Genomic DNA, 144,179 nt, shown 5'->3' with positions numbered 1-144,179 from the left:
CATACATTGCCAAAGCCAACGAACAGCTCACAAAAAAATGTCCTGGTGCATCAAACCATGTAGACTGTCTGGTGGAGAGCAGCTAGGGAAGTAAATAAACTGTATAATCTGCAGATTTTACAGTAAACATTATCTGTTTCTTAACGGGATCAATTTTACTAAAGTTACTGCGTACTACATACCCATGTACTGCCAAATGAACCCTGTGTAACTTTGTAGATTTGTGTATATGGCGTGATTTATATTTTAGAAATCAATGTTACCCCTGGACATTTTACTTGGTTAGATTAGGTTTAGGTGTCCTCTTACGAAAACACAGCTATAGAGAGGCGTACTACACTTCCTACCCAGAGGTGAGATTGATTAAATAGACATTTTGGAGAAAAAAAAAATTGTAATGGGTGTTGAGTGGAAAGTTCAAACCCTGAAAGGCTTAATTAAATTAAGCATCTGCATTTTAGTTAATGACCAGGTATTAGAGCATTGGTCCTGGAACGGGACCAGCACATCATTATAAAGGGAGCTGCTTTCTCTACTTTTGGTTTGGTCGAAACCTTGAGGGTGTCTCATATATATATATATATATATATATATATATATATATATATATATATATATATATATATATATATATATATATATATATATATATATATATTGTTAACCCGTGCATGATACTCATGCATTCTAGTCAAATCAAGCTACTTAAGGTGTTAAAAAGGTTCTTGTCATGCATTTGGGCCATAGCCCAGGCCTCAACCACTCCCCACTGTCGCCCCCGGCAATCACCAACCACTCCCAACTGTCACTTCTCCTTCAAGAAATATATATATATTTTTTTTTTAATCTTTATAAACACTTTTAACAATTAACAAATTAAATTAACAAATTAAAAACATCTTAGTATACCAAATTTCAGCCCTTTCTGAATTTTTTTTTTCCACACACTAAGAATTTAATAGGTCAGTGTATAACTCCGCCCAGCAGGTGGCGCTGCAGCTTGGTTTTATTTTTTCCACACACAGACAGACTAACACACGCCACTAGACATTTATATTATAGATATATATAATTTTTTTTTTTTTTTTTTTTTTTATTACTTTCAAACCCATGTCATTACTCTTTAATTTTCAGCCTTAAATGTTTATAAATGCACTTCATATATTATTAGCAAAGGATTCATACAGAGGATATAACTTACTCTCCAACTCAATTCAAAGATGGCTTTATTTTTGAGTTTTGGCTGTGATGTCCTAGTAATGTCTATAAATGATAGGCATTGTAGCTTAGTGCATGACTGTTTTAATTGCATTAGATCGCAGTGTAGCCAAGACCTGCCAATGTTACTAGAATATTAATAGGGTTTTGCATGTAGAGTTGCCACTATAGACACTTTACTAACAAGATGCCTTAGTGTCAGACCACTGATAAGATGTTGCTGAGCCGTGCATTTAGACAGATTCTATTAGAACTGCACTAGAAATACACTTAAAAGCTATCGCGCTCCCCCATTTGTTCAGTGTTGGCAAAATCTATCTCCTCTACTTCTATGTGGATGAACTGTCATTCTTAGATGTCCAGTAACTAAATGTTAGAAAAATTAGCAAACCTATCTGTAGCATCAAAACACATAGCTACCATTTAGGTTGAGTTGTGTACCCTGTGTAAGTTCTATTCAGTTCAGTATGCAACCCACACTGAGCATAGAAACTACATATTTCTACAGGCAATCAAATATTTTCTTTTTAAGTTAATTAAAACTAACTTTATCATCACCATTTATTTGTATAGCGCCACTGATTCCGCAGCGCTGTACAGAGAACTCGCTCACATCAGTCCCTGTCGCATTGGAGCTTACAGTCTAAATTCCCTAACATCCGCACAGAGAGAGAGAAACTAAGGTCAATTTGATAGCAGCCAGTTAACCTACCAGTATGTTTTGGAGTGTGGGAGGAAACCAGAGCAACCGGAGGAAACCCACGCAAACACGGGGAGAACATACAAACTCCACACAGATAAGGCCATAGTCAAAATTGAACTCATGACCCCAGCGCTGTGAGGCAGAAGTGCTAACCACTTAGGCACCGTGCTGCCCACTTTATCAATTATTTAAATTACCATCGGCCAATATAGACCCAAAATATTGCTTGCTTATTTATATTGGGAAAACATTACATAAAAGTGTGTTGAGCTTCTGTCAATCTCACAAAGTATTTAGTGCTTCGCTCATGAATCAATGTGTTAAATGGTTTAAAGGAAGCCTGGACAACATTTGCATTGGTTGCCTAAAGCTAGAAGTTTATGCTGGGACTTGTAGTTTCACAACATCTGGAGAGTCACAGGTTGACCGGGCCCGGTTTAAAGGGACAATATAATAAAATTATATATATATATATATATATATATATATATATATATATATATATATATATATATTTATTTATTTCTTTTTAAGCTGAAACCATGACTTAAGCTGAAATCCACAATATTTACTACCATAGAGTAGGTAGATGTACACAGACTGAATGCATACAGATGTAAGTCCTCGTGGGGTTAATATAGATGGGATTGGATATACTATCCAGTTAGCCATGTTAGAACTGTGTCTGAGAACACGCACAGACAATAAGAGATCATAATGAGACAGGACTCAAAACCCAATACTGCATGAAATGTGTGTGAAGTCAGATCAGAGCAAATCAATGTGTTAGTCAGTAACCTTTAACAGAAGTCTGATTTAGAAATATCAATTGAAGCTGCTGTTTAGCGAACACAAGACATCTAACATCTCCCTGAGACGTTTATAGTTACAGAATATCAGTCTGTACGATCAAGCTAGATGAAAATATATTATATATTATTTCATAATGTGCAATAGACTTGACAGGTAAGGGGTGAACAACTAGAGGCAGACTTACCTTGAAAATCTATCCATTTCCATATTTATCCATAGCTGCCTAAAGTTTTAGCTAAAGTTTCAAGTTCAATAACCACTATGCAAATTTAACAAAACGAAAAACTTTTACTTTACTATCGTCACAAATAGTCATGGCAATGTATCTCCTTAATTACCATACTATTGTATTAAATATTGGCATTGGGTTCAGCTATTCCTGATTGAAAACAACATAATTAACAATGCTGGGTGTCCGTCCCTTTATTACCAGGCAAATCTTTTTTGGAAATGCATTGGTTTCTCTAGGATTAACTTTTAGTTTTACCCCATTCAAGCTAATTACAATATGTCAGTATGTGTGTGTGTGTGTGTGTGTGTGTGTGTGAGTTATGGTTTTTTATATATATATATATATATATATATATATATATTTATATTTTTGGGGGGGCTTGCTTTCATTTTGTAGCTTAATGGGAAAATTGTCAAGATTAGAAACAAATACACTTTTTCATGATATCCTGATTGCCCACAAAACTACTTTTAGACAATTCGAGCAACCCAAGAAACCTTCCGCAAAATGTAACTGGCTAGTTCTGGCGGCGAGTATAATGGCATTAAATATGTGCACTTTGTGCAAGGTCTAAAGGGGTCTACCTTTCCTCTCTGCACTCATATTAAGGTGTGATGAGCAGTTTATGTACTGCAACCTGACTATGATATCCTGCTGTGCGTAGTTCTCTTCTGTCCAGCTCGCTCCACAGCTTGAAATTTGCAGCCAATTGATCTGCACTTGCTTGCCTGTCTTGTCTTGCCCTGTGAATGCACAGATATCATGATCCTGGAGTATACACTACCACCTACTGTTGTCCCTTGATGATGTTTTCCCTTGTAGCTCCATGCTGCCATCAGCTTAGACACCGTCGCTTATGATACATTAGTAAGTTGAGCTGCTTTGGTCACTGTAACTGCTGCCGAACACTCATCAAGATCATCCCTCTCTCACAGTCACTCGGGTCTCCTCTTATAGCCATGCTAGCCGTAATTATAGTCACCAAGGGCAGATTAGCATGTTTATACATGAACCAGATGATACTGGGTGTGTATGTATATAGGTATATGTGTGTGTATATATTTCTCATTTAGATGTGGCGGTATGGTAAATGTAACTGGCTGTGGGGGGGGGGGGGGTCACTAGTGTTCTAATCTTTAGAGCCCTAGGCAACAAGTTCTGCTAGACAAATTATATGGTAGCACTTAATATGTCTTTGCATTATACAACATAGTATTAAATGCATCTAAGTCAAACACCATGGAATCTCAGCTTCCTGTGGGTTGTGCAAGTGTGTGTGATGTGTGGTCTATCCCCCTCACCTTCAATCTCCGGCACAATGCCTCTACTCAAATCTTGTTGGAGTCTGTCTGATAGGGAAAGGACAGGTGTTTTCACCAGGGGTCGATTCTGGAACCCCCTCGTCCACTTCATAGTTGTGAGATGTGTTTAACGTAGTTGAAGGGGAAATACCCTGACGTATTTAGTACAGCAATTATAGGATAGTGAACTTAGAAAAAGTAGTAAATAGCAATGCTAAAAGGCAGAATATAACAAATGTAACAGAGAAAACGTATGACTCTGAGGTAATGCGAATACTCTACTATGGCAATATGCACGAGGATTGAGTTGACAATGCTAACAACCCAACATCAGACAATTTGCAATATTAACCCAATGCTTTGCTCACATACAGGTAACTTCACACAGCCTGGCTCTAACTAAATAAGCCTGGAAAATTCCCAAAAGTCCTGTTAATAGTTTGTAAACCGAATAGAGTTACTACAACAATATATTTAAGCAATAGAGATCAAACTGATGTGCAAGGTTCTTGTGTGGCTATTCTGTTTGAAGCCTTTGTACACAGTAAGCAAAGGATAAATAGTAAAATAGCATTTTAATTTTGAAATATTCACCATCGGACACTGATTTCTGTTTTTGTTTTTTTTCGTTTTTACATTTTTTTCAAGTACTTTGCCATTTAATTTCTGTTCTGCAATTCTCTTCCATTCTTATTAAACATTCCACTGTAATTGCATTGTGATATTTGATAAATGACATTTGAACATGATACACCATAAGAGACAAGCCATACATTTTATTTTTTTTTGTTACCTATCTTTGGGTCCGCAAGTAAATATTTGGGGTGGCCTTACCTAATGAGGGTGTGGTATCTGAGGATGGGGGCATAGTATGGGTGGATTTAGGTATGGCCTTGGTGGGTTGGAGCATGGTTATTTTTATACTTATCTTGTGTCCTGGAATTTCGGGAAGTATGGTACACCCTTGACAAATGTGTGTTTTGTTTACCACATGCTGCATTCCAAATTATAGTCGCTAATATATACAAATAGTTCTATATTTTGTTTGTCCCCCTTGACATGGGCAAGTGTATACATACAATACAGAATCGCCCTTGACTCTTTCTTTGACAATAACACTTACTAGTTGTATAAATATAGGCAACAGCATATCTTAACATGAGTGGAAATATTTATATCAGAACACTCCATCTAATGATATTAGCATTGCATCCCATGTTATTTTTGAATGTTGGCAATAACAACTGGACAAGATGATACTTTGCTTTAATATTTACAGAAGCATAAATATTCTAGCCTTCTGTTTGGTACTTTCCAAATTTTATCGTTTTATTAGTTAAACAGTATTGCAAAGTAGCAGTTAGCATCTTTGATGCATTGCCAGCAAGTCAAAACAACATTGTTTTCTCTATAATTACTGTCTGTGGCTTCATTCCTTCTGAAATAGCGTGGGACTTGCCTTTAGCAATACACATATCACGAGACCTGGCAATATCAGTCACCTAAGCACAGACTTCATCTGCATAAGTTGAATAATTTTGCTGTTTGTCCTCTTTTTATAAGATTTGAAAATCTCTGAGAACAAAAATAGAATGATAAAACACTACTGTATATCTGCCCCTTGTGTAATATTTTGTATAATTGTAGCTTGTGGCTGTGAACTAAGCAGTTTTGTAATAAAATTTAATTCATTCAGCAATATTCTTTTGCATTAAGCGATGTTTTCCTGATATGGTGAAAACATACAGGCAAATATTTTGCCCAATTCACACATTATTATTGATCTTAACAGCCCAGTTAATGTCTATAAGATATTATACATGGTACTCATGCATTTTCTCCATTACTTAATTACTCAGCGACTCCAAAGGAATGGAATTCACTGCATCAATATCGATTTACTTCTTTAAAAAGGTTACTTAATTGTGAATTGTTAGCCTTTATAATCATAATGTTTAGTGTCAAACAGAGGTGAGTTTATAACATAGTAGGTAGTGGTACCCTTTATAAATAATTACTTATTAAGCCTGACTTTAAATAGATTTTAGGGTAAGTTGAAGTCAGGCACTTAGCCAGAACGCAGTTAAAATCATGCGGGTGAGTGACAGCCAGGTTCGTAATCCATACGCTGCCCTATCAGGCACTATAAGGCATACTGTGGGTGCGAGTAATTTGGGTTCTTTTCTGTTTGCCCTGTTCGCATCCTCAGCGCAAGTGGGGCACCCATCCTGTTATTCAGATCCTTCCCCCGGTCCATTAGGTTGGACTTTCACAGCCGAATTACTAGCAGGTCCCCCTTTTCCATGGGACCTACCTTATCCTCCAATAGAACACAGACCCAGTACGCAGAACATGCCGTTAGACGGCCCTCCTTACCCAACCCCCTCAGTGCGCTACACACATCAGTACCTGGTACCATCAAGCGCCGAGCTGGGCACTGCGGGAAAGGGACAGGTTAATTCAGATCCGGCCAGGACAATAGGCTTTACTTCCATGGGTAGGCCGCCTCCCCGGGGTCTTTCCGGTCATAACCTTACTCATGTTTTGTATCTTCTGTTGTAGGTGTGGTCAGCAAGAAGATGCATATTTTGGTGGTGGGGCATTCCTATGTTTATTGGGCAAGCAAGCACGTTATGGCCCAAAACTGCTCTTAGTTGCCAGCCTACGTTCAAGTCAGATGGATAGGGAAGAGGGGCATGAAATGGGCCAACTTCATTCCTCTCCTTTCCAGTGACAACAATACACATACAACTAATAAGAGTTTACATGAGAGAACTGCACAAAGTGATTATCTTAGGCTTGCCTGAGCCCCACAAAATTTCTTATGTAGCAGGGATGAACCCCACCTCACTCCAAGTTGGGGTTCAACTGTTACCCGGGCTGCATATTGTATCAAGAAGTGGTTAGTTTTTTAAATAGCCACCCCATTTCACTTCAGGGGCTAGATTTACTAAACTGCGGGTTTAAAAAAGTGGAGATGTTGCCAATAGCAACCAATTAGATTGTTTAGTACACTCTACAAAATGATAGAATCTGATTGGTTGCTATAGACAATGGGCCTGATTCATTAAGGATCTTAACTTGAGAAACTTCTTATTTCAGTCTCCTGGACAAAACCATGTTACAATACAAGGGGTGCAAATTAGTATTCTGTTTTGCACAGAAGTTAAATACTGCCTGTTTTTTCATGTAGCACACAAATACTTGATAGCTTATTTGCACACTGAAATTTAAAGTTGATATTTGTGTGCTACATGAAAAAACAGTCAGTATTTAACTTATGTGCAAAACAGAATACTAATTTGCACCCCTTGTATTGTAACATGGTTTTGTCCAGGAGACTGAAATAAGAGGTTTCTCAAGTTAAGATCCTTAATGAATCAAGCCCAACATCTCCCTTTCAAACCCGCAGTTTAGTAAATAAGGTGCATTTAAGATAGATTGCGGCTCTAAGGGTTAGGCTGGGAGACATTTTATAGCACCACCCTTTATCCCCCTCTAACGTACCATATGGAATTACTTGGCACACCTAAACCCAGGTCCCCACTTCACCAGGGTAACCTAGAATTAGGTCTCACAGCATTAGGCAACACCTCTGATGATCAACTAGCAATGAGCTTCAAGATGCAATAGCTATCTAACCTATTCTTTAATAAGAGGAAATATTATTCATATGGGTAATTCTTTTAATGTCTAGCTATTAATTAAATGGTGTGTGTCTATGCAAAATGACCTGGTTTAACTATGAATATGTGCCCATCCTTGCAGTTCATTATAGGGTAGCACGGTGGCTCAGTGGTTAGCACTTCTGCCTCACAGCACTGGGGTCAGGAGTTCAATTCCCGACCATGGCCTTATCTGTGTGGAGTTTGTATGTTCTCCACGTGATTGTGTGGGTTTCCTCCGGGTGCTCTAGTTTCTTCCCACACTCCAAAAACATACTAGTAGGTTAATTGGCTGCTATCAAAATTGACCCTCTGTACAGCGCTGTGGAATTAGTGGTGCTATATAAATAAATGATGATGATAGGTTCATTTCATCTGTGCCTAGCCACAAATCCACAGTTCTACCTTAGCTATAGTCAGCCTGTTTACACGTCATGCCAACAATGTCTGAGAGAGATAAAATGTCACTTCAAAGGACAGATTTCCTTAAAGGAAACCTCATTTACACATCAAAATACATTATTAATCGCTGACACTAAATACACAAGTACCAAACTCATCAAAGGTAGGTTTACACAGCCAGTCCATTTCGAAGTGTAATCTCCACTACCACAACCGAGCTGACATTACACTAAGTAATTGTTACGCAATTTTGCAGCTAACTCCTTCAGGAGTCAAGCTGTTCATGTTTGCAAACCACATAAGCACCCTTAACCCAACCGCTGCTTTATTGACACAATCTTCTCCTTTCCTACTGCTTGTAATTGAATCTCCCACAGCTTAATTGGAAATAGAATGACTGTATAACCTTATTTGAAACATTTAGGGAGCAAGATGGAATAGCAAAGCTGACTTTTAAATATATTGTTATATTAATAAATGTTATAAATGGGAACACTGTGGCTTGGACAGTAGTTGGTGTAATCTTCTCTGTAAATGAGTATGCGTACTGATTATATTTAAATCGCTGTGAGCACAGTAGAAATATATATGATGGTTCTTTTTGACAGCTTTCACAACTCGTTTACCAACAGGGCATAGTTAAGGAAAATATAGTTTCACAGTCAAATATAAATCTTGTTTTGTTTTATTTTTGCAAAGGTTGCGAACCTGCCGTTTTTTGTTTTTTGTTTTTTTTTTAATCCGAAGATTTTTTTAAAAAAAAAAAAATGTGCACAAAACGTAAAAAGTTGTGAAATGTGGTCAATCAATTGCAAATCATAAAATCGTTGCGGCTACAATGTATCTAAAAATAACAGACCGCATTGTTTGATCTTTTCAATTGCTTAATATTTGTTTCTTTGATTTGAACAGCTAATAGTCTACGCAGGCCTATATTTAAGCAGAGCCTGTAGGCACACACAACATTTGGATATTTTTCTACTAGAAACCACCAGAAAAGTTATTAAAAATTACTGGTAAATGATCTTTTGGGCATATGAATAAAAAAAAAAAGTTTGGATTTTCTTTTTAAAGGTTTAAAATAATTACTTAAAAAAGAGCAAGTATTTGGGGGTATGTGTTATCCTTTATCCCTGCACACAGCAGGTGGGAATAAAAGCAAATTTATAAACTATAGGAGTAAATATAGACTCGTATTAAAAAACAAACAAAAAATGACTTCTTATATTCACAAATATATATGTAATCATTTTTAGGGTTTATTAGAAGTGAAGATGTATGGTGAAAGTACCATAGAATGTCAAACCTTTCACATTTTTGAATGTTATTCGTAGGTCTTCTGTATAAAGCATTTTGCATTGTGGGTTAGTAGACCTTTAATTGTTTCTGTTAGTCATTTTCTTTGTCCGTATCCTTAGTTACACTAGTGAATATCATCAGTTAAAATAGCATGCATAACAAATATGCTCTAAGGTCACTAAACACAATTATTTCACATATATAATCTTTTTGGTAAAGCGGGTGTAAATTGCTGCCACTGATTTTTACCTATTGTGCTGCTTTTGGTGTTGACATTGGGGTAGATTTATCGAACATAAAAAGAAAAAGTGGATGTGTTGCCCATATTAACCAATCAGATTCTAGTTATCATTTATTTATAGTACATTCTAGAAAATGAGTTAGATTCTGGTTGCTATAGACAATACCTCCACTTTCCTTTTTAGAAGGTTTGATAGTCATTCCACATCAAATTAACACAATTTTATACCTTGCATTCTCGAATTTCAATTAAATTTGGTATAATAAATGCTGCCATAGGTGTAAAGAAAACCTCCAAATCTTAGGCTGATGTGTACTTGTTTTGAAGTTACACGCCTTTAAAGTTGCACCTTTTTAACGAAAAATTTGCTTTTAATGTTTTTTTTTTAAAGTTGCATTTGTAGCTCACCTGATTGAGCTAGAGATTTCGGCAAAGTCTTGTGTTAAGCCTCTTTTTATTGGCTTTCATGTGATGTATAGCACAGCATTATGTTTTCATAAAAATTTTGATTTGATCAAAATGCTGTATTTTTAAATTACCATCTCAAAAGTTGTTCATACTGTTAATAAATCCTTTTTACTTTGGACTGTTTGTTAAGAATGGGAACTATCTAGGCCTGTTTAATTTCTCCTTAAACAATCGCTTTGATGTATATTATGTACAATTACACTATTTCAGTAGTGAAATATTTAAAACATTTGTGATAATTTGTTACTAGAGAGGAACAAATGGTAGGAAGAACACATAAAAACTGAAATGGTACCATTAATTAATACTTGGCTGACAAAGGAAGAAGTCCAAAGGCGACTGAAGAATATTATGATAAAGCTCTAGGTTTAGATGGCATACACCCAAGGGTTCTTATGGAGCTAAATTCAGAAATGGCTAGACCACTATTCTTAGTTTTCATAGATTCAATCTTAGGCTCATTACCAAGGGATTGGCGAATAGCAGATGTGGTGACGTTGTTTAAAAAGGGGACCAGATCACAACCAGGGAATTATAGACCTGTAAGCCTGACATCAATAGTGGAAGAAAGTATATTAAGGGATAGTATTCAGGATTACTTTACAACATTATTAGTGGGACTCGGCATAGATTTTTGAGGATAGGTCATGTCAAAGTAATCTAATTTCTACAAGGAAGTTAGTTTGTACTTAGACCCGGGCAGCACAGTAGATGTGGTCTGCTTTGATTTTGCAAAGGTCTTTGATACAGTGTCGCACAAGAGGTTGGTTTACAAAATAAGGGACTGGGACTAGGAAACATTTGTGCTTGGATGGAAAACTGGTTAGAGAATAGGGATCAGAGAGTTGTGATAAATGGAACATTTTCTAATTGGTCAAAAGTTTTAAGTGGAATACCTCAAAGTTCCATGCTTGGGCCACTCCTTTTTAATATATTAATGACCTTGGTGATGGTTTAGAGAGTAAAGTTCCATTTCTGCGGATGAAGCTAAACTCTGTAAGGTAATGAAATCAGAGCAAGATGTAGCTTCTCTACAGAGGGACTTAAACTGTAGGACTGGGCGACCAAATGGAAAATGAGGTTTAACATAGATAAATGTAAGGTTATGCATTTAGGGATCAAAAACAAGCCTGCAATCTATAAATTAAATGGGATTATTATAGGGGAATCTATAATGGAAAAGGATTTGGGAGTGCTAGTAGAGAGACTTGGCAATAGTGCTCAATGTCAAGCAGCAGCTGCAAGGGCAAACAAAGTATTGGCATGCATAAAAAGGGGCATAAATGCAAGGGAAGACAGTGTAATTTTGCCACTGTATAAATCATTGGTAAAACCTCATCTTGAATATGCAGTACAGTTCTGGGCACCACTCTATAAAAAAGATAATTTGGAATTAAAAGGAGATATGACTACTATGTACAAATACTTTAAGGGTCAATACAGAGAATTTTCATGGGAACATTTTTCACAAAGCACTATACACCGGACACATGGTCACCCCCTAAGGTTAGAGGAGAGGAAGTTTCACAACCAGCAAAGGAAGGGGTTCTTTACAGTAAGGGCAGTCAGGATATGGAGATCACTGCCAGGGAAGGTTGTGATGGCAGATTCAATAGATATGTTTAAGAAAGGGTTAGACAAATTTTCAGTGGGAAAAATATACACACACACACAGGTAACATGGTAATGCAAATAAAATTATTTCTGGGACAATGAGTGAAAGTGATGGTAGAAATCAGCGAGAAGTAGGCTGAAGCTTAAGAAAACAAGGCTAGGGAAGCAGGCCAAGAGGTACAGGGGGTGATGGAATAGTAGAAGGAGCACACAAGGAAAGACGGCCCTGCTCCTGAGAGATTACATCTTAAAATAACAGATATGGTGACAAAGGTGACCTATTCCAGCTGCCAGTGTCACCTCACTTGACCCTAAAGAGCATCAGAAAAAAAGAAATTATGAAATAATTAAGGTACTTGGCGTGCAAGGTTTAGTCACACTGATAGTGCCAGCATTCTTCTGCATGGGACGGTTGCCATTAAGTTAGCCTTTAGGTTACTCTAGGTGCAAGAAATGGTGGCTCGCATTTATTCTGCAGAAAGATGAAAACATAGATGAAGTGAAAGTGACATTCCTCCATCCAGCTGGTCCATCACCATCTTTATCATACCCAGGGAAGCCGAAGGTTTTACGGATTACTATGGTATATGTTCTGTATTTGGTGAATCCGTTAACTCCAACAGGTTGAATGTACACCCTTTCTGTAATGGAAATACTGAAAACAAATGAAGCCTTCAGCCAGTTGCAACCCAGCAGGTAGCACCATCCGTCTAGAGCAGCAAGCACCAAATAGTAATGATATGTAGTAAGCATTCTTACAAAATGAAACCTTGCCCAACTCTCTAGCTCAATCTGGTGATCTATAAATGCAATTTAAAAAAAACATTAAAAGCAAATTTTTTGTTAAAAAAGTGCAACTTTAAAGGCATATAACTTTAAAACCTGCACACATATCAGCCTAAGATTTGGGAGTTTTCTTTACACCCATAATGGCGTCTATTATATCAATTTTCATTACAATCTGAAACTGTCAGTTTGATACCCTGTGTTTGATTTGATGTGGAATGACCCTATAACAATAAAATGAGAGTAAAAGGAGCATTTGAAAGAGCCTGTAGTTTGTATGGCTTATATTAATCATGAGAACCAGTGTTCATCAGAGCTGTCTTTATTACATGTGTCACTTTTGTCTGTTTATGTTAAATATATTAGTCAAAGTTTGCCTGGAAATGCTCCATCTAGCTGAGGTTTCAACCCTACTATCCTAAAAGCAGATAAAATAAGAGTACTTTGTATATCCACTTTGCTGTCCAAGCAAGAAGTTTGCTATTGGGTGACTACTCCGTAATCGTTCTAGAATATTCCCCCTCCGTATAGAAGGGATTAAACATCTACAAAATTTGCATGTGTGCTGCACTTTTGCAAATACATAATGCCTGCTATACTGGCTTATTTATAAAGTGAGGAGCACTATAAAAAATAATGACAACAATTACTTAGTAAATAATTTGAAAGGTGAAACTAAAGAGTAGCATTGGTGCAAAGGCACCAATTATTATGAGATGTAAAAGTTTGTCTCAAACAGTAGGGGGAGTTGGGGCGAATTGTGGTATCCCTTAGTCATATTTTGCAGAAACAGATTATTTTCCCCCCGGCAAAATTAAGCTATTTTGACATGTAATCAGAGGTGGTGATGATTGCATGTACCAGCTATGGGGGGGGTGCCTTTCACAGTTCTATCCAATTCTATCAATGAAATTGTACAAACTAGAAATCTGATGTGGCAGTGAACCAAAGACAGTCACCATCTAACCTTAATCCCTTTACTTATTTAAATATTAAATTGTTTATATTATTTGACATGGAGTCTCAAAAGGGAGTATTTCAAGAGAAATAAGAAACATTTAATGAGGTGATCCGAAAGCGATATTAGACAGGTCTTGGAAAAGGTAAAAATGTGTAACGTCAATCATTTGCCATCCCTACTTGGCTCACATTCTCACAAATGGTCACACAAATTATCTTCACAGAGATGCTTCTCAATGCCATAGAGTGTGGATGCTTTACAAGCAATCTCTCACCAACTTTCAGCACTAAAGTATCTACTCTAATATATATATATATATATATATATATATATATATATATATATATATAATGTGTGTGTGTTCATAAGTTGCATGCAAATATTTTATCTTTAAAGGCAAAGCTTGCCTTTAAAGACATTGCCTTTTTAAAAATGCCCTGCAAAGTCGCCAATTATCGTTGACTTGCCAAATCCGCAGATTGATACATTTACCCCCTAGTGTAGGGTTTCCCAAACCCAGTCCTCAGGGCTCCCTATCAGTGCATGTTTTCCATATCTCCTTGCTGGAGCACAGGTGTATTCATTACTGACTGACACATTGTAACAGATTCCCAGGTGGTACTAATTATGTCACGTGATCCGGAAAACCTGCACTGTTGGGGAGGCCTGAGGACGGGGCTTGGGAAACCCTGCCCTAGTGTGATATTTTCTTTGTGTGTGCTGTGGTCCAGTGGGACGGTTCCTTGGTCTCTCTGGTGTTGCTAACTCCAGGACACTACCCCATAAAGGGCCTACAGTACTTAGACCAAGGTGGAGGAGCTGTATGATGCTGAATACAAGGTAGAGTACATTTGCAGACAGGACACACACAGACTAGTATACACGCCCTAGCTGAGGAAAAGGAGTGTTACACAACTTGTTGAATCTGCATTATTTTGGGAATTTATGGCTTATGTAGAGCGGAGATGGTGTTAGAATTGAAGTGAATCCCAATTTACATGCAGATTTTGTAATTTATGTTTTTAAAGTAATTTATCAGCAATTTGTGAAGTTTAAACTAAAATTTGCCTCAATTATGGGAAAAATAATTCCTGTTTCTTCATACAACCCTATCCAGTGGTGAGATTCAAATAAATTAACACATTCTCTGCCCTAATCACCATTTTAAGTATACAAAAAGATATACTGAAAGGTAGTTTAATATTTAATGCATTTAATACTCAAATTAATATGCATTTAATGCATATTAATATTCAAATAAGTTAATACTCATTACTATTATTATCTTGATATTAGCAGTATAAAATATTATTTGAGTCATGTTATGCCACACAGTAGCGCCCCCATTTCAAATTATGCCACAGTAATGCCCCTCTTTATCACACTCTGCCATGCTGCCTGTGCTCCCCCTTCACACTCTTCCATGCTGCCTGTGCTCCCCCTTCACACTCTTCCATGCTGCCTGTGCTCCCCCTTCACACTCTGCCATGCTGCCTGTGCTCCCCCTTCACACTCTGCCATGCTGCCTGTGCTCCCCCTTCACTCTCTGCTATGCTGTCTGTGCTCCCCCTTCACACTCTACCATGCTGCCTGTGCTCCCCCTTCACACTCTACCATGCTGCCTGTGCTCCCCCTTCACACTCTGCCATGCTGCCTGTGCTCCCCCTTCACACTCTGCCATGCTGCCTGTGCTCCCCCTTCACACTCTGCCATGCTGCCTGTGCTCCCCCTTCACACTCTGCCATGCTGCCTGTGCTCCCCCTTCACACTCTGCCATGCTGCCTGTGCTCCCCCTTCACTCTCTGCTATGCTGTCTGTGCTCCCCCTTCACACTCTGCCATGCTGCCTGTGCTCCCCCTTCACACTCTGCCATGCTGCCTGTGCTCCCCCTTCACACTCTGCCATGCTGCCTGTGCTCCCCCTTCACACTCTGCCATGCTGCCTGTGCTCCCCCTTCACACTCTGCCATGCTGCCTGTGCTCCCCCTTCACACTCTGCCATGCTGCTCCCCCTTGGTTATGTTCCTTCACTTTTTTTAATCTTCTCTCTTGCCGTGGGCTCCTCTCTGCGCCGCTCCTTAATGAATGTTAGGTGTGACGTGATGACGTGACGCCTGACATACAGTGCGGACGGACCAGGGAGGAGGAGTGCCGGGACAGGTGAGTGTTTTATTTTTAATTTTTTGTTCACGGTGCCTGCTCCCCTCACCCACAGTCACCCTGCAGTCACCGGATCGCCGAACCGAGCCTAAAATTAGGCATTGGTTCTGGCGAACTGGTGAGAACCGGCTGAATCCCACCACTGACCCTATCCCCCTATTTTTGAAAGCAAGCATTTGCAAAGTTTACAAAGCATTTGATAAATCATAGGAATGATTAACCATAGAGAAGCTTAAATCTTTTCATTCTGTTTTAAATTGGTTCCTGTTATATATACTCTTGCAAGTTATTTGTAATTTTTACGAACTTTGCCAATTTAAAAACTGTACACATTAGTTTTAGAGAGATAACAAGTGATTGCTTGAATAAGTCCTTTCATTGGTAAATATCAACTGTGAATAACAAACTTTACCCATTAGCATATGGAGGCATTAGTGAATTTGACCTATTTTCAAAACAGTCTATAATCAACTACATTCTGAGATTCTATCCATGCTTCACAGTGCCATCAATTTTCGAATTTCTTCATCCAGGGATGGAAGATTTCCCAAAATGTCATAGAAATCATTTATGCTGCTGTTAAACATCTTGAATCATGATGATAGTACCGAAATGCAAAAAGAAAAATTATAGCGGAGATACCAATTGTCCAATGCGTTCAGCCCCAGTTCAATGGCCCAAAGATAAGGCACTAGCAGGTTTTTATGCAAAGGCTACTGAATATTTATAAATATATATGTAATTTATTTAGGGGCTTATCAGAATTGAAGATATTGTGTTTAAAGTTGTGCTTACGTGTGTAGTGGGAAGAATATTTTCCTTCACACCTTACTGTCAAAAATCCCAGTGAGGGAAACTACCTGTACCCTGTACTAACCAACCTGTACTAACCACAATTTACAGAGAATTCCTGATAACAGAAAACAATAGCTATAACTCGTCTGTATAACAAATCCCAAAATAATGTGCTAAGTTCTCCTATGTAATTTCACTTAGATTTTGGTGGTCCTTTAAATACAGTAAAAGTGCATCAGGACCTAATTAACCCTAGGCTGCAATATAGTAGGCGTTTTGGAAAGAGGCTTTTGGGGGAGCAAGATTTTTGGAGGCCCAAAATTGTGACAGGGAGAGGTATAAAACTTAAATTAATTTTAATATACAAGAGAATGGTTGGTCTCCAAAGTAAAGACAACATGAAAGAAGAATGTAAGATTCTTAATCTTAATTATTCCCTTGGTAAAGGCTGAAGACAATGAGTTATCCTTGGATGGATGTTTGAGGATAAGCATGTAGGTGATACAATTATGGTGAGAGTCACAGATCTGACAACCTCCCCTCCACCTTCACACTTTCACCCTGAGTATTGCTCATTCATTCCTCCGTTCCGTTAGACAGTTCTAACTTTAAACCAAAATGAGTGACAGAGATTGCTGTGCCCCATTGAAAAAGCAAAGTGAAACTTCTTTTTAAAAAGCAAACAAACATTGAATTCAGTTAAAGACAAGTTTGTATTTAACTTTAGTCTGTCGTGGAAGGTGAGATGGGTGCTATGACAGTTTTAGCCAAGGGTGGCCTGATCCCTTATTCGGGCCCTGATCAGGAATATTTATCTTAAAATTATCATTCCACAATAGCTTGTCCTGAGAATATTGGGAGTCCTAGATCTAGGCAGCAACACAGCTTACTACATGGTCGTTGTTGTAGTTACTGCACTTTTTCTGCTATTCTCTTGTTGTTGAGCGTTGGATGCACATATTAAATTTGATAAGCAGTTGGTCGCCTTTTGGGGATCTTCAGGAAACGGTGCAAAAACCATCTGTAATTGCATCTGGTACTGAAAAGTATTCTCTTCCTGCCTAATTTACGGGTTTATTTAACAGGCGGTGAAGAACCAAACTGCCAGCGTAAACGCTAGCAAAAACGTTATTTAACCCTCACACGCCATGGATCCTGCTAACGTGTAAGTGGTATACACAGGGGCATAGCACTTCTTAAATTAACTGCCAGAGTTAGGCTTCCGGTGTGTAGGAAGAAATCTTTGTGGAGCAGTGGGGTATTTTTGCCACCCCATAAAAAACTCCCTAAATTTGAGTACATATGCACAAGATGAAGAATGAATACAATAGCTAAAGGCATCTAAAAAGAGTTTGCCTTAGCCCAACGTCTCCTGAGGTCTGTGTGCAAAATACAGATCTAATTTCTTTTCCGCTCAATGTATTTACCTCCTGTACAGTTGTTTTTAAACAAAGTTGCTAGCAAGCTTTGCATTGCCTAATTTGATTTGGAGGATTAACATTGAAATATAAATGCAGCAGCTCAGACAAAAATAACATCCCCATATCATAGGACATCTCTGGGGTATAAAGTATAGCCACAAGCTTCATCGTTTAATGAAGATCATCCAACTAACCAGCTGCTACTGCTGTGTCAGTGCTGTATGTATATCCCACGGTTGGCATCTGTCTCTGCCCCGGTATTGCGTGTGTGTGATCGCATCTGTTCACTGCACGGCTGGAATACACACAGCATAATGAAAAGCTGCAATAAAGATATATACGTCAGTGTGGTTGTGTGCTCTCTTACAGCTACTGAAATTATTTAATATTCGTTGATGTTCCCTTGTGAAATTCCACATCTTGTATTAAACACTAACCTCAAAAGTGATTGCAGATTTGTCTATTATTTAAAAGCACTAGACGGCAAAAAAATGTGGAAATGACACTTGAATTATTTACAATCTATCAGATACGTATTTGACAATTAAAAAGTGCTAGGGGAAATTAACATTAGAAAGGATTATTATTTTTTTGACATGTCAACATTATAGCAAGGGGCCTGATTCATTAAGGATCTTAACTTAAGAAACTTCTTATTTCAGTCTCCTGGACAAAACCATGTTACAATGCAAGGGGTGCAAATTAGTATTCTGTTTTGCACATAAGTTAAATACTGGCTGTTTTTTCATGTAGCACACAAATATCAACTTTAAATTTCAGTGTACAAATAAGCTATCAAGTATTTGTGTGCTACATGAAAAAACAGTCAGTATTTAACTTATGCGCAAAACCGAAAACTAATTTGCACCCCTTGCATTGTAACATGGTTTTGTCCAGGAGACTTAAATAATAAGTTTCTCAAGTTAAAATCCTTAATGAATCAGGCCCAAGGTCCTTAAAGTACCCTGTGCAACATTTATTAAAAGTATGGTTTGTTTCTTGTAAGTAAAATAACTTATTTTTAAAATGTTTGTGGTGGTGTGGCATGTAAGACCAGTTTAGAAATAAGAAATGCGTTATGCGCTCAAAGTGTGATGAAATTATATGGTTCTCTGTGAGGTCCCCAATGGATTGGAAGCTGCCAAAATAATCTGCAGGTTTGGCAAGCTTTCCATGAGTGAATTACATTTCTGTTTGTATATCAGTATAATACAGTCCTTCTCTTGCTTATCAGAGCCCCAAGCTGCTGATCTCCAGATACTGATTTCAGGTATCAACAATTCGGTTACACTCTATAGATACAAACAACGTACAAAGGGAGCCACTGTTGCATTTCTTGCGCCCAATTGAGCACATGTGAAAACGTGTAGAAGATAAATATAGGAATCACTGATCCTTATGAATAATGCAGTGTCTACAGCATACACATGGTCTTTATAAATTATAAATACGTCTGTGAAAGACTATTATATACCATCCTGTATCCTATTTGAAGTCTATGTACTAAATATGGACATAAGGATAAGGATCCCTATTTTTAGCTGCTGTCAAGTTCCAACTGTGCATTGTTCCCTGCAGGATGATGGCCATATTCATATTCTACATATTCATATTCTACACGCCAGTTTCTACATATTCGAGGCGTGTCGATGTAACAAGCAAATTCAAAGCAAAAATGCTTTCAATGCACTATAAATTACATATAATATCATAGAAATATTAAGCACAACAATAGAAACTGTGCCCTATCTAAATCTAGTTGTTTTACACCATATAAAATCAATGATCTGTGGCAGTTGGGTAACGCATTTGTGCAGATCTAATGATCGGGTTGCAAGGCGTTCATGCTCAGATGACATCCTACACACAGGGCCGGTGAAGAGTAATAGGCCCGCTCCTCCTTAGACACTGCCCCCTCCCGCTGCTTCTTACTTCAGGCCCAAGGTGGGGTGTCTGTCTCGGTGGTGCTATTGGCTGCTGCTCGTCCTTGTTGGGCTGGGAATGTGGTGACATCACGGGCCAGCATGCATGCTGATCTAATCATCAGCTGATCCCATTTTCCGGACAGCCTTATGAAAAAAAATTCATCTTCCAGCCTATCGAAAGAGCAGGGTGACCTGAATATAATTGAAATTACACACTCCCCTATCCACACTGCCAAACAATAAGGAATGTGTATATTTTAAATTCTGGGTTGGTGTGGAAGTGCCATGAAAAATTTAAAAAACTCTGACATGATACCACTCATTCAGGGCTTTATGTGGAGTCGGACGTAAGTCTGACTCGTAAGCGCAAAAAGCATTTTTTTAAACTTCATGAGCTGTAGCCAAAGATATGTCTTAATCTACTCTCAGAACGAGGAGTATCTCCCCCTTCCGTCTCTCCCCTCTTAGAGTAAGGGTAGGATACATCCCTAGGAGACGTATCTGTTGCGGCTACTTTTCCCTCGGTGCAAGATCTGTGCTGGTATTGACCATCAGCACAGACCTTGCTAAATAAAAAAAATAATTTGTGACGTACACTGTCAAGTCATCAAACAAAGTGCAGCTGCATATAAAAATCCCCAGTCCACAATAGGTATTGGGGCTTCCAGATAAAATGCATCTTTATTAAGTCCTTGGACATTCATAAAAAGCAAGAACATTAACAAAAACATGTTAATTTGCAGCAGAAGAGCGAACATGTTTCACACCTGGAACCGTGAGTGCATCATTAGGGCGTGATGTGTAACCACATATAATATTAGACTAATTTCAGCCAAAGCAATTAAATTTACAATCAATATATCAGTGTGTGATCAGCTATAGCATTACAAGAACATGAATGGCAATATAAGAATGCTCTGGCACCCTTGGTGTGAATTTGTATTACCGTTGGGGCTTATTAATGCCCTTTAATTATTTGCTTTGACATCATAATGTGTACAATGTTTGTGCTGTCTTTAGATAACTCATTTTGGCTCCTATTTTTCCTTGGACTGGCGCTACATGTGGCCCTACAAGCCTTCACCTTTGCTTATCACATTGAATTGTTTATTATAACTTGAAAGACTTGTTTATCTTACTTTAAAATCCCTGCTGTTGTGTTATTATAGGGCGGTGTCTCTTTCTTTAATTAAATGTATTGTTTTAACTTATACTGAGATGGAGGGTAATGATGAAGGGTGGTACTCAGAGCCGTCTTTCCGACTGGGCACAATGGGCAGGTGCCTGGGAACCCAGCTGACAAGGGGGTCAGAGGCAGGACTCCTAAAAAACCAAAACAAAAAAGTTACCTTTTGTGGTCACCTGCTCTATATATATATATATATATATATATATATATATATATATATATATATATATATATATATATATATATAATATATATATATATATATATATATATATATATATATATATATAATGTGTCTATATTGTATGTGTGTGTCTATATGTATATTTATACATGTTAAGATGGTCCTGGTGGCATCTGCGGCCCTAGAAGTGTATCAGGTTGTCTATCTCTGCTATAGACTGACCCATTACATCTTTTATTTGTTGAGAAACAAACAATATTCAAAAGATTTCCTGAATTACTTTTATACCATCTTGGTCAGCTAAAGGTCATATACAACTACACTTTATATATTATGTGTTTTAATTGTTTTGAATTAAACATTGTTATTATGTTAATACCACGCGGTCATCCCATTCCCATTCATATTTTAAACTGCACCTATTTTTTTTCTAACATTTACTTTTTGTAATTTAGTGAGTTTGGATTATTATTTGGACTTGGCAGCATAATCCCTCCATATAAATCAAGTGTTTCAAAATCCTTTAAGGAACATGTATAAGTCACATTAGTATTCGTCCCGCTCCCATTAGCACTTCACTAGAAACTTCTAAAACTAAACTGAAAATAGGCTGTTCTTTGAAACAGACAAGCCGAGAGTGAAATCAATTTTGTAGCCAATGAAGAAAATTACTTACCCTGCGCTCAGTATTTTGCATTATTTAGAGCATACAGAGGTTACATATCCACCAGAGGGTATTGATTTCATGCCCACCGTTTTAAAAGCAGAGATGAATAACAGACGTAAAGGCAGTCTTCATTGGAAATGTAAAGCTTGTGCTGTCTGTTAAGTGTTCTTTGTGTAGAATGTCTTAATACACTGATGGCTAATTTTGGAATTGCACTTTGTGTCCTGTCTAGAAACTAAGTAAGCTTTAAATTACTCAAGCCCCAAGCCAAGAGACGAGGAATTCACATTTCTATATTCTATTTGACCAGATGTTGTTTCATACACTAATAGATTTAACTAATGTGATTAATGAATAAATGAGCCATGGGTGGAGAAAATGATAAGTTATATACTTGCTTTGTTACCATGATCTATACTAAGGCTCCATTGAACCCAGCGGTAGCTTTTAGAACAGGAGCAGAGGTTTATAGCAGGCGCCTTTTTCGATGAGTATGATATTCTCACAGGTCCTTGGATGCCCCCAGGACTTAAACTCAGAGTAGTAAAAGCTTGTACTGAAGAAACAGGTGATGAGGAATAGGAGGCTGGAGCATAACTCTAGGGGTGAGTGCGAGAAGTAATCGCAGCCAGGCCAAAAGGTTGAAGGTTAGAAGCAAACAAGGAGAGTCCAAATGCAGGCCAGAAAGTCGGGGGCAGGCAGCAAGCAAGAGTAGTTAAGGTACAAACCTTAGGTTCAAAGGCAGGCAGCAAACAAAAGTGGTCCAGGAAAAAAAAACCAAAGGGTCAGGTAACAGGTGGTGAGCAGGATATCTGACTCAGAGCAAGCACAACAATTGCAGGGCCAAAGCACTATAACTGACAAATGCGAAGCCCTTCCTGCCTTTTAAACAATGGAGGACCAATCGGAGAGGGGAAGAGGTCACACCCCCAGGATAATACAGGAGACTGCAATCATGTAACTGCTGTCTAAATCGAGTGCCTCAGCTGTCTGTCAATAGCTGAGGTGCGACAATACAGAAGCTGTACATAGAGGGGAGGAAGTAGCATCCCGGCTACCTAGGCAACAGCTGGGACAGAAGTATAAGCCGCTGCAGCAGTGGCGGAGGTAAGATTCAAGCCTTTGCGGCTTGTGCGGTAGCTTGTAACTGTACCCCCCCCCCCCACTTGAGGAGGGGATATGGAACCTCAAAATCCTGGTTTGTTCAAGAATTGCTTGAAGAATTATTTTCTTAGCCGCCATGCAAATGCTTCTCTGGGATCCCAGACCTCTCTTCCAAACCATATCAATTTCAACGGACTAAGAAGTGCACCCAACCTGGAGTCTAGAATTTTTTTTTCCACTATAAATTCCTGATGCTCATGAACCTTGATAGGAGAAGGCCTAATAGAAGTATGAGATCCATCTGGAATTTGAATTGAAAGGGAAAACGGATTTTAGGAGAGAACAGTGGAAGTTATCGGGTATTCTCAATGATCTGGGATGCTTCAACCTGAAGGCAACAGGATTCACTTGTTTAATGATTAGAAAAGGTTTGATGAACTTGGGCACCAATTTCCTACAAGGTTGCTGAAGTTGATGTTCCGGGTAGACAACCAAATGCTATCACCAATTTTGAAGGCACAGCTCCTGTAGTGTTTGTCAGCAAAATATTTAGAACAAAATATGAAAAAATTGGCCCTGGGATGGTATCCAAGGTTACAGGGGAATGGAGAAATGTTCATAGAAGCGTGACAAGCATTGTTATATGAAAACTCCGCCCATGGTAGTAATTCTGCGCAGCTATTATGGGATTTCGAGACAGAATATCAGAGAAACTGTTCCAGAGACTGACTCTCTCATATGACCATTAGATTGCAGATGGTAAGCAGAGGATAGACTGACTTTATTACCAAGCAGGGCCCAAAAAGATCTCCAGATCTCGGAATACATATTCGACAAACAAAGAGGCAAATGCTGGGACACTTGATTTCTTGGCTTGAGGAATGAAGTCCCCCGTGGCCCATGGTAATTCCACAATGAAGTCAATCGAGATATGAGTCCAAGGTCTGTCAGGAATAGGTAGATGCATCAACTGACCAGCAGGGATGCTCTTTCAAGATTTTTTCCTAGCGCATATCTTGTATTGAGTGAACAATTTCTTTAACCTCTAAAATCATACAGGGCCACCAATCTGAACAGGACAGTATTTGAAGAATGTTAGAAGTACCAGGGTGCCCTGATGTCTTACAAGCATGGAGTTCAGGCTTTTTTTTAGTTGATCTGTAACAATCAGCCAATTAGCAGGAGTTTCAGGTGTAGCTTGATTCAGTAGTTGCCAGAGTTGAGACACAAGATCTTGAGCCAGTAAAAATGTTAGATGGAGAGATGATGGACAATGACTCAGAAGATGAATGATGTTATGGAAGGAAGCTGCAAGACAAGGCTTCAGTTCTAGTATTCCTGGAGCCAGGTCTCTTGGTACTGGTGAAATTGGGTGAAGAATAAGGCCCATTGTGCTTGCTTGGAATAAAGTCTTTCGGCAGATTCAATATAGAGCAGATTTTTATGGTCCTTTTACAATGGTAACGATGTGAATAGCACCTTCCAGCCAGTGCCTCCACTCTTCGAAGGCCCATTTTATGGCCAGAATTTCCAGTTTCCAAAGGTCATAGTTGGATTCAGCTGAAAAGAATTTGCCGTAATGGTAGGTACAAGGATGCAAACCAAGGGTGAGTAACTGCTGTGGTTGCCAAGCATTCAAAATGGAGGACAGTATATGCCACAGAAAGATGACAATGATGGTGCATATGAATGTCAATGACAGACAACAGGGCTAGCATGCAACATAAATAGGCATATCAATTGTAAATAAAATGATTGTAACAACTACAATAGAACAAAAAAATGGGGACAGTCATAGGGGACAATAATGCATGTACAATAAGGTCATGCCAACTAAGGAATAGGGTGCCAGAAGAGGAGAAAGGGGGAAGGAGTGCTGTCTGCTTAATCATCTAACAGTTCTATCTGCAAAGACCGCACAGTTTTGTGTCCATCCTTGTCACCCGATACATTTTGCCTTAGAGACAAGATATAATATCTGAAGTTGTGACCTTTTCAAGCTTCATAAACACCAGTTTCGGTAACCCTGCCCTATATACAGGACTGCATCGAACCATACTGTAGGTTTAAGGGGAGAGGCAGTTAAAGGTTAGAATTTGCATGGATTCTTAGACATGTTGTTGTCTTTACATTTATTTAAATGGTTGATTAGTTCTCTATTTGACAATGTGTCCACTAATACATCCAACACGAAAAGCAAAAATGCAATAATAAAGGCATAGTACTTGATGTGAAGTGGATTTTCCAGTTTGATGTATTTTGTGAACTGTCTATGAACTGTCTATGCTGCAGGTTCTTATCTAGTTTTTGTTTTGCTCATTGTCAGCAAGTCATTTTGAAAATTATTATTAGGAAAGATCATTATAGGAATCTTAAACTATACCTCTTGCGCTGTGGGAGAGCAGTCCAATAAATCAGATTGGACAATGAAGAGGATTACTCGTTTAGGTCCTTATATAAAGTTAGCAGTAATCCAAATTAGAAGGTGCTATGTTATACCTTGGCAAAATCATGATGTACTGTGGAGGTGGCGGGATAGCAAACTTGAAATGTACAGATTTAGAGTTGGGACGGAGTGCACCCTAGGTCAACTCTATATCAGTGTATTAATACAGTTGTACAGTATTTGTACCATACATGACAAAGCAAGATGTACTTTCCCTGCATATAAAGAAAATTGCATTTACACCCGTTACATTACAACATGGTTGTCCAGGTACAATTGCTGTATTTGCTTCCAACTCTAAGTTGCGTAATACCTTTTTCTAATTTTATGAGGAAATGGTTCCCATGTATCATGCTTAAAGTCTTTGGGGTCTTTTTAACCAGCGGCATAGGGCCAGAGTGCAGGCAAATGGCCCTTTACCTGCTGCTTCTTATTAAGCAAAGGTTTAATGCCTATTTACCAATGCATTTCACGGTCTCCATAGACCTCTATGGGGACAGCCCTATCAGTCAATTCATTGAGCTGTGAAAACCAAAGTAATCTCATATCAGGATAGAGTTAATCGACTTTAACATAGGATCCAGCTGAAGCATCTGCTGCTTAACTGGATCCCTCAAGGGTCAAAGCGTTATGCCCATGTGCCGACATTAGCAGCACACACAAAAAGTACTTCCTCCTTTCACCAGCAATCTTAGTCTGCAGGTAACAAAGACATAATTAGAGTGGAGGAAGACATAGGCAAACCGAGGGAGGGGGGGGTTGGGGTTCTAATGCCTGCAAACCGCCCTCCCAGCCTGGGGTACTGTATAGTTGAGGTGGCTGGACCCTGCCCCAGGATCAGCCACTTTGCAGCTTGTGTGCAGATCGTTTCTGTCTGCACTGTTCACAGCCATCTCTCCCCAACAAGTATTGAAAGCAGCAAGAACAGGTAGGAGAGAGCAGGATAGTCTGTCAACTGTCCTGACACACTCAATCAGGACTTTGTCCTGATTGTAGGGACAGTTGGGAGGTATGTCCCGCTTCACATGACTCTGCTCGAAAAAGGGAGAGCTGTGTGCCCCTAACAGTAGTGCACGCAGCATTGCCCGTGTATATTATAGGGATAGGAAGAATTGGAGAGCAGCCAAGCACTGTTTAAAATAATAGCCACGCCCCCGAAGCATGCCGGCCACGCCTACTGGTGGTGTGGCATGGAAACCCCTCTCTACAAATCCTGCGTTTGCCCCTGGAAGGGGGTCTTTGCCAGCTCTCCCAGAGCAGCCTCTGTATGGTAAAAGAGTGGTGGTACTTCATTATGTATCCCTGCAATTTGCAGCATTACATAATGATGATTACTGCCACCCAATAATAAGTACACCCTTTAGATGCCTATGAAAATATAATGATGTGCAAGTTTATTAATGGGGCTCCAGCAGTTTAAGATAAGTGGCTTTCAAAGATACTCAGACATAGTTAAACTCCTATCTTCAAATAAAGTCATATACTGTACATACTTGGATATGGATCCCAAATTCCTCTCTATTGTTCCATGCTGGTTTCTTCTACCCTTCTCTCTCCATCTCTCTCTCCCTTTTTCCATATTTCCTTCAAGTATTGTATTTTGTGAAAAGTGTTAATTTCCCCAAAAAGTTCTATCATCACTGACTCTGCCCTCTTTGCATACTTATAGTAAGAGGCAATCTCAGAGAAACTGTCTCCGTATCTAATTATAATACAGCCATATAGTTGTTGTGCTCTTTTAATCATAAATAAATAATGTATAAAATAACACTCCTGAAATTAATTCGACAAATTTTGCTGACTTAAGAATTTGGCAAAATATGTAGATAAACCAATTTTGAACCTTTTTATGCCACTCTTTGCATTTTCTCCTGTAATGAATTGTGCTGAAAATACATTAGGTTAACGAAATGGGTAATATATTGAAAAACAGCGTTGGTCCACTTACTGGCTCTCTAACTTGCTCGATGACCAATTTTACTTTTGATGTCGTTCGGCTGCATTTAAAAACACATTAATCCATTTGTGCTGTGAATCAATACTTTATTAAATAAACTATAAAAGTCAAATTAATATATAGTACCAATACTCTTGTCTCCAAATCTAATACTTGCAGTTTGTGGAGTCAGCATATAAATTAAAACCCATGCTATTATTTTAGGCTTCTTGTAGCTTAGAAGCTGATGTTACATATCTGGATGGTTTGGGAATATGAGAGGACTGCATTATGATATTTATGTTGCAGTACATACAGACTTTCGAAAATTTGACTTTCATGTAAAACGTTTTTATGTAAAGTGTTCCTCAAATTTATATACTTTTTGCCTTTATAGACATTTGATGATGATGACTGTCATATATATTTAATATATGTATATATTTCAATGTAGATCACTTTCAAAATCAGCTGTGATAGAGGTAAGGGGTTCCTTTTTAATGCGTGCAAATGGATGAATGAATTGGATGAATGCAGCTGGTAGTTCTTGTCTTCTGTATGACTTTCCACAATCGTTCTAGGCTAATGAGGTGCAACATGAAATAGCTGGAGGGGTCCATGCCAGGCCCTCCACCCTTCAAAGTGACCGCACAGAGGAAGGAGGGAGTGCCCTCCCTCCTCCCCCGGTTTTTCCGGTGACCTCACTGCACTATGCAGGGGATGTCAGGTGCCGCAGAAGTCTGCTGCCCGATATGATCAAGAGTAGCCGGTTGAGCCTTCTGTTGCACGCTGCTGATGTAGGCAAATTCATTTTAATTGAATTTATTAGGAATAGAGATGCTCACTAATTGTTTGATACTTTTTCTTTCTATTCACCTTTTGGTTATGATTTCCAATATAAAAACAAATAACATCACTAAAGGAGACAGCAATGTAATACTGTGCTTATTAAGCAAAAATTGTCACCTATAATAGTGGTGGTAATAATGTTTGAACTGAGTACTATCCAGCAATGAAGATACTTGATTATTGTAATCTATTAGTGCATTACATTGTTTCATTTTAATGGATGATTTTTAAGTTATACTTTTGAAATAATGTGCAGAGAGCTTTATTCTACTGCAAGGGAGACGTTGGGTCATTGGGAACGACAGTGATCACAGATAAAGTGTTTCAAACATTCTGTTTCCCATTGTATATTAACGTTTTTTGCAAGTTTATAGTACACTCTCCACTTAGAAATCCATATCTAAAAATAATTGTGAAGCTATGTTGCTTTACGACATGACTTTTAATTAATTTTTAATTTCCCTGAACAGTTTTCATCCCTCATTTTTCTATGTCTGCTCTCCCAAGTTTCTTCCTTGCACAGTGGTTAGCAATGCTGCCTCTCAGGGCTGGGGCCATGGGTTCGATTTCAACCAGGGTCATGTCTGTGTGGAATTTGTATGTTCTCTCCATGTTTGTGTGGGTTTACTGCCGGTGGTCTGGCTTCCTCCCACACTCCAAAACCATAGTGGGTCTATTTTTGCCAGTAGCCATTTAACCTACCAAGTGTGTGTGTATGGGAAAGAACTTAGACTGTATAAACTCCAATGGGGCTGCAGCTGATGTGTATGATTAGAATTTCTCTGTACAGCGCTGTGAAATATGATGGCGTGATATAAAGAATGCTTTGTAACTGTAAAAAATATATATATTTTTTTGTTTCAGTTATAAGTTTTGTGAAATAATTAACTGAAAATAGAACTGTTGCAAATCATCCCATGGACAAAACCAGAGGAGAGTCTTTAATTAATTTCTAACTGTACTATACATTTATATAATTTGCGTCTATATAATTTCACAAGTACTTACTGCAGCAGTTCCCAAACTGTACACCGCGGCTCCCTGGGATGCCGTGGTGATCACACAGGGTTGCCATGTATGTGTAAAATGTATGATGAGGGGCACAGAGTGAAATAGGCAAGAGGCACAGGGTGAAATAGGCAAGGGGCACTGGGTGATGTTGTGAAGGGGCACATTATGATGGGGCACATATGATATTGTGCAGGAGCACGGAGCGGTATGATGAAGGAGCACGGGGCGATATGGTGAAGGAGCACGGGGCGATATGGTGAAGGAGCACGGGGCGATATGGTGAAGGAGCACGGGGCGATATGGTGAAGGAGCACGGGGCGATATGGTGAAGGAGCACGGGGCGAAATGGTGAAGGAGCACGGGGCGAAATGGTGAAGGAGCACGGGGCGAAATGGTGAAGGAGCACGGGGCGAAATGGTGAAGGAGCACGGGGCGAAATGGTGAAGGAGCACGGGGCGAAATGGTGAAGGAGCACGGGGCGAAATGGTGAAGGAGCACGGGGCGAAATGGTGAAGGAGCACGGAGCGATATGGTGAAGGAGCACGGAGCGATATAGTGAAGGCATACGTTGTGAAGTTATATATTGTGAAGGGGCCCAGTGTGATGTTGTGAAGGGACACATATGATATGGGGAAGGAGCACAGCGCGATATGGGGAAGGAGCACAGCTTGATATGGGGAAGGAGCACAGCGCGATATGGGGAAGGGATACATTGTGAAGTTTATATATTGTGAAGGAGCCTAAATACTTATTACATTATTTTGACCCAACTACTTAACAAACAGGACTACCTAATAATTATTTTTTTTGAAAAAAGTATTGAGACCCTAAGGGTGACTTGAACTGAGAAAGTTTGGGAACCACTAACTTACTGCCCAGTAGGTAATATTTCTGGTTAAGGTCAATATGTACTATAAACCCTAGGAAAAAAATTAGCGCATACAAAGTTCACTATATATGTAAACATTTCTATTAATATATATTCTATTAATATTATACATATTATTACTGAAAGGGTGTCTCTCTTGTTTTTGGTTCCGACTTGCACCAAAGGATTCTTACTATATTTATTCTGAAGAATGGTAAAGCAAAACTGGAAGATTTATCGTCTAGGCCATTCCCCTCTGTAAAATGGCCTGTTTCGTCACAAAATTTATTTTTCACAAAATTCAACTTCATCCCTTTTTTAATTTACACATATATCAATTTATTCACCTAGCTCAGTCAATAAAAACTTATGTTGCCACTGATTATTGCTAAAAAAATATAACATGTACAGCTGGCAGATACAAATGGAGATTTCTAGTTCTTTTAATACATTCATTTTTAGATTACAGGAACAATTATTGCTCAGTCCTGAAACGCACACATACAAAAATAGCAATATATTCAAAGTATTCCCTGTGCAGTTCCAGCACTAATCCATTACACTAGCTAATAAATTCCTTCTTTTGTGTGTCCTCCAGTAAATTTATGGCAGATTGTTCTTATACATTTTCTCTTCTTCCACCCAACTTCAATTGCTTCTTACCATTCAAACACATTTTATCCTACAATAATACAATGCATACAGTGCATTAGTCTTAGCTAGGGAAAAGGAAAACAAGTATCAGGCATATACAGACTTGCGGTTTGCCATTCAAGAGGAACAAATTCTCTAGTAAATAGAGCTCAAGTGAATATGCAGCAAAATTACAAGGTAGCACTCATAGCCTGAAAACCATTTTCTTGAAGCCATTTTGTTGAAGACTACTTTTTGCCAGATTAAATTGCAAGTGTCATCACAGATTAAACCAGATATAATCATGTTGACATGATGTGCTTAAAATATACACTTTGTTTTAATTCACGCTATTTCATGAAGGTTCCCAATACCATACTTGGCAACTTTCTCGAAATAGTAGGTAATCTCCCAGACTCCCGACAGCATCCGGCAACCTCCCTAAAGCCAGACTGGGGAAGCAGTGGACATAACCACCACAGAGGAAACTGGGGGTGAGCTGTTGAGTGGTGGCCAATTTCTAGTAGCACACTTAGCCATTTTCTTGTAGCACACCTTACCAGGACTGTCACTCTTCAGAACACAGATTTAGCCATTACTTATTCTTCTCCCAGTGAGAGAAATGGGAAGAGAATCTGAAAAATAGACAGAGGGGCGATAGGGGGAGAAAAGGTGACCGATTAAAAGTGGGAGGAGATGGGAGGTAGGCGTAAAGAGAGGTGGGAGTGAGAAGGGGGCAAGAGAGAGGGTGGAGAGAGAGAAATTAATGGGACAGAGAAAGAGAGGAGAATGAAGGGGGGTTGTGAGTGAGGGATAGAAAGAGAAAGGGGGGAAAGGTTGTGAGAAGGGGGAGTGAGGCAGTGTAAGGTGGTATACCTGGTGGTGCTCGACATGGGTGGCACTAGATACACCCTCCGGAGCTAGACATGCCCTTGGTAGGAGCAGGACTCGCACAGAATCTAGGTGTTACTTGCACAATCTCCCTGAAATTAGTTTTTAAACGTAGGCAAGTATGCAAAATACCTAGTGGAAAATGCATTGATAAGGATTGTCATTACTTCTCTGGACGTGATTCCTGCTTACGCACAACCACAAGAAAAATTAATTATTGTCAACTACTGATATAGAATGTACTGCCTGATGAGAACCGCTGTAAGCTTGTATGAACATGTATAGCCTACTTTTAGTAATTAAAGATAAAGTAAAGAGAAATAGATGTGATAATATAATTGGCTGTAATTCATTTTGAAAGTGGAACTGTGCTATTTTATGCATAGTAATAGTTTTACGTATTTGTATTTTGGAAGATTTTAAATACTAAAGTGTGAACTGCTTTTTCTGGCTCTGGATGGGTAACACAGAGGCGGTTGTAGGGTTCTGTTCACCCTTCATGGCCAGAACTCCACATTTTAACACCAATAAGTTGAACCCATAAATCCCTGTCGTGGCCACATGGCGACATTTAAGAAATGTTTACTACAACGGTACATGACCTTTATGAGAGGGGGACCCCAGTGGGCTTAACCTTTTATTTGACAGTACCGGGTACTCCGCTCTCATGACAATGGCATACTCAGATTACATAGTACTAAATAAGTAAATGCTTAATATACATGGTGCAGAACATATGGATTTCCTGCCCTGGTAGAGCAACTTCTTGGGGCCCATTTCAAAACTGTTAAACACGGTGTGACCACATCAGGTCAGTGGTTTCTCCCACTACACAGACTGGCCGGGGCCCCAGTGCTTTGTACCTGCCCCCCCCCCCCTCTCGGTGCCAATGGTGTCATGCACAGCAGACCATGGCACAGTTAATAAATAAATACTTATTATGTGAGATATGGTTAAAGATGAGTGAAGTTGCCATGGAGTTTCATGTAATTCAAATTTCATGGTGGAACAGCCAGTTTCACAGACGTGCACAGTTCCAGCGATGCAATCTTTAAATTCCACCTAATAGTTATTCCACAATGTGTACTCATCTCTATGTAGGGCTTGCAATACCCTGGATGTATAAGTGTGCACACCAGAGGCAGAACTAGCGATCTGTAGGCCCCGGTGCAGGGAGGCATGAAAGAAGAAGCCGGGGCCCCTGACCCTCTGCATCTACCATGCAAAGGGCTCCAATGGTAGTTCCGCCCCTGGTGCACAGTGCACCCTTTCATAATGCGGTTGTTGTGTTTATAGTTAAGTAAATTCAAAATCATGTTCAATTCTATACTTCTATTTTGGATTACCTCTTTTTGAATTTCCAACATAGTGGGCAGCACGGTGGCTTAGTGGTTAGCACTTCTGCCTCATAGCGCTAGGGTCATGAGTTTAATTCCCGATCATGGTCTTATCTGTGGGGAGTTTGTATGCTCTCCCCGTGTTTGTGTGGGTTTCCTCCCACACTCCAAAAACATACTAGTAGGCTAATTGGCTGCTATCAAAATTGACCCTAGTGTCTGTCTGCGTTAGAGAATTTAGACTGTAAGCTCCAATGGGGCAGGGACTGATGTGAATGAGTTCTCTGTACAGCGCTGCTGAATCAGTGGCGCTATATAAATAAATGGTGATGATGATGATAGTGGCACATTATCACCTGGAATCACAGCTAAAAAGTTTGAGCATCCCTTCTACAGAACATGAAGGACCCACAAAGGTATATATTTTTCAATTTTCCCTTTATTGCAAAAAAAAATTTTTTTTTACATAAAACATTAAATTCCTTGAACTTATTTCTTAGCAACAGTATATCTCAGCCGTCATACATGTAACAATACTGATTATTTAAACTAGGCCAGAGCACAACTGGAGAATGAACTTGGTGGTCACCTTGACAAATAACTTCATGTTTGACATTTCAAATGCAGGTTATTTACAAATTATTTATAGCACAACACATACTATAATAGCGTTGGCTGCATTGTTACATCTAATTCTTTGTATTTTATTTCCGTCACCACGTCAACATTTATTTTATTTAGAAGTGAATATATTTGGGATCATTTGTATAACAAATGGAACTTTATTTTCTTTGGTCAGGTAGGTGTTCACTGCCCTTTGTATGCTCCTTACTGAGGTGTAGTCACTGCTATTGGAAAAGAAAATGTATCTCTATAGGAATTGCAATGTCAGGATACACAAATTCTCCATATGGCTTAACACAACAAGCAGCGTTTGTCCAAAGATTTTAGGAAAGTGTCTGTGTGCACAGTGCTATTACTATAGGGATCAGTGATATCTACTTTGACAGCAGTTCAATCTGCAAGGATCACAGCTCAGTCTGAACTTACCACAAATACCAACACAAGATGCGTTCAACCACATGGGGAACTTGGCATGCAGATTTTTTAGAAAGGGAGCAGGTGGACGATTGCCGCTGCTGATGAATCTGCTACTGGTGCATAAAAAAAACAATATGTACAGAACCTTGAAATGCATTTTTTGGGAAAATCTGCTTGTGAATCAAGAATTTGTTTCTGCAATCTACAATTTCCATGGGAGCAGCAGGTAGCACAGCACAGAGTAAGAACAATGGTGGGTGTTTAATAGTTAAAATGTTTTTTTTTTTTTTTAAGGTTTCTGTTAGTTGGTACCCGGTGTTCTCTATAATGCTTGTTTGCTTGTTTTTGTATTTTCCGCATGAGAAACAAACACTCAAGTTCTAGTGAATAATGTTGGCTAAGTGTGTAACAACCTGTTTTTAAAAAAAAGTAAGCATTGCTGCCATCAATATACAGTGACTTGCAAAAGTATTCAACTCAATAAAATGTCTATTACAAATAACATATATATTGTTCCAGACAGTTTTTTTAATTGCAAAACAGTAGGCTCCTAAAGTACATTTTCAAACTCATGATTCATTATTTGTGCTATTTGCATAAGTATTCAACCCCAGCGCTGTAGAAGCTACACATAGGGCAATATCTTTCATCTGTGTAAATGTTCAAACAAATAGCTTTCAACTAGCCTGTACTTGGGAATCATTAAAATAGGTCAGCTTTTATGGATAAATGAGCCCCTAATTCAAATAATATCGGTCATACTGTGAATCTGAAGGAAATCTGTTAAAACGAAGACCAAAGAGAATTGTGCAAAAATTAAAGATAAAGTTATAGATATGTACAAGTTTGGAAAAGACTACAAAATAATATTCAAGTGCTTGGATATCCCCATGAGCACTGCTGGATCAATTGTGAGGAAATTGAAGCTGCATCCTACCCAGGCACTTGCCCGTTCCTCAAAACTCTGAGTCTGAGCAAGACTCAGATTGCTTCATACAGTATATTTATTGTCCGGAACAAACTGTGTAAGTGTCATTTGTAATGCAGATAAATCTGTTGGCTTTTAGGTTGGTGTTGATAGATTTTCTCTTTCCCCGGGAGATTTTTTTGGAGACAGATTGGATTATTTCATTAATATTTATTACTATGATGTAAACACACTGCACCTTTTCTCTGATACATTTCATTTTCTTGCCCTGTGAATGACTTCAGACATAGTGTCCGCATTTCTTAGCAATGACACCTGTTCTGTTATGGCAAACATTGTGTTGTCCATATCTCTATAATCTGGCCCATAAGGACCTCCTATGTTGAAAAATCAGAATATGGCGTGTAACATCATCATCCATTTATATGGTGCCACAGAATCTACTGCACCATACAATCACCAAAATATAAGCAGAACAATATATAAATAAGGGGCAAGAGAAACAATAGAATTGGTAAAAACCAGTAGAAGAGACAATAGATTAGACACAACTAGAACAAAGGAGAGAGAATGAGGAGATAGGCGTTAGAGGGGGTTGAACTTTTGTAAGCTAACATTCAAGAGGGATAGGGACACAAATGGAGATGATAGGGATGGAGGGAAGCGAGTGGTAGAGGTAGATGACTATCCCACCTCTTCCTAAGAGAAGTTCCGACTCAAACTCCACCCAGGGGCAGGAGATGTTTAGGATGGGGTGGGGAAGCAAACAAACAATGGTGCAGGGAAAGACGTGGAAGGGACAGGTGTAGTCAGGGGAGGAGTGGCAAATTTTAGTTCTGGGGGCAAGACTTGACTCAGCAGCCTATTAGGAACACTTTTTAAAGGAAAATAAATGCAGATGGCCCAGTGAACCATTCCAAGGTAACGCACTATGGGACAAGCCTGGGGGGCATATACCCCCAGGTCGTCCAGCTCAGCCTGTTCCTGAGTGGAGTGTGAGTAGTGACTTGTCTTAGGATGGGGTGGGATAGTCAAGCATGAAAAGGTGAGTTTTGAAAGATTGGACGGGGGGCAGGGAGTTAAAGGTGGGGAGTAGCGCAGGGAAATCCTGAAAGTGGCTGTGCGAAATTATGATGGGAAAGGAGCAGAGGAGAAGGTCATTGACAAGGTTGGAGATGTAGGAGGGGGAGATGTTTAAGATGCTTATCCTCACCTATAAAGCTCCCTTTAATTACTTTCTGGAGGGAATTGGGAGCCAATGAAAGGCTTAGTAGAGAAGTACAATGGAAGAGTTTACATTAATTATGAACATTTATTTATATAGCGCCACCATTTTCCATAGCACCTACAATTGGGAATAAACATGGAAATAGAACTGGGCTGGCTATTAACAGGCAGACAAAGAAGCAAGAAGGTCCTGTTTGCAAGATTACAATCTAATTTATAATATGTAAAAGTATATCTATAATTAGTACATACACAAATGGCATATTAGCCCAATAAAACATTTTTTACTTAAATGCATACCTGAATTGTATTGTCTTGTAAGAAGAGAGAAAGGCAATAAAACTTAGTATACTCATAATTGCGTTTTTGTAAAATGTTTCACAAAATGACATTTACTGTATTATTAATTCAAAAACTTTTTTTTTACAAAGGAAAAGCTAATATGGAGCCTTTATTTAAATAATGTGAGGGTAGTGTTGGATTGATTTTCCTGATGATGCACTAATTAATATATCATGGTGTGTACGTAGCTATACTTGATAGGTAAGGGCAGTTATATATGTAAGGGCAGTTATATATGTAAGGGCAGTTATATATGAACTATATGAGAGCAGCCCTACAGCAGTCACGATATGTCTATTATAAGCTACAGTTTGTATCACTCTACCTCTTTAACCACTACTCTCTCCTATAACGTTTTTATAGGTTTCTAGATGTGTTTCAGACATCTTGACGGTTTTTTCAAGACAGAATCACAATGCAATGCAGCGTCTAGTAGAATAACCTAACAGTTTGCATTAAAAGCTTGTAGTTTCCTTTTTTACCCGTATGGAAATGAGGACATAATATTCAAGTACCATAAGTCATTTTCATTTTTAACTAGTCATCTACACAAATATTTATATGTTATAAGTAGACCATACTTGCCAACTCTCCCGGAATGTCCGGGAGACTCCTGCGTTTTACGAGAGTCTCACGGACTCCCGGTAGAGTGTGGAAATCTCCCGAATCTGCCCACTTCACTAGGAAGTTCCCACTTCCTAGTGAGGTGGGCAGAATTAGGTCCCAAACGCCACGATTCCCGGGGAATCGCGGCGTTTGGCCCCGCCCCCAGCTGTCAAATGACGCGTTTGCGTCATGACGTCACGGGGGGTGGGTCCAAAATGACCCGCATTTCGGAGGCCTGCCCCCAGGGCCGGATTAAGGGAATGGAGGCCCCTGGGCTAAGGGGCCCTCCATTCCCCGCGAGGCCCCCAATGTGAGCCGTCCGCCGCCCCCCACCCCCCGCGAGGACCCCCCCCCCCCCAAGCACTTACCTGTCAGTGCAGTCCTCCGTCCCGGCGCGCTGTAAGCTCCTTACTGAGGAGATCTCGCGAGAGTTCATGAACTCTAGCGAGATATCCTCAGTAAGCAGACTACAGCGCGCCGGGACGGAGGACTGCACTGACAGTACTCAGCAGCATCGATCGGGCCGGGGGCGCCCCCGCCCCCGACCGATCAATAATGCTGCTGAGGAGTTTGAAGGGCCCCCTGGATGCCCGAGGCCCCTGGGCTATAGCCCAGTTAGACCTCGGGTTAATCCGGCCCTGCCTGCCCCCCATAACGCCCACCTCCCCCGCAGGCTCCCGGATACCAACTTTTTAAAGTTGGTAAGTATGAAGTAGACCTGTCATTCTTTACTTGGATATTTAAAAGCAACAAAACGTATCCTGTTTTTTTCAACATGTGTTCCCTGCAAGTTTCTTACAGATTTCTTTGAATGAAATTTAATTGGTATAAGAGATAAACTAGTTTGCTTGCAAGCTGTTGAACTATGATTAGAAGCATGAGAAAAAAAGGCCTACTCTCATTATATCCCATATTGTATATGGTCCAGCTGCATGGCAATATAAATGCCCATATATGTATACAAAACAAAAGGACAATTGTCCATGCTTATCCTTAGCACTGCATATCTGTGTGTATCTAGCAAAATGAACACATGAGGTATTGGTTCATCTTTTGATCAAAATTTTTAAGCCTGCATCCCAGCATCAAGGGCAAGTATTAGAAACAAGTACATCTCCCAAATGTCTCAAAAAGAGACAAAGCTGTTTGAGAACATGACCAAGATCATTTGGTGTGTATGGTTGCATGAATTTGGTGTGGTATTGGAGAACCAGTGGTGTGGCCTGTATTGTCCTGATTTTCCAATTGGGAAAATGAGTAGTGCAAACACCTTAACAGTATCTAATGTAGGTGCACTGTAATTGTTGTGGTGATTACATCTTTTGTGGAGTACATAAGGTATTAAATCCCTTGGTTACTAAGGTAGACTGGGATTCACTTTATACTGTGGAAGTCAAATAATTGGATGAAGTAAACCAAATTAATTAATATTGTTTTACCGTGCGATTGCTTTTGGTGCGCCTCGTGTTATGACGCAATCACACGGATTCATAACACACACATTTACATTCGCACTTACACTTGTAAATAATGCTCATTTATTGAGGTTCCAATCCACATTTATTTATTATTAAAATGTATTAAATTGTTTATACATAAATGATATAATTATCTAAAGCTCAGGATATAGGAAATGTATAATGTAATTTTAATCTGTACAGTACTATCTCTAATCCGCTACTTTCGGCTTTGCAATCGCTTCCTGCGATCAATAGTTATGGAAGATAAAAGATTAAATGTTCAAAATGACATTATACGATAACTGGTTTGGGTCAGTTCCCTTGAGAAGCACATGTTTTCAGTTGTTGGGGGAAGGTGATCACACCAGCCCAGAGAAATCCTTTGAATTAGCCTATGATCAGCAGACAACTGGAACATCATTAACCCTGAGCCAATGAAGACCCCTAGACACGATGCTTGTTTAAATCGTGCCATCACCAGTAGTTTTTTTTCTTTACTGATCAAGTTGGTGCATTGTTCTCCCTCTCTGATCCTGACTACATATGACCATGACTATATACCCTGGGCCGGGGTGAAGCTAGCAAAAATGTAATGTATTCGGTGTTTATATACTTTCCTGCTTTATTGTAACATCTTTAATGCATAACAATTGCTTGCTGTAACCCTGCTATATTTTGCAATTAAATATCTTTGTGTTTTGGAACCACAATACTCGCATTGGGCATTGTTTTATTGGTAAGCGGTAAAATAACTTTAATAATACATGCAGCCGGAACGGGTGAATGTTATAAGAAAATACAATAGTCAAGCAACAGTTAAAATGGTAATCTCCCTATGCATGGCTCAGGAAATCTAGGGGGCATCCTTACTTGGAAGTTGAAAGCCACCTCTTTCAAACCAGGGTGTCCATGTTTTATTAATACCTGCTAATAGTGTTTTTTTGCTAATAACATTGAAGTAGATCGAAAAAGGAGGAGGATATGGATGTGGTCCTTTTTAGAGCCACAATCCTGCCCCACCACATTTCCTAAAAAATAAATTACCCTTGTTTGAAAGAGGGAAGTCTCCTCTTTCAAACAAGGGTGCCACTTTTTAATTTGTGGCTGGTGATCAAATGTGAACCAAAAAATCCCCACAATATTGATGTAAATATAAGAAGGATGGCACTTTTAGAACCAGATTTCTGCTCCCCCATTTGTGAAACGCACAGTGGCACACACATGAAAGAAGCTAGTCCTGTCTTTCAGGCAAGGTAACCAATACTTGCCTGCTCTGCCCACATACCGGGTGGGCTCCAGAGTTTTGGGGAGATTCCCAGGAGAGCAGGCGGCCATCCTGTATGCTGCCTACTTACCTTGTGACGCAGAATGTGGTCTTGATGACACGTTTCCCTATGATTCTCGTCGTCATGGCACCTTTCCCCCTCTACACCATGATGAGTGCATCATCACAGCCCCCAGAGGGATGCTAGGCAAAGCAGGCAAGTATGAAGTCAGGTCTTATTTTGATTTATTGTCTGGTAGTCAGGTTTGATCAACAAAGAAATATATTTATGTAAATAAAATAATTAGGTGCATATATGTACTCCTGGGGGGTAAAGGTATCAAACTGCCAGTTTGAAAAGTGGAGATGTTGCCTTTAGCATATATATTCTAGCTGTTATTTTGTAGAATATTCTAAATAAATGAGCTAGAATCTGGTTGCTATGGGCAGCACCTCCACTTTCAAACCTGCCGGAGACTTGCAGCTTGATACATTTACCCCCTGGTATCATTCTTGTCAGGAGACCAGCAGCTAAGGTATGACAATTCAAATTACTTACAAAGAAATGAAAATAATAATAATCCCTGTTTTTCAAGCGTTTGCCCAACTTTAATGTAGTAAATAAATTAAATATGTAAAAACATTTTCTGTATTGTCCACCACCTGGAAATGACTGCATTGCAGACTTAGAAAGGGAAAATTGACCCCTTATTTGGTGCAGTAAGAACTTTTGTTTCCTAAATTGTCCAGTATTTCTTCCCCATTTTTTTTTATATATTTCTTGTGCTTGTCTTTATCTTATAATGCACTCATCTTGTATGTAAAAAAAAAATAAAAAAAAAATGAATCAGAATTCACACAAAAGGTGGTGGTAGTGCCAGGAGTACAAATTTGTATTCAACTCATGAAATATAGCGCAAAATGGAGAAGAAAATTCAGAACTCGGATATTATCTTTGCACCACTGTGAAAGTCTATTCACGCTCAAATGTACCACAGTTTTGCTCATTTCAGGTCAAGACTTTATTGTTCATTTTTCACGGTAAATGGTGGCTATGACGTGCTGCGCATGTCCTCACGAGTCACAACAATACAATATTGTTATATGGAAGCATTAAGTGCATTAGCAAATTCTGCCATCAAGTACACAATACTAATCTTAAAGTGTGTTTCTTGTGTCTGATAAATTACTCTGCAGACATTAGAAAGAAAATAATTTAAGACTCCATCCATTCAACTTCTTACAGACTGCCAAGTGAGAAGTCCTTTAATCATTGTACCCACTCTACATTTTTGTTTGAATGTTTTTTAAAATTCTTTTGTATCATGTTTTATCTCCAACGACGGCTGCATATTCATTTTCACTTTATTATTGTTGAAAATTTGAGGTAATAGGTTAATTTGGATTTGCCTCCCTCAGGTATATTAAGACGGATATAAGTACCATTGTGACAGTCTGACTTCAAAACACTGTTTTATCAGTAACTTGCAGAAAGATATAGCAGGCACCTCTATGACAACAATAAAACTATACTTAAATCATCACATTATGTATGCAGAGCAGCTTTCAAAAGGAAAGCTTCTGATTTTTTTTGTCACCTAGAAATGGATTTAGTCAAATTATCCTTTTTAAAAAGCCTTTTCATTGTGTACAATAAGACGGTGCATGTGATTAGGTATTAGAGGATGAAACACCCAAGAACAAATAAAAATTCCTTTCGAAGGATCTTCAGAGAAAATTCAATAAGCTCTCATTTTGATAGCATGATCTTTTTTTTTTTCTCCCCTTACTGATTCCCAGCTTTCTATATTATGAATGCCTTCAAAGGGAAGATTGCGGTTCAAATCTTCAATAGACTGCATGCGTTTAAAAGCCAAGCTGTTGTATTGTGTTCAGCTAAGAACAATACGCCTATGTGTAGTGAAGAATGATCAATATATTCAACAAATAAACACTGGGAAGAAATATCAATGCTGCAATGTTATTCTTATTGAAGAGAGCTAAACATCAGTGAAAAAAAATAAAATTAGTGTCATTGCTCTGTTTTAAAGGGAAATCATTCCATATTACTGTATTACAATAAATGTTCTGGTAAACCGATATGGGCTATGAAATGAATACATTATGCACAGAACTCTTTGTAGGACTGATAGACTTACCTGGACAAAATGTGGTTTTCAAAAAAAAAAATGTTTTAATCGTTACTTCCGGTGCACGCTATGGGGCTGGTGCAGGATGGAATATACGTCACTTTCTGAAACGTAAATTGCACTGCGTGGGAGAGCATACATACCATGGTTGCCTATTCTCCCGAAATGTCCGTCAGACTCCAGAATTTCTGGGAGTCCTCCTGGGATAGAAGAGCAACCTCCGGGTTCCCAGCCATTTGTTAAAATAAGCAGCCAGGGCTTATGAGGTGATTCGTGCATCATCGTGGCCCCGCCCCCTGCTGTCATAGGCCAAAACCTGTTGTGACACCTCACACCCGATCTCCCAATCTTACCAAGGTTGTAAAGTATGACATACTTCTATGGAGAAGTGTGTAGTTCTGGCACTTACGCCCTCCTGCGCCTGGAGAGGTAAGATGGGAGAGGGAGTGTGCAAACACAGGTTGAGAACACTACAGGCATGTTCCTGTAAATGCGGCTCATGCATACCTGCAGAAACATGCATACAAGCTTTTTAAGAGGCGCATATAGGATACTGCAAATAGGCATTGATGATGATGACCTATGGTAAACCAGGCGTCTATACTGCTGATGAAGAATTTTAAAATGGATGCGCACTTCTCCCTCCAAAACATCACCAGGTTTTCAGCAGAGTCTATGAATCTAACCATGGAGCCCAAAGAAAAATGGCTGTTCAGTTTTGGTGGGGTGCTGGGGGTATAATGTTGCACTCCCTTCCTAGGTAGTGGTACTGATTTCAATTTGTTACAAGAAAGATTGGCAGGCTTGGCGATTCGGACTTGTAGCAGTAAAATTATTGTGCCATTTGAGTGTAGCAGTCTTTAGCGGTTTGTGAATATGATCTATGTGAACTATACCCCTGTGTCACTGCAGCCTGACGTCATTGCGACGTCTGTCAATAGAAATTTAAAGCGGCAATGTGAGGACCCCTAAGCCTAAATGTGTTTAAACACTTAACCCGACATTGCCGCTTTAAATTTCTATTGGCAGACGTCGCGATGACATCAAGCTGCAGTGCCGATCACTTCTCCAATCGGAATAACTTGCTGTCAGCATGGTGATCCAATCGGAGATCTCCAGTGTTGGCTTCAAGGTAAGTCTGTTTATTTTCTAATCGGTTTCGCAGAGATTCTGATTTTATTTGAAGGGCTTGTCGATGTCAGATTAGTGGTAACCGTGAAAATGATTACGGTTACTATAGTGACCATGTCTTTCAAAAAAAGGTTTTATGTTTTAAGAATAAAGATAAGCAAACTTCCTGCGTTTTGTTCAAAAACCTTTTAAACAAATATTTGCCCAACAGTTATATTTTCTTTTAAATTGTTTGCTTGAATATTTTATTTTGGCTCAAACTTTTCAACCAAGGAGATATGAACTTACTTTATAGAATATACCACTCAGTTCACTGGTGGCCTTGACACATGTTTCACACATGTTGGATTGTACAGGAGCTGCAGAGATAGTTATCAGAGTTGAAAACCCTTCAACATATTTTTAGTGATGATCACTAAGGGGTCTATGCATTAATAATATGCCGGACCAGCAAATATGCATTGCCGCAAATTGCAGAGATGCATATTTAAGTACCGCTTCAATGCACCATTCCGGGGTTACTCTGGGAGCCCCGACAAAGTGATGCGATTAGTATTTCCTATTTACCAGCAGCGTGATAGGAGGAAGCCCTGACGCATGTGTTCTATGGTGTGTATGCAATATCCGTTTGTGGCCAGGAAGTATTTCATGCAAGATACGCTGCGCAAATGGACGGACGTCCGAACATGAATCAGGACGATAGTGTAAACTGCCTCTCCCTTCTGGGTAACGCAGATGTCTCTGTACTTGGCCTGTGATATTATATAGACCTGGGGGTAAATGTATCCAGCTGTGAGTTTCAATGCGGGTTTGAAAAGTGGAGATGTTGCCTATAGCAACCAATCAGATTCTAGCTATCATTTTGAAGAATGCACTAAATAAATAACTAGAATCTGGTTGCTATAGGCAACATCTCCACTTTTCAAGCACAGGTAGGACGTCGATAACGGGTATAAGGATTGTCCATAAATAGCATAATATCGAAATTCCCATAGATGGCAATGTAATGGATAACACAGGACAGTCCACTGGTTACAAGTTTGAATGTACAGGATATTGTCCTTATAGCTAGAGCATTAAATACAGATAGCACACAGGTATCCGGATTCAAGGTTGGCAAATACACAGGATTGCAAGGTCAAGATGAAAGTTACAGACGCACAAATGTACCAGGTCAGAACCAAGGTTACACGGTTAGCAGATGAGCAGGATCTCAGGGACTCAAGCAGAGTGGAACCATCATTTCTCTATCACTGGTTCAATGATCTGACTGGCAGAGCTAGGATTTTTACAAGTATAAATATATAGAGGCAACACTAATTGCTAACGGTGGCAAAAATTATTTCATAATGGGGACACCAATTATAGCACACCTGTGGCACTACAAGTGCTAGCATGCATTATTAATTATTATTATTAATTTTTATTTATAGGGCGCCACAAGGTGTCCGTAGCGCCGTACAGGGACAAACGAGTTACAGTACAAGGTGAGACAGCACAGTACAGTAAACAGTAAGCACAGTAATTCAGTAGGCTCAATGCACAGCTAGAGAGGGCGGGGGAAGGGGGAGGGAGGATCCGCAAACAACGGAGCCCAAGAAGGAGGGCGTGGAAGACAGGGAGACCCCCAGAGGGGACGGGGGGTAGAGGGTCCTGGAGGAGGAGGGCTAAGTAGCTGGAGAGCAGAGTTAGGAGTGGTGGAAACAGGAGGAGAGATGGCCCTGCTCAGAGGAGCGTACAATCTAAGGGGAGGGGTGGACAGACAGAGAGACAGAGGGGAGAGTAGGGGGACGGAGGCAGAGGATAAGGTAGGAAGTTAAGTGAGAGACTGAAAGGCTTTAAGAAAAAGGTGAGTTTTTAAAGCCTGTTTGAAACTAGACAGATTGGGGGAAGTTCTGATGGAGGAAGGGAGCTTGTTCCAGTGGAGGGGGGCAGCGTGGGCGAAGTCTTGGATACGCGCGTGGCAGGAGGTAATAAGGGGGGAAGAGAGGCGACGGTGATGCATTTGTGCCTATTTGCATGTTGGCATTCGTAGTGCCACTTGTGAGTTAAATGTCTATTCTCCTGTGTGGACTTTAACGTAGGCTACATTTACAGTCTTTTAAAGACTTGAAACTTATGAAATTCTTTGTGTTTTCATCTCTAATTCAAACCAGAAACACAATACTGTAAAAATAATTCTAATGTAACCCAGCTATGGGCCACCAATTTTAAATATATAAAACAGTTTAAAGGAATGTGGCTATATTTAAAGAGCAAGTTAAGCCACTCTATATTAATATATATCAAAGGACATGCATTGCTGAGCTGAATAATATGCATGAAATAACTGGAGTGTTCATACATAAAATAAATACCCTCTGCTGTCTTCCATTCCTCTGCAGCAGGTTTCTGTGTTAGCAGAGTGGGGCTTCTCTAGCAGAGCAGATTCAGGAGCTGCTATTTGCTATATTATCAGCAATTTTCCAAGCCAGGTAATTAGCACAGTGGGTAATTGGAGTCTTTTTAGTGGACACAGGAGGAGTATTGGCTTTAGTTCAGCATCAGACCGCTCTGTAAAGGTAACACTTTCTGCTCTTCAAAAATGATTGAGCTTTATCAATAAATTCAAAACTTGACGAATTCTTCCAGACTCTATTCTGCATCTCACTATTAATGATGTCTAAATTCTAACTATCAGAACCAACAGAACCAATGCTTAGTGCAAGTGTGTGTGTGTATATATATATATATATATATATATATATATATATATATATATATATATATATATATATATATATATATATATATAGTGTGTGTGTGTGTATATATTTTATATTATATCGCAGCAATAGAAAATCTTTATCCTAATATTTATGTATAAAAGTTCTAGATTCAAAAAAGGAAAAAAAAGAAAGTTGGAAAGAAAAACATAGTTTTATTAGGAAAAAAGAATAATTATTTTATTAATTAAACATTTTTTTTGGTGGTATCCCCGGGGCCATCGCCACCCTGAGATGGCGATTGAGGACAACGGCAATACTTGCAGCAGCAGAAAGGGCTTCAGAAATAGGGAAAGCCGTAACTGCAGCGAACACCACAATATTATATACACTGTAGTGATATGCTATATACCATACTTTCCAACACTCTCGGAATGTCCGGGAGACACTCGAATTCCGGGTAGGACTCCCGGGAGAGGAGGCAAGTCTCCCACATCCTGCCCATCTGGAGCCAAAACTATGCGATCTGTGGTGAATAGCGGCATTTTTCCGACGCCCCTTGCAACAAAAAAATTAAGATTTTTGTTGTGGGGATGGGGCCAAATTACTCTCTTCCCCCCCCACCTCCCTTCTGCCCTCCCAACACATCCACTTCCTGGGATCTCCCGGATGCCAACAACACAAATGTTGGAAGGTATGCTATACACAATGGGCCTCATTTAGAGTCGGACGCAATGTGCCTCTAAGATTTACATGAAAGAGTAGAAGAGGGAGTATGCTGCAGCTTGGTAGGGTATTACGAGTGGCACTCCCACTCGTAATACCTTACCAAGCTGCGGCCACTTCCTGCAGCTTGCTAACTACTTGCGCCAACTGATTCCTGTCGCACTTTTTCAGTCTTGCTTTGCGGTTTGTTCCGCCTGCGTCTTGATCCGACTAGGGTAGTTTTTGCGTCTAAACGCCCATAGTATCTGAATTATTCACGGTCACGACTACATAACTCCGTGTTACTCGGACGCAAGCTGTCACAGTGTACACGCGTCTGAAAAGCAGACGGAACTGCAGGGAACTGTTGCTTACTGCGCATGCCCCCATCAGTGGAAATGTGCAGGATGCGCCTGAAATGGCGTCCGGCTCTAAATGAGGCCCAATGTCGTAAAATGAGCATAGTGGTTTACATTGGTTATAATTATAATAATATAACATGATAGCCATAGATTGTACCCGTTTGAAGATACAGCCAAGGTATTTTTTGTCTTTTTACAAATATATAGATTTTCTAATACTGTACCATAATATATATTTCAAGCTACAAACCACTGCATTACAGTAAAGTGGAAGCTGTTGCCCTGTGTCATCAGCAAACATCTTTCAGAATGCCTCTCACATGGGAAAGCCAATGTGTGCCTTCATAGAACATGTGTGTTCAGTTCTGACAAGTCCCTGAATCCTTTATTGATGTGTTTGTGAGTGATAATATCAGCAGCATATAAAACTGTGCAGTTTCAGTGTAGCTTTATTTTAACTGTGTGACCATTTTCCCTGAATAGTCTAATGAACGGTTTGCAGCTAGAACTATGTGACAGCAAACAGGGAATAATCTGCACTTCTCAGGTTGATGAATGCTCAATACATATATTAAAAGAATATTCATTACCAAGAATAGATGGAATTTAATATTTTCAACTGTGTACAGGGAATGAAAATTATTTGTTACTTGACATATTTCATCTTCTAGAATTAAATATGTGATTGTTTTTTTTTTTTGTTTCTTTGTTATTTTACCTCTAAGCAATAACAAAAGTGATTACTTCTTTTTAATTAAAATGTGCCATTGGTTGATATGATGTTATCAATAACTGTTGAAATAAGACCCGAAAACCTCTAGATGTAATCTAAAATGAATAGTTGGAATTAATCCAAATCCCTTTGACATTATCTCAATGTAGGACCATTCTGATAATCTTGTTCCGAGGCGTGGATCAATGAATCCTTAAAAAGAGGATTTAGAGCTGATGGTAGTGCTCTCTCCATTTGATAGAGAACGAGATTATAAAATAAATATATATTAATGGGCCTATTGTAAGAGTTTGCTCTTTAGATTGATATGTTTTCAAATAGGTACTTAAAAGTTTCAATGGCACGACTTGACAATTTTTGTATCTGAAAAAACTACCTATATGTAAAATGAAAGAAATGTCTATAGCTAGTGCAATAAAAAATGAGAAGTGTTATAACTTGGCAAAAACATAAGCTAATAAACCAAAAGCAACATTTATTTCCCTTATTTATGTTCACAATATCCCTTTATAGATGGTCTTTACACTGCAAAATTTGTAGAGGTTGACTACATGTCAGCTAAAACATTAAACTATAAAATACAACATTAGACAATATTTTCAGTAACGAAGGGGAGGAATTATGCCTGTGTCCTGCCTCATCTGTTTTATTTTAAAGGTACATTGACATAAGCTTTATCCTATACTATTGTTCCATATCCTTACTTAAGTTCACCAGGTTCTGTATACAGAGGACATGCACATCAGAAGCAACACACGGGGGCTTTTAATATCTTTAGGAAGAGGAAAAAGGACATTCGTAACATAGGGAGGAGGCTGGATGGAAAATAGAGAAGTCTAGGCGTTAAATGCCAATCTTCCCCATTTGGCACGTTAGCTGAGGCCCGCCCGCCTAAGCGGAGCTCCATAACACCGACTAATTGACTAATTTTGACTAATTGCCCAATCCCTTTAGGGGAGAGTGCCTACCACATCTTGAATATAAACAAAATGGCCGCTGATTTTGCTGCTTACCGCCACCACTAAACTTAACTAAACTAAACTTTTATTTATGAAAATCCCTCAACTGACAAGACAAACAAATACATACTCTAAGACTAAAAATAGGGACTGGGTGGGGAAACTCTCCATATGGCAAGAGGAAGCTAACTGTTCTTTCCATACATTATAAGCCTTCCCCCTACATCCCTTCTGATTGGCTGACTCACTTCCCACTGCACCCAGCTAAATTAACTCTTGTTATACCTTATACTTTTTATCTACATGCCTCAGCATTTATATCACTTCGGGCTAATTCCAGCCCTCTGTTATTCGTACAAGACGTAGATGCCGTTTCATACATTCACACTGTGCTGTCCTGAATGACCATGTATCTGCGCCTTTGTCTCCACACAGGTCTATTACAAACCACACCTGACGCGTGTTTGAAACGCATTTCTGTCCCGAAAGAGAAAATTGGGACAATCACTCATGTACGTGCACCATCCAGTGCCGGCTGAACAGCAATATAAAATTACAAAGACAAAAAAATTACTTACTGTAGATGTACTCTAGATGTAAGTGTAGGAACTCATAAAAGCGGGGCCTATTTTTTTTTAAAAGTGGCGATGAAAATATTGGGATATTAGCTGGCAGTGATAAGAATAGACTTACTGCTTCTCCAGGCCTGTCTGGTGAACATGTATGACCCAGCTAGCTCATACTTGCCAACTTTTCCTCTTTGGCTTCAGGGAGATCACGGGGAAGGTGGGCATGACGAATCTCTTCATTTGGCCCCGCCCCCTAAACGATTGTCACAATTTTGCCCAATTACAGCAGGGAAAGGGCTAAGGTGACGCGATATTTGCGTCATTAAATCCCACCCTTTGCCACTCAGCTATTGCGGGGGCAAGAACCAGGACGTTGCCCTGCTCTCCCAGGAGCCCGGGAGGTCTCCCAGAAATGCGGGAGTCTCCCGGACATTCCGGGAGAGTAGGCAACTATGCGTTAAAGAAAAGCAACTAATGAATCTCTAGAGACTGAAGTGTCTTTTACATTTCTGTCTCCATTACTGAAGTCCTGTTGTCTTACCTGTCAGTCTTTGATTAAATCTTGGTCTCCATGAAAATGGCCACCTCCATAGGCATCAATACATGGACATAGGACATAATTTCTGAACCACGTCTTGTACTGGCTCAGCATCAGGGAGAATGCCAGACTCTTAAGGGAGTCTCCCTGACATTCAGGGAGAGTTGGCAAGTATGAGCTAGCTGGTTCACATCTGACTTGGGCATTCAGCTCCACTAGTTAAAAAAAATAAAAAATAGATAATGATACAAATTACATATTTTTAATGTTGGTCAAAGCTGTAAAAAAATGCTTTTATTGAGTAATAAAGCATTTTTTCACTGAATATCTCCTGCTATTGACGTTCTGAGATGATGGCAGAAGAATAATTGTGATGGTATATGTATTGCAGGGGGAAGGCTTTCACCGGAGAACTTTTTCAAATTCTTCACCGGAAGGTCATCACTGGAGTTAACTCCTTCATATATTTTGCGCTTATAGTGGTTATACTTGTCTATCGCATTTGCTATTGCTTTCATTAAAATATTTTTTGGTTTTAATTCAATTAGCATTTTTTTAAATTGGTATCTTTCCCTGTTTACAGTTCTGTTGTACAAAGGCTTCCAAAGGGTAAGGAAGGGGCGCGAGCAGGGCTGCTTTTAGTGTAGGATTCTGCGGATCACTTTTGGAACATATTAAAAGGGCTTTTGCACCTCAGATATGATCTAGATCAGGGTTCAGGGAACTTTTTTACCTTTTACCCCCAAATATATTTAGATATGCCGACGTTACCCCCTTGATTTGAAAGGAAGGAAATCATATATTAGTAATTATTGTAATTCAAAATTGTATTGAATCTATTAAAAATTTCTTTGAAAGCTTCAACTTTAAAACTTCAGGTTTTGGAGAAATTATGTTTCTTCATTTTTGATACGAGAGCATCAATATTGGGGCATTTTGATGTCAGAGCAATTTGGATACAGTCTTCAGTGTCCAATCGATTTCTCTGCTTTGTTTTTATGTTCATTAGAATGGAAAATCCTTGTTCGCAAAGGTAGGTTGTTGCAACTTTTTGACTGACTCCTCATGTGCAATTTTGAATGCCTTTGCTGCTGTTGACATCCAAAAATATGACAGATCTGCTTTGTTTTTCAATGCAATACGTGCTTCATTATTGCATCAAAGCTCAAGAAGTGCCTCTGCCAACCCTTGAGGCTCTTCTGCTACAACAGCAATTTCACATTTAAAGGGGTCTACAATCCAACTGACAGCATGTGAATCAGCAGCATTACCCCCAGGAATTTAATTTTTACCCCATTTGGGGTAATTTACCCCTGTTCCCTGACCACTGATCTAGATGCTTGCACAATCACGGCAATGACAATTTAAACACATGAATGTCTTTCTTTAGAAAACACTGAGTTCATGCTTCATTTTCTACAATGCCCCTGGACATAGCTATAAGCAGAACACTTTAGTAAGAGTTTTAAAAACAGTAAAAAAAAAAAAAAGTCTGTGTAGAGAGTTTAAAAAAAAAAACGTAATCATTGATATCAGAGAGGATAGAAAAGGTTATTACAAAAGTTTCTCTGTCTATGATACAAGTATATAAACACTTTTTTTACATTGTAAGACATCAATGTTTTGAAGTGTGATAACACGTCCCTTTTCAACCACTGTAAAAAAAAAATGCTTTTATTTTTTATCTATTGAGACAATGATATATATTTCAAACACATGTTAAACCAGCTACAGTTATAAATATGACATTAGAAATTGCTGAAATAATAAGTCAAGTCAGTTTACTCATTAAATTAATTCTGGGGATAATTCAGTTTAAAATAAATCCTATTTAAGCATATTCAAATTTCGCTTTTATTGAGGCACTGAAAGGCTAAAATGACAGATTCTACAAGACATTACGTCTAATTGATTTGTACATGTGACCAGTAAAGACATTTACAGTGACTGCGTTAATTTCGCATTTAACCAGACTGAAGGGAAATGAGTTAATAACTAACTTCCCTAGAATGCTTCTTTCACCCAGGAACAGTGTCTCCTCTAATGCAAAGTGTTTAACCTTAAACATTCTATTAATGGGGCTGTTTTCCTACACTTTACATGCTTTGCATGTTGTTTTTAGTACTTAGTGAAACCTATAAAGATTTAACAGGGATGAGCGTGAATTAGAATAAATTAACTTTATGTAACATTCAGAGTCCAAGCTTCATCTATTATGTATTGGGCCTTAATTTAATTCTTGTATAATTTAATTAAACTTCATTTAATTTACTCTTACTTTCTTTTTTCTTTTTTTACAGTTATTGCCGAATCCTATGTACTGTAGGGACAATTTTCACTTTTCTATTTGGGGGCAGTTTTGCAGGGGGTTTCCACACCACGCCACCAATGGGTGTGACCAGCATGCATGGGAGTGTAGCTATAAGTTTAGACAGTGCTTGGCTGCTCTCCAACTCTTCCTATCCCCATAATATACAAGGGCAATGCTGCATGCACTACTGTTAGGTGCATGCAGCTCTCCCTTTTCAAGCAGAACTGTGTGAAGCAGGAGCGCATGGTCCATCCACCTCAATTATACAGTGCCCCAGGCTTGGAAGGGGATTTCCAGGCACTAGGAACTCCCCCCACCCCCCCCCCCCCTAGTTTGCCTATGAAGTCTGCACAAGAGGATTCTGGGAGAAGTTGGGTGGGTCCAGGGAGTTTTTCTCCCTAAACATGGATTTAGAGCAGAGAATATGGGACATTATTTATTAGACACAGTCTTACGGGGAACCATCTTCAAAAGAATCCTGACTTGTTTACACTCATGCATGTAGTATAGGCTCTAGAACAGGAAGGTAAAAGAAAAAGCTTCTGCTCTGAGTTGAGTCCCCCTTATACATTGCAGTACAGAATGCCATACAGAAGATACCACAAACATACTGGGCACATTTAAACAAAAGCCGTTCCAACCAGAATGCAATGCTAAACTATGAGTTTATAAACCATGTAATTAGGAACAACTCATAAGCTCTTTCTCTAGCCAAGAGGCACAAGAAAAATTATAAACCTAAAGAGAACAGACTGCCATAAATGTGAGCAGGAAGTTCTGGAGAACAAGTCTCTTTTACTGTTACAATGTACTAAATACTCCAGCATAATGGACAGTCAGTTCCACAGACACTCTACTCACATCCCAGACTTTGGTTCCATGGAGGAGCAAAGGAAACTATACAGTAAATCAACTCCTGGCCCGAAGTGAGAGGAGCCCCTTACACTCTAAAGAGCTTAAATATCATAAGGACCCATTCCCTGTGTATTATGACAAGGCTAAACTTGCTTTTTGTCCTTGTGGAGGACAGGGTTAAGAACGATAGATGCTTAAAATTGTTAGAGTGGTTAGCGAACTGGTATATTGAATAGTCTCTAAAGTTAAAAAAAAAATTGTGACTAATTCTGGAAATTTTATTGGCATCAACTAGACTAAAAAAATGTATAGCTGAATTGGCTTGTACATGTTTGAATTTAAACATGTTCGAGCTTAAATGGATACATTGTATAGTATTTTAACAGTTTTCCATGCAAACTCGCATTTATAGCTGCAATCTCGGCCTCAGAAGTTGATTCCATATTGAACTGGCCCTAAAAACCATGATTGTTTCATAAACAACTTTGAGGCCCTAGAAATGGCCAGAATCAATCAAAATTTGACCCAGTATAAATAGATTGAGCCTCTCATCACAACTCCAGATACAAGCGTACAGGTTAACAGCAGCTTTATTAGATCCAAGTGTAGGGCCACATAGGCAAAATGAAGGGGGGGGGGTCCAAGTTCCTGAAAACCCCCCTCCAAGCCTAGGGCACTGTATAATTGAGGTGGCTGGACCCTGCTCCTGCTTCACACAGCTCTACTTGAAAAGTGAGAGCTATGTACACCTAACAGTAGTGCATGCAGCATTGCCCATGTATATTATGGGGATAGGAAGAGTTGGAGAGCAGCCAAGCACTGTCTAAAACTATAGGCACGCCCCCATGCATGCTGGTCATGCCCACTGGTGGCGTGGTGTGGAAACCCCCCTCACCAAATCCTACATTTGCCCCTGAGCCACCAAGCAGGGCAACAAGAATAAGGAGGAAGGATGGTAGTGAAGGGACAATATATAATATAAACAGTATTTACACCTGCAGAAGATAATATGGATTAATCCAATATTTTAAAATCCTTCCTCTTAGTCTATGTCATAATGGGCCTTCTTGAGCTTATAAAGGGCACAAGCTCTGGAGAAGTTCACCACTTACTCACATGTGGCTGACCCCCATCCTGCCAATACAGCTTATTTGAATTTTGAAACAAAATGTATTCTGACATCACAGAAACTGGATACAATTAGCATATCAGCAGGAACTGATATGAGAAGGATAATGCTTCTAGCCAAGGACACACCATCTGGTTAAATAAGAGATCAGAAAATGACAGACGAGAGCACAAGAGAAGAATTATGATAAAAATGTAAGGTGTTTGTGACCAGGGCTTGCAGAACATGGTAAGCATGACAGGATAGCCCCACGCCAGCCCACCTGTGCTTTTATAAATATTTTGTATGGAGCAAGAAAATTGCACGGACATACATCTCCTCACTTGTCTTAAAATATCTCCCAACTAGACACCTCTGTTCTGTACAAGATCTGTGTCTCTCTTCCACTCGCATCACTTCCTCCCATTCCCAGTTACAGGACTTTTTCAGGCTGCACCCACTTTGTGGAATTCCCTCCCTCGCACAGTAAGATTTTCCTCTAGTCTTCATGCGTTCTCTGAAAACTCACCTCTTCAGACAAGCTTATAATATTCCTCTACCACCCTCTTAATCTCCCTAGGTTACCCTATTACCACCCTCTACACAGCTAGCACAAAACAACCCACTGACCAACATAGTTGTGTGATTGAGCATACAGCCCACTAAATACTTTGTAACCTTTGCATTTTAGCTGGACAAATATTCAATATCTTGTAGCACTTACCCTTGTGCATCAAACCATTGTCCTATAGATTGTAAGCTTGATAGCAGGGCCCTCTTACCTCTCTGTATGTATTACCCAGTATTGTTTTATTACTGTTTGTTCCCAATTGTAAAGCGCTACGTAATCTGCTGGCGCTATATAGATAAATGATGATTATGATAAAGGTAGATGGGTTTCTTTACAATTTTGAGTCCGAGCATGCATGGGAGGAGGGCTGACCAGCACATGCACACACTGAAGCTGCTTTTGCACATGAGCCGTGAAGCGCCAAATGGGCTTTACGGCACATGAACTGTCCTCTGGCTGTAGGAGCCAACCAACCCAGCACTGGCACTGTTTGTGATATCTGGGAAAATCAAGATTTGGAATTTGAGTCAATAAAGGCTGAGGCTATAAGAAAATTCTATCTGACAAGGAGAGTTTGGTTCTAAAAGATCAGTCATGGTACTAACCCCAAAATAAGATGAGCGATGAAGTTCTGAGAAAGAGAACAATGATGGAAGATTGATGTGTCACAAGTGCAATAAAAGTAAAGAATCATATAGGAAATCCCAGGAGAGTCCACAGAGACAGGAAACAAGTGCAAGATAGACAGAAGCCTAAGATTCTTGAATAAAGAAGAAAAATAAGTATAAAAATTTTGCAAAATCAAAGTGGAATAACTTGGATTTCAGTGACTGAACACAGAATAGACAGAGAGAAAAAGTGATGAGATTACTAAAAAGAAATAACTAAACAGAGATTAAATTCTCAGTTGGAGAAAGAAAATTAATTTGAGTGAATAACAGGGACAGATAAAAAAAAAAAATTATACAAATTTCATCTGGATGTTCCAGACAGTCTCTAGTGTAAAAAAGCCGAAATATAACAAAGAAGAAAAGAAACAATCTAAACAAGAAGAAACATTACTGAAGTGAGGGAAAGATATTAAGCGTTGAACACAAATAAATTATCTAAAGTGCAGACAGACTCCAGTCTAAGAGAGCAAAACTAACATAGAAGAAAATCATAACTAGCAGAATAACAAAATAGCAGAGGGGCTTATAGAGGCGTCTTGCTAAATAAGCTTGAAAACTTCGAATTGGTTCAAAATTTTATTCAATTTTGCTGGTTCAATGGAAACGAACATAGTCATTGTATAATTGTCCATTGATCCTTATTTGAATATGAGTTTAAACTTTGTAGCTTGCATTCGCTGTGCATGATAGCGGGTCGCTGATTGCACTCGCTGTTAGCATTTGAGGTTCCCTGTTTGCATTAAAAATAGTGTTTCATATTTTTTAAACACTATTTATTTAAATTATATTAAGTTACACAGCAGGCTCCTGATTAGTTTATGTACTGTTTGAGCTCATGACAAGACTTGAGTATCTTACCCACCGCACTGGACACGGTCACAAGCATTTCCTTGGATTTCCACAACATCTTTGGGACTTGAGCAGCACCAATAAAGTTTAAATCCATACATTGCTTGCATACACTTATTGGAAGCAATTCTCCATCGGCCATATAGCCAAGACACCTAGCATTGTGTACAATGCTACAAAGACCTAGAGAAAGAACAGGAAGAGAGTCTGGAAATGCATTAATCCTGGTGGTAGGCAAATGAAAGATCACTATCCCCATATTTTTAAAACGGCTGATAATTTGGTGAGATCACATCTTAGAGCAGAGATGTGGCCCAGGGTTCCAAAGTCATGTGAAATTCCCAAAGTTCCCTTCAACATATAAGAGTAGATTTATTGAACCTTCTTCTAAAATGGAAAAATATTTTAACTATTGTTTAAATCAAACTTTGAACAGTACTGTTTACAGTTTGCAAATAAATGCTACTAGAATGTATGAATTTTAGCTAAAATGTAGTGTTAAAGAACTCAAGCATATGTAAAGTGGCTCAACTATGTGCGATCTGGCTAGAATATGGTTGAACCAGTTCAACTTTTTCAAATTTAACTTGATTTTTTCTTTTAATCTTTCTAAAATTTGTTGTCTGTATTGTATATTGCTTTCTAGCATTAGTTTATGTATTATATAGCAGACATTAAGATGCTTTCAAACCCATGTTACGATACAAAGGGTGCATATTAGTTTATTTTTTTACACATAAGTTATATACTGGCTGTTTATTCATGTAGCACACAAATACTTCATAGCTTTATCTTTACACTGACGTTTAAAGTTAATCTAGGACATGCCCTACCCAACTATAAATCTGTCCCCACATTTTTAATGTAGCTCCCCCTCCAATGCAATATGGTTTTGCCAAGGTGCAAAGTTAGTCGGTTCTTTTTTGCTTTACTTTCCTTAATGGTTAAGGCCCTTGATATCTATCTGTTTTCTATATGTAGAATGGAAATGTACACTGTATTGTATAGAGGTCATTAGAATGCTGTTTGTGTTGTACATATAGCAATAGAATGTTCTCTATTACATGGAATACATCAGGAGTCTCTTTGTATTGTATATAAGCTACTAGAATGCAGTTTTGCATTTTATAGAGGTCACTATAAAATGCTCTGTGTGTGTGTGTATTTCATTGACTTGTAAAACCACACCCACATCAGTCAAGCTAAATCAGTGTTTTGGCAAAGCCCATAATTCCATTGTGGCACAATTCTAGAAGTCAATTTGTCTTCTGTTTACCATCAAGCCCTCCCAGGTAAACATGTCAAGCAGTACAACCAAGCACAATGAAGGTAAATGGGGCATTCTACAGAAACATTGTTTATTGTTAAAATGAAGCGTTCTATTCAACTCTTCTTATCAAAACCGGTATTCACTTTATTCATGTATTGGTTTGTAGAGTCAATCTAGAATAATGTACTACCATTTAATCTGATAAGTTAACCTTAAAGGGCAGAAGTTTATTGCAGCTTATGGCTGGAATTGTAATTTATCTGTGAAAACAATATGTAGGCTAACGTTAAAGTTCTGTATGTATAATGATCTATGTCTATTTGTTGTACTTGACATACTCATTGTTGTGTAGTTAAAATAAAGCCAATCTAATGAAAGATTGGAATAAATGGATTGCTGACCCTTACATGATATTTTGTTTCACGGATCTCCCCTGAGACTGTTATTTATATATTTCACGGTGATAAATTTAAGCAATACCTCATACCACCACACAGCTTGGAAACTCATCTTGCAGTGGAAAATCTCTCTATGAAAGGGCGCTTTAAAAGGGTAAGTGGGGTATCAGTCATCAGGTTATTAGACATTATTAAACAACATCTGTAGTAAAAATAGTACGAGGGCAACTTAAGTCTCATAATACAATTAAACAGCTACTTTATTATTATTTACATTCAAGGGAGCTTGTGGTGCTTAGTCACAATTGATTCATTAGTATTGCAAACTATTTTTGTTGATGTGTTAAACCTTGTGCTTTTTATGTTCTATTATGTTCTAGTTGCTCTGTGTGTAATACCAGAAACAAATCTTCAGGTATGAGCCATTGATCAACTATTTTTTATTAGAAGTGCAATAACATGAGCACAATAAAATCAGTGATTGTAAAAGCTTCTATGAAATCACTTTCTTTTTCATGCCAGTTTATTGCAATGGAGCAGTAAATGTAGAAGTGAAGCTGACCGCAGTCACATAAAGTAGATGACTCTTGCTGAGAGTGATGCAGGAAAAAACCTCTAATTAAATAATTAGTTCTAGGGGTAAATGATTGACACATGCATTACCCTGGAATGCAATTGTATCTCCTGCCTTAAATGTTTTAGTGACTGTTAAACATATCTCTGTCACTAATCACATTTGTTTCCTTATAAGACTCTCCATTCTCATTTGTCTCATCCCGTGTCTTTGCAAAACATCGTGTCAGAAAACCTTTACTTTCTGTGAAGGTTATAAAGGACAATCTGGACTATGGTAACATCTTAGAGCAGAGCGAAGACCTTGAAGTGCCTGGGATGAATCTATCCCTCACCCACTTATATGCAGCCATTTGAATACGTAATTTTTTCCAATGGTTGTTACCCATACTCCAAAAACATTCTAGTAGGTTAATTAGCTACTAAAAGATTGCACCTTAATTTCTGTTTGTATGTTCTGGAATTTAGACTATAAGACCCAATGGGGCATGGAGTGAGGTGAATAACGAATATTTTCTGTACACTGCTGCGAAATTGTTGGTGCTATATAAATAAATGATGATGTTGGAGAAAATCGACTTGGCACAGCTAGCAGTTGCTTTTACGTTTCAGTGTCTGTCGCTCCATGTGGGGTCACTGTGAGGGCATTAAAACACTGACCGAGTGACATTAAGTTACTCATTGAGCGTTTTATGGGGCTCCCTAATCATTGACCCCCTAGATGTCTGCCTAGATTTGCCTAACGGTACAGATGGCCTCCATCATCATCATCACCATTTATTTATATAGCGCCACTGATTCAGCAGTGCTGTACAAAGAAATCATTCACATCAGTCCCTGCCCCATTGGAGCTTACAGTCTAAATTCCCTAACACACACTCACAGACAGACAGAGAGAGAGAGAGACACTAGGGTCAATTTTGATAGCAGCCAATTAACCTACTAGTATGTTTTTTGGAGTGTGGGAGGAAACCCACGCAAACTCCACACAGATTAGACCCCATGATCGGGAATTGAACTCATGACCCCAGCGCTGTGAGGCAGAAGTGCTAACCACTTAGCCACTGTGCTGCCCTTGTGTATACTTTTCTGATGAGTCTTGTTTATATCTGCCTCTGTATTGTTCTTTTAATGTAATCTCTCGTGAAAGCTTGTGGTTTCAGTGTAAATGGGTGTTATGTGTGTATCAAGGCTTGACCTTTGTGGATTGGGAATAAGGGTGTGCACCGGCCACTTTTGGTGTTTTGGGTTCTGATTAGCTTGAGGTTTTGGGTTCTGATTTGTTTTGCCAAAACACCCCACGAAAGGTTTTGGTTCTGGTTTTGGGATTCGGGTTCTGATTTCTTTTTAAAAAAGCATAAAAAGTGCTAAAATCCATATTTTGTTTTTGTTTTCACTCCTACGCTATTATTAACCTCAATAACATTCATTTCCACTAATTTCCAGTCTATTCTGAACACCTCACAGCTCACAATATTGTTTTTAGTCCAAAAGGTTGCACCGAGGTAGCTGGATGTCTAAGCTAAGCGACACCAGTGGGCGGCACAAACACGTGGCCCATCGTAGGTGGCTGTGTAGGCTTGAATGGCCTTTTGCTGCTCCTCCATCCTCTGCAGCATATAGAGGGTGGAGTTCAAGCGCGTCACTACCTCTTGTTTTGGTTGATGGCAGGGCAGGTTCATGCTTTTTTGATGTAGCAGGAACAGTGAACGTAGTTTAATATCTGATACTAATATTTCTGCACTGCAGGAACAGTGAACGTAGTTTAATATCTGATACTAATATTTCTGCACTGCAGGAACAATGAACGTAGTTTAATATCTGATACTAATATTTCTGGATTGCCTATTGAAGTGGAATCTCGACGGGATTTGGTACCGGGGACACAATACCTCCATCAACCGTCTAAATCCCACTGCACAGATGGCGGACACCAGACGCACGTCTAACCCCAACATAGCTGTTACGGCCGCAGTTATCCGCTTTGCCATAGGATGACACTAATGGAGATCATGAATTAAATTGACGAGGAGGGTGTTGCTGGTGTGGATACAACAGGACCAAGGGATTTAGGTGTCCCATCTAGGAGTGGCACTGCAGTGGCAGACAGGGTGGCAGTTTGAAAAACTAGGCCCCAAAGAGCACATAATGCCAAAAAAAGAGTTGCAAGATGGAATTGTCCTTGGGCCCTCCCACCCACCCTGATGCTGTTGAAATAGGACATGCGCACTTTAACAAACCAATCATTTCAGCGACAGGGCCTACAAAACTGTGACTGAAATGATTGGTTTGATTGGGCCCCCACACAAAAAAAGCTATTCATCTCTCCCTGTACAAACTAAACTGCCTCTACTGAAGCAAGATGTCATCCTCATCCTCTGATTCCTCGCCCCCTTCAGTGTGTACTTCCACATCCTCACACATTATCAATTCGTCCCCGCTGGACTCCACAACCACAGGTCCCTCTGTAGTCTCTGGAGGCCAGTGCTGTTCTTGATTGAGGAATTGATAATTAATTTTTATGAACATAATTTTTTCAACGTTTTGCGGAAGCAACCTCCTTCGCCGCTCACTGATCAGGTTCCCCGCTGCACTAAAAACTCTTTCCGAGTACACACTGGAGGGGGGACAACTCAGGTAAAATAGAGCCAGTTTGTACAGGGGCTTCCAAACTGCCTTTTTTTCCTGCCAGTAAAAATAAGGACTGTCTGACATGTCTATTTGTATGGTGTCAGCAAAGTAATCCTCCACCATTTATTCAATTGACAGCATCCAATGCAGCGACAGTAGACATGTCTGCAATGGTTGGCAGGTCCTTCAGTCCGGACCAGATGTTCTCAGCATCCCCGCCAGCGAGTCTTTTAGGAAAACTGAGCTTTTTCCTCGCAGCCACAGGTGTTGATGAAAATGAAGGTGTAGCTGGTGGCATGTCACGGTCCTCTTCAGAGGACAATCTCCTGACCAGCAGGTCTTTGCACCGCTGTAGACTTGTGTCCGCCGGAAACAGACACAACATACGCTTTAAACCGAGGATCGAGCACGTGGCCAGAATGTATTCCTCTGACTTTAAAAGAGTGACCACCCTCGGATCCTGGCAAAGCGTGCGAAGGGCTTCATCCACAAGAGCTACATGCTTTGTTGAATCGCAATGCTTTACCAGCTCCTCCCTCACTTTCTCCAGCTGCTTCTGCAACAGCCTGATCAGGGGAATCACCTGACTAAACTTGCCACACGAGAAGTCAGTTCCGACATTGCCAGCTTGAAACGGCTGGAGAACCTTTCATAACACGGAAATTAGTCTCCACTGCCACTGCGCTTGACACAGGCGCATCCCCACTCCTTTTCCTATGTCGTAAGTGGCTTTGTAGGCTTGAATGGACTTTTGCTGCTCCTCCATCCTCTGCAGCATATAGAGGGTGGAGTTCCAGCGTGTCACAACCTCTTGTTTGAGGTGATGGCAGGGCAGGTTCAGCCTTTTTTGATGTTGCTCGAGTCTGCGGTAGGCACTGGCTGAATGCCGAAAGTGTCCAGCAATTTTGCGTGCCACCCAAGCATCTCCTGCACACCCCTGTCACTCTTGAGGTAATGCTGCACCACCAAACTTATGGTGTGGGCAAAACATGGGATGTGCTGGAAATTGCCCATATGTAATGCCCGCACAATGTTACTGGCATTGTCTGACACCACAAATCCCCAGTAGAGTCTAAGTGGGGTAAGCCACTGCGAGATTATTTCCCTCAGTTTCTCTAAGAGGTGTCAGCGTTGTGCCTCTTATTAAAACAGGTGATACACAACGTTGCCTGCCTTGGATCGAGCAGCCGTTGTGGAGATGCTGCTACTGATGCTGTTGCTGCGGAAGGCGATGCATCTACCCAGTGGGCTGTCACAGTCATATATAGTCCTTATTTTGCCCTGAACCACTTGTCCACATGTCCGTGGTTAAGTGGACAGTGGGTACAACCACATTTTTCAGAGCACTGAGGGCACTTTTTTGTACTTTTCTGTACATTTCGGGTATCGCCTGCCTAGTGAAGTGGAATCTCGGCGGGATTTGGTACCGGGGACACAATACCTCCATCAACCCTCTAAATCCCACTCCACTGATGGCGGACACCGGACGCACGTCTAACACCAACATAGCTGTTACAGCCGCAGTTATCCGCTGACTACTGTCGTACTTTGTGCTCATGGCAAACGACTGTTGGACGGTCAACTGTTTTGTGAAAGACTTACGACTTCCCCTCTGGGAAGATGACCGACTACCAGCAGCAACAGCAGCAGCGGCAGTAGTAGGCGTACCGCTGCAGGATTCCTCGGATGAATCCCAGATTGAAGAGGACTCAGTCATGCTGGTGATATGGCCTGCAGGACTATATCTGATAGAGATCGTGGAGGAAGTTGACGAGGAGGGTGTTGGTGGTGTGGATACAACAGGACCAAGGGATTTAGGTGTCCCTGGACTGCTGACAGTCCTAGCCAGAAGTCCTGAACTAAACACTGAATTATGAATATTCTTCAGGTGACGTATAAGGGAGGGTGTCCCTAGGTGGCCAAGATCCTTATCCCTGCTTATTTGAGCTTTACATAAGGTACATATGTCCATACATTTGTTTTCCGGATTGGGATAGAAATAACTCCAGACCAAAGAGGTGGATTTTTTGGTCTTCTGACAGGCATGACGATGGGCTTTTTTATCCCATGGAAAACAACTGTTTCCCCACCTGGTGCCTCATTTAAGATAACCAAATCAGCATCCTCCTCGTCAAGTTCCTCCTCAGCGACAGCTACATCAATATCCTCCTCCCGGTGTACAACATTCACACCTTCATTAGCCAAATCTGTAACTGGACTGTGGGTGATCCTTCCAGCATATGCAGAGGGCGTGCTGCAAATGGTGGAAGGAGCCACCTCTTCCCGTACAGTGATGGGAAGGTCAGGCTTCACAACCACCAACATCCTTGGTCTCGCTTTGGGGATTTGTGATGCCATCTCTTTAGAAGGCAGAGTTGTTTGCTGTGTTGTTGATGACAGCTTAAGTCTCTCACATTTTTTAGAGGGGGGGGAGGAGGAGGGCTTAGATCCTTGGGTGAAGCTGATCCACTAGTCATGAATAAGCCGTTCCTTGCCACTCCGTATCGTAAATGGCATATTGGCAAGTTTACGTTTCTCCTCAGATGATTTAAATTTTCTTTTTTTGGTAATTTTCTGGAACTTTGGCTTTTTGGATTTTACATGCCCTCTACTAGGAGATTGGGCATCACCCTTGGCAGACGACGTTGATGGCATTTCATCGTCTATGTCATGACTAGTGGCTGCAGCTTCAGCATAAGGAATAAGTGGGTCTTGATCTTTCCCTACTTTATCCTCCAAATTTTTGTACTCCATTATAGTTAAATCTCTGGTACTAATATTTCTGGACTGCAAGAACAGTGAACGTATTTTAATTTTGCAGTACTAATATTTCTGGACTGCAAGAACAGTGAACGTAGGTAAATATAGCAGTACTAATATTTGTGGACTGCAAGAACAGTGAATGTATTTTAATTTTGCAGTACTAATATTTCTGGACTGCAAGAACAGTGAATGTAGGTAAATATAGCAGTACTAATATTTGTGGACTGCAAGAACAGTGAATGTATTTTAATTTTGCAGTACTAATATTTCTGGACTGCAAGAACAGTGAACGTAGGTAAATATAGCAGTACTAATATTTCTGGACTGCAGGAATATATTGCACTAGAATTTTTTTATACTTTTTAATTTATTTTTTTATATTTTTTTACATTTTTTTATGATTTTTTAATAATTATAAAATTACTATGGACTCAGCAGGACAGAGCACTGGCCAAAGCACCACTGGACTCAGCAGGACAAAAGCACCACTGGACTCCGCAGCATAAAGCACCACTGGACTGATCACAGGAGCACAGAACCACCCTCTTCCCTGATCTCAGCCCAAATGAAGATGGCGGCCGCAAGCGGGGAATTTATGACATCCGAGTCTCACGAGATCCGACGCGAGACTTGGATGTCATAGCCTCGTTTTGGTTTCATTTAGCCACCGGAAACACCCGAACAGTGCTCGGATCCCGTCGGATCCGCACTGTTCGGGTGGGCTCAGATTAGCGGAATCCGAACGCGCTCATCACTAATTGGGACCTTGCCTAATTTGTTTGTACTATTCCGTATTGTTCACAATAGGTAAAATAAGTCGTCCATAGGTGTAATATGCCTTTAAAAAACCTAAACTCACAATACCGTTTTGTCTGTTCCAATGCCCAGTACAAACATATTACTCAGTACTATACTGTTTTTTTTTTTGTTTTTTTTTATAAACAAGATGAATTAGGCAATTCATCTATCTTCTTCTTCTTCCCGTAATTCAAATGATTTTCCTGAAAACGTGCTGTATTGTAATAAGTCCTGTTCAAAGCTATAGGATGTCAGGGACTGCCTGATAGATAAAGATTGTCCACTGACAGTGAGAAAAGCCTTCATTATAGCTGGGTGTAAACATGTTAGATTATTATTGTTCCATCATTGATATTGAATGTCCTAAACTTTAAGTCTCATTATATATATATATATATATATATATATATATATATATATAGAGATATATATATATATATATATATATATATAGATATAGAGATATATATATATATATAGATATATATATAGATATAGAGATATATATAGATATAGAGATATATATATATATATATATAGATATATAGATCTGTCTATAGATATAGACCTGTCTATAGATATAGATATAGATCTGTCGATAGATATAGATATAGATCTGTCGATAGATATAGATATAGATCTGTCGATAGATATAGATTTGTCGATAGATATAGATCCATAGATGTAGATAGATATATATAGACAGATATATACAGCTATATACACACTATATATATATATATATATAGATAGATAGATAGATAGATATAGTTAGATAGATAGATATAGTTATGTAGATATAGATCTGCAGAGATATAGATATATGTAGATATATATAGAGAGAGAGACACACACACACACACACACACACACACACACACTATATTATATATAATATGTATGTATATCTGAAAAAGCATCTTCAAGATCCCAACAAAACAGGACAAAGGGTGCATTTCTTTTCTTTAGAAGAAGGTTATTTTTATTTTATCTTTCGGTGGCTAACTTGAACGACTGTGTCAGCCAGGAGTGAAATACATGAGTAATAACTGTGCAGTGCCGAGCTATTAAACTTGTTAGATTGTGGCTTAGTGGGAGGCAATGGGCACTGAGATCTGCTCATGGATTTTAAAACTTAGATAGGATCATTAGAGAAAATTGATGAAAACATTAGATTCATAGCAGCTTAGGACAGGTAAGCCCGCTATGCGCTCCTTTCATCTACTCGTATTACATCCTTTTACAAAAGGATCACCAGCCATGTCGTGGCTTGAATTTTTCTTTTAATCTACATTTTACATCAATGTAAAAGAGAAAGAAATAATCATTTTGAAAATGGATTTAAGAAAAGCAATGAAAAATATATATATTTCTAGCAGAGTGTTTGTCCTTGACTTGTTTCTAAGTGCAGTAAAATTAATCAATAGAAACAATTTGTTATAAGTGGTAAAGTTTGTACTGTACTGATACACTGTGTACTGAACTATATATCGTAATGTTTTACAGTATTTGCGCTAGAACACGGACACTTAATGGAAAGTTCTACCAATTCTATGTTCTAATACCTATTTATAATAAGACAATATGCAAATATTCTTTTGTCAGCTGTCATAATAGAAAAAAACACAGTTTAACCCATTAATGGCCAGGGGTATTTCATAATATAATGAGGAATTGTGGCGGTTTCAGATTTATATTTTTGGGCTAGATTTACTAAGCTGCGGGTTTGAAAAAGTGGGGCTGTTGCCTATAGCAACCAATCAGATTCTAGCTTTCATTTATTTAGTACATTCTACAAAATGACAGCTAGAATCTGATTGGTTGCTATAGGCAACATCCCCACTTTTTCAAAGCCGCAGCTTAGTGAATCTAGCCCTTTGTCTTGTTGACTTGTGTTTGTAGCATAGTTGTATAAATATCATTTTGTTTTAATTTTGAGTCCTTTATATAGAAAAAAAACATTAAAAGTAAAAAAAAAAAAAAAAAGTACATAATGTTTAATTTTGAACCATTGGTGCTCCATTTTCTTATCGGGCACCATAGGCTTATCTTAGGCTAGAGGCAGATTTAACAGACTCTTGGATATTTTTCCAGACCTAAGTCCAAGATGCCATCTATAATTTCATATAAAAGGCATGTGTGTAAGGCTGGGTACACACTACAGAAAACTTTTCTCCCGATGAGATAATGATGATGATGGTAAAATCATTTTCTTTATCATTAAGTCCCAATCAGCATGTCGATTCACACTATACACGTTTTGCAAGATTTACCGATAGATCTGTGCTGTTCATCTGTCATAACCATTGTCTGAAAAGATCTTGACTCTGCGCACTCCATAGAGATCTATGGACACTGCTGGTCCTGAGTGCATACACACTGCAGGATTGGAAGGACATTGTTCCATCGCTAAATGAGATTTTTAATCCGGTTTAAAAATTAAATGAAACAATATGTGGCGGTTTGGACTGATAATCGCTAATCGTTGGAGCGTACACACTAATGCGATATTGGGCCAAACACTTGTTTATTGTGTGATTGGCCGATAATCATCTGAAAACACTAGTGTGTACCCAGCCTAATTCATCATCATATCAAGTGACTGAAAATGAAATGCATAGTTGCCTTTCATTTTCAGTCACTATATATGATGATTTCAGGACATACTAGAGGATATATATATATATATAGATAGATAGATAGATATATATATATATATATATATATATATATATATATATATATATATATATATATATAATATATATATATATATATATGAGGATATATATATATTATATTTTACCAGAATTAAATGGATTCAAAGTAGCATTTTTCCTCAATTTTCTTATCCTGAACTCAAATATTATAATAGGGAATCCTCTTAATAATTCATTGTTTGATTTTTCAGACTATAAACTAAAGTCAAGAGATATGTTTTCTACAGTTAATCAAAAAATCCCCCTGTATTTTAAAGCCTGAATACCTCTTAAAGAAGAAACCTACTGTGCTGTCTTGTACGAAGGAGGCTACATCTATTAGTTCCCTTAAAAATGCATAAGAGTGATAGAAACAAACAGTGTCTACACATTGTGAGCATCCAAACCTTAAAGTGTGATTCATGTGAAATACCTGGTTATATGCCTGAATAGTCACACTGAATAAATCTGTGTTTTGTGTATACCTGCTCCCCTAACAGTTTCTATCAGTGAGGGTGCGATACTTTAAAAATTCCTTTCCTAGCAGAGATGTATCCTACAGCATGCATATCAGTGAATGTTCTTTGTCCAAAGCATATACAATATATAACCTCATCATTATCAGAATCCCATCCAAGTAATACAATCTGAAAACCCAAAAAGACATCACATAGGGATATGACTTGTCCCCTCGCATTTGAAAGATGACTTCAACCATGAAAAAGACGAATCCTATTGACAAACCAATTATAAGTGAGGAATTGAAGAATTTGGGCAGCACGGTGGCTTAGTGGTTAGCACTTCTGTCTTACAGCACTGGGGTCATGAGTTCAATTCCCGACCATGGCCTTATCTGTAATGAGTTTGTATGTTCTCTCCGTGTTTGTATGGGTTTCCTCCGGGTGCTCCGGTTTCCTCCCACACTCCAAAAACTTACTGGTAGGTTAATTGGCTGCTAACAAAAATTGACCTTAGTCTGTGTATGTATGTTAGGGAATTTAGACTGTAAGCTCCAATGGGGCAGGGACTGATGTGAGTGAGTTCTCTGTACAGCGCTGCGGAATTAGTGGCGCTATATAAATAAGTGGTGGTGATGATGGAAGTCACATGTTGAAAAGACACTCGTTTCAGAAAAAAAGTTTGCAATGGTGACGAACAGAAAGAGCACCATACAATTATAATTCAAGCTTTTCTAGTTAATGCAAATAAGGAATATTTCTGAAACAATAAACAAACAAAAAAAACATTGTAAAGTCCCAGTAGCTGAACTAAAAGTATGTATACTTGATTTGCTTTTCTTTTTTTGCTTGTTGCAATTTCTCGCTATGAAAAGCAGTGCTTATATTGGTTATATTTTCCAATGATATGCAAAATGGTGGCAAATAAAATGCCACAATTATAATAACTATAGACAGATGCTGTTGACTTTTTACATGTGAGTGACACAAATTTAAATAAGCCATGTAACATTACTATGCATAAGCTGCATGCAATGCAACACTGAAAATAGAATTGAAACTACTGATACTGATGGATGGTTCTATGAGCTCCAAAGAATGTCTGAATATTGTATCAGGCTATGTGCTATGATGGTTGCTTTAAGAATGACACCACGGATAGTGCACAATTGTTTTTTTTTTTTTAAAAACACTTGAATTTTCATGGTCTTCCATAGACTCGACAGTCACCCAAACCTAATCCAATCAGGAATTCACTTGCAGTGTTTCTGAATGTTATCACTCCAAAATTCTCTTCCGTGAATCAGGGACTTGATTATCCAATAGACTGACTAGACTGCAGCCTAGAGCGCTAGGCTTTTTGGGGGGATGCATAATTTTTTGGGGGGTTGTGGGGGGGGAACAACATTTTGGGGGGTACAAAATTGTGACTGGGCACGGTATAAACTGAAATTGATTTTCAAAGTATGAGAAAATAGTTGTTCTCCAAAAGTGAAAAGAAAACATGATGAAAAAATGAAGCCAGGTTTTAATCTTGACGTATTCCCATGGTAAAGGCTGAAGACAATTGGGTATATTTACTAAACTGCGGGTTTAAAAAAATTGGAGATGTGTCCTATAGCAACCAATCAGATTCTAGCTGTCATTTATTGAGTGCATTCTACAAAATGAAAGCTAGAATCTGATTGGTTGCTATAGGCAACATCTCCACTTCTTCAAACCCGCAGATTAGTAAATCTAGCCCAATGAGTCAACCTTGGGCGACTGCTTGAGGACAAGCGAGTAGAAGAGACAACAATGGCAACAGGAGTAGATATGACAGTCCTCCCTCTCCACCTTTACACCTTCAGCCTCAGTAATGCTCATTCACACCTCCATTTCGCTATATCCGTTCTGATTTTAATGAAAACTAAATCATTGACAAAGATTACTGGTACCCTTTTTAAAAAGCCAAGTGGAGCTGGCTTTTTAAAATGTAAATGTAAACATTGGTGGGGATGGGAAGAAGGAAGCTAGATTTTAAATTAATTTCATTTTTACCTTTAGCATGGCGTGGAAGGTGATTGGTGCAAGAGCATATTAGCCTAGGATGGCCTGAACCCTTAATCAGGCCCTGTTATCAGTCCACCGACAGCTGCAAAGAAACTGAAGAATGGTATGGAAGTTATCTTGTAACACAACCCTGCTGTAGCTGAAGCCAAATGTGATCTTCATTAAATTAAAATACAATATTTTGGGGTATACAGTCCATTCCCATGAGAAACAAAATATGCTCATTTTAGCAAGAAGGCCACATTTAATTAAAACAAAGCACGGTGGTGGAGAAAGCCATTTGCAAGTCAGCTAGCAGCTAATAACCAAACGAAACAGTGTATGATCATCCGGCACCAACCACTGGTCCCAGGATATAAACCATTGGTGGGTGCTAAATCTGGCATCACAGTGACTACACACCTTCTGGACTGACAATGACGTGCCCACACAAAGCAGGTCAAGGGGTCCCCCACACAAAAGGACAATGAGTCACGTTACTTCAAAAGGGGCAGTGATCTGCGCCCAATCAGCGGAAGCACTGTATGGTTTAGTCGATGACTGCAATGCTTTCCTGCCTACTGTGCCTCATGTAAATTGGCAAAACTACCATTGGGGCCCATGGAGATAATGGGGCCCGCTGCATGGCAGATGCAGTGGGCCCCATTCTCTCCTCTCCGCCTCCCCGCTCCCAAAGCTCGATAGTTCCACCTCTGGAGGGAGGTAGTCGGTGCAGCAAACAAGAGACCCAGCATCCACTGGGGGAAAAATATTTAGACAATCCAAAGGCCCTTCCTGTGAATATTATTGGCTGGGGATGCAGGAGACTTAACCCCAAGTAGATACGTGAATGACGCTGGCACAAACACGTGAGTTTAAGTGCTTCCAGCTTTATGGCCTTTTGTCTTTAATGTTGTATACATTTAGATGCTGTGTGAATGCATGGGTAGCGCTTAAAAATACCCACGTACCTTTCATACATTCTTTTCAGGCAAAATGTAACAATAACAGTCCAGGAATTAACTGCCAAATCCAGTACACTCTCTATTTTCAATGTATTTTATTTTTTTGAGTAAGGCATTGTAAATGTAAGAGTCCTGTGGTTTTGGCTTCTCTCTAAGGATTTTGTAAACATAATTAAAATGTTTTGGCTGCCTCTCAGCTCAAGGCAATTGTAAAACTTCCAATGCCTTTATACATTACCAATGAATTTATTTTGCTTTTTTGCTTTGGATGCTATAGTAGTATAAAGCAGACTCTTCTTAATAACAAACAATTTATACGATACTATTCAGTCAACGATGAGAAACTTTTAAGAGTGACAAATAATTTCAAGTGGACTGTCATAAATGTTCTTCTGATACCAATGTGCACCATAATCCAAGCCAGTCTTTTTTTTTTTTTTCTTCCTCTTCTTTTGTGATACCAGTGTACTTGCCAAAAGAAGAATCCAATAATAGAAATGTGTATATACAAGAGAATAGTGTAGCATTTTCAAGGTGCGCACAAAGTATGATTCTCTGGAAATTGTTTGTCCTGGCTTCTGGTGGCCATAAGGTATATGGTCTGACAGAAAATGGGCAGTGGAAGATTTGAACCCTAGGAATGGGCTTTAATCCATTATTATAGTAATATTGGGTAAACTATATATTGTGACAAAGATTCACATAACAGTGCACCTAGTTTAAAGGTAAACAGGTGCAGAACATATGTGTGATTTAAACTTACATGTTTAGTAGTTGTTCAAAAGAATCTCTTTCCACAGCTAACAACAATCTGTAAGGGTGTGTCTGCAGTGAGAGCAATCAAGCAGAGCACCTGATGAGAACTCCTTTTTAAAGGCAAGCTTGGAGTGTCACCTGTCTTATCAAGCTAGAGCTATGGGAGGAGTATAAACTATTTAAACCTGTCTTTTTCATTGTTAATGCGTGACCGATGACAGACAGTGGCCAGTGTCTAGGGAGCTGGTCTCTATTAACTTAGCATTAGGGTCACGAGAAAGTGTGTGGAACTTTTTGTTGTCAATTACTTTGCGTTCATAACAATAAAGCAAGGAGTTGTTCCTGTGCGCATCCCCAGACCGACACAGAATCCAAACGGACTTGTACATTTGCTATGCAACTGAGAGCAACATATATTGTAAGACATCTGGCGTCCTTGCAGGATATGAAAATTTTTATTATATAATTCCTAGTATATTATTATACTTTTTAAGGTTAGCATTTAAAGTCCTTAAATTTACAAAGCTAAACTAAACTATAGTATTCTAAAGACAATCCACTCATTTTGTCTTGTGAATTGTTTTACATTTCTATATCATTCGTTCAGATAGAATCCTAAGACAAACAAGCCTTTGCTATAGCTAGTTATATGTGACACTAGATATTTATCATTATTATTAGGAGGGATTTATCAAAGACTACTGAAGTGGCAATAATTGATGTTCAAATTTTCAGTACCTCTCTGATGTTTAAGACTATGGTTATTTATGAGATCATCCTAGTATAAAGAGAAGCCTGCAGCACACAGAACAAGCGGATCATGACTCTGCATACCAAGAGCCAGCAATTAGGTACAAGAGTTGTTTTAACTACAGCGTTTGGAAATGATTAATTTATAGTTTAATAGAACTGATCTGCCTGTGAAATAGATGATGTAGTAAATAATTCACTAAGGTAACATTTATTTACCATCAGAAGTACGGTACTGATGTTCGACAGAAGACGTTTATAAAACGGTTCATGGTTGTAACCGTTTTACATGGACTGACTTTATTTTATTGTGTTGTAGAAATCAAATTTACAATTACCGGTAACTGGTAATTTATTAATGATGAAATAATCAGTTCAGACATGTTGAGGATGTATATAAGTATTACTGGTTCATTGGATCCAAATAAATCGACTGATTTAACCAAGGTTCTGCCAGCTGTTCATTTTGAATTAATTAATAGCACTGCTTGGATGTCAGTAATGAGTTAGAAGAGAAAATAAGATTGAGAGAGTCACATGTCCTGGTAACAAATGGTGTGGTTTGTGAAAGGATATTCCCACCTTTCTAGAATTTCTTTCCCATATTTAAATGTAAAAACCCTTGCCTTTATACAAATTGTTGGCAACATAAAATCTGTAGACTGGACTTTTTTCAGGCTGCATCTACTCTGTGGAAAGACTTTTCCCTAGTCTCCAAGAGATAGATTTACTAATCTGCAGGTTTAAAAAAGTGGAAATGTTGCCTATGGCAACCAATCAGATTCTAGTTATTTATTTAGTACATTCTACAAAATGACAGCTAGAATCTGATTGGTTGCTATAGGCAACATCTCCACTTTTTCAAACCCGCAGGTCAGTAAATTTACCCCCAAATGTTCAAACATTCCCTGGAGGCTGATTACCATCCCTCTATGCAGCTCACTCAATGCATTTTCCTCCTATACCCAAATAACCTACTGACCGTCAAACAGGGGAGGGCTAGCAAATTTTAGGCAGGGGGGAGGGGGGTTGGCAAGGCTCGAATCGGCAGCATATTAGGAACATTTTAAAATAAAATGCAGGTGTACTAACTCAGGGTAGACTACTATGGGACTGGCCCAGTGGGCATATGCCCCACTGCCCCCCAGCCCCCCAGCCCAGCCTGCCCCTGCCCTCAATCCACCATCACTGTGTGACTGGATTCTATTTTCTGACTAAGCACTTTTCCCTATTGCAATCTATCTGCACCAATATGCTACATGTGATAATTAATTTCATGTTTTTATAGATTGTAAGCTTGGGAGCTGTACCTTCTTACATTTTTTATGTTAATTCCCAGTTTTGTTTCATTGCTGTGTTCATTTACAATTGCAAAGCATTGGGGAGTATGCTAGCGCTATATAAATACATTTAATAAAGAAATAAGTGTATATAGAAAAATCTAAAACATGCAAATATCTTCCTGTCTGGCTGGTTTGGGTGCACCAGTGTATGGGGATGAAAGGTACAGTATCAATCCTCATCACAGCATCGTAGATGAGGTGCTATTCAGGGCCGTCTTTCCCATTGGGCACACTGGGCAGGTGGGGGCCCGTCGGAGGCAGGAAAAAGAAAACCCTGAAGAAAATACTTACCGTGCTGTCAGCTGGCGATCTGGCTCCCTCCCTGGTCTCCTCCTCTGTCGCGCTGGCAGTGCATGTCGGGCGTGATGTCATCACGCCCGCCCGACATCCATTGCGGAGCGCGACAGAGGAGGAAACCAGGGAGGGAGCCGGATCGCCAGCTGACAGCACGGTAAGTATTTTCTTAAGGGTTTTCTTTTTCCTGGCTCCGACGGGCCCCCCTGGGCTGCAGGGCCCATATATATAATCATTATTTTTTTATTTTTGTATATATAGGGGCCCCGGTTCACTGCTGTGCCCGGGGGCCCAAGAGGTTCTTAAGAGGACCCTGGTGCTATTGAGTTTGAATTGTAGTGTGCAAACGGATTTCATGCATGCAATTCAAATCTTTTAGTCTGGCAACGTGGCGTGGGAGAATTTTTGTTCCCCTAAATCAGCAGAACAGGAGGATTTTTGCTGTACTGCTAGATACACTCAACTAGTAGCAAACATTTACAACGATTGCATATAGGTAGGGAGTCCAGAAAAAAAGTATTGATGGGTCTTTAACATTTAAATATGTAAAATTAAATGTCCGTAAAAGTAGACACATTCTTTAATTGTTTTGTTCAATTCACTTCTTTGTGAAAAATGTTATAGGGATATGTCCTATAGTTATCTACAAAATGTTGTACATCACTATTGCCAATAATGGCCAGCTTTAGTCTAAGATCTGTCACTAGACCACAGCTGTCTCATCCATTCATTGTGTAGAAAGTATTTATAAAATGGTTCCCTTCCAGAGTTTCTGGACTCATATATCCATACTCCCATTTGTCCATTCTACCTGAGTTAAACTGGAAACAGGGATCATTCTATAAAGAAAGTTTACACTGTTGCACATTAGATATGAGCAAGGTTGCTGAAAAATATACCAAGAATTGAATTTCATGTTGTAGCAGGTAGTTTTGCAGAGATGCAAATTTCCAGCGATACATTATTTGAGAATTTAACGCCAGATTCCACCAGTCTAGTGGGCCATATTTTGTTCCCAACTGCAGAATAAGGAGAATCTTTAGTTGAACCATGAATAATATTTTGCTCCTCTCTATTTTTGTATACTCTGCACATATTATTCCTAGGAATTAATGATTCCTAGTCCCAACACAGTTGAGAACACCTGGGCATAAGGTAAACAACCCTTGACAATATTTTTACTAACAATTGTTTATATATATATATATATATATATATATATATATATATATATATATATATATATATATATATATATATATATACTCTTGACCAGCATATTTTTCTAACACATAATTTATGTGATTTTAAAATGTATGAACAAGTGAAAGAAGTAGCATCTAGATCAGTGTTATCCAAACTCAGTCCTTAAGTACCCCTATCAGTGCATGTTTTCCAAATCTCCTTGCTGGAGCACAGGTGTGCATTACTGACTGACACATTATAATTATATCACCTGTGGATCTGTTACAATATGTCAGTCAGTAATGATTACACTTGAGCTCCAGCAAGGAGATATGGAAAACATGCACTGTTAGGGGAACTTGAGGACTGAGTTTGGGAAACACTGATCTAGAGGATAAATGTGGTCAAGAATTGAAAATTTGGTTTATAATTGTATTCATGCTCAAACCACTGCAATTAGTTTTTTCCATAGACTCAGGGTTGTTCAGTATCGGACTGGGGCATGAAGGGCCCACCGTGGGACTGCAACACTAGGGGCCCACCAGAGGGGGTGTGGCCAGCCATCATAGATGCGAGACCAGACACTAGAGGGGGAGTGGTCAGCCCATGAAGGACAGTTAGCACCATAGTGTAGTATATAAAGAATGCAGTGTGTGTATAAAGACTACACAGTCTTGACCTGCCCCTTAGATTGGGCAGAACAGTCACCAAAAATCAGGATTGTCCCACTAGAATCAAAACATTTGACTGACTGTCCTACCTGTCATTTTCACCAACTGTAGCTGCTGGTTTCTTTAGTTGCGGCTTGTCTGGATCCTGGAATGTTGGGGACCCAATTTGGAAAAAAAAATAGTGCATTTAGAAAATTCCAAACAGCCCTTCGCGTTAATTCAATAGGACTACGATTAATACTTAGGCCTTCCTCTAGCCCCAACATTAAAGTGCTAGTATTCCAATTTAATAAATAAACCTATTTCCCTCCCTCAAAACAGCCCCAGCCATAGATTAATAGCATTTACGTATATAATAAATATACCTATTTCCCGCAACCGTCACTTCCATTAAATAATTCATATTCACATTTAAAAAATAGCCCTCATGCTCCTGAAACTCAGCCCTACATTCAATTAATAGCCCCCAAACCACCCCATCATAAATTAATAGTCCCCACTATAAAATTAAATTGTCCCACCATCACCCCACAAACAAAATAGCACCCATTAGTTAGCCACCACCTACCACACACATTACATTGCCACAAGCCAGCTGTGCCATCACACACATTACTGTGCCCCTTTATCATCACACTGTACCCTCCGTGCTTCTTTTGCTCCCCCTTCTCCTGGCCTCCCTTCATCACCCTGTGCCATGCTGCCATTGCCCCCCTGCACACTCTGCCATGCTGCCTTTGCCCCCCCTGCACACTCTGCCATGCTGCCTTTGCCCCCTCTGCGCACACTGCCATGCTGCCTTTGCCCCTCCTGCACACTCTGCCATGCTGCCTTTGCCCCCCCTGCACACTCTGCCATGCTGCCTTTGCCCCCCCTGCACACTCTGCCATGCTGCCTTTGCCCCCCCTGCACACTCTGCCATGCTGCCTTTGCCCCCCCCTGCACACTCTGCCATGCTGCCTTTGCCCCCCATTCACACTCTGCCATGATGCCTTTGCCCCCCCTTCACACTCTGCCATGCTGCCTTTGCCCCCCCTTCACACTCTGCCATGCTGCCTTTGCCCCCCCTTCACACTCTGCCATGCTGCCTATTCTGTCTTTGCTCCCCCATTGCTTCCGTTCCTTCACTTACCTTTTCGGCTTCTTTCTTCTCTTTTCTTTTCTTCTGTCTTTTTTCTTCTTGTGACTCCTCTCTCTACACCGCTCTTCACTGAACGTCGGGCGTGATGACGTCACGCCCGACATTCATTGCGGATGGAGCAGAGAGGAGGGAGGAGGGAGGAGGGGTGCCGGCGCCGTTATCACGTGCGTATGGGTTCTGTTTTGTTGTTTTTCTTTTAAAGTGTCTGCTCCCCTACATCAATGAAGAGGGGAGCGATCAGGGTTGGGGCCTACCGAGGGATAGCCCGACTCCCCGGCAAGCCTGTCCGACCCTGGTCTTGTTAACATAAACTGCCATTCTAGATTAAGAAGTTATAAAATATATATAATATATAAGATATAGTTCCATTACAAAAAAAAGTTTGATCTTCATTTTGATGTTGATGCTTGAGTTTTGCATGGGCCCTGAGAGGGTACAATATATACGTGGGCACGGGTCTGTCCTAAAAACCTTGAAGTGGCGTACTACAAAAGGGCAACTGCCTGGGACACGGGGGGGGGCACAGCTCCAAATCCATCCGCCCAATTAGAGCCAGATTACAGGTGGGAATATGGAGGCAGTGACTGCTTTTGCCAAGGATGGCAAAGGGAAGGGAGAGGGGGATCTTAAGAGCTAGGATAATTAGAAACATATTTGTAATATATGTGAGAATATAATTACATTATTCCATTTAAATGATTTTCATTATAACTCAACCTAGTGCACTGTGCTGGGGACCTTGGTCAGCTTATGACATAGAAGGTTAAATCTGTACAAGAGTCTCGTCAACTTCGCTATAGTGTTTACTATAATGTTATGGATTCATCTCTATAGAAACACAAGGAGGCACTGCCATGTATATCTCCACAAGTGATTATAACTAATAGCTCATAATCACTAGAGCAATCTCATTAAAACATTAATTCAATCTTGCTGTCTAAAGCCTCAGTGCCCCAGCTTTAAATATAAATTCAATTTATTCTAAGGAATTGTCAATTAAATTAATGCAAATTTGCTCGTTTAAAAAATACAAGGTTTTAGTAGCCATAGTAATTTTGTGACCCTTGACCTAATTGGTTATTACCCTGAACATTTGGGTACTATGTACTTTTTTGTTCTTGTCTTTTACCAGTACGTATAAGTTTACATTTGAGGCATCCCTGGTATTGAGTAGATTTTCCAGTAAAAATGAATAGTTTTCTACATAGATAGGACTTGTCATAGGAGGTAACAATACATGACTGGTTTGAATACTTGTGTAAACCAATGTGAAATATGTCTTTATGTCACTGTCTGGCAGCCCCAGTCATTGAAGATAATAGATTTCACTACATTGTCAGTTTTAGGACAAACCTCATCCATCAAGCATAACTATATATTTCATTCTTGTGCATACGCTGTGTTTGAGCAATATCTACTATTTCTCGGTTTCAATCTTTTCTCCCACCATCATACTTACCTCAACCAGAGAGTACACTGCCCCCAATACACCTGCCCTGTATTCAGCCCAACTTCAGCACCTCTCCCGTGCTACCTTTCACAGACAGAATCACCACCGATATCAGAACAGCTTGACAGCTTTCACTTCTCTTATTAAAATAAAGAAATAACAATAATTATCATCAAGCAAAAAAGACAGTACATGGTATAACAGTACAATATAGCAAACAACAATATAGATAAATTATAATAAAATACTAAATTGTATTTCTTTCCCAAAAACCACAGCTCCTGTTATAAGGAATACTCCAATCTCTATTCTGAAATACATCTCGTCTGTGATTCTATACACTAAAGTGGCAACATCAGACCTCATCGATTGTAGTTGATGACCTCAGAATTCACTGTTTATACAGATATCTTACAAGATCTTATTCATATCATCATCATCTATTTATATAGAGCTACTAATTCCGCAGCGCTGTACAGAGAACTCACTCACATCAGTCCCTGCCCCATTGGAGCTTACAGCCTAAATTCCCTAACATACACACACAGATACACTAGGGTCAATTTGATAGCAGCCAATTAAACTACTAGTATGTTTTTGGAGTGTGGGAGGAAACCGGAGCACCCGGAGGAAACCCACGCAAACACGGGGAGAACATACAAACTCCACACAGATAAGGCCATGGTTGGAAATTGAACTCATGACCCCAGAGCTGTGATGCAGAAGTGCTAACCACTGAGCCACCGTGCTGCCCTAATTAGCATCATTTGTGCATTATAATGATATTAGAAGTCAGCTTGGAGCTATATGCCCTATTTATAATTACCCAGTAATTGTACAAAACGCATATATATTTTAGACTCCCCTAGTCATTGTGACGCTTTAATTCCCCCCCCCCCCCCCCTGCTTGAATACTAAAATATCTTTTGCAGTTGTTCTCCAGGAGAGAAAGACAGACACTGATTGGGAGGTGTGTGATGGGAAATGCATTCTCAGATAAGGACCAGGCAAATGATGAGGAAGTGAGAGAAACAGAGAATTAGGCAGCATACATTGTAAACATACAATGATCCATTGGATCTTCCATTTAGATATAGTTCTTGCTACTGACATGCGATGATACAATTCTGTCAGAGGTGAAACAATTCTTCAAATTTCAATCTATGAATGTTGGTGTTTCAGTGTTGATATTAACCTTAAGAAATGTGATGTTTTTTATTTGAAATAAATTTGTTCAAGGATTAAACCTTAAAATACTGTATATGGGAACTCCTTTTAAAACCCAATCCAGTTCTTATCCACACCACATAAAAGGTACAATTCTTAAAACGCATTATTACAGTTGCTCTTCATCATCATCTATTTACTTATATTGCGCTACTAATTCCGCAGCGCTGCATAGAGAACTCATTCACATCAGTCCCTGCTCCATTGGAGCTTACAGTCTATATCCCCTAACATACAAACTCCACACAAATAAGACCATGGTCAGGATTCGAACTTATGACCCAGTGCTGTGAGGCAGAAGTGCTAACCACTAAGCCACTGTGCTGCCCACAGATGTGTGTAACTGACTGATGCTCTACATTGCAAACACATGCTCTAGCAGGCATAGACGATCCTCATCACTATCACTCTTCACTTACACATGTCCTGTAGCTGGTGCAATTGATACGACTGAAAAACACGTACCTTCGAGATGCCCAAAGCTTGGATCAGATTCTGCTGCGGGTGTTTGAGCTTGGCACGCTCTTACTGTACATTGACTACATGCATACGTCCCTTCCCCTCTTCATTCCGCCCATGAAATTGCAACTGTTTGAAGTGTCATGTACATGCAACATGAATTGCGCTCTTTAGAATTTGTTTCGTGCATGCGCAGAGTTGAAGAAAAATTCAAATTACAGAACATATCTGCATTTATGTTCCTTGATAAATCAGGTCCTATATGACATTTTAAGTGAATTATAACAGGCTAATTTTTGATATGTTGCTATCCCTTGTGTGCCTTTCTTTCATTGTCTCAATCTATAGCACTATGTAATATGTTGGCGCTTTATAAATAAAATATTGTAATATCTCCAACATTCACAAACCGTTATAGTCCCCATCAGGGCTACGTATTATTTTAGGAATTGCTTCTGTTACTACTAATGTATCTAAATATATTGCTATTTTAAGCCTGTTGTCACCAAACCTGAATTTTATGTAAGGATTCGGTTGATTGTTTTCATTTGTCAGGATGTTATATGAGATGAGGGTTTTATTTTGGTTCCCTGTGATAGTCAATCATTGTATATTGTTTATTGCACATCAAGAATGCCATTGATGTTATCCTACATAAATTCACTGACTTATTGAATGAATATGTGCAAGTTATTTTATTATGTGCAGAGTTTGTCGTTAAGTACAACTATTTCAAATTTAATGATAAGTTGTACGTTCAACACGCAGGGAACTTCAATGGCACCAAGTGCAGCAAATCTTTTATTGGATTTATGAGAGCTGACATGTATCTATGCCAACATTTCATTTAGTGAATATATACGCTGTTGGATACTTAATTTATTTGGAAAAGTGATAATGTTATGTTGGGCGCATTCTTGAAATTTATACAGAATACTGATCTCAAATTCATTTATATCATTAATACCAACAGTAGTAATTTTCCTGATTTAAATATTAATGTTGATAAAACATGGTCAAAGGTTGTACTAAAACTTTTTGTTTTAAAGATAGAGGCACTGATGCTTACCTCCATGCTACTAGTCAGCATATGTTTGGTTTAAAATTATTCCTTAAAAACAAATGATTTAGGCTAAAATGGAAATGTTCTAGGGCAAGTGATTACGAGGATCAGGCTACTTTAGTTCTAAACATATTTTGGAAAATGAATTTGACCCAAGTCTTTTAAATACACTAGGCTGTTTAATTACAAATTGGTATTAATAGGAAAGAATAGATTAGGATTGTAGCTTTTGTTTCTTTATGTAACTTTTTTTATGTAATGTGTTATTTATGTTGTATTTTTTTAGATTATGGCTATTGCAATAGGGGTAGATGACATACACTACGTGTATATTGTGAGGATACCAGGGTGTCACTAAGTAATCCTGGCACCTTTAAGGTTCTTTGGATCACACAGACATAGAGAGATGATACAAACGTATCTTTATTACAAATGATTAGTCAAGACAATGGCAAAAACAAATCATCTATGATTTATAGTTATATTAGAATGTGTTTAGCCCCATAAGCTACTAGTTGGAGCAGAAATCCCCTGTAGTAACATGTTCTGCTGAAGATGTAAATAAGATGCACAGTTTAAGGACGGAACCTCAATTGAGCTGGTAAGAGTCGACCCTCTGACACCAGGCCCAGTAGAACCACCTACTCACTTTGGGACCCCTTCCAGGCCTTCTGAAACTGCCCAGATTTCCCATGGTGGAAATCCCACCCTTCAGGGTTTTACCAACTTCACTCTAAATATCGTTGCTTCCCAAGTGGATGAAGATGGGAGAGGAATGCTGCCATCCCCTCATGGCTTCACTCCTGTTTTGAAGCCCAGGAAACTGGTGTAGTCCCAGGGAGAACAATAGCTTCTCAAACCAGTTGCTGATGGACGTGACCCTGGTGGAGTAAAAGAGCCTCCCTGTTTTAACCCCTTCCGTGAATTTTTGATGTAGAAGAGGATTTGGATGGTCCAGAGTTCCTGTTCTTACTGTAAGGGTGGAAACCTGGCCAGGAAATATAAAAGTAACAGTTTCGGAATCCACAGGGATACGGTTAACACACCTGGCTATATTTAAGACCTTGGAAGGATTAACAACATGCAGCAGATCAAAACAAACAATGCATATTTTAGTCCATAAATGAATCAATGTCTATAGCAATATAAGTAAATCCTCACAATCTTTATAATGCTGGCTTGACGGAGGGGTTATGGTCTTCTGTTAGACCCATTCTGATATAGTCTGTTTCAAAATGCATCGCTGCAGACTCGATTCAGGTCAACCTGTGCTGATGGTGCAGAATAAGGGACAACCTGGCCGTGGTTTCTCTATAATATTCTTGTGTATATATTGTGATCAGTTTGTTCTTTAAGAGGCACTGATATTTCCTCTTTTTTTTGTTATTCTACTATGGTGTATAACATGAAATAATCTAACATATTTAAATTATAAACAACTTTTGCTAAAGTATCAACGAATGCCTTGTTGCTTTCATTAGCAAGAAAAGATCCATGAATCAGTTGCTGAAAAGTAAAACAATTGGTCCAATTCTGAATATCGTTCCACTTCCCCGAAGTGCCGGAGATTAGCTCATGTCTAATTGTCAGAATGTGTGAAATAGAAAGTCTGGTGCAAACAAAATGATTTACAGAGTAATTGCTTCCCCTTAATTCATCTCTACTTAATTATTCCGTACATAGCTGATGTGAAATTCATGCATCTGGTGCTTTTAAAATGACATCATTATTGCAAGTTGCTACGCTAATGAAGTTATTTAAAGTTAATATTCATACGCGGGAGCAGAATTATAAGTGTGGCATTGTCTGTCCTCTATGCTCAGGATAAGTGCCCTAACAAAAATGGTGATGTCCCAGATCTGAAATATTATTTTTTACAATAGACGTCTTTGATATTAATGAGTCTTTGTGGTTCATGGGAAATAGCAACTATCTCTATTTCCCAAAATAACTTTCTCCTAGCAAATAAATATTGCTTGAAACAATTCACCATGACTGGTTGCCAGAGTACAGTATTGTATTTGTGCACGGAAGGGTGTGCGGAAAATTCACAATGGGGCGCAGTCAGATTGGGCGCGTTCCTGTCGCTTTTGAAGCACCAGGCACCCATTGCTCGCGAACAGGTTAAACCTTCCAACATTCCAACAGTAGGGACGAAGGAGCCGACTGTTGGGACTGCAGGGTAGGCCTCTCAAATCAAGACTGTCCTGCCTAAATTTGGACAGTTGCTATAGAGTACTGTAGCCATCTTGTCCCCAAACAGTACACACACAGTGTGCAATTCAATAATACACAACATTTGTGCAGTGCATAGTGACGTAGGTTTGCCAACTCACAAGTATTTTACCAACGTGGCCCCTTATATCTGGGACTTAATGCTATTGATAGGACAGAAACATTACCGCTATATGTAGGCCAGCATTTCATTCAGTAGCGATCATCCTTTTCATATTTTAATCTTTCCATGATTATTGCACATGTTTCTATCTCATAACTTAAGTGCAAGTGGCTCTGTTTAGAGGAGGGGAGAGTGGGGAAGGTCTAATGACTAACTACAAAAGCAGACATAAATCCCGACTCTCTATTTATGGACAGCACAGTGGCTCAGTGGTTAGCACTTCTGCCTTACGGCACTGGGTCATGAGTTTAATTCCCAACCATGGCCTTATCTGTGTGGAGTTTGTATGTTCTTCCCATGTTTGCGTGGGTTTCCTCCGGGTGCTCCGGTTTCCTCCCACACTCCAAAAACATACTGGTAGGTTAATTGGCTGCTTTTAAATTGACCCTAGTCTGTGTGTCGTGTGTGTGTGTTAGGGAATTTAGACTGCAAGCCCTAATGGGGCAGGGACTGGTGTGAGTGAGTTCTCTGTACAGCGCTGCGGAATTAGTGGCGCTATATAAATAAATGGTAATGATAATAATGAACCTTTCTGACATATTCCAGCACACTGTGTTAAAGAAAAAAGTGAAAACAAAATTCACACGTTTACTGTAATACATAGAAGTAATGATTTTATAAGCTATAAGTATAAAATCTTTATTGGTGTGACTTATTTGAAAAATCGGATGCATTATTTACATTAATCCCCTAGGCAAGAGTATTCCATATCAACTGGAACGGATGTGACTATCAAATCATCCTAATCTCAAAGCGTTTAGCACATTTTCTAAAGCCCTGATACACTCTATACATTGTGTTTTTGTGGCTAGAGCCGGCAATTTAAATACCAGCTCTATAGTATGGCCCTGCTTTCTGAAGGCGTTCAAGCTACTGAATACATCAGTAAGCCTTATTTGTTATCCATCATCCTCGGCAAATAGAAATGTACATCAAAAGCTGATATACAAGAAGACACACATCTGAATACATCACTATGATACGTAAAATTGCCGTTTGTAAAACAAATTGAAATTTGATATGCGGCGTAGGCTGCCGCATGGAATGTGCATTCACACACACATATATTATATGCATCTTTGGTTTCATACAGATTTTGGAGTTTATGATGCGGATAGAAACATGATGGTTTTAGCCTAGTGTGCTGTAAAATATTCTGTAAATAACTCTAAAAGAAGCTGTGTTGTATTTTTTTTCACAGCTGGAATACACGTTTTTATTACATCTAGACTGACAATTAAAATTCATCTCCTTTTGCTAAACTAGTACTTTCAAATGTGCCTCTGCCAACCGTTCGAGTAAAGGGGTTAGATTGTCATTAATGAATTTAGAAGCAATAGCTAAATGTCATTGGAAGATTAATACATTGCTAAGGATGTCTATTCTTAGAACATACTTTTTTTTCGAATGAGTGGCAAAATCATAAATTAAAAAACATCCTATGCTTAGATTGATTGCCTATCCCTTTTGCCTATTGAATTGTGCTAAATAGTGTTGCTTTATCATACTTGTAAAGCTACAGTCTATAAGATAGTTAACTCAGTGTGACAGGGTACTTACAAATCTTATACTTAAAATAAGCCACTCAGGGGCTGGCTGGCAGACTTTAGTCCAGGGGCAGGCGCATAGCACTGACCCAAAATGTTCTATTGCGGTACTGAACAAAGGGATGATTTATCAAAATGCAAAACGTCCTTTTGCTTTAAAAACTTGGGGGTATATTTACTAAACTGCGGGTTTGAAAGAGTGGAGGTGTTGCCTATAGCAACCAATCAGATTCTAGCTGTCATTTTGTAGAATGTACTAAATAAATGATAACTAGAATCTGATTGGTTGCTATAGGCAACATCTCCACTTTTCAAACCCACAATATAGTAAATATTCCTCCAGGTTTTTAAATCAAAAGGGCTTTTTGCATTTTGATAAATCCAGCCTCTTAGTTTTTGCTTTGCACTATATACTAATCAGATTAATATTTTTTTTAGGGTTAACCTAAAACAATTATGAGGGGTGCTACTGGGAGGAGGAGCAGAGCACTAGGTGTCAATTTGACACCCTGGCCCAGAACTGGATTAAGGCTCTGAGGGGACAAGAGTACTTTAGACAGGGGGTCCCCTGTGATGTAACATCGCCAACATTTTAGACAAATACAGGGGCAATACTGTGTGCACTACTGTTAGGTGCGCACAGCTCACATACCTTCCAACTGTCTTTGCAGTCAGACCAAATCCTGACTAAGTGAGACAGTCACCAAAATTTGGGACTGCCCCACCAGATTCAGGACAGTTGGCAGAGTATCCTGCTCTCTCCTACCTGTTCTTGCCACTTTCACTACCTGTGGCTGCTGGAATCTTTAGCTCAGTTGCTACTTGACTGGATCCTGGAATGTTGGGGTCCCTATTTGAAAAAAAATAAATTGTTACATGAAAACTCCAACCTACCCCGGTGTTAAATCAAAATAGCACCCACGTTTTATAACAAGGCCTTCCTGCAGCCTAAAACTTAAATTAATATAATTCACATTTGTTAAATAGATCTATTTCCCTCCAAATAGCTCCGACCTTAAATTAATAGCATACACATTTAATAAATAGACATATATCTCTCCCTCCAAACAGCCCCAGCAATAATTTAAATAGCATTTACATTTAATAAACATAACCATTTCCCACAACAGTCCCAAGCATTAAATAATTAATAATCACAATTAATAAATAGACCTAATTTTTCACAAACAGCTCCACAATCAATTAATAGCTCTCAAACCACCTCTGCAATAAATTAAAGGTCCAACTACCCCATCTTAAATTCATAGACCCCACTATTAAATTAAATTGGCCCACCATCACCGCACAAATAAAATAGCAACCAATAATTATCTCCCACATTACATTAATACTCCCCCTCCCTCACACTACATTCATATATTGACCCACACACACTCACTACATTCATTTACTAGCCCCCCTCACACTTACTACATTCATTTACTGGCCCCCCTCACACTTACTACATTCATTTACTGGCCCCACTCACACACACTGCATTTATATACTGGCCCCCCTCACACACACATTGATTTAAAATACTGACACACAGACATACATACTATATTAATACATACACACACACACACACACACACTATTAACATACTACCACCCCTCCCGCCACTTACCTGGTTTCATCCGCGGGCAATGTGCAGTCTCTTCACCTAGTCACAGATAGGACGGTACCTGTCACGTGGTGCACGTCCCATGTGACACCAATAGAGGTGCACAAATAGTGGAAGGGAGGAGGGACGGATCGAAGGGAGGGACGACCAATGGGAGAAGGCGGCTGGTCTCAGGGGAGGGGCCAGCCACCAAGTAGAGACTATAGGGACTGGCCCAAAATATTTTATTGGGTCCTGCCCAGGGTTCGTATGCCCCAGCCCATCCCAGCCCACCCATGAAGCCACTCAATTTCTGGAGCACAGGATTCTGAGTATGTCCTTAAAATGACTACCCTTTGAGTAAATGGTTTGCTGACAGCAAATACAGAACATCCCCAAGTGGTGGTACAGGAACTCTCCTAAAGACAGGAACATACATATAGATATAGGGCTTGATTCATTAAGGCAAGCAAACCGGAAAAAAAGAATTAAATTTGCTCCTGGGCAAACCATTCTGCAAGGGGTGCAAGTTAGATTTTTAATTTGCATGTAAGGAAAACACTGTCTGCCTTTCATGTAGCACACAAATATTTGATAGATTTATTTGTAGACTGAAATTAAAGTTGTTTTATGCCATGCCCTACCCCAACAACAAATCTGTCCTCATATTTTAAATTTACCCCCCCCCCCCTTCTCCAATGCTACGTGGTTTTGCCAAGGTGCAAATTTACTGCTTTTTTTTTTTTCTGCTTACCTTAATAAATCAGGCCCATACTGTTCTGGTCTTGTTATTACTCATCGGGTCTGTATAGGAATTCTTGCTAAGCATGTAAAGTGCTGCAGAGGAAATATTACTGACACAACTTTACAAGGCAGGGCTTGAATCCTAGAAACAAATCTAAAAAATACTTTGGAAACAAAAATTGAAACAGAACTTTATAATATAAATGGTATACACAGAAGTCAGCGCTCTAGAAAAGTGGGTGACCAATTTTGTATAGTTGTTCCTAGGTGTTGCTTTAAACTTTAAGTGAGGCATGTTGTATACTGGGGTCTAAGGAACATTAGGGGCTTCATTTAGAGTCGGACGCAATGTTCATCTAACACTTACATGAAAGAGTAGGAGTGGGAGTGTGCCGCAGCTTGGTAGGGTATTATGACTGGCATGCAACCCCAGTTGCATCCCACTCGTAATACCTTACCAAGCTGCGACCAGTTCCTGCAGCTAGCTAATTACTTGCGCCACCTAATTCCTGATGCACTTTTTCAGTCTTGTTTTGACGTGTGTTCTGCCTGCGTCTTGATCCGACTAGGGTAGTTTTTGCGGGTGGACGCCCATAGTATCTGAATTATTCACGGTCACACCTACATAACTCTGTGTTGCACCCTTTCCCTCGTACTGAGACGCAAGCTGTCGCAGTGTAGACTTGCGTCTGATAAGCAAACGGAACTGCAGGGAACTGTTGCTTACTGCGCATGCGCCGTCAGCGGAAATGTGCAGGATGCGCCTGAAATGGACTTTGCGTCCGTCCGACTCTAATAAGGCCCTAGCTGTCTAACTCTCCTTCCAAACTGAAAATACGTAACACGTCTACCTTTTAATCTCATTTGGGAAGTGGAACTGAAGTGGAAAATGTATATTTAATTATGAGGTATTATTTAAATGAGAGAAAGGGTTGGAGAGAACAGAATGATTATAGGTCTGAAGTTGGTGAATGAGCTTGACTGACTATTTAACCTAGATACGTTTCCTAATTGCCCACTATGAATTAGAAGAGATGTCTATCTGGCAGTGAATATACAGATCCTAACTTGTCAAGGATTAGAATTTTTCTTTCCCAGATAAAGTGTTTTTAATCTACTAACTTGGATGTGGCTACTATCAGTGCAATGAGCAATGTCTTAATGTTGATGCATCTTGACAAATCCAATTTAAATCCAAATTGAAAAGTTTACAAATGTTAGGATTTAATTATGTTGAGTAGATCAACTTAATGAGTTGCAATAATTTAAAATACACAGAGTTAAGTCATGTCAAACAAATCGAGAGATTTGTGGTAACTGGCGGCTAGTCAGCAGAGGGACAGTTTGCCAATAAAGTTGTTTAAAAGAGTTAGCTGCTCAGGACTAGAGCAGTAATGTTAATTTATGTTTGTCATATATCACATCTGAAAGGGATGGTACACTTTATGCAACCAACATAATTTAGTGATATGAATGTTGCACAGGAGCTAGATAAATAAAGGATGACCGATCAGTTTAATTATATGCCATTAGTATTGTGTAGGCATGTTTAGAGGGGGAGTTTTAAGAATTTTGACTCTCCATAATCAACAATATGCTGCTTGGATACAGTAAGTGGAGCAATTGAATTATTTTCTCTCAAAAATGAGTGAGAGACCATAACAACTGTGTTTTCCTTGTGTCTGTAGACACTTAAGTGACAACCTGTTAACTATACATTAATTATGCATCATCTACACAAAATAAACGTTTTATTTACTGTTTGTTTTGTGTCTTGTTTTTTTCTGTGGAGTTTTTCTTTTTGTCTTTTATATGACTGTTTTGCATGTTCAGTGATAAGAGCCATCATCTGGAAGGTAGCAAATCAACGTCAGTATTGCTGAGCTCCTGAGAAACTTTGTGACATCACTAAACTGTAGGAAGTCTGACAGTTTTTGAATAATGGTTCTGAATGATCGCATGAGATTACATCAGCCCACAGTACAGCCCCCACCAGCCTCTGACTTTGCATGATGTATACAGTAGAAAATTAGGAAGCACAAGTCAAAGAGGTTAAGCAAATCATTTCATAAGAATGATGCTAGTGGAAATAAATTACATAGTGGAAATAAATTACATTGTTTAGTATTAACCTGACACTTCACTACAGCTCAGTTAAAGAATTATCTACTCAGTCCATTACAGACCATTACAGACAGTGGAAGCTCCATTAGGACCGTATCTGATCTGTTACAAGTAAACAATATAACCATGCAGCAATTTGAGCTCCTGTGACATCACTGTGTCAGACTCGTAGAAGACCGTATACACACTGAAATCCCTAACTGGTATTCACGCTACTGAGCAAGGAGTTGCTGAGTACACCAGAGACCCCCACATGGAGGTTTAGCTGCAAAGGGTAGGCAGGTCGCAGTCCTCCCAGACAATTACCAGTGCAGAGTAGGGATGTGCACCGGCCACTTTTGGTGTCTCGTGTTTTGTGTTTTGGATTTGGATTTGCTTGAGGTTTTGGGTTCGGATTTGTTTCGCAAAACACCTGACGAAAGGTTTTGAATTCGGATTTATTTTGAAAAAAACATAAGTGTTAAAATCAAGTTTTTTGGTTTATTTTCACTCCTACGCTATTATTAACCTCAATAACATTCAATAACAATCATTTCCACTAATTCACAGTCTATTCTGAACACCTCACACCTCACAATATTGTTTTTAGTCCAAAACGTTTCACCGAGGTAGCTTTCTGGACTGCATAGTGCAGTGGTCCCGGTACACAATTTGGTACCGGGGCCACAATACCTCCGCCTTCAAATGGTCTGAATTCCACTGCACAGCTGCATGCTCCTACATCCTCTGCAGCATATACAGGGTGTAGTTTGAGCGTGTCAATACCTATTGTTTTTGACGATGACAGGTCATTTTCATTAATTTATGATTTGACAGGAGCAGTCAACGTTGTTTAATATCTGATACGCCTCTATCTGGACTGCATAGTGGAGTGGCCCCGGTACCCAATTTGGTAGTGGGGCCACAATACCTCCTCCAACTTTCAAGTGTAGTGTTTATAATTTATAAAAACTACAGTAGTTATAGCACGTCAATAACTCTTGTTTTAGACGACCATGGTACAGAGCATTCATCATTGAGATCCCATCAAGTATGTGAAGGACAGACAGGGTCAAAGTGTTATTTGTTGACTTTGTTAACAAAAAAACTGTCCCTGTTGCAAATATTCGTGCAATGAAGAGTGACTTTTTCATTCAAAGGCTCAAGCTTTCAAGTGTAGTGTTTATAACTTATAAACACTACAGTAGTTCTAGCACATCAATACCTCTTGTTTTTGATTATGACAGGGCATTTTACTTTTGGTTTAATTTGTTGAATTTGTTTTAATTTTGTTTTATTTTGTGCTCATGGTAAACGACTGTTGAATGTTCACATAATGGGCAAAAAAAGAGTTGCAAGATGGAATTGTCCTTGGGCCCTCCCACCCACCCTTATGTTGTTGAAATAGGACATGCACACTTTAACAAACCAATCATTTCAGCGACAGGGCCTACTAAACAACTGTGGCTGAAATGATTGGTTTGATTGGGCCCCCACACCAAAAAAGCTATTCATCTCTCCCTGTACAAACTACTAAACAGGCTCTACTGAGGCAAGATGTCGTCCTCCTCCTCAACCTCTGATTCCTCTCCCCCCACAGTGTGTACTTCCTCCTCCTCACACATTATCAATTCGTCCCCGCTGGACTCCACAACCACAGGTCCCTCTGTACTATCTGGAGGGCAGTGCTGTACTTCATTGAGGAATTGATTATTCATTTTTATAAACATCATTTTTTCAACGTTGTGAGGAAGCAAACTCCTTCGCCGCTCACTGACCAGGTTCCTCGCTGCACTAAAAACTCTTTCCGAGTACACACTGGAGGGGGGACAACTCAGGTAAAATAGAGCCAGTTTGTACAGGGGCTTCCAAACTGCCTTTTTTCCCTGCCAGTAACAATATGGACTGTCTGACATGTCTATTTGGATGGTGTCAGCAAAATAATCCTCCACCATTTTTTCTATTGTGACAGCATCCAATGCAGCAACAGTAGACATGTCTGTAATGGTTGGCAGGTCCTTCAGTCCGGACCAGATGTTATCAGCATCCCCGCCAGCGGATCTTTTAGGAAAACTGAGCTTTTTCCCCGCAGCCACAGATGTGGAAGAAAATGAGGGTGGAGCTGTTGGCATGTCACGGTCCTCTTCAGAGGACAATCTCCTGACCAGCAGGTCTTTGCACCGCTGCAGACTTGTGTCCGCCGGAAACAGAGACACAACATACGCTTTAAACCGAGGATCGAGAACGGTGGCCAGAATGTATTCCTCTGACTTTAATATAGTGACCACCCTCGGATCCTGGCAAAGCGTACGAAGGGCTTCATCCACAAGAGCTACATGCTTGGTGGAATCGCAATGGTTTACCAGCTCCTCCCTCACTTTCTCCAGCTGCTTCTGCAACAGCCTGATCAGGGGAATCACCTGACTCAAGCTGGCAGTGTCGGAACTGACTTCTCGTGTGGCAAGTTCAAACTGCTGGAGAACCTTGCACAACACGGAAATCAGTCTCCACTGCGCTTGACTCAGGCGCATCCCCACTCCTTTGCCTATGTCGTAGGTGGCTGTGTAGGCTTGAATGGCCTTTTGCTGCTCCTCCATCCTCTGCAGCATTTAGAGGGTGGAGTTCCAGCGCGTCACAACCTTTTGTTTGAGGTGATGGCAGGGCAGGTTCAGGCTTTTTTGATGTGCCTCGAGCCTGCGGTAGGCACTGGCAGAATGCCGAAAGTGTCCAGCAATTTTGCGGGCCACCGCAAGCATCTCCTGCACACCCCTGTCACTCTTGAGGTAATGCTGCACCACCAAATTAACGGTGTGGGCAAAACATGGGACGTGCTGGAAATTGCCCATATGCAATGCCCGCACAATGTTACTGGCATTGTCTGACACCACAAATCCCCAGGACAGTCTAAGTGGGGTAAGCCACTGGGAACTAATTTCTCTCATTTTCTCTAATAGGTTGTCAGCATCGTGCCTCTTATTAAAGCCTGTAATACACAATGTTGCCTGCCTTGGCACAAGCAGACGTTGTGTAGATGCTGCTACTGATGCAGCTGCTGCTGTTGCTGCGGAACGGGATGCATCTACCCAGTGGGCTGTCACAGTCATATAGTCCTTCGTTTGCCCAGAACCACTTGTCTACATGTCCGTGGTTAAGTGGACAGTGGGTACAACCGCATTTTTAAGGGCACTGAGGACACTTGCTCGTACTTCTCTGTACATCTTTGGTATCACCTGCCTAGTGAAGTGGAATCTCGATGGGATTTGGTACCGGGGACACAATACCTCCATCAACCCTCTAAATCCCACTCCACTGATGGCGGACACCGGGCGTACGTCTAACACCAACATAGCAGTTACAGCCGCAGTTATACGCTTTGCAATAGGGTGACTACTATCATATTTTGTCGTCATGGCAAACGACTGTTGGACGGTCAATTGTTTTTTGAAAGACGTAGTGGTCTTAGGACTTTCCCTCTGGGAAGATGACCGACTACCAGCAGCAACAGCAGCAGTGGCAGTAGTAGGCGTACCACTGCAGGATTCCTCGGATGAATCCCATATAGAAGAGGACTCAGTCTGGCTGGTGACATGGTCTGCAGTACTATATCTGATGGAGATCGTGGAGGAAGTTGATGAGGAGGGTGTTGGTGGTGTGTATCCAACAGGACCAAGGGATTTAGGTGTCCCTTTACTGATGACGGTCCTAGGCCCAGTTCCTGAACTAACCACTGAATTATGAAGGTTATTCAGGTGACGTATAAGGGAGGATGTCCCTAGGTGGGCAAGATCCTTACCCCTATATATGCAGAACAGGGGAAGCGCACTATGGATGTGTATAGGTGAAAGCAGCGGAATATCAGGATAGTCCAACCTGAGATAGTACAATAATATAATAATATTCTGCGCTAAGACCTAAGTATTGATTCAATAATGTAATGTCCTGCTATGGAAACAATGATCTTTATCAACTGATAATAGACAATACAGTTAGTGGAATACAAGACATGTGAACATTAGGCAATATTGTAATTATACATCATGGATACATCATGTCATGGAGCTATAGTACATTGTGGTTAACATGGTGCCATGCTTCACTGATGCTGGGGGATGATTTCAATCGATGAGGGATTGATCATTAGTGTAGCGGAGAAAAGCTTATTTGCTACCACATCTGTCTTCTCATATTCTTCCTCAGTCTTCATATCCAGACAAATACGTATTTGTCTGAGAGGCATGTTGGTGTCAGTAGCTGAGAGGGGGTACTGGCACTGAATTGCTGTTTGGAGGCTTCTGGGGTACCTCTTTGGACCCCTGCAAGAGGTTGATGTGCTTCATGGTGATGCGCCCACAGATCGTGACCCCCAGGATTGCACCACAAGGAAGCTGTTGATGTTGAGTGGATATGAAGACTGAGGAAGAATATGAGAAGACAGATGTGGTAGCAAATAAGCAAAGATGAAGAGAAGTTCATTTTAATTTATCTGATTTTATCTTTGGACACTATTTTATTTCTGGACATTTTATCTCCGCTACACTAATGATCAATCCCTCATCGATTGAAATCATCCCCCAGCATCAGTGAAGCATGGCACCATGTTAACCACAATGTACTATAGCTCCATGACATGATGTATCCATGATGTATAATTACAATATTGCCTAATGTTCACATGTCTTGTATTCCACTAACTGTATTGTCTATTATCAGTTGATAAAGATCATTGTTTCCATAGCAGGACATTACATTATTGAATCAATACTTAGGTCTTAGCGCAGAATATTATTATATTATTGTAAGATCCTTACCCCTGCTTATTTGAGCTTTACATAAGCTACATATGGCCATACATTGGTTGTCCGGATTTGGATAAAAATAACTCCAGACCGAAGAGGTGCATTTTTTTGGTCTTCTGACCAGGCATGACGATGGGCTTTTTCATCCCATGAACATCAAATGTTTCCCCCCTGGTGCCTCATTTACAATAACCACATCACAATCCTAATCATCAAGTTCCTCCACAGCGCCAGCTACATCAATAGCCTCCTACCGGTGTACAACATTGACACCTTGATTATCCAAATCTGGATCTACACTGTGGGTGATCCTTCCAACATATGCAGAGGGTGTGCTGCAAATTCTGGATGGAGTCACCTCTTCCTGTACAGTGATGGGAAGGTCAGGCTTCACAACCACCAACACCCTTGGACTCGCCTTGGGGATTTGTGATGCCATCTGTTTAGAAGGCAGAGTTCTTTGCTGTTTTGTTGTTGTTGCTGACTGCATAACTCTCAAATTTTTTGTAGGGCGGGGGAGGAGGAGGGCTTAGATCCTTGGGTGAAGCTGGACCACTAGTCATGAACACGGCCAGGGCCTAAGCCGTTACTTGCCACTACGTGTCTTAAATGGCATATTGCCAACTTTACGTTTCTCCTCAGATGATTTTAAGTTTCTCTTTTTGCTACTTTTTGAGAACTTGGGCTTTTTGGATTTTACATGCCCTGTACTAGGAGATTGGGCATCGGGCTTGCCAGACGACGTTGATGACATTTCATCGTCTATGTCATGACTAGTGGCAGCAGCTTCAGCATTAGGAGGAAGTGGGTCTTGATCTTTCCCTACTTTATACTCCAAATTTTTGTTTTCCATTTATATGTAGCACAAGAGAGCGTACCCCTAAGCCACACACACTCGGCAAAGCCTTTAAAAATTATATGCGGCACAGGAGAGTACCACTGGACTTTCACTGCTGAATCAGTGAAGTTTGTAATATAGCAGTACCAATGGACTTATACTGCTGAATCAGTGAACTTTGTAATATAGCAGTACCAATGGACTTATACTGCAGAATCAGTGAACTTTGTAATATAGCAGTACCAATGGACTTATACTGCAGAATCTGTGAACTTTGTAATATTGCAGTACCAATGGACTTATACTGCTGGATTGTTTTTGGATATTTTTTTTTTATTTATTTTTTTTATAACTTTTTTTAAAAAAATTTATAACTTGGGAATAATGGGGAAATAACAATGCCCTTAGAAGGACAGAGCACAGGACACAGCACCACTGGACTGAGCAGAACACAGCACAGCACAGAACTGAACAGCACAGCACAGCACGAGATATAGCAGGACAGAGGACCACCTAACACAACCTCCCTCTACCCTGATCAATGCCCGAGTGAAGATGGCGGCGGCTAGCGGGGAATTTATAGAATACGAGTATCGCGAGATCCGACAGCGGGATTATGACTCAGAGCCTCGGTTTCAGTTTTGCAATTGGCGGGAATACCCGGATCTGTCTCGGATCCGGCTCGGATCGGCAACGTTCGGGTGGGCTCGGATTTCAGATATCCGAGCCCGCTCATCTCTAGTGCAGAGATAAAGGGGTATATTTAACAAAGTGTGATGGAGCACTAAGGTGCACTTAACATAGAATTCATGCCCCGATGTGTCCCCCGCATATTTATTAAAGATGCATCGCAGCAGATATCGTGGATATCTGCTGCTTTGCATTCTGCTTCGTTTTGGGGAGTAGTCACCATTCAACAGTATGGTGACTGCTCCCTCTTGCAATCTAAAAAAAGTTTTTTTCGGGAACTTGTCTCGATAATGTACGCCAGCTGAAGCTGGCGTACATTATCATAAATGAGAAATCTCAGTGCTGTCAGCTCTGCTCCGAAGAGCAGAGCTGGACAGCGCATGTGTGGAGGGATCATGTGATCCCTTCCTGTCAATCACCGCTCGCTCTCGGCAACTATAGTTGCAGAGATCGAGGGAGATGTTTGTGCGCATGTCCAGTTCTTTGAACTGCACATGCGCAATTGCTTAAAAAAAAGAAGACCGAAGAGGAGGAGGAGATCCAGGGACATCGCGTTCCGAAGAGGCCGGTAAGTATGTTTTTTTTTTATCACAGAAACAGCAGTTTTTCGGAAGTGCTGTTTCTGTGCAGGGTTGTACATAAATGTGAGAAATAGTTCAATCCTTATCATTGCGATAAGGATTGAAAACTATTTTTCACTTTATGTTAATATTGATAAATGTGCTCCAAAGAATGTTCAAGACTGTCCGGGTCAAGCCAATCAGGGAGGAGACGGTACCGAAAGGAGGTCAAACAAGGCCGAGGTCACGATAATCCGACAGAAACAGCCATGATCCAGAAGAATAGTCAGGCAGCCGAGGCCAACAACAATAGGAGATAATGGGAACAATGCAGAATAATAGTCAAGGAAGCTGGGTCAAACCAAAGGAAGCAATAATGTAAACAAGAAACACTGGAGACAGGAGACCTGATACGCTGGCACCCTATTGATCACAGAGCAGGTTTTAAATAGAGGCAGCTGAGCTGTGATGGGAGGAAGGAGAGGGGCGGTCAGACCGCCAAAGCAAAGGAAGCGCCCCGTTGCCCAGTGTCACTGCGCATGCTCCCAACGGCACAAGAATGGCGGCTGCCCCGCTCCATGGAGGAACAGCGGCGATGGCGCCTGACACACTGGCCCCACACCTGTGTATTAAACCAGCAATCTGTACAGTAACTTTCCACAAAGTCAGCAAACTATCTGTTTCATAGAGGTGAAAGAGAACGTGATGAACATATTTTATGTAAGTATAAATCCTTTAGTTATTTCATGTGTATTATTTCACTTAATAATAATAATGCACAGCCTTTAATATATAGTAATGGCACCTTGTGGTTTTATGTACTGTATAATAAGCACTTTACCCATTTACTATAGATGTTGCAGATTTCAAAAATATGCATCTAATAATTAATCAACCAGCCAATCAGATGAGCCTGGGGCAAGTTAGGCTAATGAAAGGCAAAATCTGATTGGTTGACTTCCATAGTCCAAGTTATTTTGACATTTATAGAGTTTGTACGATATTCTTCTTAACTATCTTAGTCTTTTTTTGTGAAAACTGAATTGATGTTTGCTTAGCATATTGTTGTTACATTATAATAGAAGAAAATTGAATTAGCCAAGGACACAAATCTGTAAATGTATGCGGCGTGCATCTTTGTAGTTTGTGATATAGTAGATTATGTAAGTGTCTTTTATATAAACACCTCAGGTTTCATTTTCGTGGTGTTACTGGAGATGTGTTTCATTTAAAGGAGTTTATTACTAAGCTGCAGAGCTGGGATATTTATTTTTACATTTGCTCTCAAGCCTCCAAATTGACACTTACTTCAAACTAATGTGAAACTTTATTTACAAGATCTATGGCACAAACATGAATTTGAAAGATGTCATTAGTGTGAGGTGTCAAAGTCAATTTTATCTTGGGAAATGTAAATTCTAGAACAATCATGTTGTATTTTAGCTGAAAAAAGGCTAAAGAGACATACATTTATTTTGTTTCTTTTTTTACTGGTAATATTTAAAATAGGAAAGGGGCGGGACAGGGGGCATTTGACCACCGGGCCGGTCCCATAGTGAGTACTGGGCACCCTGAATTTTTATTCCTTTAAAGTAGGCTGCTGAGTAGAGTCTTGTCCCCTGTGTTAAAATTTGCCAGCCCTCCTCTGAAGGAGACTGAAGGGAAAAATGGAGGGGAGGGGTATAATAGAAGGTTTTCCATTTGTCATTTTTCTTTTATCATAACAAGGCTATCATCATATCCACATTGTGCATGGTACCTATCAAATTTTGCATGACACTCTGCTCTGGTTGTATTTTTACAGATATATATAGAATATATATATATATATATATATATATATATATATATATATATATATATATATATATATATATATATATATATATATATATATTATCCTTATTACAGCTGGCACCTTATTGGCCACCGGTATGCCCAAGCAATGTTGAGTTTATAGATCCTTCCCCTCTGGCCTCTGGGTATGCACACATTTCAGGTGAGATAGCATTTCACCGATAAGCTTTTTCCAGCCCACTACTGTGGGGTTCTAAGTGACATCCAGGACAGGGTTATAACTTTACCAGTGTAAAATAAAGCACTCTGTATATTTACTATCATCATCTATCATAATCTATTTATTTATATAGCGCCACTAATTCCGCAGCGCTGTACATAGAACTCATTCACATCAGTCCTTGCCCCATTGGAGCTTACAATCTAAATCCCCTAACTTACACAGACCAAGAGAGACTTAGGGCAATTTAACAGCAGCCAATTATACTACAAGTATGTTTGTTTTTGGAGTGTGTGATGAAACTGGAGCACCCGGAGGAAACCCACGCAAACACGGGGAGAACACGCAAACTCCATACTGATAAGGCCATGGTTGGGAATTGAACTCATGACTTCAGTGCTGTGAGGTAGAAGTGCTAACCACTAAGCCACCATTCATTTAATTGTGGAGTGGAAGAATCAGTCACAACTTCCAACACACAGAATGGCAGAGTGAGAGGTGGGGATTCCCAAACACACCACCATGTATATTCAGTATTTACTATTAAAAAGCGTGGACCTTGTGGTATTGCCACAATAGATGATAAAAGGAGGTGTCCTTTTGGCACTTGCAGCGTTTGGAAACTATGCTCAGGACGTTTCTTTGTTTATAGAAAGAAGAAACAAATTCTCTGTGTAATAATAGCTTGTACTTCTAGCACTTAATGGTACCATAGAACAAGCATCCAACCAACCAGTGTGTCTCCTCAATTTCTACTAGGTACTCTTGCCATTTGTTTCAAAGGCTGAAGATTTAAAAGGGTCAGCCAAGACAAAATGTTATATAAAAGTACAAGTTTCCGTCACAGTGCTCTGCGACAAGTTGCTTCTATAGGAGACTAATTCCCTTGGATCCTTCTTTTAGGGCATCACATGGTGATCTTGGAGATATTTAAAGAAGAGTTGGTTGGGCAAATTTAGTTTAGACTGTAATTGCTGGTACAAGAGCAGCGTTTCATTTTCATATAGGTTCTTGGTTTGGGTTACCCAATACTTTGCCCAAAAGGTGGTCCAGTCATCCCCATACATTTCTAGAAGACACCTGTTGTTCCATAGGGGAATTTTAGGAGAATCAGGGTTGTTGGAGATCAGTCTCGTACATGTCTGCCAACTTTAAATTACTGGGTAATTAGTGTTGTACTGTATGTAAGGATCCAGGGGATGTCAGTATTGTTTGATAAAGAGGACCAGCTAATGGATGACCCAAGCAGCCCCCTTCTTTAATACATCCTCCCCATCCAACTTGGCCCATTGTGCCAGAAGTTGGCGTTGTATTTATAGAATATAGTTGTGTGCGTTTGGAACACCCAGACCACCACTTCTTTATAACCTATGCATTTTGGCTAGTGCTAGTCTGGGGCACCCATATGCCCAAATAAACAAAATAAATGTTTAGTGTATTTGATGAAAAATGGATTATGATATTGTAGATGAGTGTAGGTATATAAAAAAATAGCTGGGAGGATAAGAATCGTCTTTTATTATTCCGATTGTGCCAGGGGGTGTTAGAGGTTACGAGCCAAGTTTGCAGATTTTTTTTTAAACTGGTCTATGATAGGTGTTATATAGAATTTAGTATAATCATTCCACTAACTGGAGACAGTGGTCCCAAAATATTTAGAGGTAGTGGCCCAATGAATATTATGGATGGGGGCATTGGCAGAGAATGTTTCAGCTGTGGATTTATTGGAAAGAGAAGATATTTGAATAAATTCATTTAAGGTTTCTAACTGGCCAAAATGGTTTACTGACTATCTGCCAGGTCTTCTAGCTCCATCCATGCCTCTACCTCTTGTGGTGTATTAAAGAATAATTTATGTTCTAAATAAATTAAAATAATAAAATAATTTAACATCTTAGAACGCCATGCGGTATTCAAAGTCTGGACTTGTAGGCCATATATTGACCTTGTTCCATAGCTGTTATTTCACTCCCACAAAAGTGTTACCTTGTTTCTGAAAAACTGAAGAATAACCTGGGTAAAATTAGAGTTTTATGCCATAATGATTGTGGTTGACTGTGTTCTTTTTGCGGCTCTGAAGCTTTAATCATGGTCTCTATGACTCGGGAATCAACATCTTCTAGAAACTTTGTTTTGCACATTTCACACCTTGTTCCATAACGTGGTGCAGCAAAACCCTCATTGATCAACTGAGGTTCCTTAAATATTATATTGTATATGTTTATTACACCATGTTGGCACTATGTGTTATGATATCAGGTGTAGATGGTTGACCATCCTTTTGCATGTCTAGTGTATAGCGCCCTTTTTGATTTTTTTTGTTTTTTACTGTCAGTATGTGAAAACAGTCTATGCCCCAAAGACAACACAAAGCAATTTTTGCTGTACGGTCAACTCCACATAAGCTTCAGTAATTGGAGAAATATTAATTATAGGATACTCAAGTTAATTCCATTCCTGCCCTCTGTATTATCCATTCAGAACACAACAGAGCACAATGGAGGTGAAATAGAATACAACTCTTTAAAAGAACCCTAAGAAATTAGAAATAGATGTTCGTTTTCAAGAATCACTGCGAAACCCCAATATAACCCAAAATTGGTGGTTTTAATAAAGGTCTAAGATGAAGAAAAGATAAGATCCCACCTGCAAAGGCAGACATTTCGCTATCTCTGCCGCGGCTACGCCAAAATTAGAGTAGCGATGACATTTCAAAGCTTTAACTCAACAACTGCCTGCACTTTGTACTTTGCACTAACAATGTCAGTAAGCAGCCTGCTGGGACTCTCTACTCTAATCCATCCCAAATGTTATCAAGAAAGCAAAAATGTTAAAAAAAAAAAAAAGTTTATTGCAACTTTTCAAACTTATTCTATTGGTATTTATGGTAATCATATCATTTTAGCAAGAAAAAAAAAATAAAATCACTAAGCATTTCTGTAGTTGGAACAAAAGAAAATTACACTTCCATTACTAAAACATAATCAGTTTAGCCTTGGTCTTATGTGTATTTTTATATGATTATCCGCAGGATATATTAGATAAATATCTACAAGTATGTCCTTTGAAATGCCTCCTCTAATCTTGCTCTGAATACCTAACAAGATTTCCTTTTTCTATTTTCCCAATGAGTTTCGGGGGTTATTAAGAAATATTACTTGAGTAGATTTCTGCACAACTTGTGGTGCTGGTTTTGGTGTTTTGTTATGTAATTACAAAGTGCACTGACAGCTGCATATCACAGAGACAATAAAGAAAGTTTTGTTTTACAGCCGTATCTTTACGAGGAAATGTATAAAATGTGGAAATGAACTACAGAAGACTAATGCTGTAATGTCAGACATAATCTAATAGATACTTAGGAGGCGGACAGTGGCCCTAGGAGATCGTCATCCATTAATGACTCTACCTACAAACATCATACTGGTTTCAGGAACAAGACAGATGGAGGAAATTTTACAGTACTGTTCATATTTACCCTTATAAGGGCAAGTGCAGGATTTCAGAGAGGATGATATATAAAAGATATAGACAAAAAATAAACTGCAAATGGCAGGAATAACATATAATTGTCATGGACGTTAATTCACCTCTTACTTTTTATGAAATGCTCAATTACATTTCTGATATATTCATACATACTAAAAACCAGAACAAATAAAAATGTCGTGCTAATAACGTGTAGACAAGCGCGGTATATTCAGACGGAGCACATTTTGGACTAGACCATTTGCAATTTGGCTTTTGAATGCATAATAATAATTCTGTGGTATTGTATAGTGGTTAAATGACTGATTATGCTGTTTGTCTTGTCCAGACATACTCCATATGCATAAATGCATACCTGCCAATAGACCTGATTGTTATAGGTCTCAATTTTCCTCTTCCAAACGCAGTGTAGTTTGGGTGCATCAGGGGTGAAATTGCAGACTTTCAAATTTGAAATGTTGACAGGTACATTAATCATTAACCAGTACTGGCTCGGTACTTACGCGCGCCCGCAGAATTGAAAACGAGGCAAAACGCCATTATGTTGTCGGATCTCGTGAGTTTTGGATTCCTTTTTAAGACCCAACATCACGGTGGGTGGGAGGGAGGGCGGACACCCATTTTTCTTTTCTGCCACTGCTGTGTGCCAATGTGTCCTAGATGTGCTAGGAACTGCCGTGTGTTTGTGTCATTGCTCTGTCGCTTACCATCCAGCCAGGTCACTGCAGTCTTTGTCCGAAAGTGTATGAAAATAATATTGTGATCTGTGGGGTGGTCAAATTGGACTGCAAATGACTTGAAATTAGTGTTATTGAGGTTAATAATAATGTAGGAACAAAAAAAGAGCAAAATGTTATTTTAGCATATTTTAGGATTTTTTCTAAAAAAAACAAAACGCGAAGCTAATCCAGATCCAGAACCAGTTCACAGGGGTCAGTGAGCATCTCTAATTTTTACAGCCAATATTTATTGACTTGGGGAGTGGGGGCTTTCCAGTCACCTATCAGCTTTCCTGTTAGAACACATACCAACCTACAGTATGTAGCCTGGCTCTGTAACTGATGTGTTTAAAGAAGGGTACCTGTATCCAGGGCCGGTGATGGAATTTCCAGCGCCCCGCCACCGGCATGCTTTGCTCCCCTGCACTGGGGAACTGCTGGACAGACCAGAGACTTGGAAATTAAGGGAGAAGGCGCCTAAACTAAAAAATATACATTTTTTTGGCGTAGGATGGCTGGGTGCCCTTAGGCCGCGCATACTAGTCTTACCGTGTTCCGCTGGCCATGCCTGTATCCTACACCGAAGTGAAAAATAAAGAGATAATGGAATTGACAAGTTATTAAGAAACATGACATCTATTGTGTGTTAAGGTTGTATAGCTTTTTCCTATCCCTCCTCTGTATATGTCAGTGTGAATCTAGCCATTTTCTGAGCAGGACTAAATATTCATGAGTATTAATAAGAGTTTATACGTCGCATGTACTAGCAATAGCAAACTCATTATGATTGTGAGAATCTTTCTGTGACTTCAGCGCACTGCAGTAAGTCTACTAGCTTTCAATGGATTGGTTCTGAATGGTCATGTGAGATTAGTGTCATATGATCATCAGCCCAACCCAACAGCTAATTCAATCTTTAGCAAAAAATATTAGACAAATAGGGATAGACTCCGTTTTATACATGTTGTCCTCTAGAATAGTATGCATAGCAATAAGTTATACCTTGCAATTAAACTGTACTATTGATGTTAGATTTTGTTAAAAAAAACTGTATGACAGGTACACTTGTTGGGAAACTACTAAATTGTTTGCGTTACGTTCATAGGCCTGATTTTATTAAGAAAGTAAGGCAAAAAAATTGTTTTCTCCTGGACACACCATGTTACAATGAAAGGAATGCAAATCAGTTTATTATTTTGTACGCAAGTAATATACTGGTTGCTTTTTCATGTCGCACACAAATACTTGTTAGCTTTATGTTTACACTGAAATTTAAAGTTGATCTAGAATATGCCCTACCCCAACTATTAATCTGCTATCACATTTTAAATTTACCTCCCCCTCCGAAGCAACATGGTTTTTTCAAGGTGCAAGGTTACTCCTTTTTTTGCTTTCCTTTCCTTAATGAATCAGAATCACTTTAATTTACGCCAGAACATAGAAGCAAACAATTTGAGTTCAAAAAAGTTTAGCAGATTGAAACTGGAATTTGTACCAATTTGCATGTCCAACTCATGCAAAACGACCCAAATTGAATTTACATCTCTAGTTGTAAGAACAGTTTTGTTGACTGTGAAAAGTCATTACATAATTTATCTGACCCTCCCAATATGTCATGACGGGAAGAACGGCATCACTGTCTCTAATGTACAGAGTCTCCAGGACACTCTAAGCCAATCTCAGCTACAAGGCATAAAAAAAACAATTTGCTTATAACTCCCTTTCCTTTTTTATCTGCTTAATAAAAGCGTTCCAACTTAGCTGTCACTATCTTGATTAATAAAAGTCAGAAGTAAGAATCATTTGATTGTGACTGCTACAAAGGGCTTTTAGGGGGCTAACAATGTGGGAAGAAGAGGAGACAATTAACTCCTGTAATTTCCCACTGTGGGGGTAGAGTATCATTATTATTATTATTATTATTATTATTATTATTATTATTATTATTATTATTATTATTTATAAGGCTCCACAGATTCCTTAGCGCCGGATACAGAAGCAAGTAACAAATAGATGAGGTAGTACATGGCAGTAGCACAGATGAGCGTGAAAAATGCTATGGGGGCTGCAATGAGCCTCCAGACAGACCTTATTTGGGTACAAGGTTACCCGAACATCACGGTTTTTCTTGCACACCTCTATGGGGTACAAGTATGACCAATCTGAATGCACTCCGTGGCACATCACGTGGAACTGAATTCCCGCACAGATTTTGTCATTTATATGTTTTTGTTCATATTACATGTAAGCTCTGCATGTATGAAGGGTTTAACATGGCCGTTGTTAAGGGGAAATATTTTACCCCCCATCACCACACAATACGAAATTTCTGCTTTGTCCTTGGGAACATCCACTAAATGCATCTTACATTCAAAATAAAACAACATAGGAGCAATGTCTGATGTACAAAAGTTTCAGTACTTATTTACCCACAAATATATATGTCTCTAACATTCGTTTTTATATTTTTTTATATTCATCAAGTCATTTCTAAATTAATTCTCCTTTACAAATTGAACATTTTGCATGTAGAATTAATGAATAATTCTATCATCTGATATTATCAACATTCATCATCAACATTTAGTTATATAGCGCCAGTAAATTCCGTAGCGCTTTATTATAAATATAGCATAATCATTTTATATTATCAATATAATATATTATTAAAATTTTAAAGTAAAATTTGAACCAATAAAAATAGCATTGTGATTACGATGATACTTGCATAGCAATCAGTGAGCAAAGGGTTAAAATGTGTCCCAAGAACACTTTTGAACTGTACTTGCCATTTTAAACCCAGCATTACACAACTTTCTATGTGTGGTTTGCTGCCGAATAACACAGGAAAAACTATTCCACATAAAAAAAAACAAAAATACAATACATATTGTAGCACATTGTTTGAGATCTCATGTTTATACTTACGGATGTTAGTAAAGTGATATGTTACTTACACTACTAGACATCAATCTCTATGTCAGGGATAAGAATGCTGATATATTTTTTTTAGCAATGTCATCATACATCCAGACTCTCACAGCAATGCTTTCCACTAGATGGTGTATGCTATGTCACTTGAAAAATGACATTCATTGTACTGGAGACAGTGCTATTTAGCAATGACAAACAGTGAGGCAAAACTATTACTGGTCCTCCAAACTCTATTTTGGGGACGGAGATTGTGGAAAGAGGATACTAGGCCACGAGAATAGAACACTGTATATCTTTGAAATAGGAACATGTTGATCTTTTAATAGTTAAAATATCCTTTACCAAAGAAAGATGGATAAACCTCTGAAAAGCACCTATTCTTTCTAATTTTTACGAAACAAGCCTGTTTTTCCCATTACTGTCAGAAGATAGGAATTATTCTGCTTTCTCTAGTGTCAGCAATGAACTTATGTGTTTCTAAGGTTGCAATCTGGTTCTACAAAAATATAGGGTTATTTACTAACCCAAGTGCAAACTTGCAATACCCCATAGAAATTAATTGGGACCAATCAAGTAGAAGGGGCACACGCAGAATTTTTAAGGGGGGGTTTCCCCCTGAAAAAAAATATAGGGAGCTGCTGCGCATGCGCAGCAGCTCCATTAAGGCGGCACTGTATTGTACCCCTACATAGCGGCACTGTATTGTACAGCAGCCGCGGCGCTGTCAAAGAAGCGTCTGCGGCGTTGCTGTAACAGCACCGCCACGGACGCTTCTTTGACAGCGCCGCGGCTGCTGTACAGTAAAGTGCTGCTATGTAGGGGCACTGTTTAGCCCCCATTCTTCAGGGAGGGGTTACTGGAGAACCGGGAACCCCCCCTGCATGCGCCCCTGGGTAGACCAACAAAAGTGAGTTGGTTTTATGGGTACATTTTGTTGACCATTTCTTACTCTGCATTATAATTGTTTATATAGCACCAATCGTATTATGCAGCACTATACAGAGACGGTGAAGCCATTCACATCATTGGAGCTTATAGCCTAAATTCCCTATCACACATACACTCGAAGGTCCATTTTGTCAGTAGTTGATTAAGCTACCAATATGTTTTTAGATTGTGGGAGGAAACGCGTGGAAACTCCACACAAATAGGACCCTGGTTGGAATTGAACCCATTACCACCAACTCTGTGAGACAGCAACACTAACCAGTTTCCTACAGTGCTACCGCAGAACTGAAAATGGAAACCGTATCGACAACATAAAGAGCTCTGAGATTGTAAGTAAGGAGTTCACTGTCCTAAATAATCTCAAAATTATTGATGTGAAATTTATTTAATATTGCAGTATCAAAAAGAAATATGATTTTTCCTGTAGCTATTTCTTATCTACTTAACAAAAATTTATTTTTTATGTGATTTAATTTTTACTGACAATGTAAATGTACTTATAGTCGGCAATCCTTGTTATTACACTGTGCACGTTGCACCTATGTTGGTAAAGAAGGTTAAAGGTCATTCATAAACAAGAGTAAAAATACCTCAATCATGAAAGTAATGAGAAACCGGAGCAAAATGCCACTGTAACAGTATAAACACAGAGATTTCTAAACTAAGATGAGTGTAATTATTTATGATCTTGTAACATATTTACAAGTGGTTCTTAGTAAATAATAAAATAATAATTTAATTTAGTAATAGTTTTGCAATGCAAAGCAAAATGTGTTTTTTTGGGCCAGTACCAAAGTTGTAGAACTGTAAAAACTTAGGGGTAAATGTATCAAGCTGCGAGTTTCCGGTGGGCTTGAAAAGTGGAGATATTGCCTATAGCAACCAATCAGATTCTAGCTGTCATTTTGTAGAATGCACTAAACAAATGATAGCTAGAATCTGATTGGTTGCTATAGCAACATCTCCACTTTTCAAACCCGCCGGAAAAGCGCAGCTTGATAACTTTAAACCCTTAATCTTGAGTATTCTTAGATATGAAATTCTCATCTGCTCTGTGTGTACAGACAACCTCCTTGTAATGGTTCTGCAGCACATTAAATGACACAAATGCAGCTATTTGTCCACATAGCGCATAGATAGTTGCATATCCCCGTTTCACTTTTGGGAATTGTCCCTGTAAAACATTCCCGACCCCATTTATAGTTAGGAGTAAAGAAGGTGCAATTTAGCATTTTGGCAAAATCATGGTGCGCTGCAGGGGAGTAAACATAAAATATATGGACAGATTTAAAGTTGGGACATTTCCGTCATAAAATAAAGTTACCTAGTATTCGTGTGCTACATAGCGCTGACGGACACTATTTTGCTGTGATCTCCTTTGATCGCCTAAATTACTGCTTGTTTCATGAGAGCGAGGGGACATTGGATATGTCTTTATTGTATGTGTCACTATGGTACATTTGATAAGAGCCCACTAGAAGTTGGATACAGTCAGTTACAAAATATGTAAGATGTACAATAGTCCAATAAAGAGAGGTAATTTATGGCGCAATTAAAATAAACCACTGAACATTCAAAAGTACGTTGTGATTAATCATACTTGGCAAGCTTTAGATAATAAAAGTCAATCACTAATTTTTTTGCTAAAGCTGCAATCTCTACCCCAAAAAAAGAATATGTTTTATTAACACAAATCATTCTAGGTCCCCGTAAGAAGACATATTGTCCTATTTTTCTTTAAGCTGCTAATAATGATTTACAGTATGCTCAGTGTCCTAGCATTGATGTGGCAAAAACATTTACACAGCATATGATGTAGTGAGCAGAGAGCCTCTGTCTAGCATGCTCATTTATAATGCAACCCCTCCCCCTGCTCCTCCTCTTCCATCACATGACCATTGAGGATACCACTGACTGACTGGCTATGACTCAGATATCCGGTTACACTTTCTCAGATATATTCCGTCTGAGAAACACTATTTTGCTGTGGAAGCTACATACTTTAACTAGAGATGAGCGGGTCCGGATTTGGCAAATAGAACCCCCCCGAACAGTGCCGATCCGAGCCTGGATCCGAGCACTGTTCGGGTATTCCCGCCGATCATGAAACTCAGAACGAGGCAAAACCTCGTCATCACGCTGTCGGATCTCGCGAGATCTCACTGCCAGCAGATTGAAATCAAATCAGATTGAAATGGTTATTGGTACCCTGACACGTGCAGAGAGTGGAGATGTCAGACATCTGTTCAGTGACCTGAGCATACGTGAGATTACCAGGATTTAGTAATAGAAGTACTCTTACAATCTGTCAGCGCTGCTACATTTATGGTATGTTACAGTGATACCTGTTTTATCCTCACATCATTACCCAGCATTAAACCTCTGTAAATGGCTCCATTAAAGGGGCAGCTGACACAGGATTTCTAGAAAGTCAGTTGCTGCTTCGATTGGCTAATTATGTTCCTAATGGCACGGCTAAATTAATAAATTACCAGTTCCCATCAGCGCCAGGTCAGAAGTGGCAAGACTGGCCCTTCTGCCCTACGCCGATCACCTGCCACAATACGGAGAGTGCGGTATGTTCCATTATATCCCATTATACACCCGCTTCCATACAGTAATGGCTGCACAGGGAATACACAGCGCTGACGCAGCGATGTCCCTGACACGAGGCTGCGCAGCACTTTGTAAATGATTATAAATGTGTTCTTCAAGGATTCTTCCATTAAATCCATAATAAATGTATAAAATGTAACAAGAAGGAATATAGATTTGTGTGCACACAGAATTATACCGGATAGACATCATACACATGAGCTGTCTTATGTTATATGGGATAATGTGCTCCAGTCTGAAAAAAAACCAAAAATATGGATTTTAGCACTTTTTATGCTTTTTTAAAAAAAAAAATCAGAACCCAAAACCTCAAGCTAATTGGAACCCAAAACACGAAAAGTGGCCGGTGCACACCCCTAACTTTAACCCCACAGAGCAATTTTGCTAAAAGAAGGCTAAGATATATTAGGATATCGTGTAAAAAAAAATTGGCTTCACGTTGCAAAGGTACTAAACTTGCTGTTGAGAAAAAAAAACGAAATCTCAATGTGGCTTTTCCACTTTAAGATTGTAACACTTCAATATCATATGTGTGTGTCCTTGATTAGCTATCACACCATCATCATCATCATCATCATTTATTTATATAGCGCCAACATATTCCGTAGCGCTTTACAATTGGGGACAAACGTAATAAACTAATAAACAAACTGGGTAAAACAGACAAAGAGGTGAGAAGGCCCTGCTCGCAAGCTTACAATCTATGGGACAATGGGAGATTGACACATGAAGTTAAGTATACATTTTGCATCTTGGCCCAGCCAGACTGCAAAGGTAGGGTGACTCATAAGCTAAATGATCCTGTCACACAACAATGTTATTCCGGGGGTAGTTGTCTTGTGTGAAATTGTGTAACAGGCTAAAGGTAGTGAGGTTAAGATGGTGGTTGAGGAATATTATAAGCTTGTCTGAATAGGTAGGTTTTCAGAGAACGCTTGAAAGTTTGTAGAACAGAGGAGAGTCTTATTGTGCGAGGGAGAGAGTTCCATAGAGTGGGTGCAGCCCGAAAAAAGTCCTGTAACCGGGAATGGGAGGATGTAATGAGGGTGGATGAGAGACGCAGATCTTTTGCAGAACGGAGTTGCCGAGTTGGGAGATATTTTGAGACAAGAGAGGAGATGTATGTTGGTGCAGCTTTGTTGATGGCCTTGTAGGTTAGTAAAAGTATTTTATATTGGATTCGGTAGAAGACAGGCAGCCAGTGTAGAGACATACAGAGTGATTCAACAGAGGAATGGCTATTTGCAAGGAAAATCAGTCTTGCCGAAGCATGTAAAATAGATTTTAGGGGTTTGAGTCTGTTTTTGGGAAGACCAGTAAGGAGGGAATTGCAATAGTCAATGCGGGAGATGATTAGTGCATGAATTAAGGTTTTAGCAGTGTCTTGTGTGAGATATGTGCGGATTCTGGAAATGTTCTTTAGATGTATGTAACATGATTTAGATATAGAGTCAATGTGGGGAACAAAGGATAGGCGTGAATCAAGGATTACACCTAGGCAGCGAGCTTGTGGGGTGGGATTTATGGTCATGTTATCAACAGAGATAGAAATGTCAGGTATGCTCTTGTTGGCGGGTGGGAATATTATTAACTCTGTTTTAGAAAGATTAAGTTTGAGTTGACGAGAGGCCATCCAAGATGAAATGGCAGAAAGACAGTCAGTTACACGGGACAACACAGATGTCGAGATATCAGGAGAGGATAGATAGATTTGGGTATCATCCGCATAGAGATGATACTGAAAGCCAAAGGAACTTATTAGATTTCCAAGAGAAGCGGTATAGATAGAGAACAGCAGAGGACCTAGCACCGAGCCTTGTGGTACTCCAACTGATAGGGGAAGCGGAGCAGAGGTGGCTCCAGAGAAATTAACAGTGAAAGAGCGATTAGAGAGGTAAGATGAGAACCAGGATAGAACTGTGTCTTGAAGACCTAGGGATTGCAGTGTTTGTATGAGAAGAGAGTGGTCAACGGTGTCAAATGCAGCCGAGAGATCAAGGAGAATTAGGAGAGAGTAATGGCGTTCAGTCTTAGCAGTGATCAGATCATTAACAACCTTGGTCAGCGCAGTCTCTGTGGAGTGTTGAGAACGAAAGCCAGACTGAAGAGGATCCAACAGGTTGTTTGCGGAAAGAAAGCGTGTGAGGCGAGTGTAGGCAAGTCTCTCTAGAAGCTTGGAGGGGCAAGGGAGCTGAGAGATGGGACGGTAATTTGAGAGAGAGTTTGGGTCGGAGTTTTGTTTTTTTAGAATAGGAGTAATCACTGCATGCTTGTATAGTGATGGAAAGATGCCAGTAGAGAGTGAGAGATTACAGATTTGAGTTAGAGGTGAAATGAGCACAGAAGACAGGGATCTACCAATTTGCGAGGGAATAGGATCAAGAGGACAGGAGGTAGAGTAGGAAGATAAGAAGAGCGTAGAAATTTCCTCTTCATTTGTGGGGTCAAATGAAGAAAGGGTGTCAGAGGGTAGTGGGAAGGAAATGAACTGATGGCTTGTTGAGGAAGAGGATACCATTTCTAGTCTGATCTTGTCAATCTTGTCCTTGAAGTAGGAAGCAAGATCCTGAGCACTGATAGTAGATGGAGGGTTCGGGGTGGGAGGATTGAGAAGATGATTAAATGTATTGAAAAGGCGTTTGGGGTTAGAAGCCTGAGCATAGATAAGAGATTGAAAGTATGTTTGTTTTGCAGTGTCCAGAGCATTTCGATAGGAGTGGTAGACAGAAGTATATGTGAAGAAGTCATTAGAGCTTCGAGATTTACGCCAGTGACGTTCTGCTTTACGGGACAGTTTTTGAAGATTTCGTGTTGCTTTGGTGTGCCACGGTTGACATCGAAGTCGACGTGTAGTATGAAGTGTCGCTGGAGCCACTTGATCAAGGGCCGTTGCTAAGGTTAGGTGAAAATGAGGTACTGCCATCTCAGGGGATGAGAATGTAGAGATAGGGGAGAGAAGGTGTTGGAGAGAGGTGGAAAATTGTTGAAGATTAATAGAATTAAGATTTCTACGAGTATGAGGAGGCTTGGTTGAGTCAGACAGTAGAGAGGTCAGAGCAGTGGGGGTGAGAGTGTAGCTGATAAGGTGATGATCCGAGAGGGGGAAGGGTGTATTAATAAAATTAGAAACTGAGCATAGTCTAGAGAAAACAAGATCAAGGCAGTGGCCATCCTTATGAGTAGATGATTCAATCCACTGGGAGAGGTCAAGTGAGGATGTTAGAGAGAGTAGTTTGGAAGCAGCTTTGGAAGGTGGGTTATCAATGGGGATGTTGAAGTCACCCATGATGATGGTGGGGATGTCTGAAGATAAGAAGTGAGGGAGCCATGCAGAGAAATCCTCAATAAATTGTTGGTGTGCTCCAGGGGGACGATAGATCACCGCAACACGTAGGGAGAATGGATTAAAGATGCGAATAGCATGTACTTCAAAAGATGTGAACGTGAGTGATGGGACATTTGGTAGAACTGTGTATGTGCACTGTGGGGAGAGAAGTAGTCCAACCCCACCTCCTTGTCTGCCTTCAGGTCTGGAGGTGTGGGTGAGATGGAGGCCACCATGTGAAAGTGCTGCAGGTGAGGCAGTGTCTGATTGCATAAGCCATGTTTCTGTTATTGCCAGAAGGTTGAGGTTTTTTGAGAGGAAGAGATCATGAACGGAGGTAAGTTTGTTACAAACAGAGCGTGCATTCCAAAGGGCACATTTAAAGGACTTGGGAAGAGAGGGGAGACAGGTGATGTGTTTGAGGTTTGCTATAGAACGGTAGTGTTCTGATGTATGTGTGTGTGAGGAGTGTGGGGGACCTGGATTAGGTGATATATCACCAGCTAATAGAAGCAGAGTGAGCGAAAGATAGGCAAGGGGATTGTAAGATGTGTGGCCTTTTATTTTCTGGCGACAGGTGGAGGCTGTACTTGTTAGAGATAATAAATAGGACAACAGTTCATGGGTGTTAAATAGAGGTGAGTGGAGTAATGCAGGTGCAATATGAACAACTTTGTGTGTTGGTGGAGGGGTGAAAGATGACACAGTCCTAAAGATCATGCCATGAAATGAGACTAACAAAAGCAATTTGTGAAACATTGTGATAAAAGGGGTAAAAGCAAAAAGCAAGGGTATTTTAAGAATTACCTCTTTGCAGTCGTCCATATAAATAGACAAGTAGTGCTGAAATAGGCTGTGGCAGATGTTGCTTATTGATGGGAGTAAAAGCAAGTCAAATGTAGTCCAATGTTTGTCCAACTGTGTTGTCTAACTGTGCATTTTCGTCCACTTTGTGAGAAAATCCCACTTAGTGCAGAAATCACACACGTCTACCCCCACATACGTCTCCCCATAGAATGAAGCTAAGATGTAGTCAGTCTCATTTAGGAATACACTACAGATGTGCTAATTGGTCAGCTAATCAAAGGAAAAGAAAACATTTGTGGGAAAGGATAGAGGCCAGATACCTATCATAAATTAGGCAGCAATAAAAGACTGTGCCAACCTAAGTTTAAACAGATAACAGTTTCCTATAACATACTTAAACACAGATTGCAGGGATGAAATTCACAGAATAATGATCAGAGCAGTAGTAGCAGCATGGATGAACATACTTAAACACAGATTGCAGGGATGAAATTCACAGAATAATGATCAGAGCAGTAGTAGCAGCATGGATGAACATACTTAAACACAGATTGCAGGGATGAAATTCACAGAATAATGATCAGAGCAGTAGTAGCAGCATGGATGAACATACTTAAACACAGATTGCAGGGATGAAATTCACAGAATAATGATCAGAGCAGTAGTAGCAGCATGGATGAACATACTTAAACACAGATTGCAGGGATGAAATTCACAGAATAATGATCAGAGCAGTAGTAGCAGCATGGATGAACATACTTAAACACAGATTGCAGGGATGAAATTCACAGAATAATGATCAGAGCAGTAGTAGCAGCATGGATGAACATACTTAAACACAGATTGCAGGGATGAAATTCACAGAATAATGATCAGAGCAGTAGTAGCAGCATGGATGAACATACTTAAACACAGATTGCAGGGATGAAATTCACAGAATAATGATCAGAGCAGTAGTAGCAGCATGGATGAACATACTTAAACACAGATTGCAGGGATGAAATTCACAGAATAATGATCAGAGCAGTAGTAGCAGCATGGATGAACATACTTAAACACAGATTGCAGGGATGAAATTCACAGAATAATGATCAGAGCAGTAGTAGCAGCATGGATGAACATACTTAAACACAGATTGCAGGGATGAAATTCACAGAATAATGATCAGAGCAGTAGTAGCAGCATGGATGAACATACTTAAACACAGATTGCAGGGATGAAATTCACAGAATAATGATCAGAGCAGTAGTAGCAGCATGGATGAACATACCTGAAGATGAAAAGAGAAAAGAAAGATGAGGATTAGTTGCTGTGTTGTCTAACTGTGCATTTTCGTCCACTTTGTGAGAAAATCCCACTTAGTGCAGAAATCACACACGTCTACCCCCACATACGTCTCCCCATAGAATGTTGAATATTGAGATTTCCCATCCTGATTACATACTTGGGCATAGGCTTTGAAGCCTCTGACAGGCATATTATAAACATAATTGTCTGAATGACATTAATAGCCAGCCACCATTATACAAAAGGTCATTAAGAAATGCTAATTGGCAATGACTCTACAAAGGCAGTGATTGAACAGGGAGATGGTTTTATTGCACTTCAATGCATGAAATACAAATGTTTTAACCCTTTACCTTCATGTTATCTGCAGGTGAGAAGTGTAATATTTGGGGACACGGCTGTTTGTGGATCAGGTACTAAGCTAATTGGACATCCTATTACATTCTTCATTTTTTTTTTAAAACCATATTACCATAACGCTTTTTCAATTGCAACCTGTTTATTTGTCCACCCCATCAGGCAAAAATGGTTTGTGGTGGCATGTGAGCTTTGTTATATGTGTGAGAAATCAAATGGAGCTACACCATATATGGACCGCTAACAGTGGCAACAGCAGGATTATAGTTTAGGGGGCAATAATAAATGGAGTGCCAGTGGGATTTGGTATGCGTACCACACACATAATATACACACGGGTATGTATCTGAGTTCTGCCACAGACTAGTCTACAACAGGGACAAATGCAGAATTTATAGAGAGGGGATGTCATGCCATGCCGCCAGTGGGCCTGACCAACATGCATGGGGGTGTGACTATAATTTTAGACAGTTATCGGCTGCTCCAAATCTTCCTATCCCCATTGTATACACAGCAATGCTGCATGCACTATTATTCAGTGCATGCAGCTCTCCCTTTTCGAGCAAAGCCATGTGAAGAGGCAGAGGGGACACAGCAGGGGAGAAAGGGGCAGAGGGGGACACAGCAGGGGAGAAAGGGGCAGAGGGGACATAGCAGGGGAGAAAGGGGCAGAGGGGACACAGCAGGGGAGAAAGGGGCAGAGGGGGACACAGCAGGGGAGAAAGGGGCAGAGGGGGACACAGCAGGGGAGAAAGGGGCAGAGGGGGACACAGCAGGGGAGAAAGGGGCAGAGGGGGACACAGCAGGGGAGAAAGGGGCAGAGGGGGACACAGCAGGGGAGAAAGGGGCAGAGGGGGACACAGCAGGGGAGAAAGGGGCAGAGGGGGACACAGCAGGGGAGAAAGGGGCAGAGGGGGATACAGCAGTGGAGAAGGGGGCAGAGGGGACACAGCAGGGGGGGGGGGAGAGAGGGGCAGAGGGGACACACAGCGGAGGAGAGGGTGGAACACAGCAGGGGAGAGAGAGGCGGGGACACACAGCAGGGGAGAGAGGGGTGGGGACACACAGCAGGGGAGAGAGACAATGCACATAGAAACAATCAGAAAATATTTGTATACAAGCTGCACAGGGGCTGGTCCCGGGAACAGGGTCCAGCCAACTCAACCATACAGTGCCCCAGGCTGGGACGGGGGTTTCCAGGCACTAGGAAACCCCCCCCTGGTTGTGCCCCTGACAATCTACAATGTATAATACATGATTTAAATTTAAAAGCTAACCACAAATCATATGCAGTATGTATGTTTGTAAGTATAGAGGTATACAACTTTCATGGCATTACTCGGACAATAATCTCTGCTTTTGAAGGATTCCTAGCTACCCTATATCCCCCGTTCCCCCAGACACTCCAACGCCAGAGACAAGACCGATAATGAGCTGACACAGGGCACTGGTGGGCTAACAAGAAACCTGCTTTGGAGACTTCCGAGTGACCATATTATATATGTTTTCCTAACCTTTCCAAAATGATCTATTTGAAATGGTTTATATGTTAAAAGCTAAGCATATGTTCTCCTCTAATAGAGATAAATGTGAGCGCCTCCATTCCACATATATTATATGAATTTATTTAGAGCGCACCCCATATGTCATGATATGTATATTTATACCCCTGTCATAATATAATCTGCATGTTTTTCTAGCATCAGTACAAAACAGCCATCCGGAAGGTTAGCGGCATTACAAAAGTATGTAAATCTACCCTTTAAACACTGTTTAATATTTATATTCCATAGACTGGCAAGTAGCGCAATATGACATTTATTGACAACCATAATAAATTGCTTGGTGAAGATATGAAGGAAAAACCTAATCGCCTAAACTGACAGGGAAAATAGTTTTGATTTTTTGTTGATGTTGTTCTATCGTAATTGGGTTCCCGTAATTCGCTGCATAGTTTAATTTACTACTTTTGTTTTAACCCAAACTTTTTATTTGCCTTAAATGTGTGTTGTTTTTTTTTGTTTTTTTTTAATCAACAGCTGTACTAACTGCATAGGACACGTCCCACCCAAGGCAGATTTCTGTTGCTCAAGCAAAGATTTGCTTATCTCCTCGTTGGCATCCTAAATTCATCTCACTGTTCTGGGAGATAAGATTAGGGGCCTTGATCCTCTCGCTGTTAGAACAAGACCTCAATTTCTCACTGCTTCTATTTAATCAGTATCCTATTCTAGATGCCACCGAGCCGTCAACAATGGGAAAAAAAACTATCCCCTCCAAAGGGGTTAAAGTAGATTCTATGGTGTGCAAATTTCCTTCCCTGCTAAGTTCCACCTGTACCCTCCATCAAGCAAATTACTTCTGACTTTTAATTTATTTCCCCGGGAAATAGAAAGGTATGGTATAACCAAAGTCAATAGGGAATAAAGAATGAGGTATAATCAGGCTGTTCACCAATTCAGAGGCTCCTTTGCTGTCAGTTTTAATCGATTTTCAAACCACACAATTTACAGAATGCATGACATGTCCTCTCTGCTTTCCGTTTTATTTTGGTCCGGCCTAGTTAATAGCTTCAACAAGTGACAGCCAACATTTGAAGCAATGGTACCGTAAAATGTGCATGTCTATTAGGTTGCAGGGCAACATTATGACACTGTTACAATGTTTCCGGTGTAAACGCTATGATTAATGTAAGCCTGTTGTGTTATGTGTGGAATGCCAATTTGAAAGTACATATGCATTCTTATAGACACAGGCTGCATTGAAAGGCTTCAGGGAAAGTAAATTAGGATTAAGGGGATTGTTCACGAAGCAGTATTAACAGCCACACTTCTATGAAGTTGCATTACCAATTTGAAAGCTAGAGCCATGATGTTATGGGCAAAAAGGAATAGATGGAATTACTCACATGCCTCTGAAAATTGAAATGTTAGCAGCTCTCCGTTGCAGTGGCTGTTAATAGCATTGAGGAAGTATTCCGTACATTTTATTTTATGCTTTTATTATGTGTTTGTGTGTGTGTGTGTGTGTATTGTCACGTTTATTGTTTTGTCACTTCCTGTTCCTGCTGTCGGCTGAGATAGTCAATCGCAAAACAGTAATTGGGCTTCTCACCTTTCCTTGTGTAGCTCAAAGAAAGATAAGTGAACAGTGACTATTACTGGCTGAGGTTTAGAAGAGTATTTTCTTTCAATACATGAAATCTGCAACAAATGCGCCTATGTGAGCATTCTTTCATTACTCTACTATTAACCAGTGTGCACCTCTACCAGGGAAGTACCGGTGATCATGGTAACTTATATAAGTGCTGGAGGCAGTCCTTAGAAAGTAACAGGACTACTCATAGTACCTACAGAGCTAACTATGTCCTTGACAGAAATTGTATTCTGTTAGTTTAGTCCTTTTGGATATTACTTTTGTAATAAAAAAAAGTTAGGTTTGTGAATTTTTATGCTTTGTGACAAAACGCGTCGTTCATTTTCCAAATCCTCCTTTATTTTTTTCTGTTGTGTTATATTGGTTCAGGGGCACAGTATGATTATTTCATGATTGTCCAAACTGAGAATTACATATTTATCTATGCACTCTAACAGTGATTTCTAATCTACTTTACATTATGAGGGAGTACTGTGCATGGACTTCTGGGGGTGCAAAAGTTGATACCAGTTGATTAGAAGATTTTGGCAGATCAAGAAGGTTCCTTGGTAAGTGTGGATTAGGGACATAAGTGCTCATAGATTTGCAATGAACTGGGAGAGCTTCAGGATTAAAAAATAGAGGATTGGAGTGGTGGAGTACATCAAATATTGGTTGTCACTTGTAGAAGACAATAAGCAATTCATTCTGGTGTATGGTGTGACAGGGTTCGGGCTGGAAATACTTAAGGCCAAATACTGTTGGCCAAATGTTGAACTCAGTAGTTTTGGAAAGATTTTCTTGTCTCTATCTATTTCCTACCACCTAATGTGTTTTCTTATGTAGCTCTATAGACTGCCATGTCTGTAGCCTCCCCATCAATAACCATTATTATTATAATCCTTTTGTCATCACACAATAAAACTTAAAATGGTTATTTTAAATAACAAATTGCCAGAACAAATGTTAAACTTGCAACCTCTCCCTTGGCTTTTATTATCTAACTTGTACTAGGGTGATCAAACCTTATTTCTAATGGTTATTTAAAGACAGGGCCTGTAATAATTTAATGTCTAAATTCTATTTAGACATTTTACAATAAATGCAAAGCAACTATAAATTACATTACAACATATATGAACATATTTTAAATGATTCCTCCTTCTCCAGGGAAATCATACTATCAAAAGTGTTATTTAGATATCCCTTGGAAAGAGCCCAACTAGCTCAGGGCTGGATTTCTCTTGGGGGAGGGGGAAGAGGTGCATTTTTGGTGTGGGCCTGGTTCTATTAAAGTAATTTTATCATTTTGAAATAAGCATTGCCCAAGCGATTGTGTTGTGTTTCCAAGGCACAAAGTAATTTATTTAAGCAGATGTAAAATTTAACTGTTCAATACATAATTATAATACAGCTGCGATCCCACTGGTACCAGAGGACAGAATTTCACTCCAGAATACTGTGGTCAGACAACTGAAGCCAGTGGGAGTACGGCTATATTATATACACTCAGTGTTACAGAGAGAACAATGCAGGTGACGTGGCTTGCTTCTATAGGTCCAGTCTTCAGGTGGGTCCAGTGTAAACAGGTCTTAGGCTAGTTCAAACAACCCCCTCTAAGGCTGAGGGTCAACATTCCAGATGATTCTCCCGCCCAGAAACCAGTTTAAGCTAGTCTATTTACACATTACAGTCAGTATAACTTTAAGTATTTATTCCCTAACATCACTAACTAAAGTATGCAATGTGCGATCTCTTCAGCGAAAGAACCGGACAACTGCTGATGAATAGGGGATTAAAATGATACCAGACATGACACATTTCCTATAATCTGAACCTTAAATAACACTAAAGTGTACATATAATCATAATATATAAACTAATAATAAACTAAATACTATCTGCTCATAAATCACTGTGGATTGGAATCATTATAAATATGAAATATATAAATAACTAAATGTTGTAGTGCGAGTGTGTGCGTGCGTATTTTACCGCGTGATCGCACAATGCACGTAAAGCATGGCATACTGAGTGCAATCGCACGATAAAACAATATTAACCAATATACTTTCGTTCATTCAATTATATGACTTCGACAGTTCCCCAAGGGAATCTATCGCCATGTTGACCAAGCTGGGGCTCATTCCCACTATGACAGTTTGATGATGGAAATGAATGGCTTACCTAGCATGCAGCCACAGTTTTACACTGTATTTTGAGCTGAATTTAAGATACATGCCACTCAAAATACAAAAGTAAGAATTCAGTTTTGTTGACCACATTTTTACATTTAAATTCGGGCTGCAAACTTGACTTATACTCATAATGAGACCCTAAATCATTGTGCAGATGACTTTCGAGGATTCCCACCTCCACATCATCAGGCTGACATCAGCAAATTTACATTGCACAGGCAAGTAGCTTTAAATATACCAACGTACACCACGGGGCAAATGAATCAAGCTGCAAGTTTCTGGCGCCATTAAAAAGTGGAGATGTTGCCTATAGCAACCAATCAGTTTCTAGGGCCTGATTCATTAAGGATCGCAACTTGAGAAACTTCTTATTTTAGTCTCCTGGACAAAACCATGTTACTATGCAAGGGGTGCAAATTAGTGTTCTATTTTGCACATAAGTTAAATACTGACTGTTTTTTTCATGTATCACACACATATCAACTTTAAATTTCAGTGTGCAAATAAGCGATCAAGTATTTGTGTACTACATGAAAAAACAGGCAGTATTTAACTTATGTGCAAAACAGAATACTAATTTGCACCCCTTGCATTGTTACATGGTTTTGTCCATTAGACTGAAATAAGTAGTTTCTCAAGTTAAGTTCCTTAATGAATCAGGCTCCTAGTTATCATTTATTTAGTACATTCTACAAAATGATAGCTAGAATCTGATTGGTTGCTATAGGCAACATGTCCACTTTTCAAACCAGCCAGAAACTCGCAGCTTCATACATTGACCCCCTTGACTTGCTTGGTTTATTTAAACTTTGATGCAGTTTATTAGAAAGTATATCTAATAAACTATTGTAATATCTAGGGGTGTCATTTGAAAGAGAGTTTATACAAATTTTTATGAAATATAAGCAAATGTCTGGTTGCTACTGTTTAAAGGGACTTTTTCCTGTGCAACATAAATACCTCTAAAGAGTTAAATGGAAAAGTGACCATACTAGTTTAAATTTTAGATAAAGAAGCTTACCACAAATACTAATGCAGTGATGCTGCAGTCAATTCAGGAGCCTGACATTCACGAAGGATGCTAATCTGCAAGGAATTCCTTCTGCAATTGAAACTATGTGGGTTACCTCGCAGGCCAGACATGCTCAAATCTACCTTGATTGTAAGTACTGCGAGACAGTTATTATCATTTGAAAGCCTTGTACTATTGCCAGCACACATGGAATGCTAATGACTACGCTGTCGCTTCCAATGAAAGGATGGAAAATTTTAACTACTGTATAGAATGTCGACCTGTAATATCAACTTTCATGTTTGCTACTCGGTTTGTGTTTGGAAGTATTTTATTTGAGCGTACATGAAACGCGGATGTCATGTATACGATCAACCTGTGAGACTAGGGATTGTAATATAATCACATTGTGTCAGTTAGGAGATTAGCAAGTCATTTTTCTTATACTTGCCCTCCAGGCTATTAAAAATTCAACATGTACTGTATACGCATCATACTCGTCACAAACAGTTGAAATATGCCTCAGGAAACAAGTGAGCATAAGCGCACGGTAGAAATATCCATATATAGGATCTGCTATCTAGAAACTCGTTATCGAGACATTTCGGAAAACCAGAAAGAAAAATAAATGGAAATATATTCTCAGTAACATATGGTCACCAACATTCTATATTCTAATGTCACCAAGGGTGGCACTTCTAAACCACCACACCATTCCCTGACACTCCAACAACCACTCTCTACAGTAGTTGACCGTAGGAAGAAGTGCAGAGTGATACACCATATGCCTTCATTTCCTCCTCCAACATTATATTAGTATCACAGCATTGTGAGACCAAGACAGCAGAGGGCCAAAGTGCTGAAATGATAAATGGACCCATCATCAGTTATTTTTATATAGCGCCACTAATTCCGCAGCGCTGTACAGAGAACGCACTCACATCAATCTCTGCCCCATTGGAGCTTACAGTTTAAATTCCCTAACATATACACACACCGAGCCAGAGAGATTAAGGTCAATTTAATAGTGGGCAAGTAACCTACTAGTATGTTTTTGGAGTGTGGGAGGAAACCGAAGCACTAGGAGGAAACCCACGCAAACACGGGAAGAACATACAAACTCCACACAGATAAGGCCATGATCTGGAATTGAACTCATGACCTCAGTGCTGTAAGGCAGAAGCGCTAACCACTAATTCACTGTGCTGACCTATACTTACCCATCTCAGACGCACCACTACTCATTTTAAAAATCCTCCTTTAAATTACACACCATTGTTTGACTGTCTCCCTCCTACAATATCTCTCCATTTGATGTCCCATATACAATACATCCCATACTGATCACCAATATTCAACGGAGCTCCATCTCGCCAGTACAAAACTTTACTCCTTTTAATGAATTGTACACAATACAAACACATCTACCACATCTGGCTTGGGCAGCACAGTGGCTTAGTGGTTAGCACTTCTACCTTATAGCACTGGGGTCATGAGTTCAATTCCTACGTGGCCTTATCTGCGAGGAGTTTGTATGTTCTCCCGTTTTTCCGTAGGTTTCCTCCGGGTGCTCTGGTTTCCTCCCACATGCCCAAAACTTATCAGTAGGTTAATTGGCTGCTATCAAATTGACCCTAGTCTGTGTGTCTCTGTGTGTGTGTGTGTGTATGCTGAGGAATTTAGACTGTAATTTCAACCAATGGGGCAGGGACTTATGTGAGTGAGTTCTCTGTACAGCGATGCGGAATTAGTAGCGCTATATAAATAGCTGATGATGATGATATTATACAGCCCTACTGCAGCACTTCTTGTTAAGCTCAAACTGCGCCTCTCCATGAATGAAATGCATCCTCAGCCAATTCATGCAGAAATAGGAAAAAATACAGAATAAAAGGCTGCACAATATTAGTGTTGTCTGATGCAGGTTCAGCAACAACATTTTCAAAGAGGACACCAGTTTTATAATGGGAATTTGATGTACTCAAGATACTCATACTATAGTAATGTAGCAAATGGTATACAATTCTGGAAAAGTGTGTAGCAGACAAACAGGCATGCTTCCGGTGCCGGGATGACATGGATAGACTTTGGTGGGGTTTGGCAGATCGGGGTATGTCTTGGGTGGATCACGAGTGAGATTTTTGTGCCTATTTTGCTTCGCGTAGACAGTCACACAAGACATGGATTTGTGTCTAAGCAGGTTTACTGTGCAGTTATCTTTTTATACAGAATTAAAGCACAAGTTGATAATTACATCCATCATAGAATGCAAGATTATTGTACAAAACAAAGTCATACCCATAACTCCTAAATATCACATATATAGCTGTATGCAAAATATTGGGCACCCATGTTTACATTGAAAATAAATGAACACAACCTCTGCCCTTGTTCGGCCCCTGAAGTGCGGTGATTGACAGGAGTACAGGAAGGAGGAAATGGCGAGAGAGAGGGTGCATACCAGCTTATTCTCTCCTACCCATACTGCACTCAAATGGAGCCTCATTCACTGTAACCCTAGTACAGTGATTGCAAGAGGAAGTACAATTACAGTGAGCAGAGTAAGGCACAAGCACTAAGCACTTTTCCTTCCGGCATCACTTTCTTGGTCCCTGCCATCGGGCATCGGGCCTTGGCCTACTGGCACTTATTTATGGACACCAGTAGTTAGCATTTATTTCATGTCTTTCCTTTGTTTGTGTGACACATTTTTCTGAGGGCTTTGGGTGTAGACCTTTATGGATGACCCTCTCCCCAAGTCATCAGAGGCCTCCTCCTTCTAGGGTGCTGAAAAATTAGTTACCCTAGGAAAAGTTCTGGCCTACCTAGGGGAGAAAGGGGAATGCCCGAGCCTTGCAGCAGAGGTGGGCCCAATGGCCATTGCCTCCAGGAATGGCAAGGGGCCCTCCCTAGTTCAGCGATCGGGGGCCTGAAGACCCTTTTTCCCCTCTCTGTGGCCATCTGTCTCCTAGGGGATAGGGAGGAACTTTAGGGAACGGACCAAAGTCCCAAGCCCCCGGCACAGTCACATACTGCACATGGTGATTTGGAGCACGGAACTTGGGCTTCAATGATAATTAAAAAAAAAAATAGCACAGTGACTGGAGATGCTTAAGAAATTGAGAAAACTGGCTGCAAGACAGTGGGCGATGCAAGATCCTCACCTCTTTTAACACTAGGGTTTCACTGCTTGCGTGTAGGTTCTCACCTGGGAGGAACAACCCTGATCGTAGCGTGTCTCCTCCTACAGTAACTGTGAGGAGCACTGCTAAGAAGTTTAATGAGGAGGGGAATGTCTATCGCAGTTTTGGTGGAAGGCTGCAGTAATTTAATAGATTTTAGCCGTGGTGTTTCAAAATACAGAAGAAATATCTAATCTGGAAAGTCCTTAGCCTCAAACAATGCAGATTATAGATCTTCTACAAGCATGATGTTATCAACACAGAAAGGTCAGTTGGCTCAAGCAGTCTAACTATTATCATGATAAACACAGTTGTGTGGTTAATAAAAATACATTAATAAGCTAAATAGGTAAAGAAGAGCTAGACAGAAGCATTATGCTAATAAATGTAGGGACGTGAGCCTCATTAGAAAAATGTCACCTTATTTCTAGATTTGAACCCTGTTACAAAAACACATCTATAGAATGAATTTCTTCCTCTTAATATAGGGAACATTTTAATGATTTTAGCCATTGAGGGATGTGTATAAGAAATACATTGCATGTCTACTCCAAGAAACCATTTAAAAGCGGGCACACTACTTAATCAATGGCGACCCTGTCCATCATGTTGTCATGTATAGCAGACGTTTCCTGACCGCTGCCGCCCCATTGGTACATTCTGCGGTGTCTCTGTCCACTCTGTGGGACGGTTTCAGTTGGCTCCTCCCTAACCCGTCTCCCGTATTCAAACTCTGCTTGGTGTGATTAAATCAAGTTTTCATATTAGGTGATATAGGAGCATGTTTGAGTAGTGTTACTATTTTCTATGTATGGTCAGTAAAATATGCGAGCATTAGTTACTTTGCACATGGAACATTTCTCTGTATGTTTGCATTAATGATTATGCATGGCATTGCTTCTATTCGTCGTTCTACCAAGGTATGATCCATAAACAATAATAGAAAAGCAGCATGGGTGGAAATAAGTTTGATATATGAACGTTGTGTCATATAGAGGCATGTCATTCATCTGTAGTTACTGTATATGTAATGAATTTCAAAGGAAGAGAGATGGGCACTTGTAGGACTCTTTTGATGTGTTTTCCCACGCAATTCAAATGTATATACACTGTGATGTGCTTTTCATCTGTTTTTGATACACGCAAATAGGACTCATTGAATTGAAAGGAGTCCTGCTCAACATTTCAGCATTGCATTGTTCTGAATATAAGCTGCTCAAACCTGAACAACCCCATTAATTTTACAGTATGATGTCTATTTATTATTGTATTATTATTAAGTAAAATGTATGAGAATAGTTTGTTACTAAAAATAATCTTTATTTTTCTGCATAGCTCTATTTATTAATATAACTATCATAATTATACTGCTTTCTTGGTTAACGTAAAAATCAAACACGATTGGTAGATTCCATTGAAATAGTGCCTCTAGTGGTCAGATTCAGAAGGCAAATAGTGCATGTTTTTACACCTACTACTAGTACTTTGCTGTGGTTACTCCCCTGACACCCTGTAATTTGATAAATTCAGCAGGGTCCCTTTAATTCCTATTAAAAAATAGATTTTAACGAAAGCTGAACAACAGAGGACCCCACTCATAGTAAGTCTTGGGACGCTTCAACATTGCAGTTGAGATCCACAGTAGTAGAAGTAATTGCCAGGAACCTGCTGCATTGAGCAGGGTAGGGACCCAGGCTAAAGTATTAGTGTATGGCAAGAAAGATTTTAAAAAACTTTTTGGGATACCCCAGCTTAATGACATTATTTAATTGCATCAGTTAATGCAGTTAGGCAGCAGAAAAGAGGGTGTCACCTGGGGCATTGGTAGAGATTTAGGATTCCTTGAATTTCCAAATGAAAAGGCGCATGGCTAAACCCTGCAGTGGTATTCGTTTTGCAAGGTATAGTGGGGAAAAGGGATGAAACATTGCTTGACTATAATTCTGAAGCATTCTACAAACAAAAATGCTCACGCTCTTTTAAAGCATCAAAAAATTGGCACCTTCTCTGGCAACAACACCCTTAGGGGTTTTAAATCTGGGTTTGAAATAGCTGGCTTTCATCAATGCCTTTTTTTTCAAGCTTGTTTTGGCAACAATTGAAAGTTCCCAACTACCAAACTCTTTCCCAAAAATAGAGAGGGGGGTAACCCCTCCCACCCACCCACTTATACCCCATTAATACTGCACCAAAAACCGAGTTTTTGCGGGGCAAGCCCAGACGACCCGGGTCGAGGAGCAGTATATTTGCTGGCAAGTCTAATTCCCGGGTCAGACCCGTGACTTTTGGTGGGGTAATTCCCGTGTGACCTGGGTCGCCAGCACTATGAATGGTGAGACCTGGGTTTTTCAACCTGGGTCTCACCAAACACACTTATAAAGTTGAAAAAAAACAAAACAAAACATATCACAAAAGGAGCCAACCAGAGCTCCTCTTGTAATGTTGCCATAGAGACTCGGGCAAACTGGTGTTGAGTATGAATAGGGTCTACTTGGGAATTTCTCTTCCTGGGAGCCTCTGTCTCCCGGCAATATCTCTGGTTCATATATCCGGAATATTGCCAGGGCGGCAGTATGAAAGAGATATTGGTGATGCCTCTGGGTGCCACATGAATACATGTGAGTTTATTTGATTGGCCTACATCCAGTCATCTGGCCCACTGCTGATGAGCCTCCCAACCAATTGTGTTAAATAATTTACCTGCAAGTTTAATTAGTCATTAACATGCAATAACATTTGAACAAAGTTCTTTTAGTCTGCGTGAAGAAAAGCTCAGAAAAACAAGTATTCCTTTTAAATCTTACACTTAAAACACAGTGGTATTCATTTTGTAGTGCAAAGTTAATCATTTTTCTATTCACTTATATTTCTACTTCTAAGATATACATCCAAATAACCATTATCAAAGAGCTTCTTTCCACTCAATATACATTTGAATATAACTGAGTCTCCACTTGTAGTGGGAATTTATTGATGTGTTTGAAACCGCTGAGATGATACACGCAGTCATTTGCATTTGTTTTGCCAGTGTACTATTCAACACTGTCGAAACTCATAAAGTATTATAAACGTATACATTTGTTGTAAGTTATAAATACTATCCTTAGTATTGCAAGTCATAAATAATGTTTTTTATGTTTTATTTTGCATATGATAATTTAAATGTATAATTTTATTGGTTTGTTTATGTATATTTTTACATTTAGAACAATAGAATAATCCTGTCTTTAGGATTGTAAACATTTTGTATTGGCTCCCTACTATAAGAGGCAATGTTCTCCTCTGTTCAGGAAAATACCATTTAAATTCCAGCCCAATTTTTACCCAATGGGGTTTTAAAGCATAAAATAGGCATTTTAATATTTAAACAGATAGAATTGAAAAAAATGACTGTGGTGGGGACTCCAACCCATAACCTTTGAAATACTACAACATACTAAAAGTCCAAAGCAGTATCCGATGCTCCACAAGATACTGCACATAGAATGCATCACACTTGTTAGAGCTCATCAGTGCAGGATAGAATTTTATACTCAGCGTGCAATAGAGATCGGTTGTAGTCATTTAATCATCGTAGAGTTAATTAAAACTACCGGAGATAGTGCCTGTCTGTTATATGGTAACTAGATATCTTTTTATCTTGTCTCTGTTATGATGATCAGTATTTTTCTGTAGTTGTAAACAGAGATAGCTTCTTTGAAATACTGAGGAGTATTAGGGATATCTGTAAACTACAAAGTAGTGATAAAATACAAACAATCTCCAATTCAGGAGACTCTCTTAAGCTGGGTACACACTACAGAAATTTCAACCAACTTTTTATGCCGAGCGATTTTAACATGCAATCGATGTTCCGATCGCTCGGTCCATGGACTGCGTACACACTAGCCTTGTTTAGGACGATAAAGGGAAGAGCGGACGTCTCTTTAGCGACTTTTTACAGCCATGTTGTCGTGAGCAATGATTGTAATGTAATTTCGTACTCCCTGTTGTGGATCGGTCAGAAGTTTATACACACTACACAGCGGAAACGAGATTGGAACAAAAATATTTAACGGTACGACCAACCAAATGAGGCGACAATTGTCCATTTGGGCAGACTTTCGACCATCGTGTCACTGCACACACTGACCCGACTTTTGAATGAGCGGTCGTATGTCGGCTGATCTAGCCGATTATTGGATGAAAACTGTGTAGTGTGTACCCAGCTTTACTGGGAAATTTTATTTACATAGGACAATCGTATGTATTATTAACTCAAGATGCTTTCAGTCTAATAAATGAGTGCAGGAAGCGTAGCATAATTATCAAACATTTTTTAATAACTTTTTTCTATAATAGGGAAAATACACACAAAACATATTTCATTTGATTCATGGAAACCATCTGTGATTGTTGATTAAATCATTATGTCTTTCAATTTCGCCTACTGGTTTGCTGTTTTAAATGAGCACTAACTTTGTAATACAATGTTTTTTATTTTGAGTGCGGCTGGTTGTTTTATCTATATTTAAAACACTTCTGACACCTCTGTTATAATGTTTGAAAACTGGAGATGGGTGTCATTTTTTTTGAGCTTCCGCTATTAAATAAGTTTTTAAAGCTGAATTTGCAACTTGTGAGATATGCAATGTAAGCCTTGAGGTTCAATGAAAGCCTTTTACTACAACCTTACATTAACAGTCAGTGGTCTGTATTAACTTTGGGCGGGGAATGTTCATTTTTTTTCAAATATTTTAGAAAGAACCTTGCTTAAGCTTTGACCCAAAACAATTCATAATAGGAACTTTGTTATGCAAAGCGGTGTACTTTTCAGTGTAGGTCATATATTATACAGACCTATCGCTTTATGGAAGACTACAACTTGCAAACCTGGAAAAATAAATTAATATATTTTATGCACAAAAGTCAAACAGCCTTTTGTTTTGCAGGGTATGGGATACGATTCAATGAAAAAATATACAGTTTGATTGTGTAAAAGTCAGATTGGATATTTTTTTGTATTTTAATCCAATCAAATTGTTGGATGTGTTTTATTTTTACAATTCTTTGTGATTCCTTACTTGTATTGTGCTCTTCCATAGTATGCAACATATATGGGGATATCTCTTTTTTTCAATGTATACGGTGGTATACTATACTGCCACTTCTCATACTGCCATCATTGTAAACTATCAAATTTCATTCATTTACATTTCCATTATGTATTTCATACCACCACTTCTAAATTTTCACTTCGACCACTGACTGTAACCATGTCTCAAATGGACACACAGCAAGAATACTGCTCCAACTATCATGGGCAGTGGTGATTACTGCTGTTGGCACTAAAAGGGACAGGCAGCCAATCGAACATTGCAAACTGGGGCCCCATGGTTGGATATTAGTATTTTTAAAAAAAATATTTTGAAAAAGCTAATGATGCAAAACACGCAACAGGAGGGGAGCACACATTGTATGTGAGTGTGGTTCGTTCTATTACTTCAGTCTATTATGGCATATAATGAAATAAAATTAATAAGATGTGCAGAAATAAATGACTTGGAGGATGGTGGTTTTTTAGAATTAGGTGGAACTCAATCTGAGAGACAAGATAGTAATTTAGTGTTAGTGGCAAATGCATTATCAATGGGGATGTATAGGTAGAAATAGATTGCTATATATACTAAACGGCTGAGTCTAGTCTGTTCATGGTAACAATTTCCGTGCACAGGGCGAACTAAGCAGTGGACAATAGCACATAACTTCTATATTCATAATGGCAGTACATAGCACATAACTGTCATATAATTATTACATTTATATAACAATTGTGACAGCTAAAAATAGAGCTGAGAATTTGAAATAATAGTGAAGGCCAATTAGAGAGACAGTCTGGTTCTGAATGACTGAGACAATGTGTGTTTGTAATGCATAATTGTGTCTTTGGAATTTGAAAATAATTAATTAAATAATCATCTATCTGTGAAAAGAAAAGTTACAATAACACTAAAAGTGTCAAAAGCTACTGCAAATCTAACAAATATAAGCTTCCTGGGGAATACATCTCCTTCCTTCAATAATTCTACCTCAATAGGAAAATTATAGGGATAAACACAAATTTGGAGATGGAATTATGACTTAAATTTGTTACACCCCCAGTAACATATTTTTTTCTTAAGCAGAAGATATAGAGGGAGTATTTGAATCAAGCACCTTATATCTATTTAGATTTAATTATGTATTCATTTAATATCATTTTGCACTAGCCACTTATTGTTTTTTAATAATACACAAAGCTTTGGGATATATAGCCAGTTAAATATGATTGCGTTTTAATGAATGGGTTAATAAAATCATGCTTTAATTAACAATAGCGGACTTCAGAGTGCCCCTGAAGAGAATACTACTTTTTCTGTACTTTTTGTTGTGACTTCCAAAAAGTATCCATTCTAAATCTTATCATTGGCTGGTTTTTTTTCGATTAATAGTGAGTGGATGATAGATTTTTTTTGGTGGGGTGTCATTAGACAGACCAGGTGGTTTTGCTTTGATTAACTCTTTCACACCAGTATGTCAGGTATGCCCAGGTGGGTCTTCTAGTGCCAGGCAGAGCAATGTTTAGAATACCGAATTCTACTTATAGGGGCATCAGAGTTCCCTACCATTAGGGTAAGTAGAGTTCTGTATTCTATTGTAACTTACCAGGCACCACCTGAAACTAAGTTTTACGTTATAATACAGTAGTGAGGGATGTACCTATGCAACTTGGTAGAAAAAGTAAATGGCAAAATCTTGTTTCGGTTGGTGTTATCCTGTAAGATAGCAAATATGTGTATGTATGTGTGTATATAAAATATATATATATATATATATATATATATATATATATAAATGTCTAGTGGCGTGTGTTAGTCTGTCTGTGTGTGTGTAAAAAATAAAACCAAGCTGCAGCGCCACCTGCTGGGCGGAGTTATACACTGACCTACTAAATTCTTAGTGTGTGTGGAAAAAAAATTCAGAAAGGGCTGATATGTGGTATACTAAGATGTTTTGAATTTGTTAATTTAATTTGTTAATTGTTACAAGTGTTTATAAAGATTTTAAAAAAAAAATATATATATTTCTTGAAGGAGAAGTGACAGTGGGGAGTGGTTGGTGGTTGAGGCCTGGGCTATGGCCCAAATGCATGACAAGAACCTTTTTAACACCTTAAGTAGCTTGATTTGACTAGAATGCACGAGTATCATGCACGGGTTAACTTGTGTGTGTGTGTGTGTGTGTGTGTGTGTATATATATATATATATATATATATATATATATATATATATATATATATATATATATATATATATATTATATATATATATATAGAGATAGATAGATAGATATAGTGTATATTTTTTTTTATATATATATTCATATAATATTACATGGAAACTATATAAGGCAGGTTAAAAAAAAAAGAACTGTGCATTGTTGATGGTTACAGTTCGACTCAGATTTATGGATCTCTTTTCTATCCATGATCAATATAAAAGCTCAATAAGCCTATGTCGATGGATCTCTGTAGCACTCATTCAGCTATAGATAATTTGATCATCATTAATCATCTATCTTCACTTCTTACAAGGACATGCTAATCTCATGTCATTGTATCAATTTCTTAAAAAATATAGTGTTAACATTAAGTATCAGATTTGAGACTTTTAATTAGAGATGGGCGGGTCCGGTTCTCCGAGAACCGAACCCACCCGAACTTTGGGTATCCGAGTACCGAGCTGAGCAGCTCGGTACTCTCCCGCCCATTCCGAATCCAAATCGAGGCCGAACGTCATTGTGACGTCGTCGGATCTCGGGACTCGGTTCTCGCGATACTTCAACTTTATAAATACACGCCTCCACAGCAATCCATCGCCATTTGACAGAGGGAGAGAGCAGGGTGTAGTCATAGGCTAATTAGAGCAGGGACAGAGAATACCATATTGTTCTTGCAATTGCTCTAACCAAAATCGCTAGTGCAGAGAGGAGGATAGAGGTTTATTATTTTTTCTTCATATTTGGCACTCCCCAGCGCTTTTGGGGTGTCCCCCATAATTGTGCATTAATATTTCTGGCTGTCAAAAGTCATATCTGTCAGCAGTATCTACTAAATAATTTGTAGCACACCTCAGTGTTTTTGGGGTGTCCTCCCTAATTGTGCATTAATATTTCTGGCTGTCAAAAGTCATATCTGTCAGCAGTATCTACTCAATAATTTTTAGCACTCAGTGTTTTTGGGGTGTCCTCCCTAATTGTGCATTAATATTTCTGGCTGTCAAAAGTCATATCTGTCAGCAGTATCTACTCAATAATTTTTAGCACTCCTCAGTGTTTTTGGGGTGTCCTCCCTAATTGTGCATTAATATTTCTGGCTGTCAAAAGTCATATCTGTCAGCAGTATCTACTAAATAATTTGTAGCACACCTCAGTGTTTTTGGGGTGTCCTCCCTAATTGTGCATTAATATTTCTGGCTGTCAAAAGTCATATCTGTCAGCAGTATCTACTCAATAATTTTTAGCACTCCTCAGTGTTTTTGGGGTGTCCTCCCTAATTGTGCATTAATATTTCTGGCTGTCAAAAGTCATATCTGTCAGCAGTATCTACTCAATAATTTTTAGCACTCCTCAGTGTTTTTGGGGTGTCCTCCCTAATTGTGCATTAATATTTCTGGCTGTCAAAAGTCATATCTGTCAGCAGTATCTACTAAATAATTTGTAGCACACCTCAGTGTTTTTGGGGTGTCCTCCCTAATTGTGCATTAATATTTCTGGCTGTCAAAAGTCATATCTGTCAGCAGTATCTACTCAATAATTTTTAGCACTCCTCAGTGTTTTTGGGGTGTCCTCCCTAATTGTGCATTAATATTTCTGGCTGTCAAAAGTCATATCTGTCAGCAGTATCTACTAAATAATTTGTAGCACACCTCAGTGTTTTTGGGGTGTCCTCCCTAATTGTGCATTAATATTTCTGGCTGTCAAAAGTCATATCTGTCAGCAGTATCTACTCAATAATTTTTAGCACTCCTCAGTGTTTTTGGGGTGTCCTCCCTAATTGTGCATTAATATTTCTGGCTGTCAAAAGTCATATCTGTCAGCAGTATCTACTCAATAATTTTTAGCACTCCTCAGTGTTTTTGGGGTGTCCTCCCTAATTGTGCATTAATATTTCTGGCTGTCAAAAGTCATATCTGTCAGCAGTATCTACTAAATAATTTGTAGCACACCTCAGTGTTTTTGGGGTGTCCTCCCTAATTGTGCATTAATATTTCTGGCTGTCAAAAGTCATATCTGTCAGCAGTATCTACTCAATAATTTTTAGCACTCCTCAGTGTTTTTGGGGTGTCCTCCCTAATTGTGCATTAATATTTCTGGCTGTCAAAAGTCATATCTGTCAGCAGTATCTACTAAATAATTTGTAGCACACCTCAGTGTTTTTGGGGTGTCCTCCCTAATTGTGCATTAATATTTCTGGCTGTCAAAAGTCATATCTGTCAGCAGTATCTACTCAATAATTTTTAGCACTCCTCAGTGTTTTTGGGGTGTCCTCCCTAATTGTGCATTAATATTTCTGGCTGTCAAAAGTCATATCTGTCAGCAGTATCTACTCAATAATTTTTAGCACTCCTCAGTGTTTTTGGGGTGTCCTCCCTAATTGTGCATTAATATTTCTGGCTGTCAAAAGTCATATCTGTCAGCAGTATCTACTAAATAATTTGTAGCACACCTCAGTGTTTTTGGGGTGTCCTCCCTAATTGTGCATTAATATTTCTGGCTGTCAAAAGTCATATCTGTCAGCAGTATCTACTCAATAATTTTTAGCACTCCTCAGTGTTTTTGGGGTGTCCTCCCTAATTGTGCATTAATATTTCTGGCTGTCAAAAGTCATATCTGTCAGCAGTATCTACTAAATAATTTGTAGCACACCTCAGTGTTTTTGGGGTGTCCTCCCTAATTGTGCATTAATATTTCTGGCTGTCAAAAGTCATAACTGTCAGCAGAATCTACTAAATAATTTTTAGCACCCCCCAGTGGTTTGCGCTCAGAATGGATTCAAAGCAGTCCACATATGATCTGAATGAGCAACCAGGTTCTGTCACCAGTCCTGATGTTAGTGTTCCCAGTACGTCATCTGGCCAAGGCGATGTCAAACAACAGAGTGTTTTCAAATTAGTGCAAAAAACAAAAACCCCAAAAAAATTTACTGTATTGAAGCGAAAAAGAAGTGTAACTGAGCAAAAGTTAAGTGACGATAAAAAAAAAATTGCAAGCATGCCATTCTACACACGCAGTGGCAAAGAGAGAATGAGGCCTTCACCTTTGGCTATTAGTGGCAGATCCCAAAAATTTACCCAGCCTACAATTAGTGCACAACTACTGTTACGCGTCAAAGCCGAGCTGCAAGATAACAGTGAGGCATTACAGGAGAATATTTGCTCTGATTCACAAATGACAACAATCCCTGTGGAGAGTCCATCCAATAGTAGGATGTCTAATCATGAGCATTCTTCTGATGTGTGCCTTAATAGCCCGAGTGTAGCCGGTGATACCCAAATTGAGGATGCCACTTTGGAATTAGAAGAGGATGAGGGGGAGATTTGTGTAGGCGACGAGGGCGCTAATGATGATGTTGATGATTATGATGCAGACAGATACCAAATTGCCTTTCTCAATTTCTATTTATATTCTAGATTATATAACGGCTGAATAGTTTTCTATTTTACTCCTAGTGGAGAGAGGATCTGATGCAGAGAGATACCAAACTGCCTTTGTCCATTTCAATTTATATTGTACAGTATATAATGGCTGAATTTATTAGTATTTTATACAAGTGGAGGGGAGCCTAGAGAGACAAAAACCAAACTGGCTTTCTCCATGTCAATTAATATTGTACAGTCTATAATGGCTGAATTTTTGGTTTTTTTTAAAAAAGTGGAGGGGGGCCTATAGAGACAGAAAGCAAACTGTCTTTTTCCATTTCTTTACATATTTAACTATAAGTGTAGGGTGTAATATACATCCAAAGGCGATGGCTGCATTGCCAATATGCATAGATGGAGAGGAAGACAATCTGTTTTGTGTGTAGAATAAATGAAGGCCTACCAACGAAGAATTAAACTGTTTTTTTGGATGATTTATTACCTCAACAATTAGATTACTTGTCTCTAAAACAGTTGGAGCACTAAATTGGGTTAATTTAGGCCCAAAAACATGGATTTTCCCAAAAAATAGCAAAACAAAACCAAACAAAACCAAAACCAAAACCAAAACACGCTATGGCGGTTTTGCAAAACCAAAACCAAAACCAAAACACGACGGTAATCCAGATCCAAAACCGAATCCAAAACCAAAACACGGGGGTCAGTGACCATCTCTACTTTTAATGCAATGCAAACAGCACAAAATGAAAATCTTGCAGACTTTTTCCAGAATGTTCCTAGTGAATCAATTTCACCCCATAAAGGTGCAAGGATAAATGAGCGGAAAATGCTACTGTAATTGCTGGCAATGTGCGCAGCCGGATATCGTGGTGACGTCCGTGCGCCACCGCTGCTAATTGAATCTCTCCCATTATGCAGTTAACCATCACCATTAAAGACACTCTGAAAAAAATGCAATGGTAACTGGTCTTTTAAATAATATATAGCTTTTTGTCTTGAATTGGAAAAATTGATTGGCACTTGTTTATTGATATTTCATAATTGGTTTCATTTTGCATATGATATATCATACTTTCCTTCACTATATAATATTTGTTTTGTGATGCACAAAGGGTGGAGTTGTGCTTCTCATATGAAATTACTGGTGCATTTTTTTTAAAAAAAATGGCAGCTGCATCTAGTTGTTACTTTTCTCCATCATCACATCTTGATAAAAAAAAAATCACAAGCAGTTTCTGAAATTAGAGTGTGTAATGTTATTTCATTTTGTCAGGTTGTGTCACCAGAATCTGCATTGTGCACAACTGACAAATTTTTCCACCCCATTACATGTTTTTAATTCTAAATAAACTGGTCTTTGCTTCATTAGCATTGACACTAGCATTGCTTCTTTTCGTGTGCAATGTACTTAACTAATGTGGGTTTGTGTGAGCACATTTTCTAGTTTTTGCCCTTAACAGATCTAGGTTTCTGCTTGGTGGGACATTCTCACACTCGTCTGACCACCTCTGAGCATGGGAAGATAGTAAATGTTCATCATCATCCCTCTGAGGATGAAAAAAACATAGTACTATGGTCTCTATCCTTATTCTCAAGCTCCTGTGAATATTTACTTTCACTTAATTGTAATTTCAGATGCAGTTTCTTTTTTCCCACTGTTCAGACCTGATAAATTATCCTAAAAGTATGCAAAGGTGTGACTAAATAATGTTAGCTCTAGATCATTTGTTAAAATGGTTAACAGAGATTCACAAGTTCATCAAGTCATCTGTGCTGCCAACATGGACTAACCACCTTTTTGACATTTTTGGAGGTACTTTTCTTCATGCAAGTTGTCATTCTCTATAAAGTAACACAATATTTTTGGTATACAAAAATAATTTCAGCTAGAGGGGATGTACAGACTGACTGGTGTTGAAGATGACGACAATGGCATAAACAGGTTTTTTTGCCGCAGTCACAGTGTTAAAAAATATACCAGATAAAATGACAATGTATTGCCTGGATATTTGCACTATTAAATATCAACTGGCACTAGTGACACATGCAAACAAAAATAGTGCAAAAATAATAGTTTTTTTTCTCCAGTGATTGCATTGTAAAAATAATACACCAGTTGAGTTAGAAACTGCTGTTTTACCTTGGTATTTCAATGGATAATGAAAAGTACAGAAGCAATGGCACTTTGATTTATTATGATACTGGCTGAAATAAAAAGTGGAGGGGTAATAATCAGTTTGATTATTTAGCACAGGCAGAGTTCTCCTACAATAATTCGCCTTAACTTTGCCGATATGGTAGAACATAAATCTATAGTTCTTCCTCTGTTTCTTCTGAAGTACCAGAGACCAGTTCAGTAGCTGATCATGTGTCACAAATTTGGAAAGATTCCAAATCTAATTTATAACATACCATTTTAGAACAAAATCCGCTTATTGGATATAGAAAACGAAGTTTAAAGTAGGCTACAAAGTTTGGTTGCTCACAAAAGACTTTCAAATTCACCTCCAATCAACAAATTTAGGGGGGTATTCCAATCAACAAATTTAGGGGGGTATTCAATTGTTGGTTTTAACGCGCTAAAACAAAAAAAAACCGAGCGCTCGAAAAATATTACAGTTTATACGGTAATATTGCGCGCGAAAACAGTTAATACGGTAGTTTACTCGTGGAATTTCAGCTCGCAGGTCCCTGAGCTGCGAGCTGAAATTCCGCGAGTAAACTACCGTATTAACTGTTTTCGCGCGCAATTTTACCGTATAAACTATAATATTTTTCGAACGCTCAATTTTATTGTTTTAGCTCGTTAAAACCAACAATTGAATACCCCCTTAAATCATTTTGTATGGACCCATGAATTTTGACTCTAAGTAATAAATCCCATTGCAAATCTGTAACGGGGCGGATAGTTGGCACCCCAGAAACAGTGTAAGACAGGATTTGGCCCAGTGGTATGGTGGAGAGGCAAAGGTCACCCCCAGTACTGTGATAAAACAAAGGACACCGTATTAAAACTGCATAAACTTATGGATTTTTTTCTCTTTACTTGCGGAAAAAGGTTTTACCACCATGGCAAATAAGTAGCAGTAGTGTAGGAAAATAATACCACGAGATCTTCAATATGCAAGGTTATCATGTTTCAACAATATCACCAATACGAAAACTTAAATCACCAGAACACATAAGTCACTGAATAAATATCTCACTTTGAAGTTAGGCACTGTGCTTCAGCAAAATAGGTTTCAGTGGATAAATACTTTGCGAGACAATTGGTTGCTAATGGGTTAATTAGACAATTAAACTAAATGCTTCTGCAGCAAATTATCTAGACAAATCAATCACGAAAGACTTTTAGTGCAATTATACATATCACACAAAATCAGTAGAGATGCATCAATGATAAATCCAGCTTGTTCAGGTTAGATGATCTAGAAGAAATTACTGTAGACTAGGGTCACTTTATAATAGAAAGAACCCACAGGAGTAAATTGTAATCCACAGGTTAGCGTGAAGTTTGAGCTGGACACATGAAACTAAGTTACATGTACAAGATGAAATTCATAATCGATTTGACGCATGCAGGACTCCTGAGCTCAGTATAAGCAATAGTAATTCTGCACAAAACACGATTTCCAGTATAAGGAACAGAATCTTCACGTAGTAATCTGTCTACTACAATAAGCAGAGCTCTCCCAGCAACTATAGCGTTAAATAATTTGCAATTCTCTCCAACTATTTTATGCAGTTTCACAAGAGAATCAAACTTCTGATGCAATATACACAAACTCTTGTCACAAATGATTTCTCTCTATAACCCTTGCACACTGTATCAGCTTGTAGCTAACTTTAAAAACAGCAGATTTGGCTGGAAAATATTCTTCCTTCAGACAGTGCCATAAACTCTCAATCTCAATATTACAGACGTGTTCAGAGGTTTTAATAACACAGTTTGATGTCTCACTTCTTTCACTTAAATAGCTAGAACATAGCAAAGCAAAATAAACCATAAACTTATCTGTCTTCATATGAGACCTGCTGAACTCTAAGGGGCAGTGGCAAGATAGATATTTTCCTGTACTCCAAAGATCCTTGCTTCTGACTGGGCTTACATCTGGATTTTACATACTTTAGCTGCATACATCCTTTAGGACAACAGTTCAGCAACAGCATTCAGTGGCTCTTTGTGGTAAGACTCTCTATTATCCCAGCTAGCAGTCACACCGCACAACTCATTAGTTTCTACCAGTCTGCTTTTTGGCTCTTCCTCTTGTCTCTCAACAATCTCGTGGAGCCAGCTTTTACATTCTGGCACTAAAATGCCCATTTCACAGGTTTTTGCAACTTGTTGCAGTATCTAACTGTCTATGCATTCTTCTAGTGAGCAGCATGGGGATGTAGTTTTCAGTTTATCCACCCCAAAATGGCCAATGCAATATGCATTGAACTTCCCAGAGGTACTCTGGGGAAAGTAGTTTTCTGAATGAATGCATGCAGTAATATACCTGCGATTTGCAAGGTATTGCATATCCTCTAAAATTACCCTTTACATTCTGTGTACCTAACAAGTTGTCACATGAGGCTAGTCTCGCATCTTGCCACACGGGGGAAAAGCCCTGATCACCAACTGCCACATCCTGCAGTCACTGTGAAGAGCACTGCTAAACAAATCAATGACAGCTCCCTGTCCAGAAAATGGTAAGTTCCATGTGTCGCAGATAATGGATCCCTTTACTGCACATTATCTTCTAGTCTATAGGCAGGGCCGGATTAACCCGAGGTCTAACTGGGCTACAGCCCAGGGGCCTTGGGCATCCAGAGGGCACTTGACAGTGCTCAGCGGCATTATTGATTGGTGCAGGGGCGCCCCCTGCCCGATCAATACTGCTGAGCACTGTCACTGTAGTCCTTTCCCCGGCGCTCAGAAATCTCCTTACTGAGGAGATCTCGTGAGTCTCACTCTCACAAGATCTCCTCAGTAAGGAGCTTACAGCGCGCCGAGGAAGGATTACAGTGACAGGACAACAGATAAAAGTAAGCGCTTGGGGTGGGGGGCGGCGGCGGGCAGCTCACGGCGGGTGGGGGGCTCACAGGGGAATGGAGGCCCCCTTAGCTCAGGGGGCCCTTTTAGCTGGATTCACTTGTATATCCTGGTCTAACACACTGACTATAGTGATTATAGGTCAGATAAGGGCCACACAAAAGTGTTATTCAGATTGTAAGCCAAGCACTATATATGTAAAACACAATTATATATGCCCAGATCACTACAGAGTAAATATATTCTGTATATAAATGTATTCTGTATATGTACATATTCTGCAGTGATGTTGTAGAGGTTCACTCATTCTCATCCATTTACTAAACTGATTGCTGGTACCTGAATAAATTCATGTCATACATTTACTATCTCAAAAAGGTTAAATGTATCTGACAAGATCGACCTGCATTACTGTCCATGTAATGAATTCGCCTTTGGCTGTACAAGATACTGCTACATATTTCAGTCCCTCCCTATGTTGCCATATATGATAAGAATTAATCACAGTCATGATATAAGGTCTAACAAGTGCAGCACACAAGTAGAGGGAACATGTTAATGTTGCTAAGGGAGTCTGTTGTAGCTGGATTAAAGTGCAGATTACCTCCTGCTACGGTATTACCATGAGAATGGATCTTATTATCTTCCTCTATAATGGCTGCAGTTCATTTTTGTTTCCAGCGGCATCCTGATCTAAAATCAAAGAATGCGCCTGGAGTAAATAGAGAGCATTAAAGCACAATGTACATCATAAAAAAAGAATAGTTGGTAGCTATAATTTTTAGCTTTGTGCCAAAGGCTGTATTACAAATCAGTACATTTGCTGTCATTTTGGGATATGTGTAATGTTCTGGACAGAGATGCATTTTGAAACACATACATTGTACGAGTCAAACTGTCTCTCATTTGTTTGGCTGCCAAAACAACAAAGATATAATGTAGATCAGGTATTAATGCAGATTCATGGTGGTGTATTTAAATCCATTTTAATAATTTTAGAAAAAAGAGCAAGTTGGAACCTATAGATATATAAAGACCTTATATATAAACAAGGCACAGTACAGCCCCTCATTCCGTACCTAGGCCAGAATCTTAAAAAGATCAGGTCAGAGTGTAATGCAAATCATTATGCTTATAGATAGGAAGTCTGCAGTTCATAGGAAAACAACCCCCCCATGATTGAAAGTTTATTTCCAATATATTCAGGTCTTGTAAGCTCCTAAATAAATATATATATATATATATATATATATATATATATATATATATATATATAGACATACATACATACATTATATGCTTGATGTAAACCTGTATTTATTTATGCATTTCGTATCAAATCATTCTGCAGTGCTGTACAATCAGAGGTGTATTCACACCCCACTCTAGTGGGGCTTAAAAGAATTTCCTCACCGCAGTCACACACACCAGGACCAATTTAGTTATAAGCAGTGGGCAGACACTAGAGCACCCAAGGGAAATCCCAGTGAACAAGTGGCTAACATACAAAGTCTATGCAGGCAGCACAAAACAAATTGGGGTTCAGAATAAAACTTGGTAACCTTGCAGAACATTTCCTTCGCAAATTGTTGGACAGCAGAGTAAAACTATTTGCATAGTGCAAAATAGTAAAGTGACTTTATAACATAGAAGCAGAGTTTGCACTATGCTGCTTTTATTATGGTAAATTGCAATACACAGGTTTAATTTGTTCTCTATGCCAGGAACGAGTTTCTAGCGTCTCTAACTTTGACTTGTTTTCTATAAGCGGCTACTACACGATTCCAGCACTCAATCATTCACTCATCTATCACACAGGTTATAGGTCTGCTGAATCGCCCCCAAACATGGCTCTCACACCCATACACACCTATGATCTGCCACCACCTATTGAATAAGGGCAATAGGACCCCTAAACACTGCCACACACTGGCACACTCTATGGGCCTTGTTACACATACATTGGCAAGGCACACACCAGCAATCAAAAGGTTAACATAACAACTCTGTTACACAAATGTACACGTTGGCACACTAGGCTTCTTAGTCAAACAGATTGACAATTCACACACCAGGATTCAAAGGGTGAACATGGTCAAGCAATAAAAGTCTAATGGCATTGTTAGAGTAACAAGGGCAAAACTTATTAGATTTAATATACAAAGGTACAGGGCATTTTGATATAATAAAAAAGAGCATATAATAAATGACATACAAAAAATAAATGCTATACAGCTGTAAAAAGAAATGGGATGAAATAACAGAGCATAAAACTTATGTATCATAGTCTGTATGCCTGGGCAAAGGTAGAATCAAATGGACAGTCTCACAATTACATTTTGTCCCAAGATCTGACAATCTGCCCTCTCAAAACAGGGTCTTTAAGCAGGTTTCAATGGGAGGACATTCAGTGGGGCAGTATATATGATAAGGGGGGGGGGAAATACACCCTGTATGTCTAATAGTCTTTCCAACAATAGTCCAAAAGTTTTGACTTTCCATAACTTTTCTTGGACATATCCCAGAGACATAACACCCTCTTCAATAAACCAGTCATAACTTCTCACACATTTACTTATCAAATATAATGGAATTCTAACAATATCAAATATCATTTTGACAGATATGTGACTACTGCGGCTTTCCTGTACAGTTGGTATCTATACTAAACAACCCTTGTGCTGTTTTGCTGCGAAGTACAGAGTGGCACAATGAGCTCCCAAAATATAAAATATGAAGGCATGTTCTTTGAAGTTTATATTTATTATATTTAGTCTGAGGGGAATTATTGTACATTCATATTCATCAATTTATTATTTTATTTGGGCTCTGACACTCTCTGTATTGCTATATTTAAATATTAAGCTTAAGATACATTGATGAAAATTACCATTTAATATCATGCATTGATGAATGTGTTATTTGCGTCTGAGATAAGACAAAGAAACCCAACTAAAGCTCGTTTATTTTAATTCGCTTTCAGTCTATCTGCAAGGAGAAGAGAAAAAGCCCACAGTACAATCAAACAGTTCTACTTTAAACATTGTCACGTAGCAGTAGCAGACAATTTATATCAGCATGTTCTTTTCTAGAATCTGAAGGAGCTGGGATACAAGAGACATTTATATTCTATTCTATGCTGTACTATTCATGCATATCACATTAATCTGCTAGGGTAATAGTAACATTCGCAACAGTAATAATAATAGCAATAATTAAAATAACCCATTAAATATTATTATTTAAAGGGGTTATCTACTTTATAATTTATTTTTTTATTTTTTCTCCCACCCCACTCGAACTAGTACTTTGCACAGCGATGAATCTGTGCCATAAGGGGCAAGCATCTAAGTCCGTGATGGACAACAGGCTGCCTGGTGAGCTTTCACGTGTAGCCACCCAGCCGGCTGCTTCCAATCTTGTCCTCAGCTTAATAAGCAGAGAATGAGGCAGATGGGGGCAGCCAACCTCTGCACAGTGCAGGGAGGACACGTGGCATAGCTATAGGAGCAGGGAGTGCAGTGTGTCTACTTCAAATTGCCCATCACTGTTATAAATACTACACCAGGCACCTGAAATCTCTTGTAAGCTCCGTCCATGGTATAAAAGACTTCTCTTGACTGGATGTCTAGAGCTAGTTTTGGACATTAGTTTGGTTCCAGGTAGTAGACCCTGGTCAAATTACTAATCATGGTGTGAGGCTAGGGAATATTTTTTACATGGGAACAACTCTTAATGTTTAATTTCACATTGTTTTCAAATGTAAGGACAGGTACTCGTTATACAAGTAATATATAAAAGATATTTTATATTGAGTGCACTGATGTAGACTTTAATAGCAAATCAACAAAGTGGAAAAATACTTTTATGACAAGTTGTATCCTAGACTCATCTTATTGTAAGATAAAAAAAACTCATCTATTATTATTATTATTATTATTAATATGTATTTATAAGGCGCCACAAGGCATCCGCAGCGCCGTACAGAGACATACAAAATCACAATACAATGGGAGACAGCACAG

This window comes from Mixophyes fleayi, chromosome 10 (genome assembly GCF_038048845.1).
Source record: "Mixophyes fleayi isolate aMixFle1 chromosome 10, aMixFle1.hap1, whole genome shotgun sequence".
Lineage (NCBI taxonomy): Eukaryota > Metazoa > Chordata > Amphibia > Anura > Limnodynastidae > Mixophyes > Mixophyes fleayi.
This window is presented reverse-complemented; position numbering follows the sequence as displayed.